The sequence below is a fragment of the Asterias rubens genome, chromosome 4 (genome assembly GCF_902459465.1).
Source record: "Asterias rubens chromosome 4, eAstRub1.3, whole genome shotgun sequence".
Classification (NCBI taxonomy): Eukaryota; Metazoa; Echinodermata; class Asteroidea; order Forcipulatida; family Asteriidae; genus Asterias; species Asterias rubens.
This window is the reverse complement of record NC_047065.1, coordinates 13,643,014-13,785,423: the sequence shown is the minus strand read 5'-3', so window position 1 is coordinate 13,785,423 and position 142,410 is coordinate 13,643,014. Positions and strand designations below refer to the sequence as shown.

The 142,410-nt window shown below is 39.6% G+C and overlaps 4 protein-coding genes, 1 long non-coding RNA gene and 5 other non-coding genes across 13 annotated transcripts; 2 read left to right on the top strand and 8 right to left on the bottom strand.

Moving 5' to 3' along the window:
* The first annotated feature begins 10,196 nt into the window (after positions 1 to 10,196).
* On the top strand, positions 10,197 to 10,269 carry Trnas-gcu. The gene has a single exon. It is a non-coding gene; the product is annotated as a tRNA-Ser (tRNA).
* A 414-nt stretch (positions 10,270 to 10,683) lies between these two features.
* Positions 10,684 to 31,851, bottom strand: LOC117289189. Its single transcript, XM_033770187.1, has 3 exons — positions 31,616 to 31,851; positions 18,640 to 19,265; positions 10,684 to 16,249 (listed from the first exon to the last, which is right to left on the bottom strand). The coding sequence occupies exons 2-3, from the start codon at positions 19,177 to 19,179 to the stop codon at positions 13,745 to 13,747; spliced, it is 3,045 nt and encodes a 1,014-aa protein (XP_033626078.1). The 5' UTR covers positions 19,180 to 19,265; positions 31,616 to 31,851; the 3' UTR covers positions 10,684 to 13,744.
* A 1,990-nt stretch (positions 31,852 to 33,841) lies between these two features.
* Positions 33,842 to 42,160, bottom strand: LOC117289245 (ubiquitin-conjugating enzyme E2 variant 2-like). Its single transcript, XM_033770273.1, has 4 exons — positions 42,046 to 42,160; positions 39,469 to 39,617; positions 38,234 to 38,356; positions 33,842 to 36,878 (listed from the first exon to the last, which is right to left on the bottom strand). The coding sequence occupies exons 1-4, from the start codon at positions 42,047 to 42,049 to the stop codon at positions 36,744 to 36,746; spliced, it is 411 nt and encodes a 136-aa protein (XP_033626164.1). The 5' UTR covers positions 42,050 to 42,160; the 3' UTR covers positions 33,842 to 36,743.
* Positions 42,161 to 44,487: 2,327 nt separating this feature from the next.
* LOC117289300 lies at positions 44,488 to 54,418 on the bottom strand. Of its 3 annotated transcripts, none has more exons than XM_033770364.1 (4): positions 54,237 to 54,418; positions 51,286 to 51,544; positions 50,419 to 50,606; positions 48,791 to 49,716 (listed from the first exon to the last, which is right to left on the bottom strand). In XM_033770364.1, exons 1-4 carry the CDS (start codon positions 54,376 to 54,378, stop codon positions 49,388 to 49,390), a joined length of 918 nt encoding a protein of 305 aa, XP_033626255.1. In that variant the 5' UTR covers positions 54,379 to 54,418; the 3' UTR covers positions 48,791 to 49,387. The 3 variants fall into 3 exon arrangements, with proteins under 3 accessions (XP_033626254.1, XP_033626255.1, XP_033626256.1); XM_033770365.1 differs by having other exon boundaries at positions 49,559 to 49,716; positions 50,424 to 50,606; XM_033770363.1 differs by lacking the exons at positions 48,791 to 49,716; positions 50,419 to 50,606; positions 51,286 to 51,544 and adding an exon at positions 44,488 to 46,138.
* Positions 54,419 to 56,703: 2,285 nt separating this feature from the next.
* On the bottom strand, positions 56,704 to 71,644 carry LOC117289507. 2 transcript variants are annotated; one of them, XR_004518947.1, is made up of 16 exons: positions 71,628 to 71,644; positions 67,693 to 67,821; positions 66,668 to 66,770; positions 66,152 to 66,221; positions 65,694 to 65,763; positions 64,618 to 64,705; positions 63,918 to 63,975; positions 63,296 to 63,355; positions 62,906 to 62,951; positions 62,079 to 62,129; positions 60,778 to 60,871; positions 59,384 to 59,428; positions 58,491 to 58,538; positions 57,970 to 58,017; positions 57,409 to 57,465; positions 56,704 to 57,017 (listed from the first exon to the last, which is right to left on the bottom strand). It is a non-coding gene; the product is annotated as an uncharacterized LOC117289507 (long non-coding RNA). The 2 variants fall into 2 exon arrangements; XR_004518948.1 differs by lacking the exons at positions 67,693 to 67,821; positions 71,628 to 71,644 and adding an exon at positions 67,592 to 67,621.
* Positions 57,211 to 57,281, bottom strand: LOC117289781. The gene has a single exon (XR_004518986.1). It is a non-coding gene; the product is annotated as a small nucleolar RNA SNORD31 (small nucleolar RNA).
* On the bottom strand, positions 57,795 to 57,865 carry LOC117289779. The gene has a single exon (XR_004518984.1). It is a non-coding gene; the product is annotated as a small nucleolar RNA SNORD31 (small nucleolar RNA).
* LOC117289778 lies at positions 58,316 to 58,386 on the bottom strand. Its single transcript, XR_004518983.1, has one exon. It is a non-coding gene; the product is annotated as a small nucleolar RNA SNORD31 (small nucleolar RNA).
* LOC117289780 lies at positions 58,838 to 58,908 on the bottom strand. Its single transcript, XR_004518985.1, has one exon. It is a non-coding gene; the product is annotated as a small nucleolar RNA SNORD31 (small nucleolar RNA).
* A 2,361-nt stretch (positions 71,645 to 74,005) lies between the features above and the next one.
* Positions 74,006 to 141,514, top strand: LOC117288952 (protein APCDD1-like). The gene is made up of 4 exons (XM_033769828.1): positions 74,006 to 75,185; positions 86,477 to 86,639; positions 118,413 to 118,965; positions 140,562 to 141,514. Exons 1-4 carry the CDS (start codon positions 75,083 to 75,085, stop codon positions 141,300 to 141,302), a joined length of 1,560 nt encoding a protein of 519 aa, XP_033625719.1. The 5' UTR covers positions 74,006 to 75,082; the 3' UTR covers positions 141,303 to 141,514.
* The last annotated feature ends 896 nt before the right edge of the window (positions 141,515 to 142,410 follow it).

The window sequence follows — 142,410 nt, the reverse complement described above, 5'->3', positions numbered from 1 at the left end:
AACTGGAAATAGTGTATTTGGACGAATGACGGTCGGTCTACTACGTCAGAGCAAGCTTTCCTTGGGGTAGCTCTACCCACAGTTTCCATTCATGAAGGACGCTGCATAAGGTGCCTTTACGTGTATTTTAAACGTTTAATCGTGTAATATAAACATGGCAGACTAATTAAATGAATTTATGAGAATTAAATAGTGGTATTGCATGAAGAGAGTTACTGGTCATTGATGTTTTTCACCGTGCATAGACAAGTCCTTGCAGCAGACACAAATCAAATAATTAAAATGAAAGTGAGTTTTGTAAGCTCAAAACCAAACTTGGAGATCAGAGCATCAAATGGTATTCCAAAACCACGTTGTGGTTTTTTTCCGAGCCATTGTTGGTCTATAACCAAAATATAACTTGCGTAGAGGCACTGGACTATCTAACTGAAAAGACCAGTAATTTCACATGAGAAAATTTGGCCTCCGTTAATGTTATTGTTTTGGTCACCAAAGTCACAAAAGATCAATGAACGAAAACCACCCTTGTTGCGCAAAGTATGTGTGTGCTTTCAGATGCATAATAAAAGGCTTCAGCTGAAGTCTTTTATTATTTGAGTGAGAAATTAACTCTTTCTCAAAAACCATGTTCCTTGCGGGAAGCCGTTTCTCACAGGCTATTAGATGTTCAGGCTATTAGGAACCCGACCTCTTAAACTAACTGACAAAAATATAATTCGCCATTCAGTGAAGCGAGAGATTCTGTCCCCCAAATGGCGAACTATGTACAAACTACTTCTGATAGCGCACTCTTATGAATCTTCCTCCTCCAGCCCATTTTAATTTCCCATATGGGTGCGTTCCATTAGCTTCCCTGTGAATCGACCCAGCGGTGCTCACTCGGGTGAGCCCCCGACGAGAGCTAATCGAACGATCACACTCGCCTTCTTGTGGTGAAGTCATGCACCTCGGATCACCCCCAAGTGACCCACTCTTCACAAGCAGGGCACTGGGGGCTTACCCTGGTGAGCCCCTGGATGGAATGACGTCAAAGCTATTAAAACGTCAATTACGCGTAAATCCTTCTCATACATCAAAACTAATGCAGTTCTCCTTGCGTTGGATATCAGTTTGGGTCTTTATATTTCTGCAGAAACATTTTCAACAATTCTGCCAAAAGGTGTAAAAGTATTTCTCCATAAACTTTCCGGGTCTATTCTGTTCCTACTTTAATTGTTCACAATATTGTTCAGTTCTCCATTCGCCCAATTCTCGCCACGGACGGTGCCTCCATGCGGCCCGTCAACGTTTCCCTTCCGTCCATGGCTATCAATCAGTGTTCAATTCATCTTCTACTTTCCGCAAATCAAATCAGATGTATATATTTCTCCAACAACTTTCCGTCTATATCTAATTTCTACTGAATGGATTTGTTGGTCGAGGCCATTGTCTACAAGAGGTATGTCCTAGATGCCTCCATCATGTTCTTCTTCAGTCGTCTTCTCGTAACTAGGCGGGCAATCTTGTTCTAGCAGATTGAAGGAGTGACACGGAGGGTGTGATCGGCAGTACTTGCCGCACGACACAACACCATTGCCCATAAGCTCCGTCATGGCGTGGTGTAGCAGGCACTGAGGAGTGAGGCGGACATTGTTGCCTGTCTGCGGGGGGAGTGCCGATATGCTCTCCACAGTCGGTTGAGCAGGTACCAGTGTACTCCTCACATGTAGCTCACATACTGCGTAATTGCTATAACTGCATGGACAATCGTCCCATCTACCATTAAAATTATACCACATTTGAACACAAACATTGACAGAATATCTTGGTTCGCCATCGGCCCAATACTCATAACCGGTCCCATCATCCCTCAACGGACAATTCTGCCATCCCGCATTCTCGGCATAACAACCAATCCAGAGGTTGTTAGAAGGAAACTTATTATTGAATATATCCCATATGTAATCCTGTTCAGATTGTGAGGTTGGGTAGGCAAGGGTGGCTCGTGACTCGACACAAGTGCTCCTTGCTTGGTACCAATCCATCGTGGTATTTGAAAACAAGTAACAAGACTCGCCGTATCGGTGCCAACCAGTAGGGCAGTTTTCGGCCAAAATGTGGCCAGAACAAACCCACAGGAGAACAAATACTATGTGAATAACATCCATGATTCTGTATGACAGGAATTCACACAAAAACACTGGTCAAAATGTACTCTTATCACTGTTTAGCAGTAACGACTGTGGGTAGCCTACAACCAGCTAAATGTTAATGTCCGGTCAGCAGATACAATAACGACTGCTCTCTTAAGCTACCTTTAGTTTATATAGTTTTGATATCGTTTGGTTGGACCAGATCATAACACTGCTCTGTTCATAAACCGGAACCTTAATAATCACCCCGGTCAGGCATACAACAGCGTTTTCCCGTTGCCGTGGAAACGATGGTTACCTTGCAGTGCAACGAAATTGTTTGTTTAATGTTTCAACATTATTTCAGCATCTCTTCAATCAGACCAAAAGAGGCCTTAAAGGCATTGGACCATTTCGGTAAACAGTATTGTCCAAGGTCCACACACTTCAGTAAACATGTCTCAAAAATAAAAATAAAACACACTAATTTATGAGCATTGTTAAAAACAAACCACTGTTTCATTCCAACCTTAAATAAAGTTAATACCGCTTTGCCAGGGTGAAATATTGTTTTGATTATAGTCAAGAGATTTCTTACTCACTACCAAAAGAGAACCATGTCTTATCAATAGGTGGGTATAATTGGCTGATCAAGGAAAGAAGCGGGTACATTGTTTTTGTACATTTGGAGGGTCACAATATTGTCAAAGAGCAGTATTCTTACTTGGCGTACCTCAACATAATAACAAACCTGTGAGTAATTGGACTCAATTTGTCATCAAAGTTGCAAGAGAACAATGAATTAAGGAAACAATCCCTTGTTGCACGACTTTGTGTGCTTTCAGATGCCCGATAAAAGGCTTCAGGTCTCAAGTCTTTTTGCTGTTTGAGTGAGAAATTACTTCTTTCTCAAAAACTATGTTACTGCAGGGGGAGCCATTGTTCAAAATGTTTTATACTATCAACAGCGATCCATTGTGTGTTACCAAGTAAGTGTTTTATGCTAACGATTATTTCGAGTAATAACCAATAGTGTCCGTTGCTTTTAAACTTGTGGTATCAGTACCTTGGGTCAATGTCCATGCTAAGCAGCAAATGAACAAGTAAAGCAATGCTGAACAGGTTTTGCTTAGCTTGGCAAGTAGGGAGTCAGCTACAAGCAAATCACATCATAAAGTAGGCCCTACAATGTACATTTAGTAGCAATTCTTGCAATTTACTTCGTGTATCACAACTTATATCGGTCATCGGAGTCGGGAGAAAATAGTGAGAAAACCCACCCTTGTTTCCGCACATTTTGCCGTGTCGTGACATGTGTTTAAAATAAATCCGTAATTATCGATATCGAGAATTGATATTGTTTTAATGTTTTCTCAAAAAGTAAAGCAATTCATGCAATAATTTTTCAAGAGAAGTCTTTCACCATTACCTTCTGTAAACTCTGTAAATTATTTGTAAATCTGTGAACTTTTAATTTGTTTTCTGTACCGAAAGTGTCCAATGGCTTTAAAACCACTGGATACTTTTGGTTATTGCCAAAGACCAGTCTTCTTTATGCAAAAAGACAAACCTGTGAAAATTTCAACTAAATTGGTCGTCGAAGTTGCGAGAGAATCATGGAAGAAAAAACACCCTTTTGTCACACAAGTTGCGTGCTTTCAGACTCCTTGAATGCGAGACATCAGCCGAGGTCTCGAATTCAATTCAACAGTTTTAGTGAAAAATAACTACTTTCTCGAAAAACTTCGTGATTTCAGAGGGAGCCGTTTCTCACAAAGTTTTAACTATAAACAGCTGCCATTACTCATAACAAAGTAAGTTGTTTATGCTAGCAATTATTATGAGTAATTACCAATAGTATCCATGCCTTTAAGTGTAAATTTGATGGCTGATCCGACGAAAGTAATTTCGGGAGAGAAAGTGTCACACTGTTACAAAACGGTCGTGGTTTGAAATTGTACGCGTAAGCTCTTTGGCAATTATTACTAATGGCGTTGTTCGCTTCGCCAGATTGGAATACTGTTCAAATATTAATATTAATCAACCAAAATGTCCTCACATTTCTCCATCTAAAATGTTTCCACTAAAATTGATTACAATGCGCTAAATTGTTTTCCGATTGCATGTACGCATCCATTCTAGCGTCAGTTTACTTTTATACTTCAGCAGCATTTTCGCAGTTTAACAAAAAAATTGCAGTAGCACAGTTTCATTTATCAATAAAAAAAGTCCCCGCAAATTCCAAAAGAAACACATGGGTTTTAACGTCCTTTTCGCTTGTACTGTATTGTCATAAAAAAAGGAAAAAAAAAACAAATTCGAAGCCTCGGAAGTCCCAAGGGAACAATAAGTGCCTCTCATAAAAATTTACGCCTATTTTTTTTTAATGAGACTGAAATGAAAACAATACTTTTTGGAATGCATTTACACCTGGAATCAAATGCACAAACGGGGGCCTACTAGTAGTTAATTTCTAAGGCATTAGTTTTCGACAATATCATCATGATGAAATAAAATTCGCAAATACATTATTGCCTGATATAGCGCCCTTCGTCTTATTGAGAGTTAGGGCGCGTGAGTAAAAACAAAGGATAGCCGCGACCTTAGACTTGAAATCAAGGTGTTGAGCTACACCGAAATTGTCTTATTGAGAGTTAGGGCGCGTGAGTAAAAACGAAGGATAGCCGCGACCTTAGACTTGAAATCAAGGTGTTGAGCTACACCGAAATTGTCTTATTGAGAGTTAGGGCGCGTGAGTAAAAACGAAGGATAGCCGCCACCTTAGACTTGAAATCAAGGTGTTGAGCTACACCGAAATTTTCTTATTGAGACTTAGGGCGCGTGAGTAAAAACGAAGGATAGCCGCGACCTTAGACTTGAAATCAAGGTGTTGAGCTACACCGAAATTGTCTTATTGAGAGTTAGGGCGCGTGAGTAAAAACGAAGGATAGCCGCGAAAATCAAGGTGTTGAGCTACACCGAAATTGCCCCAGTACAGTAGTTAGAGGCCTATTATCCGTTTATGAAGACAACTTCTTGGAGGTCAGACAAAACACGACAGTTCTCAATAATATACTTCTCTGCAGTACTACAAAATAGACATAAATAAATCCACACAATTTACATATTTATGGAGTTCAAAATGTGCTATTTTAATCAGATTGTTATTCTGAGTGCCTTACATGGCAAACAACTCCACACAATTGTTCTCTTAATTTATAATTAAAAGTCTTTATAACCAATTGATCATACAGTGCACAATACAGTATGTCATCTCAATACACAGCACAATAAAAATCTCTTGTGTTTTTTCTTTACCAATAAAATATAAAATATTTGATTTTCCTTATCAATATAGATTCAAATAATTTGTTGTGAGCAGCTTTATGAAGCATTTAATATTAAAAATGTTCAACAAAATGGCCAAAAAAAGTTGTAAGACATGGTCAACTTTTGGTAATTGCCATGATCGACTTCAGTAAACATGTCTCAAAAATAAAAATAAAACACACTAATTTATGAGCATTGTTAAAAACAAACCACTGTTTCATTCCAACCTTAAATAAAGTTAATACCGCTTTGCCAGGGTGAAATATTGTTTTGATTATAGTCAAGAGATTTCTTACTCACTACCAAAAGAGAACCATGTCTTATCAATAGGTGGGTATAATTGGCTGATCAAGGAAAGAAGCGGGTACATTGTTTTTGTACATTTGGAGGGTCACAATATTGTCAAAGAGCAGTATTCTTACTTGGCGTACCTCAACATAATAACAAACCTGTGAGTAATTGGACTCAATTTGTCATCAAAGTTGCAAGAGAACAATGAATTAAGGAAACAATCCCTTGTTGCACGACTTTGTGTGCTTTCAGATGCCCGATAAAAGGCTTCAGGTCTCAAGTCTTTTTGCTGTTTGAGTGAGAAATTACTTCTTTCTCAAAAACTATGTTACTGCAGGGGGAGCCATTGTTCAAAATGTTTTATACTATCAACAGCGATCCATTGTGTGTTACCAAGTAAGTGTTTTATGCTAACGATTATTTCGAGTAATAACCAATAGTGTCCGTTGCTTTTAAACTTGTGGTATCAGTACCTTGGGTCAATGTCCATGCTAAGCAGCAAATGAACAAGTAAAGCAATGCTGAACAGGTTTTGCTTAGCTTGGCAAGTAGGGAGTCAGCTACAAGCAAATCACATCATAAAGTAGGCCCTACAATGTACATTTAGTAGCAATTCTTGCAATTTACCTGTATTTTTGCGCATGTGGCAGCTCTCATGACTTGCATGATTTGGCCTGCAATCAGCCTTTCTCTGTGATTGAGACATGTGTAGCCTTATACAAGAAATCCTTACGCCACTGCACGTTTATCCAATGACATCTTTGCATCCAATGAAATCATTTGGGCCTGTAAGACCAGTGCCTGTCTTTATCCTATAAAGACAGGACCAGTCTATTTAATCACAGGGAAAATTCACAGAGGAAGGTGAAGCTTTGCTATTTATTTACTAAAATGAAGCTTATTAACAAGCTTAAGGCAGCCAAGAACAAGTCTACATTGTATGCGTATAACAATTTGTTTTGACGTTACCTCATTTCTGTAGATTTGTCTACATGTGTGCTTAGCATTAATTGGCTAAGCATTATTATGATACTGAACCATGCTGAATGAAGCAAATCAAGATGGTGACCAGTGGATGACCCCCGCCCCCCCCCCTCCCCCATCCCACGGTGCTTAAAATCTCCCTCAAAACCTTTCTTCAGATTTCCTTCAAAACCTTTCTTCAATATTGCTGAACCCAAGAGCCATCATGGAGATGTTAACATAATGAGAATGCATATTCTTACAAAAAAGGCTGTCTCATGAATGTGTGTACATAAAATAGTCACATAATTGTGGACTTTACTTCTAGGGTCTTGTCACACCAGGTAATTTTTACGGGCAATTTAGAAGCAACCAAATTTACAGCAAGCAAAAGGAACTAGAAATGTAATTTTCCTCACAAGGTCAAAGGAACTAAGGTCAAGTATCTTGACCGAATGCCAAAATTGGGACTGGAACCCATACTCTGCTGATCAGTGACACCAGGGTCGAATTTCATAGAGCTGCTTAAGCAATACATGTATTGCTAAACAAATATCTGCTAAGCAGAAATGAGCAGGATACCAGTTACAAATTATACACTTGACATGGTAGTTTAACTGGTAACTTCATTCTGATAAGCAAAGTTTTGTTGTGCTTAGCTACTTTTTGTACTTAAGCAACACTATCAAATTGAGTCCCGTGTTCTCAACCACCCCGTCAACAAGGGGTAAAAATTATGCAACCATGGAAAATTAGAATATTTAGCCTTCTTTTTTGGAGATTGCCTGGAACTGGTTGTATACCAGTTGCCTGGTACGGTGTGACATGACCTTGGCAAAATTGTGAAACCCTTTTTTTGTCAAGGACACTATTTCTCTTGTCATTCAATTTGTTTTCTCCTGAACCAACAACAATTTTGAGACTGCTGTAAGCAGTGTTATGTTGTCAAAATGAATGTTGCAGATAGCAAGTACAACCTAAAGTAACTAATTGTGTACTTCTAATTGGCTGAACATAAAGATGAAAACAAAGGTATTGTCCAACCTAACGAAGGGTGATTGATAACTCTTCGTCTCAGTCATGTCAGTATACTACAAGTATATGATCCTAAAACATAGAAAATACTTTGCCAAGAGAAATTTGCAATTTAGATTTGACAATGTAATGTTTTGTTTTTTTGGCCCTGTCATGCCTGTGCAAATATATTTGCTTGTACAGTTCAGTTTAGAGAAGAGGTCAAATAAATAATAAAAATATGAACACCCACAAATTGGACACCCCTGACAAACTATAGAATTGCTATGTCACATGGTTCGGGCATGCTTTTGTGGAGCAACCTCCAGATGAGCAAAGCCTTGTACTTTTGAGCCATACACTCATTCAAAATTATATATACACAGGCCTGTATGCTTCGTTTTTTGAAAGGACACTAAGGGCACCAAGGCATTTTCCCCTAAGTAAAGGGCACCCTATGAGGAAGTTGTCAATTCCTACTGAGCGCATTTCAAGGGCATCAGGCCTGTATAGGTGTTAGCCGTCTCATACGTAACTACTCAACAGCTTCCCATGAACCATGTGACTGAAATTGGGTCTTTAAAATAACATTGGCCAGTCACAGATACCCAAGCTCTACTTAATAAATAATCAAAGACACACGATTGCTATCCAAATGATAGCAAGGTGTATATTATTGGTCCAATTAAAGAATTGCGTACATATTAAACATGATGGGTCCTTAGGAACACAAGCTTGGACATCTCTCACATATGCAAATCAAATAATTTATTTATTTGCTTACTTTTTTTTAACTTCAAAATCAGCTGCCATAAGTACACGGTTCAAAGAAACGCGCACCTGTAAAAACTAAAAACAGTGACAAGTATCATCGTGTTTTTTTTTAGCACACACTGGATTCGAAAAAGGTGCTCACAACGACAGTTCTAAATAAAGATACAGGAGATTCATATGTGCAAATAAAATTGCCTCGTGTCAAAATATGCTCCTTACACACACTGTGAAAAGATGAACAGTTGATGAGCAACTTACAATGGCACAATACCATTTTGGAGACAAACCCCCAAGACAAAATGTACACAACTAGATCGGTCTCACAAACCTTTCATTCAATACAAGTGGGTTATTTTTTTCATTTCTTAAAAAATGGAAATACAAGTGAACAACAATTTATATTTTATACAAAGGCGCCTGGCCCAACACTTCCGAGTATAAAGTGTTTACAAAATCAACTCTCTTATATAATATGATACAATACTTAAGTTTATTTAAAATGTTGCAATAAAGGCTTGACCATTTGGCAATGGAAACCTGTTTAAAAACAGTAGGCATTTGTACAATTTTTAAAGCATCATGTCTTCAGTTTACAAAAAATGCTACAAAGTGTACCAGACTCGGCATCGCCAAGACTCTTCATCAAGACGGAGCAACTTTCAGGGCAGTTTTCTCACAAAGGTTCTTACACAGTCTACTCTTACTACACGACCCCTTAGGGGGAAACTTAACAAAAAGAGGTTTGTGGTCACACCATGTGAATATCTTCTTGGAGTAGAGTGGTGGGTCTGAAAAGAACCGTCGGTTTACAAACTCAATGTTTCAATCAGTATGCTCTGATCATCTTCAGGAGAAGCTTCGAGGGAAACTTATGCACACGTGACATAAGTATTATTGGATTTATACTAAATGACCATTGCACGAATTGTCTTTTAAAAAGAAGTCGTGACTGTAAACCTCAAACAGCCCCCACCCCCCCCCCCCCCCCCCCCAAACAAAAATCTATGCACCAAGACGTTGTGTGCTACTCCATTTGTTGTGAAACTGGATTCCAGCCAAACAATTGAAAACATGAATGGACATCAACTTTGTGTAACATGCCAATGATCCATATTGCTAGACAAAATCTGACCACAAACACACCTTGTTCAACAAGTGGATGTCATATCTGAGTGGCAATAGGTTTGTCTATAGACAATGTGACCTGTGACATCACGTGTTTACAAAAGAGCCACAGAGCCTGGACATCCTGCAGGCATGATTTGTAAAACATTTGGAAGAAAACATCAAATCTCATATTTTATGGAGATTGCACTGTCTAATTCTTATCAACTTTTGATATGATGAAAGGGGTCACATCTCAAATTCGTCCAGCTTTTACTTTCATAACTATTGTATTTAAGTGGAAGTTGACAACAAATGTAAACTTTCCCATATGACCAGTGCAGTATCTGGCCTGCCAGAATACCCCAAAATGTACAAGGTCACACTTATTGTAAACAGAGTTCACATGGTCTATCAACAGCACTTTAAAATGACCGAAAAGAAGTTTGACTAACAAGGATTGTGTGTCTTTCAGTTCAGTAGAGTGAAGACTTGTTCAATTTGAGAACTTCTGATTTTGATTATAAATTGCATGCTGTAAGAGGTCAACAAGTATCTGAAAAGCGTTCAAACGCCGACATTGACAAAGTAGGGAGACCGCCAATATAGGGCTAGATAGCTCAGTTGGTAGAGCGCCGGCACGCTAATCCGGAGGTCGTTGGTTCGAATCCCACTCTAGTCAATTCTTTGTTCAACCCCCAAAAACCATTTTAAAATGTACCCAGCCACTTTCCCTTTGGGGGCTCGTCAGATAAAGTGTACTGAGATCAGAGTCTGGACTGTAGAGTGATCAGCTTGTTCCATTTCAGGACTGTGAGTGGTCAACAATTACCTGAAAAAGCTCGTCAGATGAAGTGTACTTGGACCATAGAGTTATATATAAGAACTAGAGGGCGCACGAGTGATACTTCATGCACAAACGCCACGGGACTGCAAGATGACAAGCGCGTCATTCTGCACGCGCGTTGAATATGAAATACACGTTTGAGTTTTTTTTTATTGAACGCTCACGCGATGCTGTTTGTTCAACTTACAAAATGGCCGCACAAACACACGCTGGGGGATGCCAGTTTTGTCAACTTAGAAAATGGCCGCCTGGGCGCATGCCAGAGCGCGTATATAGGCCAGTGCGCCCTCTAGTTCTTATATATATAACTCTATGACTTGGACCCAAGTCTGGACTGCTGCAGGAAGCACTACAGTTTTTACAAAATTAAGTGTTTTGTTTGTACATGTCCTTCTGCACAACAATACAGGTGCAGTTAAAATCACCCATACACACACACACACATGCTCCATGTTTTAAATGCAGTTTAACTTGCTTCATCGGTAAGAAAATTGCAAGGCCCAGCCTTGCGTGATACTTACATGAATTAATTTAAAAGGCAGTTATATATATATATTATATAAAATTCAGTTTCACATCCTGAGTGTAAACATGAAATGAAAATCGAAAAATGTGTGAAAGGAAAATGATAAAAGCTAATAATTCACTTGTCGGTTTCTTTAAAAATCATTTTACCTATGTAAAAAAAACCAAAAAACTTGGATATAGATTCTTGAAATGGTTAAAAATAGTTTGTATCAAATTTTGTTCCGCCGACATGATGACAAAAGTGCAACACGTACTGTGTGTGGAAACACAGCACAATTAGTGGGAAAATCTAATGTCAATGCGTTTAAAACCGCACGTACTTCTTACCACACGGCCACTGCAGCGTTCCCTACACACTCTGCTTAAATCCAAATTATGTGTATATAAAATCATTTACAAAAAAAAACCAAAACCCCCTACAAAACTGTCTGGATGTCCATAACAATGGATTGAACTCGACTGTTTCTTGAACAGACAAACGGCCCTTTCACAAAAATGTGATTGGTCAAAAGAAGGGGGTTCATTCGCCGATCTCCAGTTAATGCAGGGATACACTCTAGATCTTATGCAGTACTTTTATGCAACAATTTAAAAAAATATATGAGTTATCCCAAAAATATGAAAAATAAAGAAACATTTCTGTTAATTTCACCAGTATGTGAGTAACCTGGAAGTGTAACATGAGTTACAGGTGAAGTGCCAAATACTTCATGTATTTTGATTACTCCTTAGCTTGCTGTACAGTTTTTCAAAATAGTCTTCTGATTTGGTCATGTTGAAATTAAAAAAATGTGGTATTCATTGGAAAAAGGGGTCAAGGGCTCAAAATTAACAAATCTGAACTCTCTACGGATATTCCTGGCCCCCAATTTCATAGAGTTGCTTTAGCACAGAAAGTAGCTAAACACAACAAAATTAAGAATAAGGTTATCAGCAAAACTGCCTTATCACATGCGCAATCTTTGACTGGTATCCTGCTAGATTTTGCTAAGCGCAAAATTGTTAAGCAAAATTGTCTGCTTAAAAGCAGTTCTACGAAATTAGGCCCTGGTTGTAAAAAACAGGGTTCCAACCTCATTAAATTGTTATATTGAGTTTTTGGTTTAAAATTACCTGATTTGTGAACAAGTACACATTTCATGATGTGTCTGAAAGCAAAAATGCACTGGTTTTCAACAGTGAAATTTTATTTTGAAAATTTTCATCTGAAGTTTAACTTAATCCAGCCCCAGGAACATCCTTCGAAGTTCAGTCGTTATTGTCACCATACTTGTTGCTCTCCACATTAGGTGAGCAATATTCTAATCAGGGTATAATAATATACACCAATCAGGATAGTATGTTGAACAATAACTTGGTTAGCCTTGGTACCCCACTATTTTTACCACAGTGCAAATAAATTGAATAGTTTGCTTTACTAGGGTGGTCTGGAACCTAGACCCCCCCCCTACATCCTCTCTTTACCTCAAAGCCAAAAAACAGAACTCGCCAACAACAAAACAAAAACAAAATCACAAAAAAGGAAACATCAAAACACGTAGATATGTTGCAGTCGTGACAGTAATCTCAAGGAACATGTATGCAGGAAGTTCAACGAGGTGAACGAACTCAGGTGTTTGGTTGAAAACAGTCACAAAACATCAGTGTCTGGACTATTGGACGCTAAAAAGGGTCAAACTCGACCATGGAACTCACAGGACATCTGATAATGAAACACCAAGATTGAACTGCGTAAACTACAAGTTTGTAACGCAAGTCTCCGAAACACAGTCCCGTAACTTGCCTCACCACTTGAAGCAAACCTCGTCTTTGAAGCAAGATCGCCCAGAGTTCTCCACATAATTATTCTACTTAGAAACAAACATTGTGTTGTTGCCTCTATGACACTTCATCTGAAGCAAGTACAGACTGAACAATGACCGTTAGAAAAGGTCCAACGAAATGCTGTTTGAACTTAAACTCAAAAAGGGAAGGAAAACAAAAGACCATGATGGCCAATGATGTGACCTCAGCTGACTTTAAGTACATGCTTGTTTCTTGCATGTATAACAAAATGTAACAATACACTTCCGTGAGGGTCTTCTGTCAGTAGAGTTTAGCTTCCTCATAAAAATGTCTTTTGTCCCAAACCAGGAATTCGATGTCCATACTTAAAAATCTGGCTAGGCACTGGGACAGCCAAGGCAAATATGCAGGACAACTAGATTCGTGTTTCCATGATATTCATCGAAGTATTCGGATGTTTTACAGATTGTACGAAATGTTCAAAACAAAAAAACGAAGCCTACCGAATAATATATAAAAAACAGACTTATTGATTCACAGTTCAGTTATAAAGTGAGACCGGAAACCCAAAAGCATTGTTCGTGTAGGAAGCACAAGAAGCATCATCTCAAAAAAATAAACCACAGGTGCACTTTCACACAAGACCACGACTCAACCAATGTTCACTTCACCATAAACCCTGTCACTCCAACTTAGACCGTTGCGGCTCTGAAGCACACAACACAAAAATAAAACATCCTCATCCTGAGGGGGTGACCGCAACAACCCCAATGTATATGGAGTATCGCTGCCAACTTTTAAGACCCCTCAAGATCAGACAGAGTGAGCTCTTAAAACTTCTCCGCAACTTTTTCCCGGAGCAGGTTCAACACCTTCAGAAAGAGCTCCAACAATTCCTCAATAGGTTACAACAGGCAAGGCTGATAACAGCTTCCATGCCGGTTTTTCGAAAATACAACGAGCCAATCAGTGTGATCTTACTCGCTGAAAGGTCTCTTCACCCTGAAGCCGGGGAATCATTTGGCTCGTTGATTTCCATCATCGACGGGTTTAGACCACCCTCAGGAATGCCGTTTAAGCTTCCTTGACTACTGTGGCTTCTCTCTAGACCGTGCTTCCGTTGCTTATGCTCCTGCAGCTCGGATGCCGTCTTGAAGCGACGCTTCTTACAGAGGTCACACTTGTACGCCTTCCAGCCGGTCAGCGAGAAGTAGTCAAAGCTCCCGTCTGCATTGTAACTGTGTTTAATCTTCTCCTCTTCGTCGTGGTCTAGTTTTCTTTTCCGTTCAGGAATCTCACGGTAGATGTTAAACGTTGACTTACGGCTGCGTCTCTGTGCTGCAGAATCGCCATCCATGGGATCATCTGGTGACTCTGGTCGGTCATTGCCTTCCATCCAAGGCGGCATGTGTCGATCAGTTGAATTATAGAGAGGTTGTGTACCACCCATGACCTGTTGGACCTGCCTGGTGATATCCTTCGCCAGGTCTTGATTAGATTCACCTCCTTCAGCCTGCTTTGCCCGAATAACCTTTCCATCAATAACTACGACCCCATTTGGAACACCGGCTGAGTCACCTCTCCCAGACGGTTCTCTCTCTGGCACACTGCCATATTCTACCCCTGGTCTTTGCTCACCATTCACTGATGTATTGGGCGAGACCTGGCTGGCATCAAGCTTGTCCTTCCAAACCATTTGATAAGGTGGCATGTGAGAGGGGAAAGGTGACTGCTGTGGGAAGGGATGGTCAGGGTGATGATGACGGGGTGGTGGCCAAGGCAATCCTCTATGTCTATCAAATCCAATCGGCTCTACTCCTTCAGGATGGGGGATGAACCCACGAGGGGGAGCACCATGTGGGGACATTAGAGCTGCAGCTGGGCCTTCACTGCCCATATTCACAGAGTTGCGTCTGTACTTTCGACCACCATTGTTGCGAAGGAACTTGTACAAGAAAGACTCTTCCATCGGTTGATTTTGAATCGGGTGTTGCCCATTCTCTTCCAGCCTCACTCTAGCCGGGTGTGGTAGACCATCAACAGAATTCTGACTGGCCATCCTCGGACCCTGATTGTAGTATCTGAGATGCTTCGGCTCACCTTCAATCGAGAAAGGTTGGTAGACTAACCCTCCTGGATAGTGATGAAGCCCGTGGGGCATTTGGGGGTGGCCTGGAGGCAAACGAGAATGTCCATTTGTAGCTTGGTCTCTCTCCAAAGCGCCTGGCACCATTTGACCCTCGACAGGTTTCAGGTGAGTTCCATCAGGGTGTAAATTCGCCTGGAATCCTCGCATTTCTCCTTCACTGATGCTGTAGCTACGCACTCGTCCTGCCCTCATCCAAGTTGCTGCAGCATTACTGACGGCCAGGTTGGCAAACTGATTGGATTCAGAGGTATGAGGAGCTGTCGCCTGATGTTGCTGTTGCTGTTGCCTCTCCCCGTGCTCTATTCGGCTACTGACTAGATCCCGTAAAGTGTGCCTGAAGTTTTGACTACCTTCGGATGGTTTCTGATTTTGGTGAGGCTCAACGGATGGCTTACCACTGGTGCCAGGAAAACTACGACTAAAATTCTCCCTCCTCATCATTTCCGCTCCGCTGAAAGGAACAGTTAAATGGGACCTGTCGCTCTTCTCCAGGCTACTTGAGTCCTCCTGTGACATTACTCTAGGGAGGGGTGAGTTCCCTGGACTTTCTTCAACTACACTTTGTCTAACTAAGCGTGGTGGCCTTCCATCTACGGAACGCCCGCCCACGTAAGACTTTGACCCTCCCAATAAAGTACGAGTTTCTCTAACAGCATCCATAGATTTGCTCTTTTCAATCATTCTCCCTCTCTCCTCAGCACTTTTGTTACATTCCGCTTTGTTACTAATTTCTCTATTTTCTGGAACATCGCTACTACTTTCCCTCATTACCTCCCCATTAATATGGCTTGATTTCTGAGCCCCTTCATCCCTCACATCTTTCTCGGAATTCATATCTTCAACCTCTTCAATACCATTTTGTAACCCGCTTTCGGAGCCAGGTATGTCAAATGATCTACTCATCCTTGAGTTGGCGTTAGCCAAAGCATCTTCGGGTGAGGAATTTTCTGTAAGAGACCACCTACGCATGTAAGACCTTGGGTCATGGCGACTCCTACTTAGAAAAGGTCTCGCTTTCGGCTTTGGATGTGACTCTGCACTTCTTACGGGGCTAATCGGCTCTGTCTTGATGTAGGACTGACAATACGTGTTTCCGATTGTGACGCGGAGCTCTGCGTTGGGCGGTAAGGAAACAGGAGGTTGCTGTTGACGGCTTGGCACTTCTAGTCTTGAGTTTGGAGCCTCGCAGTCAATGATATCCGGGCTGCTGTAGACTTGGTTTGAGCTGCTTGGGTGACATGAGCTGCTACGAGACTGAAGTTGGTCTTGTCTGGAGTCGATGATGATCGCTGGTGGCTCGCTTGCTCTTCCTCCCTCTGGTGGTGTCTTTCTGGATGGAGCACCTGAAAGCGCCTGTTCAGAAATAAAATAAAACAAAACAAATTAAGATGTAATACTAGCATGCCAGCATATCATTACCTAATTGTTCAAAGCATAACATTTTGAAGAAAAACAATTCTTTTAAAATACTTATATTAAATTTCATTTTTGTACTAGCCTCATAACAAGCAAATATAAATGTAATCTTTTAAAAAACGTCTGTGCAATAGGGCCTACTGCACCACATAGGCCTATAACTGAACAAGTTCCTTGTGAAAAGTATACATGTACAGTATGTATCATATTAATATTATTTAAGTGTGTCAACTACCCATTTTCAAAGCATGATGTATTGACAACCCCTCCCCAAAAGAAGCACATGAGGCAGATACATGTAGACTACACATGTACATCGCTACATGTGTATGTCATGTATGTACACAATAGGCATGTCTAATATTGACAACCGACACGAGGACTTTAATAAAAGGGATCCAGGAAAAAGTTACACCGGGACAGTGCTCGGAAGATTTTGTGTACAAAACCAACGGGGACGACTGAAAAATGTCCAAACATTGAGAGAACATAATAAAAATCCTTGGTATACACTATGTACATGTACATGTATGTGTTGTACAAACAAACAAAATGCTGAATGTAGCAGAAATCTTCCGCTTGGTACCTGTACCAACAGGATACAAAGTTGACACACAAAGTTAATGGGGAAAAAGACGGTTTGTTACACTTTTGTCAAGAAAAATTCATAAATAACAAGCTTTTCAGTAAAAAAAAACATTTTTATGTACAAAGAAACAAAATGCTGAGTGTAGCAGAAATCTTCTGCTTGGTACCTGTACCAACAGGATACTAAGTTGACACACAAAAGTAATGAGGAAAAATACAGTTTGTTACACTTTTGTCAAGACAAATTCATAAATAACAAGCTTTTTAGTACAAAAGACATTTTTATGTACAAACAAACAAAATGCTGAATGTAGCAGAACTCGTCCGCATAGTGCCTGTACCAACAGGATACTAAGTTGACACACAAAAGTAATGAGGAAAAATACAGTTTGTTACACTTTTGTCAAGACAAATTCATAAATAACAAGCTTTTTAGTACAAAAGACATTTTTATGTACAAACAAACAAAATGCTGAATGTAGCAGAACTCGTCCGCATAGTGCCTGTACCAACAGGACACTAAGTTGACACACAAAAGTAATGAGGAAAAATACAGTTTGTTACACTTTTGTCAAGACAAATTCATAAATAACAAGCTTTTTAGTACAAAAGACATTTTTATGTACAAACAAACAAAATGCTGAATGTAGCAGAACTCGTCCGCATAGTGCCTGTACCAACAGGATACTAAGTTGACACACAAAAGTAATGAGGAAAAATACAGTTTGTTACACTTTTGTCAAGACAAATTCATAAATAACAAGCTTTTTAGTACAAAAGACATTTTTATGTACAAACAAACAAAATGCTGAATGTAGCAGAACTCGTCCGCATAGTGCCTGTACCAACAGGATACTAAGTTGGCAAACAAAGGTATGTGGGGAATAAAGCACTTTTTTGTGAAGAAAACAATAACAAATAAAGACAACTAACAAGTTTGCAATTTACAGTACAAAAAAAACATTTTTGCTTGTTTGGGTGGCTAAGGAGTAACTTCCGTTGTGTGTGTTACTGGTCTCTTGAAACCTAAAAAAAATACCAATAATATAAACATGGTTAATAATATTGTCAATGTGAACAACATAACAAAAAGCAACAACACAAGCAGTCACAACAACAACAAGAACATGATGATAATGATTGTGTACAAACAATATCAGAATCAGAATTGGATAAACAAGTTAATCTGACACATCAGAGACCAATTTCATTGAGCCGCTTGAGCTCAAAAAGTAGCTAAGCACAACAAAATTATGCCTACCAGAATAAATCCTGCCAAAATACCATCACTTAACCATCTGTCCTGCATATTTTTGGTTATCAGAAAATTGTTTTGCATTATATTTGGCTTAAAGACCCTGGACACAGTTGGTAATTGTCAAAGTCCAGTCATCTCACTGGTCAAACCTGTGAAAATTTCAGCTCAATTGGTCGTCTAGGTTGGGAGATAATAATGAAAGAAAAAACAACGTGTCACGCGAAGCTGTGTGCTTTCAGAGTCTTGATTTCAAAACCTCCAATTCTAAATCTGAGGTCTCGAAATCAAATTCGCAGAAAATTACTTCTTTCTTGAAAACTACGTCACTTCAGAGGGAGCCGTTTCACACAATGTTTTATACTATTAACCTCTCCCCATTACTCGTAACCAAGTGAGGTTTCATGCTGATAACTATTTTAAGTAATTACCAATAGTGTCCACTGCCTTTATAACAAAATGAAAACATAAAGTGCATCATTACCGTGCAATCTGTTGGAATCGGACTGACAGGAACTCCCTCAGCAAGGTTGGCGAGGTTGCCCGTGCTCGAGGTGACCCGTCCACTCGTCTCTTCCACACCCGTCTCCTCAGCCATCTGCTGAGCAATCCTCTCCTCTCCCTCTGTTGTCCGCATCATCATGCTGAGGGACGGTGGAGGTGACGAGTAGCCGCCGTTAACGTTGTCCCCGAAGCACACCGCGATGCTCTTGGTGCCGTGCGCCGAGTCCAGGTGGCTCACCAGCTGCGCCCTGTCCTCGAAGACAAACAGGCACTGCTTGCAGAGGAAGCACCGCCGGGGGAAGTGAACCTCGGACATGTGGCTGGCGATGACATGCTCCAGCGGGCTGCAGAAGGTGCACAGCCGACACTTGAAGACGCGGATGACCTCGATGTAGCTGCTGAAGTGCTGGAACTGAGAGTCGATGACAGTGACCTCGGCGAAGGAGCCCTGATCGGTGCTGTTGTTGTTGCCCCCGCTGCTGCTGCCACCGCTGCCACTCCGACCGGCCTGCTCCTCCATGGCTACTGGCGGTGTAGCTGTTGTGTCTTTGTCGGTACCATCAACCGTTTGAGTGCATTACTGTCTCACGGTGATCGATGAAGTGTCTGCAAATCAAACAAATGAATAGAAAAAAAAACAATTTAATGAATGTTTTCACATACTAAAAAAGCATCATCTTGGGAACGATTTCATCCATTTGCAGAGCAAAATAATTCAAACAGATTTGTGCACACTGAATGATAATGGGGAAGCAACTGCTACAATTTGCATAGACTTTTGCTATTCTATGCAAAGGATATCGTTAACTGTACCAGCGCAAAGATACACATGTTTGGTTATGTATGATTTGGTCGTTGATCATGTAGAATACATTGACATGTAATTACTGCATTAACATCTCATTATCTCAGTCTTGGACATTCAGATGTTATTTTTGGTCTTGAACAAAGGGTCTTGAACCTTGACTAAAGAGTCAATGGATTCTGACCCCAGCCATCTATTTCACAAAACTCTTCCTAACTTAGGATTAATCTAGACTTAGGACGAGTTACGTTCGGTATCCAAAGACGTAGGACGCAATGAACCCATCCTACTGCCTAACTCGAAATAGGATTAATCCTAGCGTTTCGTGAAATCTACTGCAGGTCTCAAACCTACCCCTTCCTGGATGCCAGTCTGTTCCTAGTAAGCGCCAATCAATCTTAACTGACTCTTCGAAGTATGATTTCACAATACAGACTTTAACTGTCAGGGTTTTCCCTTAACTTTTTATAGTGACTGGTCAGTCAGTTAACTTGTTATTTCACTCATACTTCAACTCGTTCACTAGTTCAAATTGCAAATGAAACAGGGATGCTTTTCAACAATGAACTACATGGAGCCAGCCAGACCACTCGGGTGAATTCTGACCGGTCGTCAGGTGTTTCAACTGGCATAGTTGCCAGGCCAGCCTCATTAAAATATAATCCAATTAAAACTGATTTGCCACAGTACACGACAAAAATATATTTTAATCCCTGTCCAACCACAGTACACTTTTCACCATTAATACCCAGTTTAATCACAACATCCTGTTTGTCTACCATATTTTATGTATACTGTACATCTACATGTATACATTAAAAACTTTTAAAGCACAGAAAACATTTCCCAAATTCATCACAAGTTCTGATTTATTCATAGGATTAGGGATTGATCAGAATAACTGGAACTATTCACCACAATTTTTTTTCTTCATTTAACACAGGTGTGGATACAAGTTCAGGGGTGGATTTACAAATTATATTATAAACTACATGCAGACACGTGTAGACACGTGTTTGTTGTGCAACAAGCACTGGCGCAACCAACACGGGGGACTACATGTACATGTATTATAAAGTCCAGTACAAAGTAAAGGATTTAGCAAAATGGAGATTCCACACCCACAAATAACCATCACAAACTGATTTGCAATACTGAAACAGTCCATTGGTACAACCATAGAGCTGAAAGGACGGTACAACCGCGGCATGACTAGACCTGCCCTTACATAGTCACTCATTACTGTTTGACTTGCAATTTGAATGTGTAAAGCCCGGTTTATACTTTATGCGAAGCAAATGTAAATTTGACGTCACAACCCTCCTTTCGCAGCAATTTTTGCAAGTGAGTAGAGCAGAGTTGAGCTGCGAATTATTCTATGCGAATTTGTGACGTCAACATTCGCTTCGCCTTCGCATTCACAGGAAGTATGAATCGGGCTTTACCCTTGCCTCTGCTGCTAAAGCCTTGAATTGTCTTAAATGCAGATGTGTTTGTCTTGGGGTCAAATTCACAAAGAGTTGGGACTAGTCCTAACTTGGGGCTAGTCCTAGGAGTTATTAAAAAAAACTGAAGGCTAGTAAAAAGTTAGGACAAGTAACTCATTCTTACTCGAGAAAATAATTGTCTCAGTGACTCTTTGTGAAATCCTTAGGCGCTCAGTCTCAGGTACAGTGTATTATCTAATTTAAAGTAGTCCCTTTCTCCAAAAAAAAGGAACGAATGAATGGTTGAAAATCCACCCACAGTCAGTCTCGTAGTTGAGTTCTGGGCGCCTCCCATGAGTATGACATTTCTGACTACCTAGTTTTCATAATTCTCATTAAACTGTACTTTTGTATTGGATTGTAAACTGAATTATTTAGAATTCATAATGCTGTACAAAATAAACATCAGATGTTTTCGAATTGTACATTACATCTCAATGAATAATTAAATACAAAAAGTATTTCAAAACACGTCTGAACCGCACAAAACACGCAAAAAGCAATTGCCTCTCATACTGTACATCTGGGCCCATTTTTATGGCTCTGCTTAGCATCAAATTCTGCACTTACGATCACCATTCGCTGCTTACTGTGCAAGCGCCCAATTTCTGCACAAACTTTTTACAATACTTAAAGGCACTAAACATGATTGGTAATTGTCAAAGAGAAGTCTTCTCACTTGGTGTATCCCAACATTTAGCATAAAATAATTTGTTTTACTCAATTGTCATCGAAGTTTCAAAAGGAAGAAAAGAAGAAAAAACACCCTCGTTGCACAAAATTGTGTGCCTTCAAATGCCTAATAAAAGGCTTCAGGCCTGAAGTATTTGATTATTTCATTGAGAAATTACCTCTTTATCAAAAACTATACATTCCCCAATCCCAAAAACAGCTTTCCATTGCTTGTTTAATACCAAGTATGATTTTATGCCAACTATTATTTGGGGTAATTATCAATAGTGTCCACTGCCTCTAAGCATGTACCTTCAAACATTTTCTGTGAACAATCAGTTTCTTGGCACCTACACACCAATGTGTACTCGGTAGTCTTACATTACTGATAACTGTACATTAGTTTATTACCAGCGAGTCACAAACTTGGATTTGCATGTGTTAACTGGAAGTCGCAGAATGTCAAGCAACCGTACAAGAAGCAATCTGCTTAGAATGGATGACTTCTGGGCTTTGTATTCTCCTCACTAATTGCCTTTACCCTACCACTGACTTCAGAAAAGCTTTTTTTAAGAGGGAAACAAACCGAAATGGACCTTTTCGAAACCACGGCTTTGGCTTGGGATTCACCTTGAGGCTCCATTCTCTGAAACCCTGGGCGCGTGTTTGCAAAGCACACGCAATAGACCGATCCATTAAGCTCCGCCCCATTGCGTATTGACCAATCACAATGCAACGAAGGTCCGACAAATAAGGTCCGACATGCCTATGCTTGGCGCGCGGGGCAGAGTTGTGCGGAAAAGGCATTGAAGAGCCCCACGTGTTCTTGCTCACATGTGCTTCGTGGGCAGAGCGGGGCCAAGCTAGCTTGAGCCAAATCCAACGCGGAATCCAGTTGTTTCGAAAGGGGCCTACAATGTAAATGTACAGTACAGAGTACAATTTTGATCATTTTGCCATATAGAACACATTGGTATTTCGGTATACCTGAAACAGATCTCAGTGTTCTTGACTATCAAGTACATTATTTGGTAATTCCGAATACACCTGTACGTGCCTAAGCTCAGTCACTACATGTATGTGGGTTGGGTTTTTAAGTCTCTACCTGACCGCGTGGGTTTTGTTTTTCCTTGAATAATTCTCTGGGTTTTCCTCCTGCATTTTAAAACTTTCTTCCTTAGAAGTCTTCTCTCCTTGGAATACCTGGCTAATGGCTAGTATGGTGATTATGGTGATTATGGATGTTCACTTATAAAAACTCCTTGACGTCACAACCATGACAACCAGAATTAAAAAATAATTGTAGGCCTAATTCATTGTTTGTTGAAACAACCACAAAGGTGCTTGGGTTTCATTGGTCATGTTAAGTTCAGTGTTGCAGGCTACTACAAGGATTTATGCTTCATTTTTGAAAGGGGGCAATTCCAAGCAAGTGCGACACGAGGGTCAAAATTTCAAAATAATTTTTTCTCAAACATCTTTTGAAAAATTGATAGAATATATAGGTAGGAACACAAAATTTATTTATTTTTGCAGTTTTCATTAATCCAAAGGCACTAATTTTATTTTGTTTGGTAAAAATAACAACTCTCAGTGTTTATCTTTAGGAAAACACCTTTAATTAATATGAAACTAATGTTAGATACCAGGTATGTGTCGTCAAATGAACGCTTTTGTTAGGCTTAGTGTAAGGCCGAACAAAATAATAGTTGTGTTTCCGGTTACCCGACCGTCCCTAGAAAATCACGCCGACCCTACATCTTTTTATTCGTAAAAACGATATAAAATAAAATCTTATGGTGCCGACCCTAAACCTCATTTTTGTGCACATCGTCCTGGATTTCTTCTTCGTTTTTTCCTTTATTTTTTTTACTCATTCAAACATGAATGTCGGACACTTCGAACCTTTTCCATTTCGTACCTTGGTCACTTCGATCGTACCACCACGTAATTTCGTGAGCTAGCTCCTACAAAAGTACAAGTCGTTCCAATTCCGTCGGCAAATTCAGTTGTTGTGTTACATGTTCTATCAGTGTGCTTAACTTGCGCAAATTGAAGATATACCTACGCAAATTAAAACATTTACGTGCGCGAATGTGCACAATTTCCAACTTGCGTGATTACTTTTTTGCGCGGTTCTGTGACGTGTTTGGGCTCGTCGAAAAAGGAGCGTAGGGGTGTTTCAAAAATTTATAATGCCAATTAATAAGCTAAATCTGCAGATAAAGTTGTAATTTGCAGATGAAGTTGACATTATAATTTCTGAAAGGGTTTTTTTGTGTGCGTATTTTCAATTAATTTAGGCTCCATTAATAATGAGGAAAGTGTTTTGGAAAATGTTTGACTTGACGTCACCTCCAAGTCCAATGACAGGAAACTTTTCACAGTTGGGTACCAGGCAATGAAAAACGTTGGTCAACATGAGTGTGTTTTGAAAGCTCACTTGCTATTGTGTGTGAATTTTTTTTGCCCACTTACTGGCCAATCGGGATAACGCACATATTATTGTGGGTCAACACAAGCTTGGTGCCCTGCTTCTGGCTGCAAACACGTGTGATACCACGACGCTTTCGATCGTGACTCGACTGACTGCTCGAGGCCGTGTGTTTCCTCGCAGTATAGTTTGCAAGGCCGTTTGCAACATGGCGGCACCGGGGACAGGGGGAGTGTTCGCGTTGACGTGGGATGCTCCCACAAGTTGACCACTACAAACATGATGCGATCGTTACCACTTGAATCAACAATAAACTCTGCATTTACATTAGGACACCCGGACACAGAAGACAAAATACAGGCCTTCGCAAGTACATCAACTACCAACTTTCACGGATTATATTTATTTATTTACGTACATATATTATAAAACGGCAATAAAAACATGTTGGTGTTATTTGTCTTTGAAAGAATGGTGACATGTTCTTGTGTTTTTATTTGGACTCAAACCATCCACTTTCTACTGGTGTTAAGTCAGATACATGCATTGAATCAGTGAATAGACAGTGCTGATAGGTACTATTGACATACAATAACAAATTTGACATGGTCAGTCTTTAAATTAAGTGCGCAAAAAAAACTATTTAGGAACATTAGCCTACCCTAATTTTCGGAGCCATAAAAACTTTAAGCAAAAAAAAAAGATATTACCCCCCTACCTACCCTATTCCCATCCACAGTGTAATAGGAAACACAACTATTATTTTGTTCGGCCTAATGTCAGTCACAAAAAATGAAGATTTTTGTCATAAAAGTATACACGGTAGCAATTAAATCTAAGGGGTCAGGGTAAAGCAACAACGTTATCAAACAGGTAAATAATTGTCGTTTAATTTTTTTTATTAATTAAACAAAAGTGTAATGTTAGTCACGTTTAATGTCAGTCACGACAATGTAATGTCAGTCACGTTGTTACACAAGCTAATGAGAAAGATTTTGAACTTTGGATGGACTAATAACTTATTTTTTACTCATAATGCAACTAAAATGAAGCTATCTTACTCCATACACTCAATCGAACGTGTTCCAAAAGAATTTGAAATAACAAAGCCAAGACATTACCTCCTCATAGTGTATGGCTTCAGAGCTCAAGAAACCCTTTATCATTCTGACGTCAATTGAAAAACAAACAAGGTGAAAAATAACTTATCAGTGTACGAAACAAAATGCTAATTAGCATTCACATAGATTGTACATGTAAGGGCGTGTACATGTACATATCAGAACAAACTGTACACATGTTCACTGGACATATCCGTCAAGACTCTAAATAATTAGTGCTGTCAGTCAACATGGATTTACAATGAACCTAATGAACATACAGAACGTCATTAATGTATAGTTGATGTATCGATGTTACTCTAATACCTGTTTATGACCCTGGCACTTTTTCTTAATGCTTTAATTCATTAATTTTCAACTATTCGTACATCGATATCGCCGATGTCACTTTCTATAAGCAAATTTAAATATAATTTTTTTGCATGTATGATGTGTACAATCTAAAATTGTGATAAAAAATTGTGATATTTCTAAATGATCAAAAAACACTGCTGAAATAATGTCAGATTATCCGGAAAATCTCTGGGTTTTAGTGTTAAAACGGAATTAAACAGTGTGGGTTTTTTCCTCAAGTAAACGTAATCCAATAGATGACCTAACTGACCTCGGCTTGCTACAAACATGCCACATTTCTGCCCGATGCTACAATTGTACAACGGCAATTATTTTTTACTCCTGGAGGAGTTGCATGTCGGAAACAATGTTTTTTGAGGCTTCATCTTGCAGTTGCACACAGGAAATAATCAACATCGAGTTTACTCAATACAAAATTTCCAATATTATCAGTCAAAATAATAAAACTTACATTGACGCCGGCTGTATCACAAGTAAACTTGAATGTGAATGTATTATTTTCGTTCATAAATACCTCAGACAGTTTTGCATTTTCTATTGGTGAAGAGCGCGTCACGTGGGGGTGTTTAAACGGTTTATAATAACTAATGACCAGCTGGAGCTGTTTTTAACTGGTTGTTTCCCAGGGGTGATCGATCTCACCGTGCCATTTTGGCCCATGAATACAAAGATACATACATGTACTACTACGAACGTGCACAAATGCATATCCGAAAACTGTTGTGCAGTCAAAAAAATGCAATACACACGTACAGAGCTCTTGAAAGGAAAGAATGCTGAAAACAGATAAGTTTTACAGAGTTTCTTGCTTTATATACATGTACACCTTTCATCCAAAAAGGCATTTATGAATGGGAATAAAATAGTAGTGACTCGTTCTTAAACTGCCATTTGAAACCTTGCACGTTTGTGGCCAAGCGCTAAAGGCCCATGCCCAGTAAACAAAAACAATTGTACTAAAAATAAAACAAATACGTGATACAGTGCACAGTATATTCAGGAAAAACGATACATTGTACACAAGTACATTAGGCCAAGTAAAAATAGAAACCTGTTTAGTGTCCTCGCCCGCTTCCTTTTTACAGGTCGCCTCCTTTTTTATTTTATTTTTTATGCACATTTTTAAAATTTTTAAATAGGGTTATTTTAAATGATCTCAGCAAAATTAATCTGAATGTCTTGTCTGAATGCCTTGACTAAATTGTTTCATTTATGTTATTGTGTATTTCAGCAGTAGAAAAAACAATGGATATTTCATATTTTAACAATAATTGGCGGCCATCTTGAAATAAAAAATAAAAAATAAAAAGCCCCTCTCCCTCCTTTTTTTGAAAAACCCGGACGTGAAACATGTTTTTTTTTTTACTCGGCCTTAGATGAACATGTACATGAAGGAGGTAGAGTTTTACTTCCATGATACAACCATCTAATGTATGTAGATCCATGTATGACTGTGTTAGTACCTCCATCCGCATTAGTATTCTCATGTATACTGTCTTTACATTTGTGTACCATAACATTGTACATTACATAATATCCTGTCAAAGTAATTATAGGACAATCACAATGTACATGTAACTGTACATTGTGTACACTACTGTGTAATCCTACTGTACTGTACATATACTAGTATCACTATGTACACAAGTCACTACAGTGTAGTGCAGTGAATATTTTGTGGAGGAGTTTTTTTTAAGGATTCGGGTACTTTTTCAAAATGTCCACAGATTTACATTAAACTTACAGGGTTTGAAGATAATGATAGTGGAAAGCTTCTTGTAAATGGGCAATTCCACACTAATGGGCACCAAAGTATGACATGGGAGGGGAATGTTTGGATAGTACTACCATAGAGTAAGGACAGATACGTAGTAACAAAATGAAGTATAATAGATGTTAAATTTGCATCGGGGATAAAGAATATTAATTTTTTTTACCCGTACACCGAAAGTACTGAAAATAAAGTATGTTGTCTGTCATGCATTTTTGTCTGTGGACACTCAAAAGTATACGAGGATTGTTGTTAAAAATTTTTTTTTTTATAAATGACTGAGGATAAGTCTTCAACATGTATACGTACGTAACAAGGACAGACATTTTGGTTTTTATCATTTGATAGAAGTTAATACTAACATAAATGTATTGTCCAATGTTGTCCAGATACCAATTCTACAGACCCTTAGGGATAGTGACCAGCCAAAATTAAGAAATTTTCTTCCCTGCTATTTAAGTACAAACAAGGACAGAATGTTGTCACAAAATGTCTGTCCATTGTTCATACGTGTCTTTTCCCCCCATTTTTATTGCCTTAAAGGCAGTGGACACTATTGGTAATTACTCAAAATAATTATACGCATAAAACCTTACTTGGTAATAAGTAATGGGGAGAGGTGGATGGTATAAAACATTGAGAGAAACGGTTCCTCCTGAAGTGCCATAGTTTTCGAGAAAAAAGTAATTTTCCACGAATTTGATTTCGAGACCTCAGATTTAGAACTTGAGGTCTCGAAATCAACCATCTAAACGCACACAACTTCGTGTGACAAGGGTATTTTTTTCTTTCATTATTATCTCGCATCTTCGATGACCGATTGAGCTCAAATTTTCACAGGTTTGTTATTTTATGCATATATGTTGAGATACACCAACTGTGAAGGCTAGTCTTTGACAATTACCAATAGTGTCCACTGCCTTTAATACCCACAGCAACATCTCAGTTTTACTGCTTACAATCTTTAAGAAGGAAGGTTACTAACAAAATATTTTGTAATTGTTTTCAAATTCTGTCGAACTTTCCAGGCCATTTGTCTGCCTTTTGTTACATATGTAACATATTTCAATTGACCTTGTAATTCCTAGAGGTCAATGATTTTTTATTTATTTTTTAACTAGGAACAATTATAAACAGATTTAAAATGTCAAGGAAAAGACTGTAACAAAATAGTTCCTTTTGTCTCGCTCTCACATGCCTAGATCTTACAAAGATATCCCTTATGGTCCATTAGCGTGGAATTGCCCAAATAGGCAATCAATTAGTGTGATGAGGTTGTGGCTGGCAGCTGTGAACTGACTAAACCGAAAGGAGAGGTCAATCAGAAGCAGCTGGTCAACCAAGGTCATCACCTGTGGTGAAAACTGGCTCCTCACACTGTTGTTGCCATTAATAAATACCTTTACAAATAAGTTTTTAGAAATTGTACAAATTAAAAGAATTTGTGATTTGTTTTGCTGATGTTTTTTAAAGAATAATTTACATATTCTCAATGTTAAAGGATCAGTTTTTGCATGGGACTTAATCTATCATACAATTATGTAGATTCTTAAGTACCAGGCTTACATTGTAGTTTTTTGAAAATTAGCAGTAAGTGTATACTATAGAAATACTGCTGTAAATCATGTACATATAAAAAACTGCATAAAAAGTAGGATGTGAAACTTTGCATGGGGGAGTAACTGAGTACATTGGTGAGGTTTGTGGTAGGACCATATTATGTGTAAATCTCTTGGTCCTGAAAATGATGAGTTGTCAAATGTCAACCACCAGTTCTTCTCAGAACCAACAGCGCTCAAACAAGACTTACACATGGTGGTGGTAAAACATGTACCGCAAACTTCATGGTTTGATCACATCACAAAAGCAAAAGGGAAAACTCGTCAAAGGGTTTGTAGAGGTACAATGCAGTTGCAACCATTGCAACCCTCCTCCCGACACAGCAGGAGGGAGGGTACATGTACATGTAGATTGAAATTTAATCGCACCCACCTCTTTACGGCGGGAGGAGGGTTACGATTATCGCAGGGTGTACTCAAACACGTGGACCCCTTGACCCCCAAGGGGAATCTGGATCGTTACCCTCCTCCCGACAAGGGAAGGAGGGTAGTTGTGATTTAATCTTAACCCTCCTCCTGACGGCGGGAGGAGGGTTACAATTATTGACCGTACTCCTGACAGAGAGGAAGGGTTACGATTAAGCTTGGGCAATACCACAATATTATCGAATATATCTTGATACTAATTTGGAAGCGATTTCGATATCGGATCGTTTTGTTTTTAATCAAAATATCGAATCGATAAAGTATCGCAATATCACAATGTATTTCCTAGCTGAGACATTTTGCCCCCCATAGGTTTGGAGTAAAACCAGAAGAACAGGTCATTAGAACACCTCTCTTATGCTACGACTGTCTCTTCTACAACTTCCACTGGGAGTTTGAAGACTGATATCAAATTTAATTAATCACGACTGTATCGAATATCGCGATATATTGTCGGCGATATATCGTGAATAAAATAAATCGATATCGCCCAAGCTTAGTTACGATTATTGCACCTATACTGTTGAGTGTGCTCGAACACGAAGACCCCTTGAACCCAAAACGTGGATCTGGATTGATGTCATCAAGGATCGGATTGGGAAAAAGACTGAGACACACAGTCGATGGGCTAAAAGCAGACAAGAGTGTCATTGAGCCAAATCGTCAAGAGTGCAGACTCTCCCACAATGGTCACAAGGCTATGAGACATGTATATGTATATGATGATGTTAAAGATCATTCCATTTAGGCCTTTAAAGATAAGCATTGGTGGTACAATCGGAAAAGTTTCCGTATGGCGCCACCACTTTTTCATTCGATATGAAATAATATAGTATCTAATTTACCTCAATGAGAATATCCCTTTTTGTAAAAATGAGTGAAAAAGTGGTGGCGCCATACGGAAAGTTATCCGTACAATCATATAAAGGGTAAGTTGGCTACTGGTCAACTGAGTCCGAGTCAACTCAATTCGAAGTCAACTCAATCCGAAGTAAACTTGTGCCGTGGTCAACTCAGTCCAAAGTCAACTCAGTCCCAAGTCAACTCCAGCCAAAGTCAACTCGGTCCGAATTCATCTTGGACCAAAGTAAAGTCAGTCTGCAGCCAATTACGTCCTGACACTCTCCACCAACCACACTCTAACAGTAACATTCTTTTAAATTTTTGGACCGAGTGGACTTCGGACCAAGATCGACTTCAGACTGAGTCGACTTGTAGTTGACCATGAAGCATACATGTATGCAGCCCTTGACCTCCACCTACCAGAGTACACATTTGTGTATGTATGGGGTTCATTGGTGATGGGGTCCATTTTGTGTTTTTGTACACACGTACGAGGGAAAAATGGCAGTCTCGGCTTTCATTTAATGTTGCATGTGACTCAACCTGTCAACACAGAGAACAGGCTGCTTATGATATAAATGATTCTGCAGAGGGCAGGCTGAGCGCAATCATCAAACTGTGCAAATCCGTGGAATAGACCTAGAGATTAGGATACGCTCAAAACACAACATTCATCTGAAATACACTCAAAACACAAATCATCTGTGAAAAACATAAAAGTCACAACAAGCAGTCCAATTAATATATTATAGCAAAACGTAAATCTTTAAAAAATAATTATCTGACACCATCGTAAAAACGTGCAAAAATGGTTCAAGTCCTAAGTTACAGTAAAGAAATCTACACACACACACACACCGACATCACCAATCAACAATTCATCATTTCCACCCGTTCTGCTCATATAAAAAATTAACCTTTTGTGTAGACAGTAGTGGATCAGACCTTGTCCTCGTCATTGTTTTACGAATAACTTGGAGTCACATCGAGTTCACAACAAACTGTTTTAATTGACTAGACGTGGTTTTAATTCGAGCTGTTTTCAATGAAATTGAAAACTTCAATTCATTGATTGATCATTCATGGGCACTTCCATGCATATTATTGTTATTTAATTTTAACCATAAAACAAAACTAAACTGTGGGTGGGAAGATTTTGAAATAAAGGAGCACTAAGGCCAAGGTCAGGGCTGGGGCAACACAGAGGCAGTAATTATAGCTTCTGGAAAAGTTTCCGTATGGCGCCACCACTTTTTCATTCGAAATAAAATAATATAGTATCTAATTTACCTGATTGATATATCCCTTTTTGTAAAAATGAGTGAAAAAGTGGTGGCGCCATACGGACAGAACTGGACCATGGATGATGTTTAGAAATTAAATTAAATGTACAGATACAGAAATTACGAAAGTGAAACGCCTACCTTTTCCTCTCTTTTTAAGTTCTTCGGCGGAAAGTAAAAATCAGTCGCAGTCAGACGTTTATTCACTGCTCTCTGTGAAGCATTGTGACGCTTATTTAGAGATAAAAGCCCCCCTACTTATGAAAGTAATCATTCACATTGTATTTCTTAAATAGCGTTGTAATGAATTACCTGGAACCGTGGGAATTTGCGTATTTTTTTCCTCCCTCTTAAAAAAACTATTTTCTCTCCGTCCGAAGATGATGTCATGCTTTGATTGTTAAATCAGTTATCTATTCGCTGAGCAAACGTGAACAACCAGACGGTCACAAAAATACGTTTTTCTCATTAAAAAAAATCAAGAAAAGTTCTTATGCAAAGAGAAATTCGTTAGAATTGTTAAATATTTTTTAAATAACTTAATATGTTTTAAACAAATAAAATGTTTTGGGGAAACATTGTAAACAATAAAATAGTTTGTGGTAAAAATGGAGATCTGACTAAGGACGCCCTCAGCGATAACTCATAATATTAATTATTTTGTTGGTGGTCGTACGCCCTCAGTCGGTGATACTGGTTTATTGTAATCTCCTTTTATTAGTGTATCGATGTGATATCGAAAGTGTTTGCCCATAAAAAAGAAGGGGACCAAAGGTAACATTTTGTGTTTTAACTTCGGAAATGAGGTTCCGTTGAATCTATATCAATGAAGAACCACATATTTATCATCTGATACCGCTAGCAGTGGCGTTATCAGAAGAGATAGAGGGGGCGGGGGCACACCCACCAGTGACACCCACAAAAAAAATGTTTAATAAATTAAATAAAACTGCTCTGTTTTTATATATATGCCTTAACAATGTCCTTTTTACAACAAGCCACAGAAGAGGGTGGGGTCCGACCTGTTTAAAAAACAAAATAAGTGCTTTGGGAATTACAGATCAAAATCCATGAACGTAGGGCTTATAGGACTTATTTACTTATTTATTTAGTTTTTTTCCCTTTTTTCACTCAAGGACCCGAAATTCGCCGGGAAACCTGTAATACAACTTGTGTTTTTATAAGCATCAACAGAGTAGTAATTATGCGAAAATGACTTGTCTTGTCAGAACATAGGGGTGTATGGAACATAGGGGTGTCAGAGTATAGGGGTGTCGGAATAAAGGGGTGTCGGCACATAGGGATGTCAAAATATAGGCCGAGTTGATGGAACACAGGGGTGTCGAAGCATAGGGGTGTCGGAATATAGGTGTGTAACCTCATAAATAGTTTACCACGAAAATAGCAAACTATTTGACAAAATAGCCTTGCCCTCTTACATATAAAATTCCAGGCCTTGAATTTGTAATCATTGATACCATCTCATACAATCATCGTATAATTTGTCGTTGTTTTAATCAGCCAAATGAAATAAAACACAACATTTTTACATACAAATCCACAATCAAACTTAACTCAGATATTAATCCAGGGGTTCAATTTCACAAAGGGACACAATTGATCTCAAAATGTGTGTTAATCCATGGAGGAAGGAACTCCATAGTTAATCTTAAAGGAAGTAGACACTATTGGTAATTGTCAAAGACTACCCTTCACAGTTGGTGTATTTCAACATATGCATAAAATAACAAACCTGTGGAAATTTAAGCTCAATCGGTCATCGAAGTTGCGAGATAATAATGAAAGAAAAAAACACCCTTGTCACACAAAGTTGTGTGCGTTTGGATGGTTGATTTCGAGAACTCAAGTTCTAAATCTGAGGTCTCAAAATCAAATTCGTGGAAAATTACTTCTTTCTCAAAAACTATGGCACTTAAAAGGGAGCCGTTTCTCACAATGTTTTATACCATCAACCTCTCCCTATTACTCATCACCAAGAAAGGTTTTATGCTAATAATTATTTTGAGTAATTACCAATAGTGTCCACTGCCTTTAATTGCTAAGCAAGTGTGATTTATTTTGTTGTTAGTTTAGATGGTCTCCCCATCATCAAGAGAACTTGATTAAACTTCTATGACTATGAATTGCACAAGCCAAGAAATTGTGATTCAGTAACTACCCACAACTCTTATTCTGGTCGACATTGTGAAATCAGCAATAAACTGTGGGATTCGAACCCACAACCTTAAAATTGCAAGTCCTGCAGTCTAAACCACACAACCACAATACAAATCACTGTGGTGATAGTGACCCGAAGTGTCTTTTTGTGAGATCGAGCCCGCCAGGATACCCTGTCACCGTCGTGACTTTTTTTTTTTTTTTTTTACAAACTTAATAATCAACTTTGAACAATCACCAAACACAATCTAGAGGGTGTTCTTACTGAAAGGTAAGGCCTTTCCTACGGGATTAGATTCAGCGAAAAGCTTTCAAACAAAACTGTAACTAAAACAAAGTGCATCCTGAACCTGTTAAGCAACAAAATGCAACGGGGAAAATTTAGTTGTTTTATGTTGCAGTTATCAGTCAACCCAAGTCCTATACTGGGTTGCACTGTGCAGCATTCAGCATCTTACTTGGCCTTTACATGTTCATTAGCATTGAAGTCTCACAGCACACTCCATTGCATTTTGCTGCATTTACCTGGGTTTTCACTATAACTGTCGCAATAAGCAGTGTCTAATAAAAAACCTCACCGTTAGTGGTTGGGGACAATAAACTGCAACGTCTTCATTCAAATGATGATCATGAATAAAACAAACAAAGACTGAAACAGAAAGTCCTAAATAACACAGAAAACAAGACTACTTATCGCTACACCAATTTATGAGCTGATGTACATGAGGGAAATTATTTTGTTTACCTAAAAAAACAAATCAAACATCAAGAAAGTGTAGTACACATAATTTGTTACAAGTTAGACTACAGTGTAGTAGTTAAAGCTACTATTTAGCATTATTTAGTAATTTAATGATGTTGATTACACATTTTATTTTATAAATGAAAGGATTGGTTGAAGAATTTATTACTTTGTTTCCTGATTTTGTTGTTAATACTAATTAATATGCTTAGTGATATTTCTTACTAAAATTCATAATGAAAAAAAACAAATCTAAGTCATGATTAACACATTGAATGGTACAGTAAAAGGGCCAGGCCTTCACTTCACAAAGATTAAGATTAGTCTTTGTTACATGATAATTAGTTAAACTGCCCTCTTGTGATGGTTAAGGCCCGGTCCCACTGCAGCGATAACGATAACGATCACGATAACGATCATGATCACGATGGTTGAATTGCTCCACGCAGAATACGCACACGCTCATTCAACCGATAGAACGCGTTATCTTTGCGTCGTTCTCGCTCTCTTTATCGCTGCAGTGGGACCGGGCCTTTACTGGGGCGGTTGCCAAGTCGGCAGCCGTTACTACATATGCAGAAGCTTTAAAGTATTACGGATGAACAAAAACGGTGCTAAACAAGTGTTTTTTCTCCCTTATGAACTATAAAATAAAGTCGGACTTTGCTTTCACCAGATCAACTTGGGACTTATTGAAGTGTGATGTCGTAATACAAACCATTATACAATGTATATGATAAAATCAACACATCATTTTGAATATAAATCTTAGTATCTTGTTCAACCAAAGGTTACAGGTTGAAGTGTAACCAAATACCCAAAAATCTGCTTGTTGAGTTAGGAATCAACACAAGTTGTTTTCCACTAGTGCATTCAAGGAAATTTGAGTTACTCAAGAAAGTGTACACAATTTCTTCTTATTTTTTTGTATCGGAATCGTTATATACAATTTACAAATTAAGACACATTGTTGGGGCTTGAACTTCAACATCAATCTCGCCTGCACTCCAGGTTTTTTTTCTTAAAAACTGGGCCATAAACATTTTTTATAAGACCAAATGATTTTAATATTTTATGAACTTGGTAAAGTGTCCGTTCAGTAATTCTTGGAAAGTATATATGTATGGAAATATAGCAGACTTTCAGGCCTGTATGCTTCATTTTTTGAAAGCGCAAGGGCACCAAGACATTTTCTCCTTGGTAAAGGGCACCCTTTGAGGAAATTGTTCATTTTTTATGGAGCGTTTCAAGGGCACCAAGGCAATGACCAGGGGACATTATAATGTAACGGTAGGCACGCATGCAGTAACATGGTTTAGAGGTTGTAATTCCATTGACCACCAACAGACCCAGTATAATCATGTCTATAGCCCTGTCCAGTATCACCTTAAAGAATCACATTTTCTTTCAGATGGTGGTTTTGGTGGAGTTCTATATCTCCTTGTTGAGAAAATAAAACAAACTAATTGAGTTAAAATCCAGCATTATGGAACTGATCTTACAAAACAGCTTACATTGGAGCTTTGTATATATATACAGCAAGAAGGACTTGCTTGGTCAGCAGGGTGCGTGTGGCAGTGGCAGATCCAGGATTGAAGCAGCAAAAATAGTAAGCCAAAAAAAGGGGGAACACAGTCAAAGAGATCGGTGCAAAATAAAGTAAATTTACAAACATTCCTCCTTCTTGCTTGACCATTTTTTTCATTCAAGTTTTTCATTCAAGCTACTCAAATGTAGGCAGTAAGCCTGGGCGACGAGTAAAATTAATACTTGACCAGTCGCGCGTTCCACACTAGTCATGATTAATTTTTAATGCCTAAAGTCGCATTGCAACAAATTGTTTGTCACGGGCGCAATATAGTAAAATTTATGCTGAAAGGAGTGAAGGATTGTGTCACTGATGTCCGATTCCTTTTTGTAAGCAAATTATGTTGTTGTAAATAGTGGTGAGCAACAACTTGGTGAACAACACAATCGGTTCACAAAGCGGGAAGTTGCAATTTTGTTTGTAGTAGCAGTGGTGGCACGATTAACCAAGTAGTTTGAAAGGGGCAGTTGCAACTCAACTCAGCGATCACTAGTTGGGACTTTGACGCTAGTCGCACTAATCATCCAGGCTTATAGTAGGAAGTATGTGTATGTCTTGGGGAACGAAACTGCAATAGGGGTGTCTAAATCAAAAAGGCTTACGGATAATAAGAGTACCTACGTGGTTTATAGTTTATAGTATACACTATATGAATAACCAGGGGAGATGGTGTTAGTGTTACCGACCCTGTTTACCACAAACCTGGAGCTGCCAATGGATGAAAGATATATCGACCGGGAGAGAAGGGGAGAGCGGAGGGATCAATATGTAGTACCTTCGGGGGGCTGGGGTAGCTTCATATTTTCTTTTTGTGTCATGGATTGACGGAGGGCTATTAGTATTGCCTTGATGGTGTAGCTGCGCTGCCACCGTTGCAGGATGGGTAACTTATCCACCTGTAATTGAATTGTAGGATAATAAAGAAAGAGAGAATGACTGAGTAAAGTTTAAATAATTTGTGGTTGCGCAAAACAAAAATTACTAGGCAAGATTATCTTGCCGGCGCTCCACCAACTAAGCTATCTAGAATTACATTGGTGGTCTCCCTATCTTTGTTCAAAGGTGCCAGTCACAAGTAATTCAACCTATAACCTGAATCAGAGACTGTCAAATACAATAGACCGATCCAGTAGGGTCTGCCCACAATGCACGTGTGAGCAAGAACACGTGGGGCTCTACAATGCCTTTCTGCACAACTCTGCCGCGCGCGCCAAGATACGCGCACGCATGTCCGACCTTATTTGTCGTACCTTCGTTGTGTTGTGATTGGTCAATACGCAATGGGGCGGAGCTTAGTGGATCGGTCTAATGACTAGAGCGGGATTCGAACTTGGGACCTCAAGGAATAAACAAGGGTTGGAGGAGAATGATTCAAAAGAGGGCGCTATCATGAGTAGTTTGTACAGAGTTCGCAATATGGGGGGGGGGGGACACAGAATCTCCTGCCACACTTGTGCTTTACCAACTGAGCTATCTAGAACTAGTGGTGGTGCTGTGGTGGTCTGCCTATTTTGTCAACACCTTTGTTCAGAAGTGCCAGTCACAAGCCATTCACAACCGTCGACTGTGTAGAGCGGGATTTGAACCCACAACATTCTGATTAATGGCCGGCTATCAAGCACTTATTGACATGTAGGTGGTCTTCCTGTTTGGGAACTAGGGCCCAATTTCATAGCGTTGCTTAACAGTAAGCAAATTTGCGTGCTTACTAGAGCAGAAAAATTTGCGTAAGCCTTAGAGTATTTCACAGATTAGCAGAAAAATTGGGCGGTCATATTGTGCGTTAACCGTATATTTGCATTGTGACGTCAATTATTTGTGTGCGGTAAGCACCGGAAGGTTAGCATGCCTTTTCGTGTGCTTACAGTTTAGTTAGCAGCGCTATGAAATAGAAATCGCACAGTAAGCATAAGATCGGCCACTAAGCAGTGCTATGAAATTGGGATCAGGTGGAGACCAAGTGGACTGACAGGGAGGCAATGTCGCAACTTGCGATGGACTGCCATGCTGCACCAAAGTTTTTTCACAGGTTTGTTACTTTTTGTGCATACATACGTACAGTATGTTGGGATACACAGAGTGAGAATACTCGTGTTTGACAATTACATACGTGTACCCTGGCGTTAAAGAATTTCTGTTCAATACAAATGTTGATACATCTGCCCTGTGATCGTTTGGATTTTCAACCCACCATCAACCCCACCCCCTCCCCCACCAACTCCAGCCCTACTGAGTGTTCGGACAAACTTACCGTTCCAGAAGGACTAACCACAGGCAAGTTTACTTTTGTGACAAACCGTACAGTTGGGGGATGGTCGGGATACGAAGCTCCGCAGTTTACTTTCAAATTGAAGATACGACCTTCACAGGTACACTGCAAGAGACGAGACAATAAAAGTAAGGTTAAAATTGAACAAAAAAAATGACCGGTAAATGATCTGTGGAACAAATTATCAATTATAGTATTAATAATACTAGTAATAATAAGTTTCAGAGATTTCTCAACCAAAGTCTCAAAGTGCTTTAGTCTTTCTTCAATGACTTATGCTGCACTGAATCAGTTAGGTTAGGTGACCATCGGTTCAAAGTTGCATTGAAGCAGGATTAAAGTCAAAATGTATTGTTTTGTATCCCTTAACTGTTTTGTTTGCTCGCTGGCCGAACAAGTCAACAAATTTTGGGTCGCCAAGGGTACAACATTTTTTTTTTGTGGAAGTGTCTGGCCGAGCAGTTAAGAGCACCAAATTCAAACTCTGATGTTTCTGATCAACAGAGTGTGGGTACGAATCCCCAGCCGTGACACTTGTTTCCCTAAGCAAGACACTTAACTATTGTTTCGTCCTTCGGATGGGACATAAAGCTGTTGGTCCCATGTATTGTGTAACGCATGTAAAAAGAGCATACACTTATTGAAAAGAGAAGGGATACGCCCCGGAGTTCCTGGCTGTGGCTGCTATATGCGCCGTAGCACCTTGTAAACCCTTATAAGGTGCTAAATAACTGGGTCTCAGAATTCATCACTGTAATAACCTTTCTGGAAGTTTGTATACTCAGCGCCTTAAATACCTTGTTTGGTAGATACGTGCGCTATATAAGACTTTGATATTATTAAATAATGAATAGGGTAGATGGCCTTAGCTTTCGATCCAATCCGGACCTTCTTCAGAGGCATAAAACAAGTACAAACAAATACATATCCATTTATAGAAAAAGAGAGGGGGAAAGGGATTAAGGAAAGGATCCAGAAAGAAGCGGGAAAATAACAGCCAATCAAAGTTCCTATTTCAGAAACAATATTGGTGGCTATGAACCAATAGGAGTGAAGTGGCGAGGACAAAGGATGTTTAGAATGAAAGGAAGGGTTACTGGACCATAAAAGTGGTAGATGTATTGTTCGACAACAATGCAGGGAGACATGAAAGGGTGGGATTAGAGAGCCAATACCAAGACTTTGATATTATTATTATAAAATTATTACATTCTTACCCTTGAAGGGCCGACAATCATTCCAGTCCAGAATGTCAGCGATGAATCATCATCGTCTTCAAGTCCCCAACTCACTGTGCCGTCACCTCCCTTCTGGCCTTCTTCCAACTCTTCAAGTAGTCGGAAGTTCCGAGGTACGACGTAAGAACCTGAAACAAAAGGGGTGAAGCATGAAGGTTTAGTATGATGTGACAACATTTTTATAGACAGCCGGAACTGCGAAATCGCATTTATCATGTACATTAATTTATGTAAGCCAAACAAAATTATAACACATTAGTTTGATCCAGACATTCAATAGGACATGTTGTTGTTTGTTTGTTTGGTCACTGTGGTCAAGTGGCAGGACTTGCAATCACAAGGTATTGGGTTCTAAGTAATAGTGTTCATAGGTTTTGGAGGTACGTCGACCGGTCGACCACGTCAGAGCCAATGAACAGGTCTCCCTGCATAGCTACACGCACAATTTACATACCCTTTATTGTTAGTAATTTAAAGGGTGGAATATTCATGCATTAGCCTATACGATGACAAGACACCTGGTAAGCTTACTCGCGCTATTCAAAGGCGAATGAATACGGTGTGCTTGTGACATACCAAGTGAAACACAGAGTTTCAATACAGGGAAAAAGCAAAAGAACATGTGCACAACATCTTCAAGAGCAAGTTGTCAAGGAATGATCATTGATTGATATGTGTTGTAAAGTTCAGAACCACACAGTGACAATTGACATCCTATGAACCTGGCACCACTTTTTACTTATTTAGTTTCCTCCCCCCAAAAAGAGTATCTCATTTGACTTTGAGAATGAGATGAAAAAGTGGTGCCATGATACAGACATTTTCTCTTTTTGGTTGAAGACATTCCTTCTTGATCATGTTGATTGAATTGAACATGCTTGCTGATGATGACATGGGTTATTTTAGTTGCGATAACGTCAGCAGGAGGGTTACGTCATCGCAACTAGGGTTATTTAGGTCAACTCGGTCCCAGTCAACTCGGTCCCAAGTCAACTCGGTCCCAAGTCAACTCGGTCCCAAGTCAACTTGGTCCCAAGTCAACTCGGTCCCAAGTCAACTCGGTCCGCCTGGTTGACAGGAAGTAATTGTATGTTTTCTTTGAATTGGAAAAATAATAATGAATGTCCTTTGACTTTGTTTGTACATGAAACGGGATAAGTGTGCACTGATGTTCGGGGACCTATAATATTCGATGCCTTCAAAAGCGACCATTTGTTTCTGTATTCAACACTCACTTTTGAAAATTACTGATTGAGTTGGCAAATAAATTTCTACTAAAAAAAAGTTCTCTTTGCTTTCAACCAGAGTATTGTTTTTTGTATGGCTCTCAACAGTTCATTAATTGACAAATATTAATAGTTGAATCCTCTTTGATTTCTTTTCAAGTAACTTACATTTAAATTTAAATAATATAAAAACAGTACGAATTACATAATCATTAAAAAATAAAGAAAGGAAATTATAATGTTTGGTTTAAATTATAAAGAAAACTTTCAAGTTTAAACTTATATGTAAGAATAATAAATAATATCCAAAATCTACTAATTAAAAAACTAAAACTAGGGGGGCCTATTAAGGAAATTAATGTTTTGGTCGAAAATAAATAACAAATGTAATAAAATATAATATTGTTCAAATAACTTGGGTTGCGGTCCCTCCCCGCGCCCGCCCTCCCTCCCACCCGTGCAAGCTTCCCTGTCTTGGGACCGAGTTGACTTGGGACCGAGTTGACTTGGGACCGAGTTGACTTGGGACCGAGTTGACTTGGGACCGAGTTGACTTGGGACCGAGTTGACTTGGGACCGAGTTGACTTGGGACCGAGTTGACTTGGGACCGAGTTGACTTGGGACCGAGTTGACTTGGGACCGAGTTGACTTGGGACCGAGTTGACTTGGGACCGAGTTGACTTGGGACCGAGTTGACTTGGGACCGAGCTGACTTGGGACCGAGTTGACTGGGACAGAGTTGACTGGGGACCCAGTTGACTGGGACCCAGTTGACTGGGACCGAGTTCGCTTTGGACCAAGTCAACTCGATTCAAATAACTTGGGTTGCTGTCCCTCCCGCCCGTGCAAGCTTCCTTGTCTTGGGACTGAGTTTACTTGGTTGGGACCGAGTTGACTGGGACCGAGTTGGCTTGGGACGAGTTGACCGGTACCCATTTAGGTTTTGTATGTATTGTAATGCAGTCACCCTCTCGCTGCGCCTCTGCTCTTGAGTAACCTCTGTCTAGCGACGGCTAGACATGCTAGAGAGTCGTGTGGTGATCGACTGTCAGGCCATTCATTACTTGCGTAACCCTCCAACCCTCCCTACCGTCGGGAGAATGCAGGGTTACGATCTCCGTAACTAATCTAGCCATTCGTCAATGACGAAAACTCTTGTCTTAGTACTTTTTAGTAGGTCCTTAGTAATAATTATTATCTAGTCGTAAAATCTTTTCGCAAAAAGGGGTTTCGATTTATGGGGTTTACACTACATTCGGTTTCAGTTTAAAACTAAAATTTTACACAGAGTAAAATAGGAATTGACGAATTAAAAGAATATATACTCACTCATTTTTAATGGCTCGGGTTTCGGGTACAAAACACACGAAACTAGGCAAAAATTTGCGATTCGTGTCACACACAAACGGTGCGAGGCCAGTCAGTATCCGATGTGTAGATGTTACCTCCAATAGCGCCCTCTCTCGTCAGATTTGTTTTCTTGACGCACCCCCACCGACCGTGCACTATTTATACGGTGGACACTTATTTTATAGCTCTATGATGGAGATGACCCACCGTTCAACCATTTGCTCTATTGTTCAACAAGGCCCAATTTCACAAAGCATCTAAGCATAGAAACTTGCTAAGCACAAACAATATTGCTAAGCAGAAGCTGGTTACCAGCCAAAAGTCCATAAATTAACATTTGTGACTGCATGCCCCCGGCCCCCCCCATAAAAAAATCTGCTTAGCATAGGAATTTGCTAAGCAGTTTTTCTGAAAAAAACATCTTCATGAACCCGAGGCAGCAATTCTAGTTTCAGTGATTCACACATTACAAGGTTGATTGGTAGTGGACGCTGGTCATTTATTTATCACTACTCATTATGTCACTATTGCCGCCTTCCAAGTCTCAAAACATTAAAACTTGAAGGCAGGGGCAGATCAAATGGAGTTATACATCACAAACATTGGGTGGGTGGGGTGGGGTGGGGTCGGGGTGGGGGGTTGGGTGGGGGTGTTTTACTCAGCCATGGGGAATGTGTCTCGGTGTGGGTGGGCAAGACAGTATTGATTAGCTGTAAGTCAAATTAAATTCTGTTTTGGTCAGTTCAATCCACATGCTGAATTGTCTTTTTTAGACGAAATTTACATAATATTGTTCAGAAAGAGAAAGTTAATTCCCATTCCGCTCTGGTGAAAGATGCTATTAAAGGTATATGTATTTAATTTTTTTAAACAATTTTATTGCAGAAATTCAAGTTGAAATATGTTTTATAGATTGGAGAAAGTTTGAAATGATAATATCTATACATTTTTTTTGTAATACAATCGATAACATATGATTTATTTTTATTCTCATGCTTTTATCAATGACTATATACCAACCGTTTAACAAAAATATTACATCAGGCCTGGAATTTTCAATTTCTAGAGGGTGATTTCGTTTTATTTTGCAAAGGGCACTTCATTAATTTGAAAGCTCTACATTCTAGCCAGGCAACTTTTGAAGGGGCACAAAGGCAAAGACCAGTGCAACAAATGCCATGGCATTGTGACCTCTATGAAAATCCAGGCCTGTTTGAGGGTCTCTCCGGAAAAAAATAAATATTGGTTGGACTTATAGAGATTTTAACAGAAGTTATTAATATACAAAAATATATCTGTGTTTTATAACCATAATAAAATATAAAAAAATACATAGTGTGAAAATGATATTTTGTAGAATGTGAACATTCCTGTAAAGGACCCAGGGTTCTAGTTTATTTTTAAGACGTGGGCCGAATTTGAGCTGCAAAACATAGCTTGAAGCACAACAGCAACAAAAGGTTACCAGCCAAACAACCATTCCACATGTACAGAAATTTGTTAAAGACACTGAATTGTCAAAGACCAGTCTTCTCACTTGTTGTCTCTCATCATATGCATAAAAGAACACACCTGTGGAGATTTGAGCTCAATTGGTCATCGAGGTTGCGAGATAATAAAGAAAGAAAAAAACACCCTTGTCACACGAAGTTGTGTGCTTTTGATCAGATGCTTGATTTTGAGACATCAAAATCTAATTCTAAGGTCTTGAAATCAAATTCGTGGAAAAGTACTTCTTTCTCAAAAACTGCGTTACTTCAGAAGGAGTTGTTTCTCACAATGTTTTATACTATCAACCTCTTCCTATTATTGTTACCAAGTAAGGTTTTATCCTTATATTTATTTTGAGTAATTACCACTAATGTCCACTGCCTTTAAGCACTATTTGCTGATTATAACCAGCTCCTTGAAATCTCTATGTTGAGTATTGAGTATTATATAACACCCAAGCAGATCCTTGCCATTTGATTGGAGGATTGTCCGTCACGTGATAGCAAATAAAAGTACCATTGCACGCTGAGTCACTCACCGTGCTTTTTCGTTCCATCCGAAAAGTACCATTGCACGCTGGCAGCGTGCAATGGTACTTTTCGGATGGAACGAAAAAGCTGACTAAAAACATCACTGCGTGCGCGTGTCTTTGGTAACGCAGCAGGTGTTACTGCAAGAAGGCATAGTAAAATTACTAGCATTCGGCTTCTACAGTTGAAATTGATTGTTTTGAAAGTTGTATCTTTCAATCAAAATGACAAAGATCTACTTGGGTGTTATATAAAACAAATAATGAATGTTTTTCATTCGTGCAATGGTGCGAATATGTTCATTCGTTGAAAGCTGGAATGTTCCATTCAACTCGGCTCCGCCTCGTTGAATAGAACATTCCATCTTTCAACTCATGAACATATTCGCACCATTGCACTCATAAACATTCATTATGTGTATAATAGTGGTTCTGAAAAGAAGGAATAATATTACTACAACTACATGTACAACTCTAGAGGAGATTTTGTACATGGAGGGTCGCTCTCCATTACTGAGCAAAGCTAAAGAATCCATAAAAACCCATTCCATTCTTAAATATGTATTACTAATAATATATAGGTTATACAATGATATCACAAAGATGACAAAATTTAACTGTGATAATGATTAATTTGTGTTTCTGGCAAGAAAGACCACACTTCTCCATCTTCTAAAAAATGGCAATACTACATTCAGCAATTCTAAAAAAAGGTGTGCTGAAATTCGCAATTTTATAGTAATGTTCTCAAAATTAAATATTATAATTAACCGTTTTTAACACAGTTACGTTGATAGCATTGGCTAACAGACCAACTGCTAACAATATGTTTCTTGAACTCGCAGGTAAGTCGAAGGATAAATCCTAAACCTTAAAGTAAAAGCCCAACTTCAAGCACAAACATTGACCACTGCAATCTCGAAGAATTTAGAAATTCATGTTTAATTGCAGTTGATATTTCAGACATAACTTTTCCCCCACCACGACAAATCTGACCGATTTGTCCTTGCCCTTTCAAAGATGAAACTCAACGCCTACATCCCGGAGCCCTCCGAGTATCAATTTATGAGTATCCAAAAACACAGTAAGAGAAGGGGGCTAAAGGGGGCAGGGGGAATTCTGAAGTTTTGGTTTGATAAAAGTAATATTTTTATTTTGAGAAACAACATTTCCCCACCCAGAATTTGACTGCTCAATCCTTTGACTTTTGTACTATGTCAAGCCTCGTAATATTTCCAAGGGGGTCGTTTGGATCTTTTGCAAACATCTTCAACTCAATGTAACTATTGTTCAGTTGATACTCCTCTGGCTCATCACCACCGCCCAACATTTCCAGGTTACCAATATACAGAGTACCATCAAACCAATAATAAGCCTCGTTCCTTAGCATTTCAATCTCAACCGACAGCTGGTCTGGATTTGAAGTGTTGATATTACACTTCCCAAAGGTCCCCTTTGTTGTGACGATAACATTTTGCTTACCAGCCCAAGTTTGGTCAAGTTTCCATGAGACCGTAACCGGGGCCCCTTCCTTGAAGCCAAGTGGGACGCTTACACTAATCAACGATTTGTCTGCGTATCTATCGTAAGAAATAAGGCCATTGTAAACCGCACCCTTAGACAAGGCATACTTTGCAAGCCTTACTCTGTTATCTTGGAAGCGCTTGTGGAATGGGTCGTTTTCCTCCACATGGTGCACCAAGAGAAAACACTTCTTATTGAGGTTGACCACTCTAAGATAACGTTGCACAACTGACTTAACTTTCTCCCGGTTTGACATGTGCCCCTCCAAAGTGTCAAGGATGCGACCGAAAGCATCCTTGGTCAAATTCTCGAAGAGGGAGTGGACAGTGACTACTACGCCTTCCTCGTGGATATTGTTGAAATGAAGAAAATCCTTAATGGTGCCCCCGATAATGCTCAATGCGACGGGGTTGACTGCTAAATCATTGCTGTACTGCAGGGAGTTAACGAAGGTGCGCGATGCTTGATACAGTGATCCTACCCCTGGAATGTACTCCAACAAGACACTGATGGTACTGGAGATATCATCTGAAGACATAAGAAAAAATGTGAAAAATGCAAAATTAATACAAAAAAATAATAATGTACGACACCAAATAACTTAGCCCAGTACCCGCATACAAGGAACCTGTTGTCAGTTGAGGTACATTTTTGGTAAAAAAAACGTGCATTTTGATGGAGTGCATGATAAATCACAACAAGTAATGCTCAATTATCCTCAGCTTTTTTAAATTGGGCCCAGGCTGAAGAACTCTGTCTTCGTATTTACCACATGCGCACATTTCCAACTTACACTTAGTTACCGAATAAAATAAATGACATGTTACTCGTCCCCGCCCGCCCCGATTTTAGAGGCCGCACCAATTTTTTTTGGTAAAAAATATTTGTTATTAAAGTCACTGTACACGTTTGGTAATTGTCAAAGACCAGTGTTCTCACTTGGTGTATCCCATCATAAGCTTAAAATAACAAGCCTGTGAAAATTTGGGCTCAATTGGTCATCGAAGTTGCGAGGAAATGATGAAAGAAAAAACACCCTTGTTGGACGAATTTGTGTGCTTTCAGATAGGAATAAAAGACTTCTAGCTCAAAGTCTTTTATTATTTTAGTGAGAAACTACCTCTTTCTCAACAACTACGTTACGTCAGAGGGCGTTGTTTCCCACGTTTTATACTACCAACATCTCTCTCATGCTCGTTACCAAGTAATTTTTTAAGTTAATATTTGTTTTGAGTAATTGCCAAGGCGTGTACTTTCCCTTAAACAAAATCAAAAAAAGAATAAAACCTCAGATAATTAGAGCTATTTCAAATGTATCCTTCATTTTACTGAGCAATTTAATCAATCTTTCTTTCATGTATAGCCATGATACATTGCTATTTCCCCAATGCAAAGATCTTGAGAAAATCTAGGGCAAACATTTTGCCCTAGATCTTTGCACCAGGACGTGATACCACACACACACACACACACAGAATAATTTTGGAACCAAAGCAAGACGGAGCTCTAAATATTATTTGTTTTCTTTTTCTTTCGATGTGCCCATTTAAGGGTGCAAACAGCAAAATTTCAATAGATCGATGTCATCTGTTAGAGAAGTTGTGGAGTGGGAATTTGGTGAAATGTGATCGCTTTTCTCCTTGCTAGATTTCAGAATTCTTTTGAAAGTCCCCCTTCAGCCAGTGGCCAAGTATTATTTGGTGGGTGCACTTTTAAAAAACTGCCACATATGTCTTTACAGTTGTCAAACCAGCCATCATTTTGCAGTTGTCCCACCCACTCTCGAGGATTATCTGCATTTAATTACTTTGTTGTGTCACAGGCCAGCTTAATGGTCTTTCAAAACAAAACTTGTGTTTAATTAGGCCGTCTTCTAAGCTGTCTTAATTAGGCTGTCTTCCAATTTTGCCGAGTCAAATTCGAAGTTCCGTGGATCATCCTAACCCTGTTGGGTTTCCTTAAAAAATAAAACCGAATGAATCTGTGGACAGCAAATTTCTTTTTTGCCAAGTCAGTACTGGATGCCACAGTTTGGAGTATCTTTTTTTCAAAATGGCTGAACAAAATCTAGTAGAAATAATAACCCAATTGTTAAATCACTGCATGGAAGCAGATGTGCTAGCACAGAATTTGTTTGAAACCACTTTATTCTGTCCACTAAACACATCTTGATACTGCTGTAAACAATAGAAAGAGAAACTGAGGACACAATACAAAAGCTGTTTGTAAATGAACTTGACAATACATGTGTGTGTCTGATCTTTGTTTATTACAAACATTTTTATAAACATAGTAACATGCATTTTAAAGACAGTGGACACTATTGGTAATTGTCAAGATGTTTGGTTTTGAGGCCTCAAATTCTAAACTCGAGGTCTTCGAATCAATTGTGGGAAAATTACTTCTTTCTCGAAAAACTATGGGATTGTCACTTCAGAGGGAGCAGTTTCTCACAATGTTTTTTAGCAACCTCTTTCCATTTATGCTGATAATTATTTTGAGTAATAACCAATAGTGCCCACTGCCTTTAACTGAACAATGCATTATACAAGTGACAGAAAATGGGAAAGGAAAAGGTCAAGTAAACATAACTTGACGCCCCCAGAGCGGCATTCAATGGACTTCCACAACCCCCATTCCATACAAATACAACCGGACACGTTCAACAGTTTAACTTTCTCTATTTTTTCTAAAAGATATTTACAGTTTTTAGTTCCATGTACAGTAAAGTTTTCTCTAATTTCAAGACTGGTCCTTAGAATATTCTTTGCACCGTTGAGTCCCCCTTTTGCATTTCATCTATATGGATTTGTTTTTAAATCCGAAAAACAACCCAAAAAATCAGCTACACTGCTGATTTTAAAGCCATTATACACTTTTGGAACAAAAAAAAAATCCCCCAAAATCACAGATTTACAGATAACTTACAGGGTTTACAAAAGGTAATGGTAAAAGACTTCTCTTGAAATTTTATTCCATGAAATGCTTTACTTTTTGAGAAAACATCATTAAAACAATTATCAATTCTCGACATTGAGAATTACAGATTATAATAAACACATGTCATGACACGGCGAAACGTGCAGAAACAAGGGTGGGTTTTCCCGTTATTTTCTCCCGACTCCGATGACTGATTGAGCCTGAATTTTCACAGGTTTGTTATTTTATATAGAAGTTGGGATACACAAAGTGTGGGCCTTGGACAATACTGTTTACCGAAAATGTCCAATGGCTTTAAAGCAACATTTGGCAACTTGATTTCAAAAGCCCTTAAATAATTTTACAAAAAATTGCTATGGCACAACGGAAACCACATTTTTTCTTCTTCATATTTTTCTTATAAATAAATTACACCTTCTGTGGAAATCTGGCAAAAAACAAAACAAAACCTAAAATCATGTAAAAATTGTTTGCCATGGCACAACTGGAATCACATTATTTTTCAAATCTAAAAAACAACTTCAGTGGAACTTTGGTATATAAACATGACTATGGCAAACATTAAGACGAGTGTTCTGAAAACTCAAGAAATACACCACCAACCAACCAAAAGTGATGCCCATAAATGACATAACTCATGCTGGGGACTTATTACTAAGATGATCAGAATATTTCCAAGGGGGTCGTTTGGATCTTTTGCAAACATCTTCAACTCAATGAAACTGTTGTTAAGTATGACACTCCTCTAACTCAGCATCACCGCCCAATATTTCCAGGTTACCAATGTACAGAGTACCATCAAACCAATAATAGGCCTCGTTCCTTAACATTTCAACCTCAACCGACCCCTATCTGGATTTGAATTGTTGATAATACATTAAGACGAATGTTCTGAAAACTCAAGAAATCCTTCACCAACCAAACCCAAAGTGATGTCCATAAATGACATAACTCATACTGGGGACTTATTACTAAGATGCTCCACCCTGTTTCTCCATCAGTTTCTTGTCCTCTCCCACGCTTGTCCAGCTTGAACTTTTCACGCTCTAGTCTCAACTGTTCGGTTTTCAATTCTGACTCCTTAGTGTTCCTCTCCTTCAGTACTTCTAACAACTCGGAAAAGCTTGCACGAGATTTTTTGGGCTGTTTCAACTCGATGTTGTCTCCTAAAACAAGGTATAGTAAGATACCACATTTTATTTCATACATGTATGTTGTTGCAAATGTAGATCTTTAAACATGTGCCTTAGACAATTGGCCAGTTTTTATATACCACAAAACTGCTTGACCAGGTATTGCTTCCATAAATTAAGGAATTCTTCTTGCTCAAAAATGTAAAGCCAAAATGGTAAAGTGGTAAAAAAAAACTTTGTTCAAAAACAAAATTATGTAGGCCCACCTGGGATTTGAACTAAGGACCTCCAAATCTAGAGGCAAAGTTTTGTACCAATGGACCCACTCAATCAGTTGCAAAGACACTGGACACTTTTGGTAATTGTCAAAGACCAGTCTTTTCACTTGGTGTATCTCAACCTATGCATAAAATAACAAACTATTGAAAATTTGAGCTCAATTGGTCTTTGGAGTTGCAAGATAACTGAAAGAAAAAAAACACCCTTGACACGAAGTTGTGTGCTTTCAGATGCTTGATTTCGAGACCTCAAATTCTAAACTTGAGGTCTCGAAATCAAATTCGTTGCAAATTACTTCTTTCTCGAAAACTATGTTACTTCAGAGGGAGCTGTTTCTCACAATGTTTTATACTATCAACCTCTCCCCATTACTCCAACCAATAAACCGATTCATGGACCAACATTCATCTGTGTTGTAACAATATTAATATGCATGCTGTAAAATGATAGGATTACCTTGCCTTTTTTGAGGTCTCATTCCCTTCGTGGCAGCTTCTCTGATCTTGCCCCCCTGCTTCCCCTTGTTTTCATCATCAGCCTTTCGCTGCCTTTCCTCCTCTGTCTCCCTACTTGCCTCTGCACAAAGCTCATCCACTTCTGTCAAAAGTTGGTCCCGCTCCTTATACTCTTCATCTGTGCCTGATCTGAGACATGAAGATTAAAAGTTTTTATTCGGATGTTTTTTACTCAGATGAAATATTTTAGACATTTCCAAAAGGTCCCCATTCCCAATTTAACGGAGGTCTGAGATGGTAGTGAGGGTGGTATTGCAGTTATAGGGGAGCCAAGGTAGGAGCCTCTTTAAAGGCAGTGGACACTATTGGTAATTACTCAAAATAATTATTAGCATAAAACCTTTTTAGGTAACGAGTAATGGGGAGAGGTCGATAGTATAAAACATTGTGAGAAACGGCTCCCGCTGAAGTTTCCGAGAAAGAAGCAATTTTCCACGAATTTGATTTAGAGACCTCAGATTTAACCTTTGATGTCTCGATTCGAGCACAACTTCGTGTGACAAGGGTGTTTTTTCTTTCATTTATCTCGCAACTTGGAAGACTGATTGAGCTCAAATTTTCACAGGTTTGTGATTTTTATGCATTTATGTTGAGATATGCAAAGTGAGAAGACTGGCCTTTAACAATTACCAAAAGTGTCCAGTGTCTTTAAAACCTGCAGTATAACTTAGTAGCCATTGATAAACGAAACCCAAAACAACCGAAAAGGGAACAAAAACTGAATTTTTATTAGCAGAGAAAAACAAAATAAAAAACAGGCTTAGGCTGCAAGAAGCATCCAGTAATAAAATATTAAATAATTCCTTACGCTTTTAGTGACATCATTTCTGCTTGTCGATGTGCCTTCAGGAGAGTTTTCATGCGATCTTTGCAAGCTCGAAGAGATACTTTTTTGTTGAGCAATGTAGAATTTACATTGGACAAAATGGTCTCCCATTTCCTGTGTGTTTTTGCACCTTGAAGATGACACGGGTTGACGGCAACTACTTCTTTCAACAGGACAATATCAAGCTCTGGGTAAAACCGGATCGGTTTTGCAATTGACATGTTGACTCGTGTAAATGAACCTAAAAAAAGAACACATTGCCAAAAAGGAGAGGCAGAAATGAGCAAGATGAAAATCAATTCTTTCAATGTCATGTATTTTTATTTTAGGAAGGGTTGTCCAATTCAACCCTAGCCCAATAAACATTGCAAAGATGCTAGACAATACATCTGCTCATTGCCCCGTTTTCACCATGAAGTGTGAGATTTTATAGCAATAAAACCAAATCTTGTTTGCCCCCCCCCCCAAAAAAAAAAAAAACCAATAGGCTTTCCTATAAAACAAAAATGCTGGCTCATTTTCTCGGTATTAAGGGAGAAATCTGCCAGTGCCAGCTGATGGAAATTTTTTTTAAATTTCAACTCGAATTTCACAAAAAAATAACCAGCACATTAAAATTAGCCTGAAATAAGTTGTGGATAATTAAACGTTTCAAAAACAAAATAGGACAATAACCACTTGATTTTATTTTCAGAAAATCTTACACTTTTTGGTTCACGGCAGCGAGTGTGACTGAGTAAGTCTGGTGTACGCCAAGACTGCGTTATGCAGGGCCGACTGGAGCCACTGTTCTATACATACATCTCCATCTCCATCTCCATTGGTTCAGTCAGCAAAATATCCTGCCGGATACATATCAACGCTAACTTGCGCACTACGTGTGGAATTAGACTACTGGTGGGTATAATGTATGTCCCTTGAATTCAGCTAGTGTTGTGCTATTCATAGCAGTCAAGGAGAGTGAGTTCCAGAGTTTAACAGTTGACACGAAGAATGAATCTTTGAAGGCCATACATGTAATAATAATAATAGTAAACCGTTCTTATAAAGCGCATTACACACGAAGTCCCAATGCGCTGTACAAAGTCAGAAAGAAAAAACAGACAAAACTAGTTGGAGTTTAACAAGTGAGTTTTGAGAATTTGAATTTATCCAGAGTTTTAGCGTCTTTGATGTTGCGGGGAAGTTTGTTCCAAAGAGTAGGAGAAGACGTAGAAAATGCACGCTGGCCGTAAGACTTAGTAGAAGCGGATGAACAGGCAAGTAGAGATTGTGATTGAGAGCGGAGATTTCGAGAAGGCTGGTATTTGTGAACAAGTTCTTGCAAGTATGTAGGTGCGTGGCCATGGATACAGCTGTATGTCAGAAGAAGGGTTTTGTAAGCAATCCGTTGTCTAACCGGAAGCCAGTGCAAGTCCGAGAAAATAGGTGAAATGTGGTCACAGGTTTTGGATCGTGTGACCAATCTGGCTGCTGAGTTCTGAACTCGCTGAAGTTTGGAGATTCCGGAGTGTACTCTTTCAGACTGACTTGAATGAATTTTTGGTTGTTTCCCCTTGTATCTCTGGTATTGGGCTGAACATAGTTGTGAAGTTGAATGTCAACCAACCCATTTTTCATCTTGTACTATGTAGAGCATATATACATAATTTCTGTTGATTTCTTCTGTTCTGTCTGCTGTAGTGTGTCCCATCTCATACTTACTATGAACGGTTACGCGGTAGGGTCAATTTCTAAAACTGAAGAAACCCGACTAATTATGAGACTGTGTGCGCGCTTCGAAAAAAGCAAGTTGTCAAGACCGTTGGGAAAGTTCACACTCAAAATTCACTTGATTTTTACTCAAAACTTGTGATGTATATTTGAACAATTTCATGTGTAGAGCTATCTGCAACTTCTGAGGCATTAGATTGGTAAGTTTTGTGGTGCAGATCGTTGCAGATGGTTTTTAAAAAAAAGTGAAAGATTTTTAATATCAGCTGGCTGGGGCCAAGGATATGGAATGGAGTGGATTGGACCGATTTATGGGGCTAGCCCTACTCCTCCTAGAACTATTTCGGTTTCATTCCGCTAATGTCTCCCGCCTAGAACTATTTCGGTTTCGTTCCGCTTTTGTCTCCCGTTACGGTTTTGTTCCGCTTTCGTCTCCCGTTACTGGAGACGATAGCGGAACAAAACCGAAATAGTTCTACTTCTAGGTAGAGGTACGTCGGGCTAGCCCCACTTGTCATGCTTGTGTGGCAAAAGGCAAACACAAAATGGCTGAATCCTTTATTATTTACTTCAGCTAGTCTTTGGTCTTGGCCACACAAATGGGGCTAATCCATTTCTAACTAAGGCATGCAGGGCAGGCCAAGACCAGCAGGAGCAATATAAGGCAATGGCCTTCTCTGCCTCAATTACAAATAACATGCCTGTGACAGGCAGCTAGGACTTGCTATACTCAGTAGAGAGTCTAACTCTAAACATGTATTTCCGTTATTCAGTGCACTGTCGTTTTTCGTAGAATTATCAGAATTTGTACAGCGTCCTCCATGAGCAGACTCTTTCTCGACACATTACAAGGCGTTTTGGCCGCATTAGCTACCGTAGTTTTCAATTCTGCCATGGCAGCAACTTCTATTCCAAGTTCTAGCTATGCACAGAAAATAAAATCTGGCCACAGCGTGGATTCGTGTCATTACACGAAATAACGGAAATACAGGTTAGACTCTCTGCTGTACTGACCGATACTACTACTACTACTACTACGTGACTGGGCTGAGAGTGACATTATCGGCCATCCGTCATAAAATGAATCTAGCGCCCCAGTGGCTGGGTCTATTGCAATACACATCAGACTATGAAGAGTCATTACCCATGTTTATTGTTATTGAATATTGTTTCCAGCCCTCACAACCCGGGGAGGAAGAAAACTAACTACCAAAACTTACCCTCCATGTTTTCCGTGTAAAGTGCTTGCAGAGAGTCTAAACGGGTTGTAATACGTTCTTTGATAGTCTCTAATTCGTCAAGATCATCTCTAATTCCTGTTATAGCTTTCTCGATCTCGAGTTTAGAATGTTTTCCCGACATCTTACGTCTCGTCCGCCCCTCATCCACATTACATCAGTCTAGGAAATGGCAGAATGTTGGTTTAGGGCGCCCTCTCTCGATCTCAACTTCTCTCGGCTTCATGGTTTCTCAAAAGTCCCTGAAGCGGCCCTAGGTCAATAATTTCATTAAGCTGTTAATTCTGCTTTGCAAGTTTCTTTGCTAAGCAAGAAATGAGCACGGTTCCACAGTTACACCAATGGTAAATGTAAGGCATTTTGGCTAGTACATGTAACCCTATATTTACTAAGCAATAGTTTTATGTGCTTACAGGCAGCCGAGGCACCAGTCAAAACAATGTAAACTTATTCAGTCTTGGCTGGTAACACGTTTCTTTTCTGTGCCTAGCAAGTTTTGTTGTGCTTACAAAGTGGCTTTATGAAATTTTGCCCTTGTGTTTATCAGTGAGTTGAGCTTTCCAAATTTCTTTGCCAACTAAATGAGCAGGGTTGCAGTCACATCAATGGTAAAATGTTGGCTGGTAAGCTATATTTATACTAAGCAAGAGTTTTCTATGCTTATCAAATTTTTGTGCTTACAGGCATGTGGCACGAGTAACAACATATGTAACCAGCTTCCCTTGAGCAATGCTTGTACTTTTCTGTGCTTAGCAAGTTTATGTGTATACAGTGGCTTTATGAAGCTATTCATCAGAAAGTTCTGCTAATTTCTGCTAAGCAAGAAATTAGCAGGGTTCCAGTCACAGCAATGGTAGGGTTTTTGGCTGGTAGCAAAAGTTTTCTGTGCCGGTCACAACAGGCAATACTTTTCTGTGCTTAGCAAGTTTTTTATGCATACAGTGGCTTTATGAACTAAGTTTCGGTCTCCTTCGATTAAAACGGATAGATCACCAGGAGATTAAATGGCCAACTCAAATTGCAAAAAGACGTTAAAAAGAATTTCAACTCAAATACATGCGATTCTTTATCAATTATTATTATTGACCAATAGTAATACCAAGTACAGGAGAAGAAAGGATAATATTTGACGAAAAAGATGTTTGACAAACAAACAAGTAAAATAAAATTAGTTAGATTTATTTTTAAAAACAACCACAGTACTTGGCCTCTTCTTAAATCCAGTAAAATAAAAATTAGAGGGAAATTTTTTTTTTAAATAATTTTAACGTGGGGTAAAATTTATAATAGAATGAACTGATCAAAATTGTCAGTGCATAAATTCTACCTTTTTGAAGCATTTTGCACGCCATATTGTGTTTAACACCACAAAAGCCAAGATCATCATTCGAAAGCACAACCAAACTTTAACAAAACGTCAATTATTGTGCACAGCATTTCTCTACTGCTATGGCGATTACACTAAGCATCCTCTAATGAATGGGTTTTGAATTTAGTGAAACCATTGAAGTCAATACATGTAAATACTTTTGTACACTATTGTATCTCACTTATTGTATCACAACATATAATATGCATACAAAAGAAATAACTGTTGCTCATTTGGTCGTCGATGTTGTAAGAAAAAACGCCCGCATTGTACAAGTTGGGCGCTTTCAAATGCTTGATTTGAAGACCTCAAAATCAAATTCTGAGGTGTCAAAATCAAATATTTAAAGGCAGTGGACACTATTGGTAATTACTCAAAATAATTATTAGCATAACACCCTTCTTGATTACGAGTAATGGGGAGAGGTTGTAAAGTAAAAAACATTGTGAGAAACAGCTCCCTCTGAAATGACGGAGTTTTCGAGAAAGAAGTGATTTTCCAAGAATTGATTTTGTGACCTCAGATTTAGAATTTGAGGTCTCTAAATCAAGCATCTGAAAGCACACACCTTCGTCTGACCATGGCGAGACAAGGGTGTTTTTTTCTTTCATTAATATCTCGCAACTTCGACGACCGATTGAACAAATTTTCAAAGGTATGTTATTTTATGCATATGTTGAGATACACCAACTGTAAAGACTAGTCTTTGACAATTACCAATAGTGTCCAGTGTCTCTAAGTGAGAAATAACTTCTTTCTCAAAAACTATGTCGGGTCACATGTTATCGACCCTCATGTCTTCAAACCCAACTTTGAACCCCATTTACCGCGAGACTGTGCAAGTTCCACTTGCGACAGAAGGTCTGCAGTGCACTCAAGGTCTGTATTTTCATCAGGCTTAATCATGCCGAGAATAAAGTTTCTTGTCGTTTGTTTAAAAACAAATCATTTAGTTTTTGATTGCGAAAATTTATTATGTTATTCTACTGAAAACCCATGCCACCAGGATATGTTACTTCAGAGGGAACAGTTTCTCAATGTTTTATACTATCAACAGCTCTCCATTGCTTGTTACCAAGTTTTTATGCTAAAACGTCTTTTGAGTTTTATATTAATAATTATGTCCAGTGCCTTTAAAACATGTAAACAAAAACTCGATTGTAAGAACTTAGAAGTGAAGCAGCTTTCCATAGGATAGTACAAAGATTTTGAGTAATGCCTCACAGATTGTGTTTTCCAATTTTAAATCTTTATTCCTGCAGGGCACATTCGATTCGGATTTTCGACGATAAATCACAAACGCAACCGCCTTTTGAAATTAAATTTTCACAGGTTACAAGTTGAATCCACCAAATTGTTCTTTCAGCATGAGCTTTCTCCAATTGTGCGTCAACCTGTAGAGAGAGAGTTAAAACTTATTACTAGTGATGTCAAATGCATGTACAAAGGACAAACAAAACTTATACTATTCAGTTTACAAGTACCAATGAGGCAGTACTCTGCACTCAAATAGGTACGTTAGCCTCCTTTAGTGAAGTTTTATATACACCATCATCAAGACATTTTACTTCTAGGAGTTCGTGTTTAGGCAACTCAGCAAGTTAACCAATCAGTCACAGAAATCAGACTGGGGCGGTATATTTACTCATCATTGTCTGCCAGCAGTACGGTGGAAAATATCAAATGTAAACCAACCATAGTTGCTTCCCTTCACCCAGGAGTTTAACAGAAAAAGCCAGCGTGTTCAACATGTCAATGGAAATGCAGCCAGAGGATAATGCTTACCAAACAGAAGAAAATGCTTCAAGAGTTCCGCAATCCTCATCTTCGTAAAGACGATACCTGTGGCGAGGACAAAAGAGAAAGTTGTAACTCAATGCTGCGTTAATTTGTCCTCCATTTCTTAAGATAAATACTACCAATTCCAACTTACTCGGCTCTTGTATTTTTAACTTACTGTAACAGATTTCTATATTCACAAGGGTCAACTAGCAGGGCCCAGTTTCATAAAGCTAAAAAATATTGCTTTGAAAATTTCTGCTAAGCAACAATAAGCAGGACTATGGATACCAGTGACAGATTCTACATGTGAAATGGTAACTTAGCTGGCAACATTTTTACGTTAACATAATTTCATTGTACAGCTCCATCAAGTTTTGATAAGGGTTTAGGCAACTCAGCAAGTTAACCAATCAGTCACAGCAATCAGACTGGGGCGGTATATTAACTCATCATTGTCTACCAGCAGTAGGGTGGAGAATATTTGCTCATAGCAAATGTAAACCAACCATAGTTGCTTCCCATCACCCAGGAATATAATGAGTTTTAACAGAGCTCAATACTTACTGCGTAAAGGAAAACAAAGACGGTTCAGCAGCAACCAAATAATGAAATCTGTGGAGGGGAACAAGAACAAAATGGTGACTGATACAATTTTTTATTTGTTTTTTGATCGTCGCTTTCCCGAGATGCAGTCGACTCTCGTAATAAAGACCACTGCTAGGTGGATGCCTAAAAAAAGAGTCAATTCTGAAGTCCAAAATTGTTTTACTGTCCTCTTTAGGCATGTTCCTTTTAGCCAGTCTTAGCGATCTCCATAGAACCAGACTGTAATAAGTTAGAGTCAACCTATTTCACTTATGTTAATTTATTTATTTTTGTATTTTAGGGGAGGGGCGGGATAAGGGTTTAGGCAACTCAGCAAGTTAACCAATCAGTCACAGAAATCAGACTGGGGCGGTATATTAACTCATCATTGTCTACCAGCAGTACGGTGGAATATATTTGCTCATAGCAAATGTAAACCAACCATAGTTGCTTCCCATCACCCAGGACCATAACGAGCTTCAACAGAGCTTAATACTCACTGCGTAAAGGAAAACAAAGACGGTTCAGCAGCAACCAAATGATGAAATCTGTGGAGGGGAACAAGAATAAATAAGGGACTGATTTTAAATAATTTTTCAAATCTTCCCTTTCCCAAAGATTTGGTCGACTCTCATAATTAAGATCTCTGGGAGGTCATCTGCTTACGAAGAAATCATTCTTAAATATCATGCTCTAAATTTTCTTTTCTTTTGCTGTCCTCGTACAATATTTTCTAGCTGCCAGTCTTGGCGATCTCCTTACAACCAGATTGTTTTAACCTTAAGTCAACCTATTTCACTTGTGTTCATTTATTTATTTGTGTTTTGGGGGGGAGGGGTGGGTGAGGGCAACTCAGCAAGTTAACCAATCAGTCACAGAATTCAGACTGGGGCGGTATAATAACTCATCATTGTCTACCAGCAGTATGGTGGGTGGAGAACATTTTGCCCTTGGCAAATTTTAACCAACCATACTTGCTCCCATCACCCAGGAGTACAACACAGGAAGTCCCTGCATTCCCAGAGTTAAGCCTTTTCCAAACTAGACAAATTACACCATAAAACCCTGGGAATATGTAGTTTACATTTTCACACTTTGAATTGCTTGCTAACCCAGGGAAAACTTCTGTGGAATTGCTGTTCCCCTGGAAACACTAACCCAGGCATGGAGTTTCATCTTTGAGAGGGCAAGGCCATATTCATTTTGAAAAGGGCACTTCCATCTTTAAGTCTATGAACATTTTTGAAGGGGCACCAAGGCCAAGACCAGTGAAACGGGGTAAAATAAAATTTCCAGAAATTGTCTTGCGTTTATTTCCAGTGAATTGTTCTGCAGTATGAAAAGGGCTTACATGTGAACATAAAAAAATACAAAGCCAGAGCTATGTACTTACCACGTGGAAGAAACCAAAGCCGAGTTCAGCCAGCAAAGATGTTATCTGAGAAGGAAATAAATGGGCTTTGTTTTAGAATGCTTCTTTTGTTTTCTTCCGATTAACCCCATCCCCCAAATAAAACCGACAGTTGTTTTCAGGAGCTTAGAACCAGTCACCACATCAGGAAAATAAATCATCATTGATTTTAAGAACAGGTCTATGAAATGATCATCATTTGCGGGCTGTTCTTAAGCTCCAACAATTAATGCGAGGCCCCCCCCCCCCCCCCCCCCCAAAAAAAAACCATCACGGTTAACGAAGACCTACCACTGGCTGAAAGTTGTGGGCGGTGGTGCATATTTTCTTTGTTTGGTCTCAGCGAAAGGTCTATACCCAGAAAATGACTTCTTTTCACATGCCTCAGGCCTGGAATTTCATCTTTGAGAGGGCAAGGCCATTGGAAAATCTATAAGCCTATGGGAATTTTTGTAAGGGCACCAAGGCCAAGACGAGGGAAACGGAGGCCATGGCCTCCATGAAATTTTAGACCTGATGCCTCATTTTTGGCCCTTAAAGACAGTGGACACTATTGGTAATTGTCAAAGACAAGTCTTTTCACTTGGCGTATCTCAACATATGCATAAAATAACAAACCTGTGAAAATTTAGCTCAATTGGTCGTCAAAGTTGCGAGATAATAATGAAAGAAAAAACACCCTTGTCACACAAAGTTGTGTGCTTTCAGATACTTGATTTCAAGACCTCAAATTCGTAACTTGAGGTCTCAAAATCAAATTCGTGGAAAATTAATTCTTTCTCGAAAACTACTCCACTTCAGAGGGAGCTGTTTCTCACAATGTTTTATACTACCAACCTCTCCCCATTACTCATTACCAAGTAAGGTTTTATGCTAACAATTATTTTGAGTAATTACCAATAGTGTCCACTGCCTTTAAAAAGTACAAGGTCTGAACTACATGGTGTAGGCTTCAACAGACCTTAAAAAAATACCACAGACTTATCATTATGAACACCCATATACACGGATGTGTTAGCACTGTATACTCAGTACTTACGTGAGTTCGTTGTAAATTAAGTCACAGGCATATTACTCAGGTGGGACTCGAACCCAAGACCTTTGCAATTTTTCACTTTTCAGGCTTTTCAATTACATTTTTTTTTAGATCTGTCCCAAGGGCCAAACTAATGGGGACTTTTGGGACGCTTGGTGGCAGCAGACTCACCAGGTAAAATCCATTGTTCTCGGTAATGTGCGCATGCTCAGAACTACATCAACAATGGAAATTTACCTGGTAAGTCTGCTGCCACCTGGCGCCTCAAAGTCTCCCATTGGAAAACTGGACTATCATCCATGTTCTGTTATTAAAGTAATCCGTTCTGACAGATTGTTACCTTAAAGTGGAAATCTTTGGCAATGAAACTTCCCTTCCAAGCAAAGCCAAGCGAGACTTGATGATTTAAGGCGATTATTGATGCACATGACTCCCTGAAATGAATAAACATTGTGAAGAGATGAAAAAAGTTACTGCTAAAATCAACTTCACAGTTCTGTTTGTCTACGTCCATTTTACACAACTTGCAGGATCAATCAACAGCTATACATGTCCCGTCAAAAGGATGAAGCAATAATGGTCAAGTGTCTTGCTTAAGGACACATACATCAATACGAAGGCACAATTTCATAGAGCTGCTAAGCACACAAATTACTCAAAATACAAACATGTACTTAACAACAGGAGAAAAGACAAAAAAAAAAAAAAGATAGAAATACTGCAGAAAATTATCCAAGGATAGCCCAAAAAAGCCAATAACTTAGACTTATTTCCATTGGGGTCCTTACAAAAAACAGACGAACCTAGTCAAGGGCAAAAAGATGATTCAAGGAAAAACAAAGCAAGAGAACACAAGAAAAATAAATAGAATAGGAAAAACAAATATTTTAAATTAAAAATTAAGTTAAATTAAATTAAATCGATAAATAATATAACAAATTGAAACCAAAAAGGAACCCAAGCTTCCTTAGAGGTGGCTTAGAGGATAAGCCAACAACAGCTGAATACCAGTTACAAGCAATATGCAACAAATGGAAATTTGATAAGTAATCCTGTTTTTATCAAGGAAGAATGCTTAGCAAATTTTTGTGCTTAGCAGCGCTATGAAATTGGGCCCAGGACTAGAACCCACACTCTGCTGATCACTCGAGTCCTGAGTGTGCAACCACTCCGCCCTGAAGGACTTACTTGTACAATTATTATCAATGATTTTTGCAGGATATTCAATGGAGCCAGGCTACTTGGCCTTGAAGAAAAAGTTTTTAACTTTTTATTATATTAATTTACAGAGTACAAGGCCGGGCTGACCAACATGGCTTTAAAAGACTTTTCAGACAATTGATTAACAATTTGGGGAAACAAAACTTGAATTCGGACTTATATAGGAAGAACAATCATGCGTAGTTGGAGCTCAGAAGTAGTTAATTTGTATAATCATGTAGATCATACGAACGAGACTAGATAGCTCATCACTGCTCCACTATGAAACTCAAAGTTCCCGAACATGGCAACTACTTTTACGGGGGAACTATTCAATAAAGCTTGATATTGATTGAAGTAGGAAAGCTAAGGGAATATTTAAGACATTCATGTTAAAAACACACCATGGACACTTAGTTAATACAAGTTTTTCTTATTTACCTTTGATCCATCTTAGTCTTGTTCCTTCTGCAAATCCAGTTTACTCGACAGCTGAAAATTTTACACAAAGATTATTTTACTCAACAATTATGTGCTCTTTTCATTAACTGCAAAACTCACAGAGCAATCGAGGGTGTGTGACACACACACCCAAAAGGTACAAATTTAAGGGAAAATGAAATTTACTTTACTACCTTTAAGGATTTGGGTCCCCTTTCAAAATGTCCATAGATTTACATTAAACTTGCAGGGTTTGAAGATTATGATAGTTGGAAGCTTCCCTTCAAATATTACTTGCTGAGGTGCTGTAGTTTTTGAGAAATGAGTAAAACAATGTCATGAAAATACGTTTGCTTAAAATAATTTTCGTCTCACGAGACAAAAATTATTTTCACGACATTGTTTTACTCATTTCCTCAAAACTACAGCACGTAGTATTTTCAGGGAAGCTTTCTACTATCAATAACTTCAACTGTGCAAGTTTAGTGTAAATCTGTGGACATTGTGTTTTTTGTCCTACGAAAGTTACATTACACCCTTTAAATGAAATCCCACTCCCCTAGTACTAAGGAAGATGGGATGTACCATACCTCAGAACACATTTGAAAGTCTTCAGTCTTAAATCAGACATATGCTTGTCTTGAGTTAGGTTCATCATTGGTACTGGTTTCACTAGTTCTTCTCATTTCCCATTATAATTTGCCTTCATTTTCGGATAAAATCAGTGTTTTGATTGTGAAATGCGACTGCAACCAGTTTGATTGTGAAATACGTCAAGTACAAAAATATCATGCCTGGATTTACTAAGCAAGATGAAACGTAATTACCTTCATTATTGACGACAGAGGCCCTCTTGAGTTTCGAGAACAAACCCTAAACAAGGAAAATAGGAAAGTGTTGTTTAAAATGTCAGAGATTTCAGTAACTTCCTGAAAATAACAAAAACATTTGTGTCTAAAATAGCACACATATCCAACAACATGGTGCTCATGGCGCTCAAACAAAGAGAAGGCGTCAGGTCATCAGAGCCAATTATCAGACATACAGTTAGTCGAAGGACGATGATCATCATTCGCCAGTCTTCTTAAGAATCCATTTCAAATCCATGACAAGTATATTCTGACAGGCAGAAGTAAAGCCTGTTTTAGCTTTTCATTTTGGAATCAGTTGCAATAGATAATCAAATGAAAACAGTTCAAAACTTACTAACAACTTACCTGGAGTGTATGATAAGGCTTTGACATGTTGCTGAAACAGACGGCACAAAACTGTTGTACCTGTCAATTAAAAAATACAACATACTGGAATATTAGGCAACAGTTTCTCATATATCTAACAATGTGGTGCTCAAGGAATTAAAAGGGAAACACTTTAAAGACAGGTTTGGAAGTTTATGAAACACGAGATCCGTTTCACAAGGTACTGTGGCACACTTGGTCGAAACAATGGGTGAACCCCTTTTCTCGGCAACAAGCGTTACCAACATAACACAACATGCAGGACAAAAGGCCTTGCGTCCAACCCAAAGGACGCATCAAATGGTCAAGTGTCTTGAACCCACATTCTGCTAATAGAAACACGGAAGCCAGAGTCCCATGTGCTTGACCACGACAAAAACAAACTATGTTCGACACTAGACAGGCGTCAGGTCATCAGAGCCAATTTTCAGACATCCAGTTAGTCGAAGGACGATGATCATCATTCGCTAGTCTTCTTAAGAATCCATTTCTATTCAATGACAACTTCACGTTTTAGATTTTCATTTTGGCATCAATTGTCAAAGAAAATCACATAAAAAGCCTTAATAACACAAGTCATGACTTTAAACTAACAACTTACCCTGGAGGTTTGACAAGACTTGAACATGCTGCTGAAAGTCGGCACAAAACTCTTGCACCTGTCAATTGAAAAATACAACGTACTGGAATAATAGGCAACATTTACTTATTCAACTGTGCAACTGAGAAATAATTAATACCTGAAGAAAAAAAGTTATTGATCAAAAATAATAAAAAATAATAATTTGCATAATGACTGTGCCAGAGTAGTCAACAAGTGCATCTTGAAATCGGGGAGATTTTCAGAATGAAATTCTACATAATAGAGAAAATAATATTCCAGAACCAAGGAGATTTTTAAAAGTTGTTCATCAGAAAATGGAAAGATTAGTTAAATTTCAGGGAGCTTTTTGAAGAAACATTTAAAGTTGGCAGCTCAGCGATACTTAAAGTTCAGATTGTGGTTTTTCTGGTCAGTTTTGAAGCTTGAGTCTAGCAAGTCTGAAGGTTCAGTGGAAGAGTATTTCAAAGTATTGTAAGGGAAAACCTTGGATTGTTTTCATTGGTCTCAGAATAAAATATACATCCGCAGCAAGTTGTCAGATATATGCTTGTCTATTTTAATTCATCACAGACCAACAAACAATACTTTTTTTTTTATAGATTAAAACCCTATTGTAAGTTACACCACAGGTCAATATTACTCAAATACTGTAGCATTTTGCATATAATATTGAATATTACACAAAACAAAGGCTTACCATCTTAGGAGGCACCTCAATGGATGACAATTTCCCAAAAAGTCTTCACATCAATCTCATCATCTTTGAAGAAATTTACCCATTCATCCTGGAATACAAGAAAACATTTTGTTTAATCTTTGAGGAAGTTAACCTACTCATCATGCAATACAAGAAACCATGTTTTTATCTTTAATAATAACAGTATTTATAAAGCGCCAAATTGCCAAAGGATACAAGGCGCTGAGAAGGAAAGAGGGAAAAAGACAGAACAAAGATAAAGACGACCAGCTACGAAGAGGCAAAAAGGTGGGTTTTGAGAGCACGTTTGAAGGCTGGGACACTGTTAGAGCTTCTGGTTAGGGTAGGTAGAGAATTCCATAGTCGGGGAGCAGCAATTGAAAATGCCCTATCACCTGCAAGTTTATGGGTTTTGTGAACTGAAAGGGATTTACCAGTAGTAGAGCGAAGAGAGTACGAAGATGTCTGGAGTGAAAGGAGAGAGGAGAGATAATCCGGGGCACAGTGATTGAGGGATTTATATGTGTGGACCATTGTACGGAATTGAATGCGTTGGGCAACTGGAAGCCAGTGTAATTGCTTGAGAAGTGGAGATGAGTGAGTGAATTTGGGCAGCTTAAAGATAAGTCTGGCACAGCGGTTTTGGAGCCGTTCAAGGCGGGAAACATCTTTCTGTGAAACACCATTCAGGAGGCAGCAGCCATAGTCCTTTGAAGAAATTTACGGATTCATCATGGAATACAAGGAACCCCCCCCCCCCTCTTTTTAAAGACTAGACAGACCTTTTGACTGGTCAATTTTGTTATACCTTATTCTTATTTGAAAGATTGTGGTGAAACTCAGAGGTGTTTCGAAAAACAGAAATGTCTTCAACGCTCCAAAAAGCTCAAAGCGGCGAGCTTTTGTATCATCACTGTCACACCACATCTAATTTACTCATTTTTTCCCCCAGTGTATGAGCCAGAAATGAGCAGGAAAAGCTGTATTCTTTTCCTAATGGTTGGTCTTATTTTTTGTCCAGTTTGAGACACCTTAAGCAAATATTCAATAAAGAAAAACAAAACAAAGGCGCTTACCATCTTAGGAGGCACTTCCATGGCTGACAATTTCCCACCTAGTCTTCAAGTCAGCTTTGAAGAAATTGACCTATTTATTATGGAAGACAGGACAGAAAAGCAGAATCTGCATTTTTAAAACAAATCAACCATTTGACCTGTGATTTGAACCCTTTTTCGTTGGCACTTTATTCTTATTTGAAAGATTGTGGTGAAACTCAGAGGTGTTTCGAAAAACAGAAATGTCTTCAACGCTCCAAAAAGCTCAAAGCGGCGAGCTTTTGTATCGTCACTGTAACACCACATCTAATCAAATCAACTTCTTCCTTTTTTCAGTGTTTGAGCCAGAAATGAGCAGGAAAGGCCAGATTAATTTCACAATAATATGCAATATTTCTTTTGGTCTAGAACTCTATGCTACAGATCAGCTGCAATTTTAGTAAAAATTTAAATAATATAAACAAAACAAAGGCGCTTACCATCTTAGAAGGCACTTCCATGGATGACAACATCCCACTTAGTTTTCAAGCCATCTTTGAAGAATTTGACCTATTATTATGGAAGACAGGAAAACAAAATTTGCATTTTAGAACAGATCAACCTTTTGACCCATGATTTGAACCCTTTTTCGATGGCACTTCATTCTTATTTGAAAGATTGTGGTGAAACTCGGAGGTGTTTCGAAAAACAGAAATGTCTTCAGCGCTCCAAAAAGCTCAAAGCGGCGAGCTTTTGTATCGTCACTGTAACACCACATCTTATGAGCCAGAAACAAGCAAAAAAGGTTGCATTCTTTACAAACTCGGGAAGAAAATAAAAGCCTGTGGTTTTGTTGCCTACCAAGATCTTAGAGTAAATCCAAGATTCTGTCTCAACAAAGTCAGAGTGTCACTTTTAATTAATCTGGGACAGGTCAACTCCACATCAACTATTTTGCTTTATTTTTCAAGGATCATGTTCATGCAAAAAGACTCTTAAATGAAAGAAGTTCTTACTTTGAGTTGTCATTTCTGATGTAGATTATTTATCGGTTGGTCGTTTGCAAACATCAAAGAACAGCTGCTTGCGACGACATTTTCCGCTACTGTCAAAAACAACCTATCAAAAAATGAAACAAACAAGATTGATATTAATTGCTTGAACTTTGATATGTATTAGTGTCAAGTTGATATATTTGTTGTTAACCCTTCCTGCAAGGCAAACGTATTTTTTCAAAATTCTGAGTGTTTGGCATTTAAAGTAAACATAATTAAAAAAGGTGAGGTTAATAAAGGGGGAATTTTCATAAACCAACGCTGCCGCTGCAAACGCTGCCGCTGGTTTATGAAAAAAATCTGCTTATCCATATCTCTGAAAGATGTAAGGCCAAGTAAAAAAAGAAACATGCTTAGCGTCCCCGCCCGCTTCCTTGTTACAGACCGCCTCCTTTTTTATTTAATTTTTTTATGCGCTCCTTAATTTCTTTTTTTAATAGGATTATTTTAAATGATCTCAGCAAAAACAATCTGAATGCCTCGTCTGAATGCCTCGACTAAATGGTTTCATTTATGTTTTGTGTATTTCAGCAGTAGAAAAAACTATGTACATTTGACATTTTAACAAAGAATGGGGGCCATCTTGAAATCAAAAATAAAAAGCCCCTCTTCCTCCTTTTTTTGAAAAACTCGGACGTGAAACATGTTTTTTTTTACTCGGGCTAAACAAAACTGATATAGTGAATGATTACCCCTGTATAGCAGAGCAGAATGCTACAAAAACTGCATCAGTTGTTACTCAAAAATAACTATTTGCTACTTATTCAGTGTGCACAAAATAAGCGCAGTGAACAATTTTTGCTACGCTAATTGTTGGACAAGCTCGGTCCTCGGAATACATATCAGAAAAGCATCATTGAAATCATGTTAAAATAAAATTTTAACATTTGATTTGTAGACAGGCTGGCAGATATTTCCTTGGAATACATAATAAAAGTATACTCTCAAAATGCATCATTGAAATCATCTTAAAATAACATTCTTACATTTGATTTGTAGACAGGCTGGCAGATATTTGTGCTGATCATTTTGAAACCTCCAGCAGTCTTCAAACCAGCTGCTATTCTGCACGAAGTCATCACTCTTGAATGTCAAACTATTCGTCATGAAATGATCTAGGAGACAAAAAGGACGGACATTTATCAGACAAAGTTTCAGCAGGATTCTTAAAATGACAAAGCTAGCTTAGCGGGCCCACACAAGTTGCGTGTCTATATATATATTCGTAAAGAGAAAACCATAGAAGAATGCTCCAGATAGCCCACTAGCCTAGGGCTTTCAAGACTACGACTTCTCCCAGACTCAGCTGATGTCTGGGAAGAATTGGCTTTCAACTTAATTTTTTTTGTAACTGTCCCTTTAACTGTTTTTAAATTTGGTAAAATGCACTGATCTTATGTGGCAGCTACAGCTCGTTAAGTGAGCATTATACGAAGGGAGTCAGGGGACTGGAGTCCGACAAAGTGTGCAAGCTGCATTCTCAGTCAGACTCCAGACAGACTGTATACATTTGGTAAAAGACCCCTTGCATAACGCGAAATGCTTCACCGACGCGCAAGTCTTCATGCACAAAGAACAGCAATCGTCCAATCATTTGTCTCCTTTGACCCCAGCGAGTGACGTCACATTCAAGGGGTCTATGTTAAGCTGTAGACACGGAAGTTGTTAACCCCCTCGTGGGACAACGATGCTGTATTTTGAGAGGGCAATCCCAAAGGCTGTAATTTTAAATTAGAATATAAATAACTTTGAGCAAATTGATATTTTGCAAACTTGTCAGATCCCGTAGCAAATTCCCAGGTTTATATTTTGAACCTGTCGCATCGCTTTGCAACCACCAAGTTGGACTAAACCATTCTGTGAAAGGGGTGTTCAGGCCTCAACCTTTAGCTTCAGAGGGGCAAGGCCACTTGGCCTCAAAAGCTCTAAAAAAGAAAGGGGCACCAAGGCCAACTGAAAGGGCACCAAGGCCATTTTTAAACCTTTATTTGTTGATGATTATGTTAATATACTTTCCACTGATTTCAAGATGGTGGTCAACTTTCCAACCCATATTTATTTCATTGTCGCTGTTTACATGCTATGCAACTGAAATTAAATAAAAGTTTAAAGATATTTGTTTCTGAATTATTTAGTTTTTTTGCAGCACTCGAATTGCAAACGATTACCCCAGTAATTAACTTTCCCCATTTTACCCCTTACCCCCTCCCCTTATTCATCGACTTAATTAAACTCCCTTCTGCTCATCTGAAAACAAATCATTGCTCCAGAACAAAGAATTGTTGAAAAAATCATACAGAAAAAAATATTAAAAAAATTAGTTCCCTGCATGCCAATCTGAAGAAAAAAAGATCAATTGGTCTCTGGCTCACCACTACCCCAACTTTTTTTTTTCTTTTTTCTATTTCTATTATATAAATATGATTATGAAAATTAAAAACGAACCCCTTAGCACAAAATAATTGGCCTAGCATTTAGCTAAACTTGTAAGTTGTATTTTGCCTGCCACGCTAGACTGCGCTAAATAAATACTATAAAAATGTAAACAAACGCACCTAATTAAAAAATGCTTCTAAAGTTGGCACTTTGCTGCCACCACTCTAGTCTTGGTTCAGGACTCTCCTGGATTTGTAACAAGAAAGCGCGCTATCACCCCCAACGCGCTATCAACCACGAACCGCTATCACAGGAGAGTCTTGGAACATTCGTTAAATCTCCCCCCAAAATCGGGGGGAAACATAATGCGCGTGCGTAGGTTTCCCGCAGAGCCCGCCCCTTTTTGGGGGGGAGATTTAACGAATGTGCCAAGACTCTCCTGTGATAGCGGTTCTCGGGTGATAGCGGTTCGTGGTTGATAGCGCGTTGGGGGTGATTGCGCGCCCTGTTGTGACAAATCCAGGAGAGTCTTGAACCAAGACTACCACCACTCCAGCCCTTTCGCTTCCTGCTTATTTTTGCATCTTTTGTGGGATGGCATGCTGATCAATAATGAACTTGATGGAGTATGATGATTTCCAAAATTAGGGCTCTGCCGTTACCTCCATTTAGTCCGATTTTGACGTTTTACAACTCCACGCTTGTTGTGTGTACACAAACATGCGTTTGGCAATGAAAAACAAAGTCGCAAGGCAGGCAGATCACTGGTAGTGGTGGGTCACAAACATTAATCCAGTACAAGCCTTGGACACCAGCAAAATAGCCAGGGGAAAAACATTAACTGTATCCAGTCCCCGGCCGCGCGCCCCATCCACTACAAATACAGATCTTGATAGACAAATCAGTGCGAAAATGCGTAATTTAGTGTAGGGACTTGTGGCGAGTTTATACATTGGAGTAGTCTGGTGCTTCGTTTTTAGTAGTAAACAGCTCAACTAAGTTTGATATGGTTACCATGCCACGTTCTCGACACATTTTTTAGTGCACAGAATCAGCATTGTGAAAACTAGTGTGCGGGATCGTACGTTCCGAATTTTACCTCCATTTAAATTAAATGGGTCACAATGTTAACATTTAATAACATTTTCGAATAAATAATGTTATGGAATCTATGAAAAAGGGCACGACGGCCAAGTGGCCGTAAGGTACGTGATTTTTAAAAGGGCTTCACGCTGGGGCATCACGGCAATGGCCACTGGTGGCCGCTGCAGAGGTCGAGGCCTGGGTGTTACAAGGCAGTGCGTGTGAGCTGTCCATTAACAATGCCCGCCGTTCACTCATAATATGGCGCAAACGCACTGCGTTGGTTCACCCCTTCACTTCACAAAGGGTGACCAAAAATAAGCATATTTAATTTGCAAAGCGATGGGATCTGTTAAGTTCTAGTACTTTTTCTTCAAAAGTATTTTCCCAATGGTGTTTTAAGTGTTCATTAGACGTCGAGGATCAAGTTCGTGCCCTTAAAATTTGTGTCATGATTTTTGTAAGTGGTAAAAATGGGGCAAATCTGGTGACTAGCTGTCGAAATTATACTTGTTGGACCAAATTGTTGTTTGCCACTCGAGAGAATCTCGTAATCCTCCGTTTCGGCCTGGCGGCCGTCGGGAGGAGGGTTACAACTTCCAGAATCGCAACTAATCTAGTAGAGCCAATCTTTTGAGTTGAGCCATTTGTGAACACAGCCTCACAGGAGCAATGACCATGATGAGCATGCAGGCGCATTTACTAAAAAATTGCGCTATTTTATGTCCCCAATCATGCCAATATGATCGCAACCAATTTGTTGATAAAATAAGGGAAACCTTCCAATTTTGTAGGGCTGAAGGTAAAATGCAAGGCCTGGAATTTCAGGCCACGGCGGAGGGTTGAACTCATGACGAAAATCTGGCCATGCACTTCCATTTCTTTGAACAGGAGGACACATGTTCAAAAAAATACAAAACTATAAAAAAATATATATAAATAATGCCCAACCATTTAGGCCTAGATAAAGAAAAAGTGGGCCAGATGTGGCCAAGGTTGGGATATTTAATAAAAAAGCTAAAAAGTCAATTAATTACCGATCTTATTCTTATTCGTTAAAAAATCCAGGTCAGCCAAGCCAGCGCGTATTCGTCGTTCGTTGGCAAGTGAAAAAAGGAATGGAAAAGTTTCCGTATGGTGCCACCACTTTTTCATTCGATTTGAAATAATATAGTATCTAATTTTCCTGATTAATAATATATTTCCAATCCAACATTGAACACGTCCATCCAATCCAATGGCTGCCAATATTTGCAAGGACAAGGTGACTGACTGATGTTCCCAAAATCCAAATAAAACCCATAAAACCATACCAGTAAACAAATTATACAATACAAAGCTTCAGTCGGAAATACACAAGTGAGAATAAGCACAAAATAATTCAAAATCCTAAACTGAAGGCAGAAAAAGATACATCATAATCACTCTCTGGCCGGCCCCGCTAATTTTTAGGACGTCTTACCTCGCCGAAGAACCACGTGCAACTGGCCGAATGGTTAGCTAGAACGATGAGGGCAGCATTTGTAGGCGTATTTGTGTGTATTGTTGGGCACCATCTAAATTTATACCATTTTAAATGCGACTAATTCCTAAACTGGTACCCAACCATACCGTTTGTGCATCCTGTTTTTTTTATCGCAAAGTTAAACAGCGCCCTCTTTGTCTTATTGCATTTTCTTTTTATGGACCACTGATTTTGAAAATCACTGCTAACTATTTTGCATTGTGTGGTAGAATTGTAAACAGTATTCTGATTTTGTTCGAGGACTTTTATGGTCGGTGGATAACTTAATACCTCATTAATTATTCTATTACATGCCTGATAATATTGTTACAATAAAGAAGTTGTTCTTCTCGAACATAGAACCTTTACTTGAATCCTTGTCAATTCAAAACTGAAGTTGGGCCTGCGGGATGGTTATTTCGAATCTACTTATATTATTCCTTCAGTGTTATTTTGTAAAAGTTGTTTCAGCGTCTGTGGAAGTAACCGAAGATTCGTAATGCGTCTTGGCATAGATGAGAACCGGACTCATATCCCTGGTGTTTCTGATCATCATGATACGCAGAGTGTGGGTTCGAGTCCCACTCGTGAGAATGTGTCCCTGAGCAATTTTAAGAAACTGGTCTTCTCACTTGGTGTATCTCAACATAAAATATGCATTGAAAAAAAAATGAGCTGGATTGGTCTTCGGAGTTGCGAGATAACTATGAAAGAAAAAAAACCTTGTCACACGAAGTTGTGTGCTTTCAGATGTTTGATTTCGAGACCTCAAATTCTAAACTTGAGGTCTCGAAATCAAATTCGTGGAAATGTACTTCTTTCTCAAAAACTACGTCACTTCAGAGAGAGAGAGGCGTTTCTCACAATGTTTTATACTGTCAATCTCTCCCCATTACTCGTTACCAAGTGAGGTTTTATGCTGATAGTTATTTTGAGTAATACATTACTACTTTACCACAATTTATTTTCGTACAAGGATAGTGCACGTAATTAGCACACACTCAAATGTTTCAATACCCATCTGCGGGCAGCAGAGTGAACACGTTTCCCAATTAGTGAGGGTGGACTAATTAACTTGTGAGGCATCGTTGGTTTATTTACCAGAAATACATAATAATAGGTTTACGTCTGAAATACTTGAGGAAGTTAAAGAAATTGTACAGGCCTAGCCTAGACCCCATTAACCATGCCCACGTTGATTACCACATAATAAATGAGCACCATCTCAACCGTAGAGCAAGGTTTAAACATGGAGGTAGAATGTGTTATACTTTTTTGTTATTGAAAATTCTATTGAATGATGACCACCAAACAAAAAGTTGATGGTTGCATGCACAGGTTAGGCCAAGTAGTGCCGGATGGAACTATGTTGGGTCTATGAGTATCGGGAAAATCAAATGGCAAACTGGATGGTAAAGTGAAATTAATTGCTACCTCCATGGTCTAACTATTATAATTATTATAACAATATGTATAACACAGGTTGTGCTGGGTCAAATTTTCAACGAGCTGCAGTAAAATGCCTAATATACCTACTGATGTTCTTTCTCTAAGCTTGAGCAGGATCAGGGTACCAGCATAGAAGTTGCGATGGCTGGTAAGAGCCTACCTTTATTCTGGTAAAGCATGACTTTGTTTTGTTTAGATATGTTTTATACTTAGGCATGTCTACTATGAAATTGTGTCCAGGTCTTAAAGGCAGTGGACACTATTGGTAATTACTCAAAATTATTATTAGCATAAAGCCTTATTTGGTAACGATTAATGGGGAGCTGTTGATAGTATAAATCATTGTGAGAAACGGCTCCCTCTGAAGTAACGTACTTTTTGAGAAAGAATTAATTTTCCACGAATTTGGTTTCGAGACCTCAGATTTAGAATTTTGAGCTCTCGAAATCAAGCATCTGAAAGCACACAACTTCGTGTGACAAGGGTGTTTTTCTTTTATTTAGCTCGCAACTCTGAAGACCGATTGAGCTCAAATTTTCACAGGTTGGTTATTTTATGTATATGTTTAAGATACAGCAAGTGAGAAGACTGGTCTTTAACCATTACCAATAGTGCCCACTGTCTTTAAGACGGCGATTTGAGACAATGTAAATCATTCTGTCGCGAGGGGCTAGATCCTCAGTCCGCACGGTCAGTTCTCATTCAAACACACCGCAGTGATCAAGTCACCGACTGAACTTCTCGTGCATGCGTAGAACCACCCCCTCGCTAAACCATTGATAGAGAGACGTAACGAAACCCTACGCATGTCCATCCACGTTGTGGCACCAATTCAAGCATAGCTTAACTCGAGCCTTGATTTGAAGCCGGGGCTGTATGTGGCTAGGGGTTTTGAGAGGCCGGCCGCTGAGGGAAAAAAATAATAATCACAATCAATGTTGATATGGGACTACATTTTTTACAATATTGGATATATCAAGGCGATGTGGTGGCAGAGGACGCTGTGTGCTGCGCTGCTCTCGACTGTAGTGGGAATTGCTTAGGAGGACGTCGTTTACTGTTTTGTGGTGTTGGATCTTGAATTTGATGTTAAGGGAAAATGATACTACACCAGTGGATAACAATAGCCGATTCTACAAAATAAGTTCATCTCTTGGAGAAAAGTGAATCGTTGTGATACTGCATTATTTTTCTCAGATGCAACTTATCAGCACCACCACCACCACCGGAGCAAAATTGCGGCACTCGCTGCTGCTAAAAACCTGACAACCGAGAATTGCATTCTATGAAGTTTGTTATCTTATCTCTGCTCTTAAGAAAGCACTCTGTTGCCACCATTGGACCCCGCGTTGCTAAGCTGTGACCCCTCCTCCGTGATTTGTAAGCACTGATTGCTGACAGAAGTAGAGTATGCCCGGCTATCAATAAAGGAGTATCGGTTACACCAGGCGCACACTTATAACGTGGAGTAACTTTACAGATGTGTGGACGCGGTGTCCGGCTGACTATACCGTGTGGATCTTTGTATGTTTGATGAGCAAGAACTTATCAAGGTTTTTATTTTGTTTTATTGGTGGGTCGCAGAGCAAGTTTACTGCCGGTGATTTGGCAGCGCAGTACCCCGTGAGTGTTTCGCAAGCAATCAGCGTTTAGTCGTAACATCTCGGGCAATAAATTTTATGACGTGTGTGTGTTTTTTGTGTTGTTTTATTTCCCCTCCTGCAATTTGGAATACTTCTTCATTTTAAGCAGCTCCGAGAAGCAGTCAACGGTTAAAAATGACCGGATAGCGTATCTATCTGGTTTTGTGGGGATTACTCACACAATAGCTCCGCGGGACAATCGGTGACAATAGCCGGCGCCTTGTACGGGACAATACCGGCTGGAGGCTACAGCGAGGGCACGGGAGACGAGAACCGGCGGAAAAATTAAGTTGGAAGACGAAGTAAGAAGAGGCAACGAACATGATGAAGAAACTCTGTATGGAGTGCCGGGAGCATTTTTTAGGAGGCACGGGGGACTCCAGGCGTCTTGGAGGAGTCCTTATCGCCCTAGTCCTCATCCTTGGTGAGTAGATACCCACTCTTCCCCCGCTGGTTCCACGGCCAAACCCTGAAGCTCGCAAATACTCAGGGATTTTTGGTTTGTTTTGGTTGCTTGTAACACTGCTCAGTAAGTGGCCATGCATGTATAGGTTTACGGTTGAAAAAGCTTTTAGTCACAGGACTGTACCCTATGCTCAGCAGATAAAGCGACATTGTACGAAACATATCGGTGGAAAATTCAGTTTGACAACTTAACTTCGATGACGAGAAAAATACCCAAAGCTCTTTATATTTTCCTCTCTACAAAAATACAAAAATAAAACTACAGGTCACTCGCAACAATCCAGTGTGATTTCTTTTGTCGTATAACACATTTTAGAGTGGCAATTAACGCGACGTGTTTGCTTGCAGTTATTTTCTCTACCTGTAGGCTTATGGTTGGAGAAGCACTGTAACAATACTGCTGTTTGCATGGCAATTTAATTTAAACCAAAGGGTTACAGATCTGCAAATAACTGGAGACTGTGAAATCTGACCAGGGGAGCAAGCCCTGGACTCGGGGGCTATTTCAGGGTGGATCACAATTTGATAAACCTGGAAACAAAGCAGCGCGTTTAATCTTACCAGATCGCTGAATATTCAACAGCATATTATAATACATTCAACAGCTATTATAATATAATTATAATTGAACGGTTAAACAAAGCTGTGGTTTAATAAAACGACAACACTCTTTTTTATTTAGGCCTACCTGTAGTACCAAAACTAAAGTTCTAAGAACTTAAACTTGCAGTGATACTAAATTTGGGAATGGTCTCTTTCGTTTACTGGGGTGAATGACCTATAAGCCTGAAGTGTCTTTGTACCAACAAAATGAATACGTTTTCTCATATTTAGCTGGTAGAGATTTAAAATAATTCCATGTAATGTTATCTTTTTTTTATTATTAATATAATAAAACAGAGCAATTGGAATGACTTCGAGAGTACATTTTCCTATTAGTATTACCTTAAAGGCAGTGGACACTATTGGTAGTTACTCAAAATAATTATTAGCATAAAACCTTTCTTGGTGACGAGTAATAGGGAGAGGTTGATGGTCTAAAACATTGTGAGAAACGGCTCCCTCTGATGTGCCATAGTTTTCGAGAAAGAAGGAAATTTCCACGAATTTGATTTCAAGACCTCGGGTTTAGAACTTGAGGTCTCGAAATCAACCATCTAAACGCACACAACTTCGTGTGACAAGGGTGTTTTTACTTTCATTATTATCTCGCAAGTTCGATGACCGACTGAGCTCAAATTTTCACAGGTTTGTTATTTTATGCATATGTTGAGATACACCAACTATGAAGGCTAGTCTTTGACAATTACCAACAGTGTCCACTGCCTTTAAAGCAACTGTAGGCCTATGGATTTCAAGCCGTGGATTGCCACTTTAAAGCTGTGCTACGTCATTGGATGCAGGTAAAAGTATCTTACTTAGTTCACTTTAAGCGTGTGGTGTGATGCATCGCACCTTTTCTTTATGCATGCATCAAAGAAATTAAATGGGTCATTTTAACACTGTGTCGTTAAACGAGATAAAAAGTGAAGAATTAATTCAGTCGGTAAAAAGTGCATTTCCATCTTCAGAGGTCCTCGTCGTTTTGAACCATAAAGAAACTTACCTTTTGAAACTTGATCAGTGTATTAAAGGTACTGTTGGACACTACTGGTAAATCCTCAAAATAATGTTTAGCATAGGCCTACAAACTGACTTGGTAACGTGCAATGAAGAGCTGTTGATATCATAAAACATTGTGAGAAACGGCTCCCTCTGCAGTAACATAAATTTTGAGGAGGTTTTTTTCTTCCTCAATATTGGAAGATTTCAGGCCTGAGGCCTTTAAAACGTGGTGTTTAAAACGTGGTGTTTAAAAAAATTATTTTATTACAACTTCGATGACCAATCGAGTCCAAATGTTCACAGATTTGTTTGTTATGCATATGTTTGTATATACACCAAGTGAGAATACTGGTAATTGACAATTACCAAATGCGTCCACTGCCTTTAAAGGCAGTGGACACTAGTGGTAATTACTCACAATAATTATTAGCATAAAACCTCACTTGGTAACGAGTAATGTGGAGAGGTTGATGGTATAAAACATTGTGAGAAACGGCTCCCTCTGGAGTGACGTATATAGTTTTCGAGAAAGAAGTAATTTTCACGAATTTGATTTCGAGACCTCAAGTTTAGAATTTGAGGTCTCTAAATCAAGCATCTGAAAGCACACAACTTCGTGTGACAAGGGTGTTTTTTCTTTAATTAATATCTCGCAAATTCGACGACCAATTCGACGAGCTCAAGTTTTCTCAGATTTGTTATTTTTATGCATATGTTGGTAATATACACCAAGTGAGAATACTGGTCCTTGGCAATTACCAAAGGCGCCCAGTGCCTTAAAGAAACTTTACAACCATGTTTCTTTATCGAAACATAGCCTAAAGCCAAGCTAGGTTTGATTGTAACTGCATATAGTGCAGTTTTTGCTCATTGTAGAGGAAAGTTCACCCTTCCATGAAATTAAGCCAAAAGCAAAAACCTCTTTGAAACTTACAATTTTCAAACACATTCGAATCGTGGAGGAAGAAATTCCTCCATGGTCAAATCCAATTCCGATCTGTCATACATTTGAGACTCACCCACACGGAGTTCTGGCTGTTTCTTTCCACTATAAAATCCCTTTCACACGACAACATTTTAACAAGGGTCCCTTGCTTAATTTTAACGGGGTTGTAAAATTGTACCGAAAGAACCTCGTATGACAGGACAAATGTGTCCATAAAGAATGGCAAATTATTGAGAAGATTTCACAGGAACAGTCCAAGCATTGCTGTTCCACACTAAGTGAAATTTACACAATTTCACAACGCATGCTTAAATTAAGCAAGGGACCCCTGCTAAATTGCTCTCGTGTGAAAAGGTCTGCAGCTAATGATCCCAGATGTACTGTAAAGTGGGAACAGACAACCCTGGCTGAGTAAATAAATGATAAACTCTGGTGATGTAGAGGAAATAGGACACGCATATTGCAAAACCCCCCAACATATTATTTGACAGCCCTGTGGGCAAACGTTGCGACCAATATTGAATATTCTTTGGTCATTTTCTGCTGTGTGCGCGCATCTGTGTTGCTTTTTTCCTCGCGCACTTACGATAGCTCTGGTTGGATGCGAGAACTGTTTTTTTATGAGCTTGCTTGTGGTAGCCAGGGGTTATATGGGTTTTAATATAAGGGCACAGGTTCCACAAACACATGGCTTGGCAGAAATAATCTGTTATCTCTATTGGTTGGGTACAAGAGAAGGCATTCCTATATTGTTTTATGAGTTTTATTTCATGCAAGAGAACAATGTGCACTGTAGCATTGCAAATCAAATTGGTTGCTTTCGTCTAATCCGTGGGTGCGTTCATTGTATACTACGAAACAGTTACAGTGGTTAACGGCAATAAACACAACAGTAACAACAACGATAACTACAGCAACGCTGACAAACAACAACAGAAACAGCACCACCACCACCAACAACAACAACAACAACAGTAAACAACAACAGCATCAGCAAACAATTTTTACTCAAAACTGGTATGTCATCCTGGAGCAATGGTCACACACATATTATCAGACAATAGAGTTAGCTGTTGCAAATTGCTTCACCCAACTGCAAAAGGACACAAAATAGTGAGCCTGTAAAAATGACCTGAGCCTAAATTTGATAAAGCACAAAATTGTTATAAGCACAGAAATATATTGCTTAACAGCCAAACTTGCTTTAAGTTTACACTGGTGTGACCGATGCCCAACTCATTTGCTAAGCAAAGAAAGTCGTCAAGCGGTATTTTCTGCTCAGCAGCTTTTGAAATTGGGCCTCGGTTTCGAGCCTTAAAAAGCCGTCTTTCTCGAAGGCTAAAATGCATATTATAAGATTATTTTGTTATCTGCCATTACTAGAATTCAGGGTTAGGTGAAATAAGAATTTAATGTGTTATGGCGCCAAGAAAACTTAGCTTTTGCAATTGAATTTTTTTTTTTAACGCAAACTGGTGCCTATAATAGAAAAGGAGTGAGCATTTTTTTTATAGAACCAACTGCGTTTCGGTTCGTGTGAAATTATTTAGCGTTGTGGCCTTGTGTCGTAAAAAACCCGCTCTCGTCGTAACACCAAAATAAAATACGGCCTCTTTTCTAAAACACCTGTTATCATACTTTTGCAAAATGAAACACCGGTCAGAAATCTGTGGGAAAACGTCAAAGTATGATTGCTTTCGGAATCCATTTTTGAAGTGTTTTTTATATGGAGATCCCATGGAGGAATCTGATCTGAAATGTCTGCATAAACCAAGGACGACTTGGTCACTCACTGGTCACTGACCAATACAAACTAGTCAGATTGGCCCAATTTCATAGCTTGTCTCGCATACAAACTTGCTACGCCAAGAAAAACAATTGCTTAGCAGAAACAGGTTACCAGCCATCATTTCATGAAGTTGTTACTGTTGCGACAGGTGCCCCACTTATAACTCGTGTTTTGCTTAGCCAAGATAATTTCTGTGCAGGATTGAAATTGGGCCCTGGTTCTGGAAAGGGGACCCGAGGAAAGAAGGTTGTTTCGTTTGGTCCTTGCTATGGTTCGGTCAACCTCACGTCTGACCCCGTCTATGGAATTTGAAACGTTGCATGGTGACTACGCAATGATAAGTATAGGTTTGCGAATGCACCATACTCTCTGTTGAGTTGCTGCGGTGGTTCTGAGAAGAACCAGTGGTTCAACAACTCAACGTTTCAATCTGATGCTTTCATCAAAATATTAAGTATTTACTTAGTTTATAACAAATGACATTGTTTCGCCCATTAATAACCTATTTCAAGCTTGAATGGTTTTCAAAAGGGGTTTCGCAGTTCGTAAGATTTTTATAAGACACATGGACGCAACATTGTGGTAATCTATATGAACAATCCCGTGTGTCAATTGGTACTTTTAATGATTGGCGTATAAGGGCTGCTTTTTAGTTTGTGTCACTTAGCTCGAGTTGCACAAAGAAGTAAGTGAATCAGAATAATTTGCATTTTACATCACTTTCCTGTGCACTCTCTGTTTGGCGTTGGTTGGTGTCAGCGGACATGTACTTTTCTATCGCCGCTGTGCCACGCCGTTTGCGTTATGAGCTTTTAAGAGTTTGGCCAAGCGCGCATTACACGTTGGGAACTGTAATCAAAATTGAGATTTCCTCCTTGCTCATAAATTGACAGAGTGAAAGAAATGTGTCGAGTTTGGGGTAAGCAACAAACATAATTAATGGCTAGGGTAACGAGTGAGTTAAAATAAAGTGATGGGAGGAAATTGTTATTTGATTGTTTTGAAATAATAGGATACAGCTTGTCTTCAGATTGGTTAAGCATCATGGGTTAAAATACACACCTTATGTTCGGTTTCTTTTATATAGATCCACAGATGGTGGATTTTTTGAAAATTATTTAATTCATGAATAAATAAAGTTTTGTTTACTTCAAACAAACTTAAAAACAAAGTGGCTATTCTAGTGGGTGTATACGTCAATTGACATCTGGCACAACGCGCAGAACGCAACGCAGTGCGCACATAAAAATATACCCTTTCTACCATTTTGGGAGACAATTATTTTTTATACATTATTGACTCTCATGGTGGACATAGGCTCGTATAAGTGCGTTGTGCAAGAGGGCCTACTTGATCAGTTCGTCGAATTTCAGATCACAATGTGTTTCCGTATTCAAAGCAGCCATCTTTGTATAGTTCCTAGTTCATTTCATGCCCATAAGCTACATGAAACAGGTCATGCGTCATAGGTGCCAGCCTATGGACAAAAGTCAAAACTGTTCACCTCATTTCTTGCTTCTGCATAATCTTAGCATCTATAAAACAGTGATATGGAAATAATATTGCTAATGGGTATTAGGAGTAGGCCAATATAGAATGAGTGAGAATTCTAAAGAAAAAGAAGAAAATATTGAAAGGACAATTCAGAGGCTGCCTATCCACAATGCTAGTTCATTGATTTGTGCATTTCCAGAACACCCGAAGAGCTATGTTCTAAATATATATGTTCTCGATATTCCGTATGTGGAAAACCAACAATCGAAAGAAACTGGCTTGTACGACGAGGGTGATGTATTTTTATTGAGCCAACTGGGTGCTGGAGGCTAAGCTAATTGGTCCCTGGTCTTTTAGAACAGTTCGGCACGTTTTCGGGACAAGCTATTGCATGCATACTGCGGTTTTGCCCTGCGGAGTTAAGGTTTTCACCACACACACAACAGGAAAATACTGGCCCATTATGTTTAAGAAATGAAATGAAAATAAAAATAATATGGAATGGATTGTGCTGGCTGTAAAGTTGACCCATGACCTTTGGAGGTACAGGCGCTGCAGCTTTAGGGAAACATCATGAGTACATTCTGAGCAGACTGTTGGAGAATAACAATGTTCGATTTAGGCTATTATTTCCCCCGCGTTATACACTATTGGTAATTGTCAAAAAACTGGTCTTCACAGTGGTGTATCTCAACATACGCATAAAATAATAAACCTGTGAAAATTTAAGCTCAATCGGTCGTCGAAGTTGCGAGATATTCGTGACAGAAAAACACCCTTGTCGCACCATGGTCTCACGAAATTGTGTGGTTTCATAATGCTTGATTTTGAGACCTCAAAATTCTAAATCACAGGTCTCGAAATCAAATTCGAGGAAAATTACTTCTTTCTCGAAAACTACGTCACTTCAGAGGGAGCCGTTTCTTACAATGTTTTATGCTATCAACCTAGAAACCTATCAAACTAGAAAACATGGTATAATTAAAGGCAGTGGACACTATTGGTAAATACTCAAAATAATTGGTAACAAGTAATGGGGAGAGGTTGTAAAACATTGTGAGAAACGACTCCCTCTGAAGTATCGTAGTTTTCGGGAAATATGTAAATTTCCTCGAATTTGATTTCGAGACCTCATAATTATTTAGAATCTGAAGTCTCGAAATCAAGCATCAGAAAGCACACAACTTCGTTATGACAAGGGTGTTTTTTCTTCCATTATTATCTCGCAACTTCGATGACTGATTGAGCTCAAATTTTCACAGGTTTGTTATTTCATACATATGATGAGATACATCAAATGAGAAGACTAGTCTTCGACAATTACCATTAGTGTCCCCTGTGTTTAATAAATAGAGGAAAGGTAACATACGTTTGGGTTAGTCGAGTCTTTATTCGGCTCTTATCAAAACATATTTCGCAATTTCTGTGAGGCAACAATAAGAAGATAGCCATTTGATTTTTCCCAGCCTTCATGAATCACAAGTGAATTTTCCGTCCATCATCCCGAGGTGACAAGTGAGTAATGTTCTAAATCAAACCAAACAGAACCGATATCGTCAACAGAGTTCTCCGCTGGCCAAATGCTATATAGTTAAATGCACTGTACACCTTTAGTAATTGTCAAAGACCAGTCTTCTCACTTGGTGCATTCCAACATATGCATAAAATAACAAATCTTTGAAAATTTGGACCCAATTGGTCATCGAAGTTGCACGAGAATAATGATAGAAGAAACACCCTTATTGCACAAATGTGTGTGCTTTCAGATGCATAATATAAAAGGCTTCAGACCTGGTGACAGTATTTTATTTTAGTGAGAAATTACCCCTTAAAAAACACGTTGCTTCAGAGCATTGAGCCATTTCTCACAACGGTTTATACAGCTCTCCATAGCTCGTTACCAAGTAAGGTTTTATGCCAACAATTATTTAATATTTTGAGTAATTACCAGTAGTGTACCAGTGCATTACCAGTAGTGTACCAGTGCATTTTAAACACCTGAGGACCAATCAAAAATCGCTCCAAGCGGTCCTGGCTGGTTCAATGGTTGATCCCTATTTTATGTGAAAAATTGACAAGGGCAAAAGCCGAGGGACCAGTGAAATAAAAAGCTAAATGGTCCTGCTGGCTATGTCAATGAAAAAATTAAGGGTAAACCTTGGTCAAATTTCAGGGTTGAGATCCGACGCCAGTTTGAAATTTCCTGAAAATTGTTCAGTGGCCTGTGTCCCCCCCCCCTTCATTCTAGACCACGAACCTCCCAATAAAATGTTACATTTCACAAGGTTTACAGACTATGTCTATCACCAGGGCCCTGTCACAAAAAGTAGCTCAGCACAATAAAATGTTGCTTACCAGAATAAGGTTACCAGCCAAACCACAATGTACAAAAATGTAAAATTTGTGACTGGTATCCTGCCCGTTTCTGCTCAGCAGAAAACTGCCAAGCAATATTTTCTGTTTAAGCACCCGGATATGAAATCGGTCCCTGACTTTTCCCGTTGGTGGCTGCTTTACCTCTTTCAAGAAAACTGTAAGTCTTGAAGAAGAATTTTGAGTACACATTTTTCAGGCCAGGGACAAAAAATAGGCTACCTGAGAAGTCACGTGCCTACAAGTTGTAATAAGTTTGAAATTGTTATTAAAAATAGAAAGTGAAAAAGAAAAATGGAAAACTACATCCCCCGAACGCGAAAAGGTCACGTTTTTCCAATCTAGCTCGGCGGTAAATTAACCTTGGTCCCTTTCGCACCGACGGTTCCGGACTCAACATTTCGTACACGACGAAGTTCGTCCTTCTAAACCAATTTAGGGAGCAGTGGTATTCGTTACTCATGTATAATTCCTGTAAGACGGTATTATTTGCAGAATATGTATAAAGAAAAAGTGAAGGTTTTTTTGTTTTTTTTTTTTTTACATCGTAAACAGATTTGTTTGCTGTTGGAGGGTGAGTCATTTTTTACTTTCAATATCTTGTAGGTTTGGCTGGGAATTCCAGAGAACAGCCACCTTTGCAGCAAAGGAATACCCCTGCTTGTTTGTGTATAGACCCTAGACCAACGATGTAAAATGGATCCAAATAATTCTCTTTTCTTTGGCATTGGTAAAAGACAAAAAGGCAAAGAAAAAATACCGGGATGGGTATTGTGTCGTGAAAAGGTTTGAATAGCAATGTGAAGGTTCACATTATTCAAAAGTTTATTTCCGATCCCAAGAGAAATCATGCGATAAAAAATATATACCATCAAAAAAAAGCAATTTGATGACCCAATCACCGGTGTTTATTTCGATTGTTGATCATGAAATAAACACTCCTCTATTAGTTTTATGAACGCGCACACTATAACAAAACAACTCGCTGAAATTCACTATTAAAAGATGACCACCTTTTCCCTTAGATGTAATTTTATTGAAACTATTGAGGAAACAAAGTAGGTCTACTCCTCCAAACACTTTTACATGGATTATGGACTTATCCAGGGGGAGTTGACCTTGTGTGAATTAGGGACGATCCCTAAAACAGGGGTTATTTATAGTCAACAATAATAAGTTTTTAATAATAAACTAAGCTTAAAGAATTTCTGCAACAAAGGTTTAAAGACACTGATGGACGCTATTGGTAGTTGTCAAAGGCCAGTCTTCTCACTTGGTGTATCTCAACATTAGTAAGCATAAAGTAACAAACCTGTGAAAATTTGAGCTCAATTGGTCGTCGGAGTTGCGAGATAACTATGAACGAAAAAACAACAACACCCTTGTCACACGAAGTTGTGTGCTTTCAGATGCTTGATTTCGAGACCTCAAATTCTAAACTTGAGGTCTCGAAATCAAATTCGTGGAAAATTACTTCTTTCTCGAAAACTACGTCACTTCAGAGGGCGCCGTCACTCACAATGTTTTATACCATCAACCTCTCCCCATTACTCGTTACCAAATAAGGTTTTATGCTGATAATTATTTTGAGTAATTACCAATAATGTCCACTGCCTTTAAGCAATAAAACTTGCATAATTTGTTTTTTTCTTTTTTAAAGTGAGGTCTTCATAAAAATACCGCTTCACTACATCACGTATACCTTCTGGGTTTGCCTTTTCAAATACAGGTTAATAAATAAATAAATATATTAATTTCACTTGGGATATCCAATCACAATCTTTCAAAACCCAGGAGAAGAAGGAACAAAAAACCCTGCATTATAAAAATCTCCCTGCTTTACCTCTGGTTTGTAAGGTCCAACACGTACCTGATGACACGCGTAGCGCTCCGGTGATGTCCCAACATCTCCGCCGTGTTTTCTATCAAAATACCCCCGAGAGAGGTTCGTGAGAAGCTGAAAGGGTATGTCAGTCGGACCCGGGCTGAAAGATGATATAGTAATGCTTTCTTGTCCTCGAATACGATGGAACTTGTTTTTTGGATCAATCGAGCAGCAAATGTCCTGGATATTCTGTATATGAAAAAGGGATATATAAGAGATGTTAAAATTTGCATCGGGGAGAGTGCTAACACACATTGGTGTATGGGTAAAAAAAAATTAATAAAAAGGATATAGTACATGAGGAAAGAGACAATGGTAATCTTGAAATAGACTGCATTTTTTTTTCTGTATGTTTTTTTTTTTGCATTGCTGGGTATCGAGAGTGACGTCATAAACGACGCCATTATGCCTCGTGTATAAGGACTGACCCGTGGGATAACCTGCGATTAAAGCAAGAGAGCAACAACCATCTTGGGAGTTTTGTCTCGTTCAATCAATTACACCAAAAGTGACCCACCTGATAGAAAAAAGTCACTTAAAAGTCTCAAGAATCGCTGTATGTAATAGATGTTGATTTTGAATTGGGGATAGAGAACATTGTTTTTTTCCCTTCTCTTTCACCACGGGACGGCTGACGCCCTAATGGAATAAAGAAGAAATTGCCACCGATCTGTATTAAGTAGTGTATATTCTGTTCTTCAAATAGACATTTAATCGTGTTCTCCATTTTCTTGGCCAACTAAGAAAAAACAATATAATGAGCGTGGCATGGCCAAGCGGTTGAGAGCACTGGTGTGGATTCGAGTCTCAGTCGTGACACAATCATGTGCCCTTGAAGCAAGACGTTTAACCATGATGCTTCTTCCTTCGGATGGGACGTAAAGCCGTTAGTCCGGTGCGTTGTGTAACTCACGCAAAAGAACCCGGTGCACTTATCGAAAAGGGAAGGGGTTCGCCCGGTGTTCCTGGCAGCATATTGCTTCACGCAGCACCTTGTCAACGCCAAAACATGGCGCAAAGATTAGGTCTCATAATTCAAACGTAGTCCCACCCTTGCAGGAAAATACTGTATGTTAAAGCGCCTTGACTTGAGTGTCACTGAGTGACGGATATGCACGCTATAAAACGTATAACCAGTCTATGTGTTTTCCCCAACAGTCCCGAGTGTGGTGTCTGCGGAGCCAAATAGCGAGTTGGACAGTCAGATTGTGAGGGCGCTGTCGGAATCAGTTTGCGGGCGTCAGTTACGTCATCTCCAAGGCAACGAGGGCGTGTCAGAGGTGATTCCCCCGAGACTCAAGGGAGAGTGGATGTCGATGAGGTAGGTGTTTTTTAGTTTACAGTAGACTAACTTCTGTATAGACCCATCATGATAATTTGGTCTTGTTCCTCGACGTATGGCGACGCAGATATCGCTCACTGGTAATATCCCAAGACTCATTTGCAGGCGTTCGACATATCTTGCTGTGCACTAGAGTTATCGATAAGGCAAGCTGCCCATGGGAGCGAGGTTGGGTATATCACTTGTTCCCAGAAGTATTGTAATAATACCATAATGCAGAATATTAAAAAATGCGGTGCAGAGTATATCCCTGGTGTATCAGTCTTGTTCCCTGACGTATTGTAGTTCTACCATAATGCGAAATATTCCACCATTTAGACTCCAGTAAATTCCATCCGGTCGAAAACCAATCTTGGAATACATTTTAGTCAGTTCCATACAGTCGCGAGATGCCATTGCTCATAAAACATACTTAATGGGAAACGCACAGGGGTCAGGTTACCACGTCTCGTCGGGTTATCCTCGAAATTAATCGTTTACACAATCAGTCATCCGCAATGTTCAGTCATCATTAAATGTTGCAGACTCATCACATGAAAAGTCAAATGATCCCATGTGGCATTATGAACATGGACTTGAAGCAGTCGGCTTAGCTTCCCATCTCATTGATTTCTCTGATCTGAAGTGCTGGTAGCGCTAATAAAACACTATTGTCAACAAGCTCGAACGATTTGCATTTGATGAAATTAGTTTTTGTTAATAAAGTTATCAAGCTTGGTAAAATGGAATGGTTTGACATGTATTCTTCTACAACCCTGGGGTTGTGCAAGTGTGTATTGTCAAATTGTTTATACACAATGGTTCAATAACGATGTCGGACTTAATCGTCACCGTCGGACACAATCGTGCGTAACATACGTGTATGCTGGCGTCTTATAGACAAGGGACACGTGTGTACACAAGTGCGTCTAATTGGAGGAAGTTTGAGTGCGCACACCGAGTCGACCCAGGGTTCACCACTGACTAGCAACTTACACTGGCGCAGTTTACTCACTCGAGCGACTCTTTCGGAAGACTAGTCAACCATCGGTATGGTATTCAAAACTGCCATTGCCTTCTGCCATTTTGCTTTCGTTGTCACTGGTTCCCTTTTGCGCTTTAGTAAGCGGGAAACAAAGTTACCGGTACCAGGGAGGAAACCATGATCCTGATGCTGCTTTCAATAATTATTAATGATCGACCACAGTCAACCAAGCTCGGGTTATTCGATTCAAAATTTACCTCAAAACTGATACAGGATTGAAACAGTCAAAACGGTTGCAAAACCCAAAGGTATACTTTGCCTTTAAAGGTAGTGGACACTATTGGTATATACTCAAAATAATTATCAGCATTAAACCTAGCTCACTTGTATTGGTAACGAGTAATGGGGAGAGATTGATGGTATAAAACATTGTGAGTAACGGCGCCCTCTGAATTGACGTAGTTTTCGAGTAAGAAGTAATTTTCTACGAATTTGATTTCGAGACCTCAAGTTTAGAATTTGAGGTTTCGAAATCTAGCATCTGAAAGCACACAACTTCGTGTGACAAGGGTGTTTTTTCTTTCATAATTATCTCGCAACTCCAACGACCAATCGAGCTCAATTTTTCACAGGTCTGTTATTTTATGCATATGTTGAGATACACCGAGTGAGAAGACTGGTCTTTGACAATTACCAATAGTGTCCAGTGTCTTTAAAGCCACGTGATCGTTTATAGCGATCTACGATGGCTTTGAACAAAACACCCTCCCGAATCCCCTAATGGTTGCGTCAAGTACATGAGGCCCCACAACCCCAAGCTCTTCAACGCCCCAGTGCGTGACACACCTGTACGTTTGCCTCAAATTGCGAATGATGCGTAGCCGCTCGTTCAATTGTCACTGACTAAACAAAGGACTCATACCATTTAATAGCAAGCCTCAAGCACCAGACTATTAAAGGGTAGGCTATGTATACGTTTGGTAATGACTCTGAAAATTAATGGCAATTAAAACTAATAACATTTTTACAAAATATCTTATACTATGAAACGCCAACCGCACACCAGCAGGACCACACACCCACGAGAGAATGAAATTAACACACCAGGGTGTACTAATAACACCAATGATGTCATTGTGTCGGCAGAAGCGAGTGTTATTTTTAACACCCTCTAGGCCTATATTGGTATAAATGTTGAATCTTTTTTCGGTATCTTTACAGTTTAGACAACACACGGTGTCAATTGTGGTTTTACCCATTAGTATACACTGTATACTCAGTATTTTCCCGAGCTCTTTGGAAACAAAATCACAAGCATATAACTCGGGTTGGATTTGAACCCACGACCTTTGCAATTCCAGAGCAGTGTCTTACCAATAGACCACCGAGATTGCTCGGTATAGCTATGGCAGTTTGTACTTCCTATTTTAGCAGCGGGTACCGCAGCGATTTATAGATGGAAATTTGCAAATTGCCTTTAACACCCTAGTTTTTCGCAGTGTATACTGATCCTTGGTGACTCTTTTAACGGGTGACTTGAGGCTGAAAACAAGTTGACTATAGAGTGGGATTTGAACCAACGATGTACGTGCCGGCGCTCTTCTAAATGAATAGCTATCTTGCCATAATGTTGGTGGTCTCTTTTAACGTGTAGCACAACAACAAGATGTCTGGCTGTCTACGAATAGGGTTCACTCATCGTCTTGGGTTTCCTCAAGACTAGTTTTCAATCCTTACTTCCCCCAACGCACAAACTATCTTAAGGGGATAACTCGTCAACATTCATTCCACTGGTCAGCCTTCGGGTTGAGGAATGATTACAAGTGATCGGATTACGCTGTGTATTTCTTCTTATGAATAAAATAGAATGCAGAATGGGAGCAAAACCCAGACAGGATCGCTTACCCTGAGTACCTAAGGTAAATAACAATATTTTAGTCACAAACAACAGGTGTATCTGTGGTCGCCGTAGTATTTTAAAGTCTGCTTTGCTATATCGTTCTTAACCATAAAAGCCACAAGTGTTCTCTTCAAAATCTGTAAAACTTTAAAACCATCTTTGTAAATGGAAAATAAACGACTGGTTGAAGCTCGTATAAGGGTCGCGAACAGGGCCGCGAAGTAAACGACTGCCGAAGTTGTTAGCTTTGATGGAGAAAAACAAATTAAAACGATCGAAGAAGACAGGTGTGTGTAACTTGTGAATGTTGAGCTTATTTTACGACAAAAGTTTACCAAGAAATACCAATATGGGGTTTGTTGGGGGAAAACAAGACAGCCAACCAAATACTTCAGTGTTTTGTTTGTTCACAGTGTTTGCATTTATTCAGTATAGGCTGTACACCTGTGAAGGGGGATTGTGACAACGTCACCCATGTGCCAATTTTAACACTCCAGTTTTTGGAGTGTACACAAAGAATAGAGGCTGAGCACTGAGAAATAGTGGGCTGGTAGATTACCAGCGTAAAAATACCTACAATTTATGTTGAATTATGACTGACAGCCTGCTTAGTTCTGCTTGGCAAAACAACTAGTTTTTTGCCGAACGGCTGCACGAAACTGGGCCCAGACGGTTAAATGCCGATTGCTAACGGAATTTGTAAAGTTTCCCGCAATGCATTTTTGAATCTACCAAACTGAAAGTGGGGGATAACTTTCCGTATGGCGCCACCACTTTTTCACTCATTTTTACAAAAAGGGATATATCAATCAGGTAAATTAGATACTATATTATTTTATTTCGAATGAAAAAGTGGTGGCGCCATACGGAAACTTTTCCAAAGTGGGCTATCAGTCGTTGTAATATATTTTAGAAAGTGACGCCACTCTTAATGATAGTATCTTTATATGAGGATGGGGATTCAAACCCTGGCCACAAGGAACTCCCATGTATAATTGTCCACTAAAATCAGTTTCTCTCGTTCGGTTGTGATGTAACTATAGTTGAATATTATATTCTAATACAATACAATACAAATTTATTCTCCCTGCATGGGGAATTCCTTGGCCCAGATTTTTTTTTTACATAATAACACACCGATAAAAAATACCAATGTTAAAAATAGGTTAAACGGTACAATAGAGAAAGAGAAGGCTTAAATAGAAAGTTAAAAAGTGAACCATAGACACTCAAGATAAATGGGCAGATACTGAAACAAGAGGGTATAAGCATGGAGGAATAAATCTAATTTATTCCTCCATGGTATAAGTCACTGTAAAACGTTCCTCAATCTGCTCTTCGTCTACGTTAGCCACCAACTCGTCTATATTTACACTGTCACGGCACTGTTGGAACTCAAGAGACTTGGAGTATAGCATCGAGTGCCCTCGCATTCAAATTCCCTCCCGACGGCCAATCACTTTCAAAAGGTCTCGTCCACCCCTGCCCACAATTGAAAGAAAAGCCCCGTGTTTTCCTTGCTCTTATTGCTGGACTAAAATCCCCCCACCGTAACGACTCAACGAGGAGGGCTCCTAAATGGTCATTGTAGATTGTTTGAGTGGGCATGGGTTCTCGTGGTTGAGGGTGGGCTCATCAGTTGGAATACGTTTCAGAAAATGGCTCTGTTAACTTCGGGGAAAGATTTGAAGTTTTATATTTATTTTGACAGACGTATTGGGGCAACATCACAATGGGATGGGGTCGTGAGTGAGCGAATATCTGGTGCACCGACCCTCTTGTTTACGAGACAATGCGTGACAATATATCAGGAGCGTGCGTGATGGCACGTATGGTTGCCGTTCTGTGCCAGACTACGCAGACACTTGTTATTTGCATACACTTGTTATTTGCATAAAATGACATCAGGCTATGTCATAAGTCTGTATTCTGTTTGAAGAAAAAAAAGGACAGAAGCTTCGAAAATGACTAGAGATGATCACAAAGTACTCATAGTTTGTACGAAAATTGGGGTTACAATTCCAGTTACATTAGTCTTGCTTTCTTGAAAGGGTCGTCGGTTCGAATCCCACACGAGTGATTTGCATGTGAATCTTTCCCCACAGAACTCTGGAAAGTAATGTGTGTATAAAGGCCTTTACGGTGTCATGTCTGTAGGCTTCGTTTTTGAAAGGGCAAGGACACCAAGATATTTTCTCCTTGGTAACGGGCACGAAGAAAATTGTTAATTTCTACTGAAGCATTCCAAGGGCACCAAATGACTATAGGAGGCATCGAGGCAATCGCCTTCGTTGCCTAGACGTGAAGTCTCAGGCGTGCAGTGCGTAACACACATCGGTATATTTGTAGTAAAAACCAAATTTTATTCTTGTCAAGGTGAGAGAGTTTGAAAGATTATTTTCCGGCTCCCGGAGAGACATTCCTCACTCTTAACCCATTTACGCCACCAGAATGTTAATCCCACGGAACAGAGGCAAGGCAATGACCTTAGTTATAGTAGTCCCAGAGATGACGTCATGAGCTGTACCACAGACGCCACGCTCTCACCTGCCACACACAAACGTCGTGCTGCATTTCGTGTTGGTTCTTACTCTAGGGTTAGACTTACCCCGAGTCAAAACAGAATAAACTGGCAAAGATTTGTTAATGCAGTTTAATGGACGCAGAAGGCCAGAACACCACTCTCATGGAACCCTTAATCGGATTCCCCGCCATCAATCCCGACCAATGGCAGCACATGTTGCCCCAAGGCGTTACAAAATTCATGTGCTATAGATACAATATTAGGCCAAATAAAAACAAATACATGTTAAGCGTCCTGCCTTTTGGAGAAAGAAGGAAGGATTTATTTTTTAATGGCTGCTTGACACACTTTTAAAGACAACCGGCTGTTTTTTTAATACAAATTCGTCTGAGAATCCTTGTATGAAAAAAGGGAAAAGGGAAAATTTATTATTTTTTTCATGTTATAAGAAAAAAATATATTAGGAGGCAGCCTCCAAAAAGGAAGCGGGCGGGGACGCTAAACATTTTATGTTTATGGCCTTAAGACACCAAAGCGAGAGCGGGCCGTACTACGAACACCAAGCCGTGGCTGGCTCACGAAACCCCCGGGGAGGCAAATCGAGACAGCGCGGTACCTTTTAGTGGATAATGGCGATTTAGAGCATTACTTTTTATTTCTTTTCCTTCTTCTGTTTTATACACACGTTTCTTCTCGATAATTGTTAAGCCGATGGTGAGGTATGAGACATGGAATGGTGAAGGAATGCGTGAGTAAGACATTGCTAAACTTGGAGACTTACTTGCAGCATGCTTTGGAGGTTTCACACGTGAGAGTTTGGGTGTTGTCAAAGTTGATGCAAGCATATATACAAAGTATTCCGTTCAAGATAGTTTGGCAAACTGTACTTCTGAAATTTTTACTCTGCTTTAAGAAATGATACAGGCATACCAGTAATGCACGGTGCCTTAAATCAGTAAGACACAAAATTAAAGTTATCGCCACTTCTTTAAGATGGGATGGTCACAAATCTGAGCTTGTTATTTTGGATTTTAATAATTCTTCTGTTGTTTCCACCAGTTCATATACATATCTCCCCTATTGACAGATACCACATGCCTGTGCAAAACAGTTTCAAATTCAAAACAATGGATCTATAAAAAGCTCCTTGCTCAAACTAATGTGACCCTCCAAATTATAGAAAGTTATGAAATTATTATGAAAATGTCCTCGTAAATCGTCTGTTGGTTTGTGAGAATTGAAAGCGTTGTACCGCTGGGAGATACCCGCGGGCGATGTTCAAAGACGGCAAACACCGGCCGTAGACTTTCACCACATCACGGGGGCTTGCCTTGAAACGTGTATACCTGACAGTCAACAAATTAGTCTCGACAGTGTTACATTAAAGGCACTGGACACGTTTGGTAAAATTGTCATCAAGACCAGTATTCTCACTTGGTGTGACCCAACATATGCATAAAATAACAAATCTGTGAAAATTTTAACTCAATTGGTCATCGAAGTTGCAAGAGAATAATTAAAGAATAACACCCTTGTTGCACAATGTTGTGCTTTCAGATGTCTAAAAAGGGCTTCAGCTAGGCTTTAAGTGTCTATTAACATTTGAGTGAGAAATTACCTCTTTCAAAAAATGTTACTCCAGAGGGAGCCGTTTCTCACAATGTTTTAAAATATGAACAGCTCTCCATTGCTCATAACCAAGTAAGTTTTCATGCTTACAATTATTTTGAGTAACTTCTTATAGTGTCCAGTGCCTTTAAAAGAAAACAAGTTTTACGCTCAGTTGCAATGTGTGTATCGCCCAGCATGTAAACTTCATGCACACCTCCTCCCCGGGCGTGAATGTATCCTTGTAAAAGGCAATGTCGCCTGCAAGGAGGCCAGACAGAAAAGTGATATTGCACACTATCAATGTTTCGCCACCTTTAGGTGTAGTTCACACCGCAATGGTAAAAGGCAGTGGACACAATTGGTAACTACTCAAAATAATTATTAGCATAAAACCTTACTTGGTAATGAGTAACGGGGAGAGGTTGATAGTATAAAGCATTGTGAGAAACGGCTCCCTCTGAAGTGACGTAGTTTTCGAGAAAGAAGTAATTTTTCGAGACCTCAAGTTTAGAATTTGAGGTCTCGAAATCAAGCATCTGAAAGCACACAACACAACTTCGTGTGCCAATGGTGTTTTTTCTCACATCATTATCTCGCAACTTCGATGACCAATTGAGCTCAAATTTTCACAGGTTTGTTATTTTATGCATATGTTGAGATAAACCAAGTGAGAAGACTTGTCTTTGACAATTACCAATAGTGTCCAGTATCTTTAAAGGCACTGTACACCTTCGGCAATTGTCAAAGACCAGTATTCGCACTTGGTGTATCCCATCATATGCATACAATAATACATCTGTGAAAACGTCGACTTACTTGGTCATCGAAGTTGCAATATAACGATATCAATGTGTTGCCATCTTAAGGTAGTGCATACTCCAATGGGTGCGTTCGTTTAGCTTCCCTGGGTCAACCCCGGTGTGAGGCGTTTTTTTTTCCAGGACGAACGTGGGTATATATCTGCACACGTTTGTCCTGGAAAAAAACACACGCCACACACCGGGGTCTACCCAGGGGAGCTAAACGAACGCACCCATTGGTTAACAGTTTTGCATTTCGCGGTATCACTTTGACATCACGTAACTCGAGTATCAGTTATGGCCAGAATTCAGAATGTAAATCCGCACGTGGATGAAAAGAGCCGCAAAAATCACCATAGATACTGAAAAGAACAAAAGTTTACATCACAGGGTGTTGAAATAACACTTATTGTTTTACGAAAACAGTTACTTTTATGTTATTTAATACCCGGTGGTGTTTTAATTTAAATTTAAATCGCTCTTCGGTTTCTATATATGAGTCTATGTGTGATAACACCTTAGTTTGCTCAGTGTACGTTTAGAAACAGACGTGTCAATGAATTTAGTGAAAACTTAATTACTGATATCTAAGATAAGAATCTGCATATAGGTTTATGAATTATGACCATCGCAGATAATGAACACAGAATGTCCACTCACAGTCCATTGTGCGGACCAAAATTAAAATTTCATTGGGATTTTGTACGCGCTTATAATAAGTCTTTAGGCACTAAGCCTTTTCTCGTACAACGACCTTTCAAGGGCGGTCCAGTGGGATCAGGTGTACCGTCTGAGACCTCATTTAACCCCGGTGGTCAAGCTTAGCCGTGCTGGCCCGAGCTACAACAATTCCCGGGGAATTGAATCCCGGCCCAATTTCATATGGAAAGAACAACATTCTTCGTCCGGGATAAATATTTGCTCAGCGGTTTAGGATCGATCCGTGACGATATTTTTTTATCCGAGTTTTGCGGGTGCATTGGTTTTCTGAATTGTATTTTGTGGGTTTTCGGAAGGTTTTGATAGCGTCAGCATGCGAGTGTCAATTCGGACGTGCTTGTTTTATAAAAAGATACATTTGCTTACAAAGAAGCATAGCAAGAAGAAAATAATATTGCCTATGACGTACAATATACGGTTGGAGTTCACGTGTGATCTTACGAAACTTTTGCAACTGTACTGTAGAACGGACAAGGTTTGAAAACACAAACTGAACCTTATTATTCCGGACCTGAACTATAGCCGGCAAAGCATCGTCTGGAAACACCTCACCAACTTTCTTTTTATAGAAGACAGTGAAGAGTTTTAAGTTTTAGACTTGGGAGGGAACCCCCTATCAATGGAAAACCCACGCAGTCTGGTAGGGACTGGAAAACGCAATACACCTCGAACCGGGGTCCACTAATAAACGCAATACACCTCGAACCGGGGTCCACTAATAAAGGCAATACACCTCGAACCGGGGTCCACTAATAAAGGCAGGGAATAACCTGAGCCGACCTGACTGCCCATTTTATTTAAACAGGCAATATTTGTGTCAACAAACTTTGGGTTTTCCCGTCAGGTTGTTTTTAAGAACATCATTGCAGCTCTATCAAGAACATTATTATTGTAAGGCCTACGGTTCATGTTCACGTGTGATGTTAAGATTTGTTTAGAAACTGCTAGGACGGACACAAGGTTTGAAAACTCGTGGACAATAGCTGTCTTTAGGTCAACAAACTTTGAGTTTTATCGTCAGCTTTTTTGAAGTAGAACAGAATAAAAAAATATCATCGCAGTTTCGTGCAAGATGACAGCATATTTCGACAATGACGGTTATGTGTCATCATGTTGTACGTCGTATCACTTTGATCCTCTGTACTAATTTGGGGTTTGGGTTCACATGAACATCGACCCTAAACCAGACAAACGATGACGAAGCACACAACATAGCCAAAAAAAGCCATCCAATACAAGGCTCTCCCCAACAACCCAGCAACAAAGACGCGTCTCCTTCTCGCGCTGACAGGCAATGCACGACGAGAGTCCATAACACGAGAGGAAAAGTGCAGAATATTGGGGTTAATGGCGTCGCAATGTTTGCCCAAAACATCGGATTACAGGCGTGACTGAGGGCACGAAAAGAGATGGAGCTCCACTAGGGGATTGGGTCATTTAATCGCTCTCGAAAAAAAAAGGGGGAAAAAATGGAAGAGCAATCCAGCAATATCATTTCACAGACGAGCAGAGAGCTGAAGTGTGTCTCTGGAGAACTTTTAAGTGGATATACCAACAGGAGCAAAGGACACATTACTCTCGCTGTACCTACCCAGTGAAATTTATTGGACAATTTTTATGATTTTGAGGGGAGGGAGGAAGGGGTTTGGAGATGTGCTGGCATATTTTGAAGTGCTGCTGGTGAAGCTCTTTTGTCTCCGTATTTGTCATTCTCTTGACTGCGAGTAACACCATAGAAAAGAAGCATACTGAAGTATACATACTCACTGTTGAAAAGTACGTCACCAAACGCCATTGCATTGCTGAAGATCGAGCATGTTTTTTTATAGGAGTAAATTGTTTTGATATGAATGTTATCCAATATCATATAAAAAAATAAAAATAAATAGGCTACGTGGAATACCACTGTGAAGGGGGGGGGGGGGTTCTGAAACTTGCCCAAGTGCAGAGGCATTGCTTTGTCCTTGGAAAGTAGAGAACGGTGGCCATTCACTATTATGCTTAAAATGCGGTGCCTAAAATGTGGTGCTCGGTGCACGAGCTTTCCCCTTGCCCCCTCACATTTCCCCCCTTAACCCCACCCGGTCCCCACACACACCTTTGCCCCAACTGCGCCACACTATAAGTCGTGCATGTGTGCCTTTCTTTGTTAAGATGATCTTCCCAACAAGGGAACTCGGCAAAACTTCCACAGGGGAATGGATATAAACACCATGGCAACAGCCAATCTCTCTCATAAAAACATTGGTTTAACGTCCGTGCTTATGAGTTGCTCAAATCAATAAACAGATATTCGTGATTGTGAACTATAGAGGACAAGACATTATTCTTTAACCACTGTTAAAAAGACAGATGTTAGCTTTGCTGGATTTGAACCCACAACCTGGTGATCATCGCAAGTCCTGCATCTTGCCCATTGTGACACTGCCAAGACAAATAGACATGTAGATGACTAATATCAAGAAAAAAAGATTTTGATTGGCAACCCCGGTAAGCAAAATTGCTGTGTGCCTAGCTGATTGTGAGGGAATAAACGGCTCAATGACTTTTGGCCCTATTAGCCAGCACACATTGGCAGTAACATTTTAATTCTTCAGACAAGTTATGGAGTCTCAAAGTACATAATAACCACAGTCATTCCCATTCCCCATATCCTATTCGCATAAACACAAACTGCACATCATCTGATCAAGCTGCCAGATCATATATCAGTTGGCCCAATACAATTATGTGGATACTTCAGTTATCGAAAACAGAGACCACTGTACGTTGTTTAGCAAGCTGGCCATCCATTTTTAGAAAACAGCATAATACGGGAAGAAGGGGGGGGGGGTGTCTCGGTTATAAGTAAATCACTACGTGCTCGAATGAATTGCATTTTGTAGCGAGAGCGTGGTGCAAGTGCAACCGAGAGAAACGATCCAACATGATGAAGAGCCGAATGTAAACACCACCCCGTCACAGCTGTATGGACACGATCGGCAACTGAACGGTCTGAAAACCGAGGACTCTATATCAAACTTGAGAGCGTTCGTTTGCTTGACCTAGTAAAATTCCAACGTCTATAGTGTAGCTCTTTTGTGGCTGGGAAGACTGGACGAGATGCACTATAGAAGAGCTTCGTGATAGCGTTAAATCGTCTGATGGGCACAACTTTTATAGAGCTGGCTTAAAACCATTGGACCCTTTCGGTAAACAGTATTGTCCAAGGCCAACACTTCGTGTATCACAACTTGTATATAAAATATCAAACCTGTGAAAATTTAGGCTCAATCGGTCATCGGAGTCGGGAGAAAATAACGGGAAAACACACCCTTGTTTCCCCACGTTTCGCTGTGTCATGACATGTGTTTAAAATAAATCCGTAATTCTCGCTACCGAATTTTAATATTGTTTTAGTGTTTTCTCAAAAAGCAAAGCATTTCATGGAATAATATTTCAAGATAAGTCTTTCACCATTACCTTCTGTAAACCCTGTGAATTATTTGTAAATCTGTGAACTTTAAATTTTTTGTCTGTACCGAAAGTGTATAATGGCTAAGCCAAGGTGGTAAACACATTACATTGTGCTTAGTATAGAATGAGGTTACCAGCCAAAATACCATTTTGCATGCAGTATATAAGTGACTGGTCTCCTTCTTATTTTTGTTTAGCAGAAATTTGTGTACCTATTGACAATGAAATTGAGCTATGAGAATAAACTTACCGCAGTGTTTACCATCGTTTGCATAGACTTGCCACCGTTACGCTGTATATTGCCGAACCTGCAGTGTGTATAAGAAAAACATCAGGAAATAATTTAGTTTTATGTATGGAGCCAATTTTAAACTAAAAAGCAACCCCAAAACTAACAACAACGAGCAAGCAAACAAAAACACAAAGCAGATGTAAAGTTTGATTAATTTAATATGGGTGATCAGCGAGAACATAATCTGACTATAGGCCCTTGGATTTTTTACCAACAAAGAATAAGTTTTTCTTCATGTAGCTATTATGAAAACGTGGAGTTATTGTGAGCAGACCTGCCTCGCACAGTAAGGTCACAACTCCCACCCCTTACACGGAGGTATCTGTTCATATCTTAATCAAGTCACCTGACTTTTTTTTATCTCCCAACACTAATGGCCTAGATACTACTTGCAGAAGCCACTTGAGAGTGGTTCCAAGCCCCGCAACCCTCTCCTTCCCATCTGCTATCAAAATACCACACAGACACCTTGAAATATCAAATGGCTATTTATAGTGTCACAGGTTAAACCTTTATTTATTAACAAGAGCCTGCGATAGGTTCGTTGTTTAAGGCAGTGGACCCTATTGGTAATTATTCAAAATAGTTATTAGTGCAAAACCTTTACTTGGTAACGAGTTATGGGGAGAGGTAGAAACGGCTCCCTCTGAAATAATTTTCCACGAATTTGAAATCTAATGTTGAGGTCTCGAAATCAAGCATCTGAATCACACAACTTCGTGTGACAAGGGTGTTTTTTCTTTCGTTAGTATCTCGCAACTTCGACAAAAAATTGAGCTCAAATTTTCACAGGTCCGTTATTTTATGCATATTATGTTGAGATACGCCAAGCGAAAAGAGATGGTCTTTGACAATTACCAATAGTGTCGTGCCTTAAACAATGGAAAGCTTGCTCTTTTTGAGAAAACACAAGGGCGGTCAGCAAGTTGTTTGACAGGTTCCCCCCTAACGCGCTCATTCTGAACATATTCTGGATTGTTTATGCCCATACAACTGGCTGAGAAAGTACAGAATATTCTCTGTTTTCTGCTCATTCGGTGCATACTCTGTTTTGCAAGTTATAGATGTTACCTTGTGACGGCTACATAACAACTCTTTTTGGGTGGTTTCTTAATGATATTATTCATAGAGATGTTCTAAATACATTTCTCTGACTGAGTGGTCCACTCGCTTTGTTTGTGTATACAGGTTGTTTTGCACGTGTTCATTTACCTTGTACAAACCACAATTTACCGGTTCCAATTATCCCCAATGATCTCAAGTATACGGTAGCCATTTTATTTTTCCCTTATGGTTACGCATATCAAATCAGTATGGCCCTTTTCGAATCCACGGTTTCGGCTTTGGATTCGGCTTCAGGATCCGTTCTCTCGTCTGAAGCCCTGACTAAGCACGTACGCAAAGCAGGCGCAGTTGTCAAAACAACCGCGGGGCCAAGCTAGCCTAAGACGAATCTGGAGCCGAAACCGCGGTTTCGAAAATGGCCTAGACACGAAAGGTTGTGTCCATCTTCATTTTGAGTATATGACCTGCATGCCGTCGGTTGTGTTTACAGTTGAAATGAATTGTCTACAGTGGTCTACACTACGAAAAATCTTGGCTACGGAGTCATTATTTGGAGACCTATATCAAATTCAAGTCATTATTGACTCGTGCATAAACTTTTTTTTTTTTTTTTTTTTTTTTTTTTACATGGGTCAACCGTTGATCTTTACTTAAGCAGATTCTGATGTTGAGTCGAAAGATCGTGGCAATGGGAGGAAAGTGTATCTTGACTTTCGACTCGTGCTTATCCGAAGGCAAACCGTTTGAACGGCTGAAAGGAAAATGGCGACTATGGCGCCATTTGTATTTGCTTTTCAAAATAGAATTAACTCCACGTGGGCGCTCTAACCAGCCAGGGGATTGTCTTAAAACTGTCCCAAAACACCCAGTCGTTGGTGTAAAATCAATACAGGTTCGATCTAGGTTCAAATGTCTAAACAGTATACAACGGTGATGTTTGAAGCTTTGCACAGTGTATTGTTAGGTCATTAATTTTCGGGTTTTCCGTTTCTTGTCGGTTAGCGCCGATATGCAATGGAAATCGTTCAATACAAAAAAACATCGGCCGTTGAGCAGCGCTATGAAGTTGAGTCCAGAAGGCATTGACGATATTAACCAATTGAAACCAAAACCGAATCTGCTGGGGTGGTCCCTTGTGATACTAAGCACTGCTACTGTTATCATGTACACAGGAGATCAAACAAAGATGGCACAGATGTCATTCAACGCTTCAAGAGATGCTGGGATTTTTCTATTATGAGGGTGGTGTTACAAATAATCACAAGCCTCTAGTGCCGAGAGAAAATCCCTCCTCCGTGAATAAAGAATTCATTCTATCGAATAGAACTACCACTGTTTGTTCCACACTTGTCATTATACGCTCAGCTTTCTAAATACCCGGCAAGACGGTTTAGTATATCGGGATATGTTTATCAAGTCACGTATGTTATTTAGAAATCTCATGTGCTGGTCGGCCAAAAAGAAAAGAAATAAAAAAACACAGCTGAGACCTTCCCTGTTTCCGTTTGAACGGGTGAAGGAAATAACCATGGGAGGCTTGGATCGAAGGCAGCGGATCAGACGGCGCGTAAGAGCAAATATAAATCCCACATCCTCAGAAGAAGAAAAAATGTCTTTGAAAACCTTGATACTTTTTCACTTGCATACAAAATGGCCTCGACGCAAGGGGTCTCTACAAAAACAGGCACCTTGTGTGTTGGAAGTATACACCTGTGATCAAAAGACTGGTCCACACAGTGTAGGGAATTGAAACACTGTGTGGACGTACAGCACATGTCCACATAGTGGATTTTTTCACTAGTGTACAAAATAGCCTCGAGGCAAGGGGTATCGACAATATTAACAGGTGGACCTTGTGCTTTACATACAAAGTGTGGACCTGATAAACCATTGCAAAGAGATCCACACAGTGTAGGAACTTGAAAGACTATGTGGACTTACAGCACATGTCCACACAGTGTTTTCCCACTAGTGTACAAAATAGCCTCGACGCAAGGGGTATCGACAAAATGAACAGGTGGACCTCAGAAAGAAAAGAGATCCACACAGTGTAGGAACTTTAAACACTTTGGGACTTACGACACAATATGTCCGCACAGTATTTTTATTTTTTTTGCAATGTTGACGAACATTGTTCACCCAAATCTGACCGAGTTAGTCCGCCATTTGATTTTTTGTACGGTTTCATCAACATCTATATACATCAACATTAGAAATCAAACATTACTATGTAAAAAAACCTACAGCACCCCTCTGATTTCTTCAAGAATCCCATTTCAAGCTGTCGTAAAAAAAGTGATGTAGATCATTTCTGAAGACTCGAGCCGCTCGTAACTCCTCTATAATCGAGCCGAGAGATCCCCGGCCCTCCTCTCCTCGCCAGTGCTGCGCTTGAGTGGTGATTTTTGATGAGATGTAGCGGTTTCGCAGTTGACATGTAGTGCACTTGTACGACACACAAGGCGATCAATATTTCATTACTGTTACACCGTGCCCACGCCTGAGCGCACACGGTCCATCTTCGAGAAGGAAGACAGAACTGTGTCTTAAAGATGTGATATACTGAATTAACGAGCTCGCGCGTGAGCAGAAAAAAACTGGAGCAGCTTGAAGTGTAGGGATGTCATACCCTAATGAAAACATGGAAAACAGTGACAGCAAAACAAAGATAGCGGTCAAAAGCAAATAAAATGTTAAGAACTGTGTCTTAAAAGATGTGATAATCCGAATTACATTACGCAGCTCGCACGATTTTTGTTTGTTCAAATGGAACAGCCTATAACTGTTGGGATGTCATACCTACTAAAAACATGGATGGGAAATACTGACAGCAAAAAACAGAGAGTGGTCAAAAGAAAATAAATTTTGAGCACTTTGTTATGTTATCGATATATAAATATGGTGCGGAATGATTTACCGAATTACGCAACTTGCGTGTATAACTGGAGCAACCGGAGCTGTAGGGAGGTTACACTCTAATAAAAACATGAATGCAACGATAACAAAAAAGAGTGGTCAATAGCTTTAAAAAATCTAAGAACTATGTCTAAAAGGCAGTGGAAACTATTGGTTATTGTCAAAGACTAGCCTTCACAGTTGGTGTATCTCAACATAATGCATAAAATAACAAACCTGTGAAAATCGGTCGTCGAAGTTGCGAGATATTAATGAAAGAAAAAAACACCCTTGTCGCACCATGGTTCCACGAAGTTGTGTGCTTTCAGATGCTTGATTTCGAGACCTCAAATTCTAAATCTGAGGTCTCGAAATCAAATTCGTGGAAAATTACTTCTTTCTCGACAACTACTTCACTTCAGGGGGAGCCGTTTCTCACAATGTTTTATACCATCAACTTCTCATATTACTCGTCACCAAGAAAGGTTTTATGCTGATACTTATTTTGAGTAATAACCAATAGTGTCCACTGCCTTTAATGAAATGATATACTGAATTACGCAGCTCGCGTGTATAACAAAAACTGGAGCAGCCGGAACTGTAGGGATGTCACACCTTGATAAAACATGGAAAACACTGGCAACAAAAAATAGCGAGTGGTCAAGAGCAAATATATTTCATAAGGCGTGTAAACCTTCCCACGCACGGAAAATATTCAACTTTAATTTAACAGCGACATTAAACATTTAATATAATCAGCTCCTCTCAACATTTGCACAGAGATAAAACTGTGATTGGAAATTGCAGTTGGGTTCTTTGGCTCCTTTTTTAGATTCTTCTTGTGAAATTCAAAGACATCTCGTCTTATAAATATTTCTTAGAGGGAACGTGTACACATAATTTGTTTCATTGGACCGTTTGACTGTTATGATCCTATTCAATTGTGGATAATGTTCAATAAAACTAGCATGTGAAAATTTCATTTCAAAAGTAGGTATTGTCTTTGAGATATCGTCGCAAATCTAGAGCGAATTTTGTATATCAATGCAGGAAGATACTGGAATACACAATCTGAGAGACGTATCTGGCAGTAACGTTTCTCAGATTCATTCTTTAGGGATTCAAATAATTTATTACAACATTCCAAGTGAAGCGATTCTCAAGGTGTTTAAAGCCATTGGACACTTTCGGTAAACAGTATTGTCCAAGGCCCACACTTCGTGTATCACAACTTCTATATAAAATAACAAACCTGCGAAAATTTAAGCTCAATCGGTCATTGGAGTCGGGAGAAAATAACGGGGAAACCCACCCTTGTTTCCGCACGTTTCGCCGTGTCATGACATGTGTTTACTATAAATCCGTAATTCTCGTTGTCGAGATTTGATTATTGTTTTAATGTTTTCTCAAAAAGTAAAGCATTTCATGGAATAATATTTCAAGAGAAGTATTTTACCATTACCTTCTGTAAACCCTGTAAGTTATTTGTACATCTGTGAACTTTTTTTTTTCTGTTCCGAAAGTGTATAATGGCTTTAATACTACCGAAAGCTGATATACACCTCATAAGTTTTTATTGCCATTAATTTATTTTAAGAGTGAATACCAAACGTCTCACTTCCCTGTTGACGCATTCTCTGTTTTATATTTTCAATAAACAATCTTCTAATAGATAGGTGAAGTATTGGTAAACACAATAACTTGTTTCGTCAGGCAAAAACTGGCTGCTTGCGGGTTAAGCAAGATAGAAGCAATCAAATTTTCAGTTTTAAAGAAGGAAGTAAAATGTACACATTTCCATGATAACATTTTTCCTTCCACATAGTCCTTTAATACAGAAAAGTTGAGTTGTGTGTCTCCTGAGGGCAAACGATTTTCTTCTCACACAGGCAATTCCATCTCGACATGCCATCATACGGATACGGTTCCATAACGAAAGAATGTGTTGATTGAGTAAACTACACAGGAACAAGATTGACCTTTTTTCTCTCCAGACTCATAAGCAGCAAGAGATGCTGTCTGAAGACATCGCTCAGCGTTCGAATTGATGAGACGTACTCAGAACGAGACTACAGTTATATGTTAATAATGAATACTGGTATTTGCAATGTTCAATTGTGAGTGATTATGGTGGTGTGTTTCAAACAAGGGTGGGATGAAAGTACACGAAGTCCATTTGGAACGTTATTACAAAAATTATGCTATAATTTTGACAACCGACAATGTTTGTCTCAATATGATTGATCATAGCCCCCCCCTTTTAGCATTCTTTTTACACAATTGTAAGGAATGACTTTATCCTTGACTTTAAACAAACCCGACGATGCAATCCCTTTAAGGTGCATTATGTCTTGTACAATCTTAGAGTCTATACCCAGAGGGGGTGTTGGCTTAATGCGAGCATTACTTAAGACGTTGAGGGGATTTCTCGGCACGTTTGGAGAAAAATAAAATATCAATATTGAACATTTCATTAGACTGTTTTCATAACTGCGGGAACTCGAATTCGAAGCGCTGATAAAATATGGGATCCTCAGTTTGGACAATGATTTCGAATTTGCAAGGTTGAAAGAGCAATGCACCAGGGCCCAATTTCATAGCGCTGCTAAGCACAAAAATTTGCTTAGCATGACATTTCTTCCTTGATAAAAACAGGAATGCCAACGGAATTTCCAGTCATTACATGTTGCTTCTTACTGGAATTCAGCTGTTGTTTGCTGGTCCTTAAAATCACGTGGAAATTTGGTTGGCATTCCTGTTTTTATCAAGGGAAAAATTTCATGCTAAGCACATTTTTGTGCTCAGCAGCGCTATGAAATTGGGCCCAGATAGGAACAAAAATTATCAAGAATTGATACAGCAAGAAGTTATACACCAATTTAAAGGGGAGGTTTGGTAACCACTCTTAAAATTCACTGCATTAAAAACTTAACAGCTGTTAAAAGACTTACTCGGTCAGAAGTGCAGCTGCTTTCGATAGTATAAAGCAATGTGAGAACCATCGAAGTGATGTGGCTACGATTCTCAGGTTGTGTTTACTGAATAACCGACATATTAAAAATCCACACCACGCTCAATCTTAACTTATTGTATATATCAATATTTAAAGGATTAAACAATTGAACGGTACCAACGCCAAATGTTTACTTTGTCTGTAAGTACGGCTGGCATGTGGTGGATGGGGGGGGGGGGGGACGTGTAAAACCTAAGGATATGACGAAAATGTCGCTTGTTTGAAGAAAACTCCAAGCGGCCCATGCAGCCTATACTTTCTGGGTTTTGTTCTACCGGTGTACGATTTGCGCATTAGAAACGGCTGCCGCATAATGATTTTAAAAAGGCTTGCTTTCGATTCTGGTTCGACGGTCAGCCATCAGAAGCAACCAGATACAGGTCTTGAACGCTCTAAATCCCTCCCGTCAATCGATGGGCTTAAAACCCCCATTTACGATCTCATCAAGACCTCCCGCTAAATGCTCGGTGACAATCACCCTCTTAATTGCTAGATCGGCCAGTACATACTGTTATTGATCTGTGATATCCTACAGCGAGAAGTCAGAGCAGTGGATGTTCGATTTAGATTCCGCCAAAGCAAACGTAATTGTTTTTGCCTTAAATACTTGGAAACATTAAGATGCTCAGTCACAGAACTTGGGAAGCACTGAGTATAGCGGTGCTTAAAGGCACTGGGCACTATAGTGGTAGTTACGCAAATCAATTGTTAGCATTATACAACTTACTTGGTAACGAGCAGTGGAGAGATGTTTTGATAGTATAAAACATTGAAGTAAAATGTATTGTTTGAGAAGGATGTAACATATCTCACTCAAATATTCAAATCTGGTGAAAGCCTTTAGGCCGACATCAGAGAAGCCCTTTTTAGGCATCATGAACGCACACAAAAAGGGTATGTTTTCTTGCACCTTTCTCGCGCAAATGCGAAGAGCAATATTGAGTCCGAACTTACACTGTGTTATTTTGTATGCATAGGTTTGGGACACAAAGTGATAATACTGGTTTTTTGACAATTGCCTAAGGTGTTCAGTACCTTTAAGCAAAATTTCTTGCCGAACGGTATGAATACATTTTATCTGGCATTCTTTGTAAAGATGCACTTCATGATTGGCATCTTACATTTTTTTTGAGATGATGGTTGCTGTCTTTTGTCTGGTGGACGTTTAAAGCCAGACCTACCGGATGAAGTGAAGCATGCACGGGGGGAATTAAGCATGAAACCTGATGACTTTCAAAACTCATCCTATTGTTCAAGAGAGGGTATTATTGTCTCATTGTAAGGAGGGATATAAGGAGGGATAGAAGACGTTAGTGAGTCACAGGCGAATCGGACAAAAAGCAGTTGATGCGAATCGACCGATGATGGGGGGACCGGAAGAGTGGGATATAAAACCACGCTGTTTAGTAGTGAATATACCACGGTGACTATAGCAATTAACCGTCCATGTAATTCACTTCGTTGGAAGGAAAGTACATGTCATTAACAATCATTGATAAAGCCATGCCACGGGAAGATACGCATACCTCTTGGAGCTTTAGAAATAATTATCTTGGTGGTAAAACATGACAATCATACTCATCAAATTGATGAAACTGGTCTGGAATTCTTTGGATTCTTTGGAGCATTCTCAATGATGAAAAGTGCAAAGTTAATGTTTTAGCGTTTAAAGGGAAGGTACACGTTTGGTAATTACTCAAAACAAACATCAACTTAAAAACTGATTTGGTAACGAGCATTGGAGAGCTGTTGATAGTATAAAACATTGTGAGAAACGGCTCCCTCTGAAGTAGCATAGATTTTGAATAGAGGTAATTTCTCACCAAAATAATAAAAGACTTCTAGCTAGAAGTCTCTTATTCCTGTCTGAAAGCACACAAAATTCGTCCAACAAGGATGTTTTTTGTTTCATCATTTTCTCCCAACTCCGATGACCAATTGAGCTCAAACTTTCACAGGTTTGTTATTTTATGCATATGTTGAGATACACCAAGTGAGAAGACTGGTCTTTGACAATTACCAATAGTGTAGGTACCGGTACCCTTTAAAAGACGCTGCAAAATCATCGAGTGGGAGATATGCTTTTACGGAGCAAGAAATGGGCGGGTACCAGTCGAAGCAATAGTAACTGTATGGTACTCTGGATGGTAATCTATCATCTGTTATCAAGCAAACTGTTCTGTGCTAACGGTCTTTATTTGTACACGTCACTGGACACAAAATTAACACAGGCCATGCCCAGCCATCACATGCATGAAATTGAATTCAAAGTAGTTTAAAATAAACCCGTATAGCTCTTTCCAATACTTCAACCACTGACTAAAGTACAGGGGCTAATATCATAAAGCTGTTAAGCAGAACATTCTGCTTAGCATAATCTTGGCTAAGCCAGGAATGACCGGGGTACCAGTTGAAGCAATGGTAACGGCATGGTACTCTGGCTGGTAACCTATTTGTCCTTAGCAAAGGGTTTTGTGCTAACCAGTTTTTGGCGCTTACATGCTTTCTTTATTTATATGCACCGACTACTTAAGGGTTACAGGGGCCAGAGCTGCTGACGCATGCACAAACAAGTAGCTAAGCACAACTAAATTATGCTTACCGAATGAGGTTACCAGCCAAAGTACTATGTGACATGTTCAATTAATGACTGGTATCCTGCTCCTTTTTGCTTAGCAGAAAATGTTAAGCAAAATCTTCTGCTTAAGCAGCAGTATGAATTTGGGTCCTGATCTGTCAGCTCGAGGCATAAGCGCACTGCCTTTACACAGTGTCAAGGGCTATACAACGAATCCCACACGGTCCAACCGTATTTTGGTTATATTAAAAACATGACGAAGAAGAAAAAAATCATCAGGAAGATTTATACAGTTTGTCATTAAAAGCAGTGGTCCAGATTTCACGCCTGTTAAGCATGCCGCCTCACGGTATATGCACACTGTAGTATTACTGGATCGCGGGGGTAGCTTTTGACAGTGATTTCGCGACGACGGGACCATCGCTCACACGAACCGTATATGCCGCGGATTCCCCGTCGAAATTAATTCGCGGAACCGTGCCCAGGGCGGTGTGTATGTACAGAGTCGCTCCCCTGATCCCCCCTTGCTAAGTCTTAAACGGTTGCACATCATTGCAGCTTAATTAATCAGAAGTGTCTATGCCGTTAAGATGAGGGGGGTTTAGTGATGGGGAGATGAGTGCTGAGTGATCCTCGAGAGGCGGCAACTTGAGGAAAATTTGCGTTCTGTCATTATCATCAAAAGGACGAGGAATTTGTGGAAAAGGAGTGATATGCTAGAGCAAGAGCAAGTGTAAATTTACTGGGGTTATATTGAATTTAATTGGCAATAAAAACTGACTTGTATTAGAATAGAACTACATCACCTTTCGATTATAGTTTAAAGCATATTGAGAATGATTTCAGTTTGAAGTATTACATGTGTATGGAGAAATATGATCCGTTTTCATGCCAACCAAAGTTCATGTGATAAATTTCTTCGGTTTATATCACGATTTTGAATCATGTTCTGAGATTAACGAACTTGGGTTTGAGACAGCTTTAATAAATAATCTATTGTCGTCATATCACGATGAATCCGGTTTATTTTGTCTATACCGCCATCCGGTTTATTTTGTCTAACCGCCGCCATTTTTAAAAATAGGTGCCGTCGCAAATCTGCCATCATCGTATTTTGTTCGTACCCTTTTCCATAAAGCAAACCTTGGAGATCGTCTCGATTCCCGTTAATGGTGCTCTCTGATCGATTTGTTTTCGTCATATCCACGGAAACCGACCCTTAGGGGGCGAGACGATGAAGGAAAAAACACTGAACAGTAACATGAGCAAAACTGCAAATAACGCGCAAAGGTGCAGTGATTGGATACATCATAGCGGGCGTGAATGTTTGGTCTGATGGCGTAGTTTGGTCAAACCGTATTAAAGGCACTGCCGTCGATTTCACAAAACCTTCCTAACTTATGACTAATCTTAGGACTTCGGACGAGTCCCAACCCTGCACTGTAGCATGCAGACCTTAAGATTAATCCCAAGTTAGGAAGAGTTACTCGTCCTAACTTGAGATAAGACGAGTCCTAACTCTTTGTGAAATCGACGGCTGGCCAAATACATTATCACTTGGTGTATCCCAACATATTGTTATTATTATTATGCATTTAGGCATGACATATGCATAACATAACAAACCTGTAACATTTTTGGGTTCAACTGGTCATCGAAGTTGCAAGAGAATACTGACAGAAAAATGTCCTTGTTACATTACTTTGTGTGCTTCAGATACACAAAAAAAAATTATCTCTTTCTCAAAAACTACGTTTACTTCAGAGGGAGGCGTTTCTCACAATGTTTTATAATCAGCATCCTTTTCATTGTTCGTTACCAAGTAAGTTTTTATGCCCTTTAAACATTATTTCGAGTAATGCCCAATAGTGTCCAGTGCCTTTAAAAAGTGGCTTCGTTGTGGCCACTCCGACGCAGCAGAGAATAGTGCATTCAGATAGTCCGTGTATAGGGTCACGTGAGGCCAATGGGATTGCCCGTGTCATTACCGCGTCACCGCTCAATTTGAACAAGGCACGTTTCGCACGAGGGGTATAACATAATGTGGACTGTACTTTTTCTCAAATGTTTTTAAGGCGCGCTATGAGGAACGGAAATTCTGTTATTACCTATAAACAGCGATTTTGTGGGGTGGTCTTCGATTGTGGTAAAACAATAGCAAAACGGGCCTATCCAGCTGAGCTGTTCACCAAAGAGACACCCACATGTTTAGGTTTGATTAACTATAACACCAATTCGAACATACACAAATAAATACAAAATTGCGTACATCATCGAATATTCGTATTGATATCCAGATGTGAACTGGATATCGATGTCCACACTTTAGTTGAGGACAAGATACATCATTAAATAATTGCAACATACATACTTAAAACTCAAGTTTATGGGGGGGGGGGCGACCAACACAGGACATAAAACTTTGAATACGGAAAAAGCCCTTCTATAGAAAGAATGCAAGTACTTCAAAATCATTAGTTCTGAGAATAAGAATGTGTTAAATGGGGGGGGGGGGCACCAAACAGTATGTAGAATAGGAGAAATCACTTGAAAGAATGCAATCCCTTAAAATCTCAATTGTTCGATTAGCATCATTTGGCAGATAGTATACTGTTTTGTTTACACTGTACAACTTAATATAAATGGCCCTCGAAATAAATGACGTAAAAACCTATCTGCCTTGATCATCACAGATGAATCTTCTATCTACAAACAAGAGATATAGAGATAGAGAAAGGCGACTGCCTTCAATGGTGCGAAACACCTTAGCAGCTGGACAGCGTCCGCCTCGCTGGACCAATCTGGCACGGTAATATACCCCCTCAATATACACACACTAATCACACCAGCAAAACAGAAACTGTGAAATCTCTACGGAGATCTGAGGATGGCCTGCTGTACCGATTTTTGTCCAGAGACGGAACTGACGGTGGAGCGGCACATAGGAGGTGTTGAAAGTGACGGGGGTGGCGAGTCAAGTGTGACAGGTTGATGGGTACACACAGCAGACGTCTAAAAAAACAAACTCCCTTGCTTCATAACAAACATATTATAAATGCAAGGATACTTTCTATTCATACAGACATCGCCAATAAGCTATTAGTTATGGCGGGGATTACTCTGAAACTGTTGTCCTCTTGCGATTTAAGATAAATTGATCGAAGATTCTACATCTTTATCAAAAGTATGGACAACCATTGAAGTATTTAAACTCCAGCTTCATATAAAACATAATGATGCAAGGAGACTTCTAGTCACAACATAAGTAAGCCAATAAGCTATTAGTTATAATGGAAAACACTGTGAAATTGTCATCTTGCTCGAAAATTCTACATCTACATAAAAAAATAATGACCACCATTGGAATTAATTGTTGTAATGTTTGTATGAGAGAAACTGGCTGTTGTCAGGAAGGTGTTTATTATCTCCTTATATGGGAGTTTCCGAGTTCCATTAAAGGGAAGATCATCTGAACAAACAAACTAACAAACAGACAAACAGACAGACAAACAAACAGACAAACCTACTGAAGTATAAACGAAGGGTATCTTTGAAAATGCGAAAACGTGATTTTCATGAACAAATTTATTGACGAGTATAAAAAATATAAGTAAAACGTCACATCAAAAAGGGAGCGCCATTATTACAACAATAATTATGCACTTCGATTCAACGAGACCAATGCGATGCTTGCTTGAGTTGTTATAATTATTATATCCTGTTATTAAACATGAAGACACTTTCAGACAAGTTCTGAAGTACGGAATGCCAGTAGGGACCATTTCCAAAATGGGTAAACCCGAACCCGCCGCGATATAATACCATTCACTTTGAATGATTCTGGTATCCAATTTGGACCCCAGCCAGCAGCCGACGAGCATAGCTACAGCGTCTCGGTTGGATGACAGTGTCAACTATGGTCTTAAGTTAACATACTCAGCTGGTATGCCTTACAGGTGAATATGATTATTCAATGTTACACTCGCAATGGAATAATATTGTCTAAATATGTATCATGATACCTAAGGCATAACTAAAAAAAAATGTCCGGGGTTCGTCCTCCCTCAACGGGTAGCAGCGACACTGGCCCTTAACAAGTCGCCGTGTCCCGGTAGGACTTCACCCACGAAGTTCCTTTGCGGCACGTGCTTCCACGCAGAGATCTAAAGACTCGCCGATGTCACTAGACACGGCCCCTGTAATTGGTTAGATTCGTATTAACCAGCTGTTTGTTTTGGTCATTTCTACGCACCGTACGGGGCCCCTCCTCAGCGGTGGGGGACAGAGTCGCACAGAAAATATTGTTACAGTATCGGAGCTTAGTGGTTTATTAAGGAGAAAATGGACTCCACGCTGTGGGAATGGTCTGTGATAATCAGCTGAAATGTGATGGATTACTATTGTAGACGCACCCAGCGTCTTGTCATTGGGGTTTGGGAAAGCATTCACCCTTGCGTTCATCGTTGTAATGTCTCCAAACCTCACATAAAAAAACGATGCATGGTGTGAGAAAAAAAGTAACTATAACTGTTTAACGTGCGGGTATGACAACTTTAAAATCTCTTTTGTGAGGAGTTCTTGTCCTTAGGCTTATACCGGGACGGCCCGGCTGTTTGAAACCCTTCAACTAAACCTCAGCCTAAGCCTAAACCTCAGCATAAACCTAAAACTAAGCCTAAACCTCAACCTAAGCCTAAACATTTTACACAGAGATTGACATACTATTTCATTTTGCTGCAAGCCGTATCAATAACGTATAGATTTCATATCTCCAGAAAAGGTCAATACGTTAGTCAAATATTGTGATGGGGCTCAAGCTGCCCAACACCCTAAATCCATCGAGCAACTCGGCACAAAAAAAGCTTCATAAAAAGCAGAAAGTGCCAAGCTTATTGAAAAAAATTCTGCTTTTGTCACGTCAGCCCCCACCCCCTCCCCAAGATGGCAGGTATGTTCACATGTATATTTTGTTTAAGAAAAGACACCAAGTGTCGGTAGAAAGTACAGGGGACCGTGGTTTTGTGGATGGAGGGAGTGTGATTAACATGATCGTGAGTCAGAGAGGCACTGCCGCACCGTCGCTTTGACTGGACTTACCCCGTGTCACAAATGCCTTGTGGCAGGAGGGCCCAGTGTACTGGACCTCACAGGCGTGAAAAATTGTGACATAGTCATATCCATTGGTTGGAAGGAAGGAATATTAAGATGATTAAAAAGAAGAAGTGAGAAATGAGGATTACTTCTATCCAGGATAAATCCTCGGCAAGGTCTTTATTAAATTAAAGATGGAAAGATGGAGGAATGGAGAATCCAAGATTGATTAGGAAGACGCTATAGATTATTGCGGGTATACAACCATGTGTAAATCTCTTTTGATGGAGTGTTCGGTTCTTTTTACAGCCGGTGTGGTATCGACGTTTCGAACAGTTTACTCTGCTCGTATTCAGGAAAAGACGAGCCAAGACGAAGAGCAGAGGAGAAGACGAGCAGAGTATACATTGATGTGACTATTACACCAACAAGTATACATGAGTACAGTATGCTTCTGCTGTTTAACATTCATGGAATATTTTAAGAACATGGAGCAATTGTAACCCACTGTTGACTCTTGATTGCTGTATATACTTGTATTATATAAAATCATTACAACTGTTGTAGTGTCACCTGGTAGGCCTACTTGTCAAGAACACCGCGAGATCGAAAAGAGATTTGTATGTCTATTATTAAAGACTTTCTTCAGTCCCCCTCACTTTCACCTCACTGCTCATCATAAAAAGGACTCAACATAAATAATATTGAACGTCCGGCATTCTTCGACCAGTATTTCGTGTACTGGGACTTAGGTTTTTTTTTTATAGCTTCGATCAATCTTTGAGTCTGGAAAAAGGTCAAAAGGTTCGCTGCTGTTAAAGACCCGGGTGTCATCATCTGAGTATACCTCGCCTGTATATCCGTCCACGCCGTCGCCGAATCGCTACGGCAAATGAATCTGTCCGTCATCGTGTTCCATTCTGGCCTTTCGGCTCTTATAAGAACGACCAAAGAGGGTTACGATTATTGAAAAATACTGCACGGCGGCCACGTGGGTTGTCATTAAGTTTAAAGCGACGGTCTGACAGACTATTTACCCGCGTTTTCTGGCCGCAATTTTTGCTGTTGTATAGAATTGCCATCCTCAACAATATTCAAGATTTTTCTTTTAAGGATTCCCTTTTTTGAATCAATTTAGAAAAACAAAAATCCCAACTGAAAAGCAATACGACAGTGGCAATTTCGCAGTGCAGAAAAAATTGTTCGGTTGGAAAATACACGAGGGGTATTAAAAAGCATTGCCGCCACGTGGGTTGGTTGGCGTAGCTTAAGGCATAACCTTATTGGCGATTTCTGATGAACGTTTCTTATAGGACTCCCAGATGTTTTGTTTGTAGGATTCACAGATGTTTGTTTGTGTAGGCTGGTTGTTTCCTTTGAGGAAAAGATACGACATTTTGACAAAACTACCAAACCTAAAGATTGCGACCACAGTTGTTCGTTCTTATTTTTAAAGATTCTTACTGCTCTAACCTTTATTTGTCAATACAGCCTACTGGTATAACATTGTCGTTACAGCCACCCATGTGCTTAATAGGGGCGTCTATATTCCTTTATGTTAATTATCCAGTTTAATGAACGTAAATTGTGAATGCCGGCCCAAGGTTAACCCAATCACCAATGTAATACTCAAACATAGTAAGCCTATACTGTATAATTATAGATGAGGTTTCACTGAACACTGTTGTTTCTACCTTTCGCTAAACAGCATACCCGAACCAGCGAGCTCTACCGTTGAGACACATAACACACAAAGAATCCATTACCAATTTTAACGCCATGCCGGAGCTAATAAGTCGGGCCCTGCTTTCCCCCAACCCCCCACCTGGGGTCCGGTGGGTTGTGTAATGGCAAATGTAATAGTTACTGACATCTGGTGGTTCTGGCTTATTCCATCGCCACAGCGTGAGGGAGAGTTTCTGCTGTGACTTCTTTTCTCGCAGGCTTTCAAATATGGATGAAGCAAAGGGAATACTCAGAGATGTGTTACTGGTAAAACGCACGAGCTGGATGGCTTGAAACCTTGACCGAAGCAAAACTATGGATACCAGAGGCAGACAGTCATAGTTGGAGCATAATTCCTTCCCTCGTGTTTGGAGGGATCTTGGAGGACCAGGACAATGTCAACATCTCGAAGACACTGTTCTGACTCTTTGGGAAACCCAAGCAGAAATTGTGTTCAATTATTAAGGGAAAATTGAGAAATATGAAAGAAATTGCAGTGAAGATTCAGTCACCCTCCAGTATCACATCATGTGCTATATTTAGAGTAGAAAGCAGTAGGGCCTACAATATTGTACAACCAGACAGTATCATTTTGTACAGTTATATAGTACAATATTGTACAGTCACACAGTTTAATATTGTACAGTGAGACAAAACAACATCGTACAGTTAGATAGTACAATATTGTACAGTCAGACAGTACAATATTGTACAGTCAGACAATACAATATTGTACAGTCAGACAATACAATATTGTACAGTCAGACAATACAATATTGTACAGTCAGACAGTATAATACTGTACAGTCAGACATATAGAGCCGTCACCTCTCCTCACCAAAACTAAGTTTGTTTCACATTATCATTGTCACATTACTATTAAGAAGTCGAACCGAACAGACTTTCCCAAATAAGGCTGTCAAAACCAGAATTCTTTCCACAATATTATAATCAAACACGCTCTTGACTTAACTGCAATACACGAAAACATAACCAATACATTTTGTACACCTGTAACTTCTCTCCACTAACACCAAACAACCCATCTTGACTTTATTACGCACGTTGATGGACTGCTTTATTTTTCACATGAATCTACACACTGAAATGTGATATGGGTTTTACATGGGGAATATTTCAAGTATATCCTTTGACATTCCTCGACTGACACAAACCCGAACCAAATCACTTAACACTTAAAGTTGAAACTGCCACGCGCTCCAAAGGAAAGAGTTTGTATAAGTATTGCTTGGGTAGTGAAGGGGTCGCGAGTTGTTTGTTCGTCGCGACCTGGCAGCTAGCTACCCCCCCCCCCCCTCCCACCATCCCTCCACCGTCATACCCTAGAATGCGTGGATGCGAAATACCACATCACAGAACCCATGGCGTCGAGATTCAATTTGTAACTCTAGTCTGTTCGCGAACTCGGAGGTCGCGAACTGGATATTTTTATAAGATTTCCTTCGGGGGTGTTCCCTGCGGTTAATTTGCTACCATGTCTTTTGTCATGTAGGTTAACACGCCTCACGACACGAAAACAGACAGAAACTGTGGGGGCGTTGTCAGCTATATAGGGCCAAATAACCGTGAGATTTTGTTGCGTGCACATAATCTGCGAGGCGACCGTCTTGTTTTCTGTAGTATAGAGTTGCCATGTTAACAAACAAAATCCTGATTTGTTTAAAGAATTCCCTTTTTTTGAATCGATTCAGAAGTTCTAAAGAAAATGTCCCCATTGAAAAGGACTACGACAGTGTCCGTTTTGATGATACAGAAAACAAAAATTGCTGGTGGCAGTTTAGGACGGGCGGGTACATACTAGTTTGCATTTGTATATGTATTTGTTTGTACTTGTTTTATGCCTCTGAAGAAGGTCCGGATTGGATCGAAAGCTAAGGCCATCTACCCTATTCATTATATATATATATATATATATAATATATATATATATTAAAACACACACCACATCATCTTGGTATCCCCATATGTAATCATATATGACCAGGCCTGCAGCGCCACTACTGGTGTATGATACACCACTGTCACTTGATCCCGTGTGTTATCTGAAACCATTTTTGTTGTTTTGAGTGGGATGTCCTGATGATGGTTCTGGTATAATAATGAGTTATTTATTGCACTATATATCTATTCGGTTTGATTATCAATGAAAGGGTCTGTTGTGGAACTGCCAAGGGCATCTTAAAGATCGATCTGTTGTTGAGTAATATTCGTAGGTCTTCCATTTAAATATCATGAGTTACGAATTCATCAGATTTTTTTTGGTTTTTAATTTGTGGTTATTTTCTTGTTCTTTATTATTTTGTATCCGGTCCAGAAACGATCGTATGCCTGGTATCGGGTATCCTGGCCTTTTTTTTTGGTTTTTTACCTACCGCGGGCATTTTTACTGGTCAATAATTCCCTCACAGGCAAAATTCATACCTAATCAACCTCATTTAGTATAGACAAATATTTCAGTCTGTTATATAGTGCCACCTTCACCATGATTTATGTTAATTTCCAGAAAGTTCGGGTATAGGCCTATAGCTTTTATTATTGTGGCAACCCAATTTTATTCATATTTTGTTGGTGAATTTTTGTGTTAATTTATACCCCCCCCCTTCAAAAGAAGCTTTTTTGCTACCACTTTCACATAGCCATAATTTGAGGAGAAAGTTCACATCGTTCTACGCCATTCCTAAACCAACATAACTGTTTCCACTCACTATTATGCGAATGTTACGAAATATGATTGTATGTAAGAAAAAAATGTTAAAACATAAAGAGGTGACGCCCCCCCACCCCCCCCCCCCAAAAAAATAAAATAAAAATAACACAGATCATAATCCCCATAGTGGGTAAGAAGCTTTGGTAAATAATAGCCATATTTTATAGGGCTTTTCATCTGTACATAGATACTGTAGTATAATACGAAAGTGTAAGGCCGCCATCTCTCGTCGTGCCTGATGTGCAAGGCCGGAGATGGAGGGGTGTTAGGGTGGGACGATATAGAGTTTTGAAATTTGCAACATTCTTCAAACTATTTGTTTGAATTTTGACTTAAAAGTTATTTAACAAGGAAATCTTATACATGTTTTAATGTGTTTATCGTACACAGATGCGAAGTTCGGCCCGGACCAGAGTTCGTCCTGCGCCGTTACAAGTTCCACTCCGATTCCAGTTTCAGCTTACATCAGTTCTTCTACACCGACAACCAGTGTCGCAACCCGGCCTACTCACTCAAGATCAGAGGCACCCTAGCCCTCGGCCAGCAGTCCTGGGTCACCGACGGCGCCACCGAAGCGGAATACCAGGTATCAAAGGTTACATTGGTTGTGTACGACGAGAAGTTCGGCAAGACTTTAAAGACTCAGGTGAACCGGACCTGCCCTGGGTTTTTCAGCTCCACGAGTAATGACTTAGAGCTGTACCAACGGTATCTTATCATTGACTGGGAGCAAGAGGGCGCTTTTACCGACTGCACGGAGGCTATGGATTTCGCTATGCATGAACTACAGATCGTCAGGAATGAGCTGGTTACGGAATTCAGTACGCAGTGGGCTAAGTTTGTGTCTTGGGAGGAGCTTTATCTTGGGGATATCCACACGGTCAGGGCACAGAGGATGTACTACAGACCGAGAGCATACCAACCTCCATTGAGGAAATATCAGGTAAGAATATTTTATATTAGATTTACCCAGAACATTTCAATGGGAGACTTTTGAACGCTAGGTGGCAGCAGACCTACCAGCTTCCGGGTCAGCCTGACTGGAGCCAGGTGCATCCAGCCAGGTGCATCCAGGTCAATTCTGACCCAGGATCTTTATTTGCATAGTGGTATTGCCTACGTGCTCGTCATACTGACAACTCTTACGAGCAATACGCCTGCAAACATGGACCTCCTATTGTCCCTCTTTGGTTTATACTTTAACTTTTTTGAAACAGCTCTCACTGGATTTGTACACATTTTCCAACTGTGGACCTTTCCCGAACCGTGGAAACCCTGTTGTCCTCTGTTGATAGGTTCCCGGTTTGAATGTGTAAACCTCCTACACTCTACCCCCTCGAGTTAACTTTAAGTTGATGGCTTTATAAGTGTTGATACAGGTGGGTGATACACATCTAAAATAATCCACATCGTGTATAATAATATCATTGTATTTTAATACTTAATGTACCACAACAGTGTTGATGTACTCAGGGGGAAACCGAGTGTTCTCAAAAATGCATTGAAAAGGGAACTTGTCAATCAAATGCAATTTTGATTTCTCGCACTGACACAATGGTGTGGTGTGAGATTAAATCATGGAATATTCGACTGGAATTTAACGTCCGCAAGGAGAACTCCTTTCCACTTCAAAGAAATGGGGTTGTAAAAATGCCATTACAATGCTTTGTACAATATGCTTGTGTATAAGCGTATATGCCACTTGTCTGATGTCTGTTCTACCTTGAGAAAGTAGGCTCCGAGTGAACCAGTCAAATGATCTGATTGGTCAAGTTGACCCCCCGCTCTTTCTATCCTCTCCCTTGTGCTAATGTCAGGACCTCTAAAGCAAATCTCAGCACATGGTCAACCCATGGTGGAAGGGGAGGGGGTTTATCACACATCCCAGCCTATCCTGATCGGGAAGCAGATACAAGCAACCTTACCAGAAAATTCTTCTAAGGATTTTGAAAACTCTTTGTTGATAACAACAATTCTGTCTACGTATTTCATGTGCTTTCTGTGCTCCTACAAACTATTAAAGTGGCACACAGTATAGTTCCCCATTCAATATATTTCGCAACATTAAAAGCCTGAATAGAAGACTGTTTCGAACTTTACAGGCTCAGACGGTAGACAGTACAGCCAACCCAGCAGTCTAGTATAATTGTGAAAGAATTACTGAAAAATGAAAGAAGAAAAAAAAAAAATCACGAACGAACCAAGATGAGTACTAAGAAGAGTACATTAGTTTCTCTTCATCAGAAGTAAGCCACAGACAATAAACCCTCGATGTATCCAAATTGTCAAAAAGACAAAAAATTATAGAAGTCACGGACAATGAATGACTGTCATTCAGGGTTCAAAGCACTCCTATTCCGGGGAGGATTGTAACCTGACGAGACCCAAAGGAGGCAATGAAGACCGTAATGAGAGCAAATTTTGATACAGGGGGTAGGATGAAATCCATCTCTCACTCTTTCGTCGCTTTGTCTTTGGGATTCCGCTCCTCCAAAAAAAAAAATGCAATACATGAAGAAAGAGAGAAAAAATGCTGTGAGAATGTTCACAACATCCTTTTATTCCGCACGGGAGATGAAATGTAGCTCTTGGTTTGAGGAGAAATGGGATGGATCTCATTTCGCAAAAGAGACACAGCTTGTCTGTTTAAAAGAGGCAATAAAATGAGGAAGAAGAAAAAATCTCGAATGGAGTCGCCTCGGGTTTCCGCTATCAATAAAAGCAGTGTCTTTGTTGACACAAAGAAGGTCCGCCGTGTGTTTGTCGTTTGGGGCATTGGTTCCACCAGACTTGATGGTCTTAATTGAATGGGTATTTGAGTTCTGGGTCCAGGCAGGGAGAGATGGGGGAAAAGAGAAAGACATAAAATGGATAAAGAATAAACGGCTGAATATTATTGGATGTATATCTTGCCTTTGGGCGTTGTTGGAAGTCGCCATGTGAAGGTGGGGGAAGGTAAAAACGGTTGACTCTCGTCGGATGGTCCCTGTGTGTGTCTTCAGTCATTGGTAGTTCGGCATAATAATATGACTTCTGTTTTACGTGGAGTTATTATAATGAGATTGGGGGTAGTGGAGACCAGCTATAGGGTGTCGCAGACATCTGGAGATATAGAAAAACTGGCTTTCAAAAGGAATCTTTCTCAATATCATCTGTGTCTTTATTGGTTTACACTACAATATTACAAGACAGAATTCAGAAATTTGCGAAACAAATCACTGTTGTTTTATAAAGTTTGGACAATTTGGTTTAAGTTTTGCAATAAAGTAACAATCTGTATAATCAAAACTTCTTAACTTCGAACAGCAAAGGAAGTTGTAATAGAGGTAGCCTCCAATGTGCAGTATCACAAGGAAAATCATTAGACTCCCAAAATGGCGCGACCCAGAAATGACGCCATGTGATCTGAGTCAACAAAAAGCTCTCGTCAAGGATAATGGTTTTTGTATTTCAGCAGAATCCTCCCTGCACATTCTTTGTATGATTATACCCGTCATTTTATGCAATGCCAGTTGTGTTTGCTGTAATCTATCTGTAATCTACGATGAGATATTTAATGATTACATTCGGTCGTCATTTACGGGGACAGCTGTAATTAAACGATCAAACATTATCAAAGATCTCAAGAGCCCTAGGTATAATTCCCTCAGTGATAAATGACAAAGAGAGACAGCTAAATTCATTTACTACAATACAAAGCAAAACCCACAGTACAGCGCTCAGCCTCATTAACAGAGGACTAATTACTCATTAAACCATATGGAAACAATGCCCACTTCAAAGCTGTAGATCATCAGCTGCGGAGTCATTAGCCTTGATTAGCCAAAGACTATTAATTAGACCAGAGGGAAATAAACATCACAATATGTGAGGACCGGAGTGTATGGCACGCTGACTTCACCCATGCGATTCTGCGCCCAGTCACGGTAATAATAACATCAGAGAGATGCGTTTCATTACCACATAAAGATAAAGAACAATTATGCATGAGTAATTGGTGGAGAGAATATAAATTATCAATGTGGGGGGAAACTACCACAGCGCTAGAAAACAATTAATTTAAGACCCAAGTGCTGATGACTCATGTCCTCTCATCTGTGTGTAAATTTTTTCAATTGTTCCCTTTTTTTTATGAGGCTGACTGAAGTTTGGTCTTGTCGGCATACTGGTTATTTTATAAAGAGAGTTGAAATTTGCTGGGATTTTTTTTTTATTGTCGGGTGACTCAGATGTCATAATTGAATGATTGTATAATTTGGATTGAGACGTAGTTTTTTTGTCACAATAATTTGTATGTTGGGTTCCCTGACTGTTAATTATCTTTGGAGGTAATCAGTTAGATTTATAGAAGTGGGGTCAGTCTTTTTGTTTGTTCTTTGTTCTTGACTTGCGACTTGGTTGAGATTTATATGTAAAGTGTATTTAAAAAAAGCACAGACTGTGACCCATCTTGAAGCAGGGATGAGAATTGACGTCAATGAAGCTCCCTGGAAATGGTTTTCTGTTCCATTAATGTTTACTTTATTTTATTTGTTTGGTAGTTGGGGGTGGGGTGGGGCTTGGTTTCCCCCTTTTCTGGACGAAGAACCTCTCAGATGTTACAATTCAGGAGGTTTATAGACTCTGTGCAAAACCAAGAATACAAAACTACAGGTTTGGACACAAGGTGACTGCTTTACTTCTTTTTAGGGCAACTTAAAGGCCCAAGGGCATTTTGATAAAAACTATGAAACCAGGAAAAACCCTAAAAAAACACTTGTCTATAATGAATGTCAATGCTGATGTCATAGCGGTATTAAGGAACATGAGAAACCTGTTTACTTTAATAATAACACAGCTATCAAGCACAAACATGTTCTAAAATACAAGGGGAAATGCACAACATGACTATAAAAAAGTTAAACATTGCAAGCCTTCCAGTAAAACACACCAAGTCGCACAAAAGGTGCTTTGACTTTCTGTGTATTTATAGTATTCAATGCCTTTGTATATCACATGCTTACCTACTCTGGAGACCATTCTCTCCTCTGCCAATTTGTATCCGGTCTAAAACTGGGGGAAAATCTAGCCGAATCTGTTCCACTTCACTGTTACATTTCACTCCCGAAACTGGTCTTGATTCAACTAAAGTAGGGAATGATTTGGCAAAGGACTTCCAAGTACTAAAAGGAGAAGTTCTTTTCTAAAAGAAGAATTGAATAAAAACGCCCCCGGGGTGTTTAGGCCCCTGGACTCGGTTGCCCGAGAGTGGTTCATCAGTGAGAATCCAGGCTATTTTTTGACCGTGATTAAGTTTGGTTAAGAGCATGTTCATAGGGGGGAGTTTTCTCTCGATCGTCTTTTTTTAACCGTAGGTTTTAGACTTGTTTGGCGGGGGAAATGACCACGATTAGAATGGAGAGAAGGTAATACAAAAATGTTTGTCTGTGATGGGGTGTGTTTGAAAAGAACCGACGTTTCGTCAGTGTTTATAGTGTCGTCAGGAAAACTAAATTTCAGAGGTGTGTATCATTCTCTTGGAACAGATCGTAAAGTGATATTTATAGGATTTGGAAATAATTTCCAAATCCTATAATTATTGATATGATCTTTCATTGTTTGGAAGGGTAACGTGGTGGATTTTCTCTAAAAAGCTTCGCACAACAAACTTCAAAGTTAACTCAAGTAAGATTCATTTGTTGGGTACATCACTATTGTCTGGGCAGCCAAAAATGCATTGTCACTGCAAGTAGGCCAATGATTTGATATAACCATCAAAACAAGATAACTATACTCCAAATGCCAGAGGCGGTCACTTTGGTCGAAGGGGCGTCCAGCGTAGCCGAGCTGTTAAACAAGGTTGACTTCTCCCTCTTACATCACTTGGGAATTCCCCCTTTCCGGAGTAACACCCCGACCCCCCCCCCCCCAACATACATCAACGTAGACAATCAACATCGCAAAGTTCACCCGACTTGGAAGGACGCGCAAGAATCCATTAAAATCGACTATTATTAAGTTAGCCCATCTTTCTCCTTTACTACGTCAGTGACTACTGTGTACATAAATATATATTCCCATGAAAGCTGGACCCTACATCTCCCTGAAACTGAATCGCATTCTCTGCTGATCAGATTGCCATTTTATTTATCGAGAATTCCTTGTCAGTGTTCAGTTTTATAAATTGATAATAAAATCAACCCGGAACTGGGGTCCGATACATGCATGAACACTCAGTGCATGCCCCTCTCTGTTCACCAAAATGTAGGCTACAGGGACAAAATCACTATCGGGTTTCGGTGGTCTGTAAGAAAATTCAGATCAATTCAGTCTTCCTATTCAACTTGACATAAGAAATTTAACCTCTGCTATTAAAGGCCAAGTAAAAAAAAATAAAAAAAAAGTTAATCGTCTGTTTGGTTTCCAAAAAAGATGAGGATGGAGACCTTTTTTTCGTTTTAAATTTCTTTCAAAGGTGGCCGCCAAGCATTTTAATTCAAACTGGCCACCAATTCTTAAGTTTTAAGTCACCGCTTACTTTATTTTATTTCAAAATTCTTAAAAGATTTGTAAGTTTAATAAGTAATACACAGAAAGTGTGTCTTTTTGAAAACAAAAATGTAAAAAAAAAACTTTAAAAAAATAAACAAAAATCCGGCCTCAAAACGGAAGAGGGAGACGACGCCCAACTGGTATTTTTTTTATTTGGCCTTAACTATGGCTGGTGAGAGAAAGAGGGGACAGAATGACGGTATGGGTTTCCAGTTTACTGGACTGGGTTGGTAACCTGACTCCCCAAAGGGGAGAACTGTGTACATAATGAAGACGACTGTAACAATCGATCCCCACTCTTGGATAAGAAACTACTGTAGTATCAATGTGACCGGAGAAGGAATCTAGATGATATTGATTTGATGAAAAAGATGAGTGAACTATCATAGTGTAGGTTTGGGTCAGGTTTGTATTCGTTCAAATATTGAACTGAATGAGTTATGATTTCATGACTCATTCCATGAAGAATATACATTAAAGGCACCGGACACTATTGGTAAATCCTCAAAATAATTGTTAGCGTAAAAAAAGTACTTGGAAACGAGCAATGAAGGGCTGTTGAAGAAAACACACATTTGTTCCGATGTTCCTGTCGAAGGCACTGGACACGATTGGTACTTTATACTAAAAATAATAAAAACTTAACATAAAACTTACTTGCGAGCAACAGAGATACACCAAGTGAGAATACTGGTCTTTGACAAAGCTTCTCACTTGGTGTATCTCAACATATGCATGAAATGACAAACCTGTGGAAATTTGAGCTCAATTTGTCATCGAAGTTGCGAGATAATTACTTCTTTCTCGAAAACTACGTCACTTCAGAGGGAGACGTTTCTCACAATGTTTTATACTATCAACCTCTCCCCACGACTCGTTACCAAGTAAGGTTTTATGCTAATAATTATTTTGAGTAATTACATATAGTGTCCAGTGTCTTTAACCTCGATTCCCGCGTGCAGGGCACATTCATCTAAATAATGTTTACACTGGGCAACCTACGCTCGTAAAGGTACGACTTGGTACATTTTTTTTTACAGCACACACAAAGAGTACACATTAGGCCACACAAAATAAATAAATGCACACAACCCAAGCTGACTCGTGAAACCTGAGAACGAGGAAAAGGAAATGGAAAGTCACGGGGGATATTATTTGTAACTTGAATGGGGCAGGGAGCAAAAAGCTATGCTGACAAAAAAGACTTCGTTCTAAAGTGGCGCTTTGCAATTCAAAAAGTGCATATCGAGATAGCATACGAACGTTTAAAAGCAACTGTAGGATTTGAAGCTAAGGAAACTTGAGGAAGATGGGTTCGTGATAGTCTATTGTTGACAAAACTTGATCTAAAGAACAGAATGAAGTTAGCACGTAATCCTGTACCCCCCCCCGTTTATTTGATGTTTTTATGTTTAAGAAAAACAAGATAGTGTTGGTTGTAAAGGGTATACCGATGACAAAATAGGATCATGGCATTATTATTATTTAGAAAAACCAATGAGCTATCGTCATACCTTCTTAACAACTGTAGGCAATAACTTAGAACTATTTATTGATTGGCACAAATAGTAAAATACAGGATGTTGATGCGCACAATGGTGAGTTTATGCATTCCATCTTTCAAAGAATATTCTCTCTGCTTCACGAATGCTAAACAACAACATAATGTGTAATCTGATTGGCGGATACCAGGTGTATGACGTAGTAGACCAAGTTTTGCATACCGCGTGACTACAATAATCCAATCGAATAACAAGGATCTCTACTTCGGTGTGTATAACAAATAGAAGTGAAAATTCACCAAAGCTTTATGGTAATTATCTAATCGGCATTGCTTAAAAACATGGACGAGGTAAACATAGACTTTGCACAAAGTCGTAAAATAGACTTTGCAAAGCTGTGCGAAAGGCTTTTGCCTCTGACTTTGTAAAAACAACGGTCTGCTCCTCTCGTGGTATTCACGTTGTATAAAACAACTAGACGAATCGCGTGAGAGTTGTAACATATTCAATATGCCAAACATCTAAACGACTTGTCCACAAGCCTACGAGACAGCCGGTTAAGAGTAAAACATATCTGTGTTTGTATCATTTTGATCGACAATCGTAACTAATTTTGATTGACGTGGGGTTGCTTGGGCCATGTCTTGTGATTGAGTACTGTACTCTAGTGGACTATCCGTTGGGGGCTGTGGGCCATATTGAAAATCAATTTTCCTCGGCCATTTTTTTTTGGTCTTCAAAATAATTTTGCCTTCCTAACTTGAAGGGGGAACAAAAATAAAGTTCTACGGCTACGTACAGTGACCCGGTCGCTATATCATGAACATTACAATTCCTATGCATTTTTTTCAATGAGGTAGGCCAATACATCATACTTACAATATACAACAAATATTAAGTTTTGGGACTTTTATACGCAATATTTCGCAGATACACAACACAGTTTTCTTAACTATCTGCCATGTTCCTAAACTATAACTACAATCATTTTTTGGTGGCTCTGATAAGAACCGGTTCGCTGTTCAACCAGCATGCACCGACAAATGTTTTGTTCTGCTGAAGATAATCAGGGCATCTCACGATACGTTCATTACTCTGTTCTTTTCACAGAACTCGGGAAAGTAATGAGTATATACAGTTCTTTAAAGACACTGGACACTATTGGTAACTGTCAAAGTTGCGAGATAATAATGAAAGAAAAAAACACCCTTGTCACACGATGTTGTGTGCTTTCAGATGCTTGATTTCGAGACCTCAAATTCTAAATCTGAGGTCTTGAAATAAAATTCGTTGAAAATTACTTCTTTCTCGAAAACTACGTTACTTCAGAGGAAGCCGTTTCTCACGATATTTTATACCATCAACAGCTCCAATTACTTGTTACCAAATAAGGTTTTATGCTAATAATTATTTTCAGTATAGTGTCCACTGGCAACGATTGACGAATTACACTGCTCATGGTGTTTCTGCAAACCCAATACTATAGATCATACCTCCATCATGTGAAGGTACAAAGCCTTCCTTCACATAAGTTTAAAAGGTAAATATTTTAAAAATTTTAAAACTTAATTATACGAGGAAGGTATTTTGCAAGTATTTTTTATATGGATTTGTCATTATTATTATTATACAAATAGTCGATGTGTGACAGTGTTTAAAAAAGCAGCTGCCCACGAACGATCGTAATGACCTGACTTGACTTCTGTGCTGATAGAGCTCTTTAGATGTCAGATACTCTGGGGTCCGGTCATTAATTAATTCTCAAGCCCAGGATTTACTGGTCAGAGCGCCAGGGCAGTCAACCATAATAATAATGCCCTGGAGCTATACCCTGTAGTTTTAGTTGAGTATGTTGGTATAGCTCTGTGGTTTAAGCATGGAGGTAGAATTAAGATGGATGGCTTTAACTAAAAGAGTTGTCGCTTATCGGGTGAGTTTTTTTTATATGAATCAAAAATAGTTTAATTGTTTGAACGTGGTGACAAATGGGTTGATGAAGGCCACGTGTGCAATGGTACTGAGCTAACAAGGCAGGTCCAATGTTGGTTTTCTTTCTACATGAGGGAACACCACGGTAGCCCATTAGGCAAACAAATATTGCAAATTAGATATGTTATACCATGGAGTAATTCTACCTCCATGGTTATACTATAATTCAGATTCACAATCCGTGCAGATTCACTTTATAGAAACGGGAGGCCTTTGCAGATTGCGAATACATATTAAATTATTATGGACCCGTATCGACGGAATGTGAAACGGATTGGATCTGTGACAACGGAACTTGAATCCATGCCTTAATCCATAATAACTGACTGTGAAGCCTTACTAACGCATTATGAGTCCGTTATAACGGAATGCGAATCTGTATTAACGAAGTGTGAATCCGTAATACGGAATGAGAATCCGTAAAACGGATTATGAGTCCGTTATAACGGAATGCGAATCTGTATTAACGAAGTGTGAATCCATAATACGGAATGAGAATCCGTAAAACGGATTATGAGTCCGTTATAACGGAATGCGAATCTGTATTAACGAAGTGTGAATCCATAATACGGAATGTGAATCCATAACTTACGGAATGTGAATCCATAATCCGTAATAACGGATTTTGAGTCCGTTGAACGGAATGTGAATGCGTAATCATGGATTGCTAATCCGTAATTACGAATGTGAATCCGTTATAACGGAAAGTGAATCCGTAATAACGTAATGTGAATCCGGATTGTGCATATCCGTAAATTCGTAACCGTGTTTATGGAACAGATCGTACTAGCCAAACAAAACAATCATGGCACATTTTAATCGGAACATTTTATACTATATTTTCAAAATTTGGTAACCCCATGCCCCTTTTTGTGGGTTGGGTCTAGTATCTTTGTAGTTTTTGTCTTAATTTAAAAAGAGACGCTTTTAGCATAATGGATAATCCATAATCACTTGTACTCAATCTAAATCAAGATTTGACCTATAGGCCCCCCCCCCCAACGTCCATAATGCAATAAAACTCTCCCATTCAAACAGAACAATGCGGCAATTTATTAGCAAGCTGGGGTTGGCATATAATGAGAGATGGGCCATCGGGAGCAAGAACGGGCATCAGGCTGGTTTGCTCGCCCAGCCAGCGCGCCGATCCCCCGCGGGGATGTTTAGGGTGACTCAGGAGAGCGCCGTAGTTTTATTAACGCATTGGACAAGACCGCCAACCAAAATGCTTTTGTGGTCCCTTAATGATCACCAATGTTGTACTAGCTGACTTCTGCGCTATTGTGTGCCTCTGTACGCTCAAACAAACCCGGGCACTGCTTCAAAATCAAGGGCTTAGGGAACTTGGTATTGTCCCGGGAGTAGGCGACCGGAGGGCTTGGCTTGACCCCAACCATCAGAGGTCAAGTAATTGAGGAAAAATCCCACACTAAAATCAGCCGTTGGGATTTTGTTAACCAAAAAAAAAAGGCCAAACGAATTTATGTTGGGGAAGAAAAGCTTACAAATTACTGGCATAAGAGTGCTATTGTTGGAGTTGTTTGCCTGCAAGCTGAGTTGAGGTCACGAGAGAAAGGAAGCTGGAAAGATGGAGTTTCTCGTAAAACCATAATATGTTGAGTCAAGCGGGTGTTTGTAAATAGATACTGGGAATCAATGTGAGAGGTTTATATTGTGAAACTTTGGCCTAAAGGGCACCCCGATGGAATTAATGTTATGGAACGCAGCAGAAAACATAACATGGATGTTATTTGGATAAAGGAGGCAGGAAACATACCCAAGTGTGAGGTTGAATATTTATCGACACGATTCCGTTTTTGACGCAATTGTGTTTGGAGAAGTCGTTTTTGAAGTCTGACTTCTGAATTAGATTTAGTAGTTTCATAATGTACGATTTAATCAATATGCAAAAAAAAAGAGCTGAACAGTTTTTGTTTCGGTAGATGTAAATTTGATGCCTGTGATTTGTTGTACATAGCTCGGGAAAGTACTGTCTATACAGTGCAAACACACATCGGTGTATAATGGGCAAAAAACAAACAGTAGATGTAAATTTGATGCCTGTGATTTTTTGTACATAGCTCGGGAAAGTACTGTCTATACAGTGCAAACACACATCGGTGTATAATGGGCAAAAAACAAACATAATATTTGTTGTTTCACCTCAACGCACCATTGGACACTTTTGATTATTACTCAAAATAATTGTTAGCATACACAACTTACTTTAGTAACGAGCAATAGACAGCTATTGATAGTATAACACATTGTGAGAAACGGCTCCCTCTGAAGAAACGTAGTTTTTGAGAAAGAGGTATTTCTCACACACACAAATTATTTGAATTTAATAAGGGACATCAGGTGAGTTCTCAAATTCAATGCATCTCAAAGCACAAAACTTGCGCGACAAGGTGTTTTTCTTTCCATATTTCTCTCGCAATTTCGACGACCAATTGCAATTCAATTTTTCACAGGTTTGTTATTGTATGTTGAGATACACCAAGTAAGGCTGGTCTTTGACAATTACCAAACGTGCGGTGCCTTTAAGTATTAATCACCAGACATTCAGTGCGAGCGAATCGGGGCGAGGCATCCCTCACTATTACCGTCAAATGATGCATCCATGCCTCCCTGCTTGTCAGTATTATTACGAGACAGGACAATTATTCCGTAGCCAAATTAATAAAGGAGCTAGTAATATGTACCGGAGGGCGTGCCATGGGCCGGGCCGCTCTTTTGTTCCCCTGTTTCGGGGGGACTGTATTGGCGGCTAATGAAGTAATGTAGGGGATAGGGAATGGTAACTGACTGGCAGGAGAATGACCGAACCCAAAACTCCATCATTTCAGGATGAATAGACATTTGTTGTATCCTGGAAAACGGACGTAAATGAGACATTCTAAGGGTTATATTGGTTTAATGTTTGGGTGGGGGAGGGATGCACGTGTAACACCCCCACCACCAGCCCGCCAGGCACCCCCATTACTCCCCCATCTGGTAGGTCAGTTCGGTTTCCGATGTTACTTAAAGCACCGTGCATAAGATTTACTGTATATTGTGCGGATTTATTTAGATATAAAAAATAAACAACAGTTGTGTACAATTTTTGGGATAATCTTTTTCATTATTGACACCATTAGCATTACATTTCGCACAGTTGTTGCATATACCAAACAGTTCCAGAGCGTCTACTTTTAAAGCTCCTATTTGATTTGTAGGCTATCATGGGTTTCCATGTTTTACATTTATTTTTTGGCAAAAGCGATGTTTCTCTCAAAGCCCAGCTTGAAGTCAGTGACTTATGATTTTTAATTATATTTTGCGTCGGGGTGGTAGGGGGGACTCCGTTGTTGCAGGTTGGAGACAGAAATTCCTCTGACTCAAATATTCATAATAATTAATAAGCTACGGTGTACTTTGGTTTACGCAACTTCTATGTTTTAATTCTGGACTAGGATTTATTAATCGTGTACAACAAAAATTAAGGACGTGTGTGCGGCACCATAATGTAGCCCGAGCCCTAAATGTAGCCCGGTATAGGTCCGGGCTACATTTAGGGCATGTTTGGGGCTACATTTAGGTCCGGGCTACATTTATGGCATGTTTGGGGCTCCATTTAGGTCCGGGCTACATTTAGGGCTCGGGCTACATTATGGTGCCGCACAGACGTGTGTGCAACTGCCGAGTGTTATGGAATTATCACACCACGTTAAAATAATCTGTGGGTTCAATATGGTGGGAAAATATTGAAAGTAAAAACAGACTGTACATCCTTTCAAATTAACAAAATGCCCCAAACTCGCTCCCCCTTAAAGTAATTACATATACCACTAAGAGGATTACCAAAGTCAACACCTCACGAAATAAACTTCACCGAGAGAGAGGAAAAAATATGATGGGAAGAATCCATCCCTTGCAACGGGGGGAAAGGAGGAAGGAGAAGACGGCCTGATGGCCGAGATGGACGAAAGCCCCTGAGGGGATAACAAAACATCCATTATAATCTGAGGGGACTGAGGAGTTGAGGGTAACGGTGAAACATCATGGGGGAAAAGAGACGAGTCAAACAGCGTGTTCTCTCGATCTATGTACCTCTCCCTAAGGGATGCTAAGGCTAAAACGTATATAGGATCGACACATGACAGTAAAGTGAAGAATAAACAACGGGAGATGTTGATGTACGCGCGGGAGAGCTTACAAGGCAGGCCCCTTTTGGCAGGTTTTAACAGTTTGATTTTTGAGGTCTCTCTCTCTTTTTCCCCCGGCGTGGCAGAGGACACACACAATAGGGATGTTTGTTTTGATGTATATGAAATGGTTGTCATCAACTCAAGTCAATACACGCGGATGATGTAGGATTATAAAACCACTGACAGTTTTTGTTTATCCTTTCTGAAAGAAAATTGAAACTATACGAGGAAGGGGGATGAGAAGGCAATGTGTGTCAATATGGCGATTGAATTTATCTATTTTTGGTTGTATTTCAAGATCTTTGCTTCTCAGATAGCCCTGGCGGCCATTCACTTTCGTTACTTTGTATGTGTACAGCACAGAGGAAGAGATATTGGGCTACTTCTCAGACGAATGGGTGATGGTATATCAACGCATTTTATTTCGAATCGAATCGCGTCTTTTCTTTCAGTAAATCCCTTAATTGAAATCCTTTTGCGAATTTGTCAAATAGGTTTCTGGTTTCCGAACTATGACCAAACTGACCAGAACACATAAAGATGTTTAGCAGAAAATACTGCTTGAACAATTTCTTTGCTTCGAGAAAAAAATTGAGTGGGGCACCAGTCACAACAATGTAAACTGAATGTAATAATATTGGTTGGTTACCTGTTTATGTTAAGCAATACTTTTCTGTGCTTAGCAAGTTTATGTGCTTACAGGCTGCATGAAAATTGGGCCCGGTACACAAGATTACCTTTTAGAGCAATATCCATCTTTCAGTTTACATGCACTAAACATTTTCTCTGAGTCGTCAAAGCGTGATGCACTTCTTTCGAAATAATTGACGACCTAATTCTATTTACGGGCCTTTGTGGCAAAATATTTCCCTGACTCAATTTTGAAAGCATTGAAAGGCTTTTCTCTACGTACCCTACCCCCCCCCCCCCCCACCACCACCTTTCAAATTTATTATTGCTTTAGTAACCTAACAATTGAGATGTCGATTGGGTTAGAAGGGGGGGGGGTGTTCAAGAAAACAAAACGAATTCTACACAAAATAGAAAAAGACATTTCAAGTTTGTTGTAGGGTGATTCTGATTTTCGATTGTTGTCCAATTTGTGGCATTTCAATCAATTTTTGTCCGAGGGACTACTATTATAATTGACTTAGTTGATTGCAGTACAATGCAGCGGTGGGTATTCCCATCAGCCCCTCAGACCCATGCATTGACCCAGGCCTACATTCGTGGATACAGTCCACTATCGTGATGCATTGATGTTGTATAAACAAATATTATGATTTTTTTTCCCCTGCGTGGTGACAAAACAATGTTTCAGGTAGTTTTTAATAGTATGCATCATGCTGTTTGTGAAATCATAATTTCCACACCGAAGGACTGAAGTGATTTGTTATAAATTAACGATTTAGGCTAAATATGAAAACAAATGAAAGAATAGTTTTTACCATGCATAAGTGTTGTTGCGTTTGGTCACCTTTTCCCCTTAAAGAACACTAGACCTTTTGTAAAGTCAAAGAGCAGTATTCTCACTTGATGTCTATCCCAAAACTATGCAAAAAATACAAACTCTGTGAAAATTTGGACTCGTTTGGGCATCGAAGTTGTAAGTGAATAATGAAAGAAAAAACACTCTTGTTGTTGCAAAAATTTGCGTGCTTTCAAATTTGTGTGCTTTGCCTTAATAATAGGCATCGGGCCTGATAAGGTATTTTGTATTTGAGTGAGAAGTTACCTCTTTCCCAAGAACTACAATACTTCAGAGGGAGCAAATTCTTACATTGGTTTTTTTTTTTTTCATTTAATGGTTGGACTGGACTATTTTGAATAATTACCAATAGAGTCCAGTGCCTTTAAAAGGTTGAACATTTACTTATATAGGAGGAACACAAATGTGGCAGTGCAGCAGAGCAATCTAACGGCAGAGACCTTGCGTGTTGCCCTACTAAAGTGATTCTATTATTAGGCGCGAAAATGCCGCAACACGTCTCCTGAGACGCTGCGAACCACTTGCCTCTAAATCACATCATCCTAGGCTCTGCTTTAAAAAAAAAAAATCTGCAGTGGCTGTAGAAAATGATTGCTACTGGCGTAAATGAACAATCAGGGAAGGGCTGCGGGCTTGGGAAGTTGGGGGGGGGGAGGGGGGTGACATCAGGATGATCAGGTGCATTAGGAATTGCTGCTAGCATTGTATGGGTTAATTTGGGGGTCGGACTGGGGATTGGTGAGGGGGTCGTGGACCATAGACGATTCAATTCAAACATTTTATTCCATACTTCATGAACATTTCCAAACGGTATATAGCCAACATATTATTTTAAGTAAGTAACCAAGAAGAAAGGCTCTTTTCTACAAGGCATGCAGATAACATAATTAGGTATGGAGGCATCATCTTAAAGCCGAGGCTTGTGGTGAGATGCCTGATGGACAGGTTACAGATGTTTAGAGAAGAATCGGTCCTTGCATATTTTAAGACAAAATGGTTATTTGTTGGTACAACGATGAATGAGGTTGGTATGAAAGGGACAGGGTCGTATCGGTTCGATTGTGGGGAAAATGTTGAAAACCGCTCCTTGCATAAAATAATGGCTTGTGAGAGAGTGTGGGACAGTTGGGATATGATCATGCAAGTTTGAGAGAATAAAGAACCGGTTCTTGTTATCAAGGAAGGTGGTGGAGGGGAGAACGTGATCGGGCAGATCTCAGTCAGAGGATACGGTGCATTGCTACTAGTATAACAATCATGAAAAGACAGGGTGAAGTTAGGGAAGTCTGTGGAGAGAGTGGTATAGTGACTGAATTCTATCCACTGCTGTTGATATTGATCACAATGATCTCACTGAAGAGAATAGGCATTGCTGGAGGAGGGCTTCACCCAATAGCCTGATGATGATGATGATGATGATAATGATGATTGCAATGCGACGTGTACTTGAATAGAGAACTGTAAGATGATGCGGAGAGCTGGTAAACGGTAACACATGCAATCATTAAGTTTTACAGGAATTTGTCTTGAACATAGTGCTGTCAAATAATGTCTGAGGAGGAGGAGGAGGCCAAGACAGAGGAGACGTTCCCTGATCATCGAAACATAACCCTTATATTGCTTTACACTGCCAGTTCGCCTATTAGAGACGGGTTTTAATTTACTCTGCGTGTGAATTTAGTGGAAATCCCTTTTTCCACGAGTGGCTATGGCAGGGTCGTTTACCCGCTGGAATTTTAACAGCATGAACTGGTCCGCTGTCTTCACTGGTATGACTCCTCGTACTCAAACAAGGCATTGTATAGATACTAGTCGCGCAACCAGCAGTTCGCGCGGAGAGCACCGCTGCAACTCGACTATCTCACCGCGTGGGACCATAAACGACTTGTCCACAAGTCTGTGTAGATACCTATCGATTGCAAACGCACACCATTTTTCTCCCAGCAAGCAAAATGTCATGGCGGGGTTTATACAAAAACATTGCGTAGCATTTTCCCTCATCTCTCATCCTCCGCAGTGAGTGAAACTAATTTTCGAACATGACTTCCATCGGTAAGAAACAAGGTAATGGGCTGTCCTTTAACACTGAATGTTACTGTACTAAGCTGTACATCTCATCAGCCAGTTACCCCATAGACTCATGACGGACGGGAGGCAATTAATAAGGTGTTTGAAAAGTTTGAGGAATGGGCAATAGTGTCTTGAAGAAAAAAACACAAGACAAGCTCTGATTTTGCATGCAGAAAACGTAAAGGTATGCTGTATAGGTGACGCAGCAGCCTACTTTGCCAGGAAGTTATGTACCGCAGTGTTGAGGATAATTCATCACACATGGGTATCTGCATTGCAATTCGGATGGGTTCAAGTTTTGAGTGCTCTGTTTTTAGGGGTATGACTGTGTTGGAATTTCAAAGACATATTTCATATGAATCTCAGTTTTGACTTTCTAAGTGTGAAAGGGTAAGTCTACAGAAATAGGACAATTCATCACAACTGTTGTAGCTGATAGCTTGGTGAGATATTTTGTTGGCAAGGGAGTTTGAGAAGTGGGTCCAGTTTACGAGAGTATAGGTTAATGCATTATAAATGTATTTATATGGATTTAGGGTTTTCAGGAAATCTCCTCACCATGGTAAACTGTTCTTCATCAATATGAGTGTAGCTTGACAATCAAAGCTGAATACCAATTTGAACTTGCGTATCTCTTGTATAGTAAAACACTGATCATTTTGTAAACAAATTACTGAAATGTTTTTTTGACACTGAATTAGACTGTAAGTTTGAGACTGATCAGCGAGCTATTAGTTTGTGTTAAATTGTTACAAAACTATGATGTCTTTTATTTCCAGAAGGGGGGGTGGTCTCTGGAATCGGCTTGCACAATACTATAGAATGCGCCTTTTCGAAAATGCGCTAATTAATGCTTTCAAGGAAACTGGTACTATTGATATTGAATAATTCATTGAAATTTGATCAATACAATCTCCCTGTTTATACATATATTGAATGGAATGGCCTCATTGTGATGTATTTATAATTAGCCTTTTTTCATGATGAGTGGTGGTGGCATGGGTTGTCCCTTTAAGCCGTGGGGTGCAACGCAGCGATTTGCCCGGTCAGGCTAGCTGACGATGCGCTGAGCAGGAAATGGGGGGAAAACTGGTTTATTGCAGCGAGTAGACTCTGTGCCGTAGGCATGAATAGAGATTACGCATTACTCATGTTCCTCGACGACAAACGCGTAGCCACAGTGCTAGTCTTTCCTCCTACTCCTAAACCGGGAGTGACGTCTCTGTGATTACCGTAGTAGACGAAAACCAGTACAGACAAACGGCGCTTGTTACGTTTCAATCAAACGTAAAGTGATCCTTGGGTAAATCTAGCCGTACGGTGGAGGGATGGGGGGATGCGCTGCATGCCTGCTTGCTCGTACCACGGCCGGCAGTCACTGTGCATCATCAAATTTCCAAGATGGATTACCGGAGGAGGAAACAATGATGAGATAGCAACAAGAAACGAAATGCTTTCCCGCGTTCAGGTCATTCAGGGGCATCATTTCAAGGGGATACCCCCCCCCCCCTCCTCCTCCTCTCCCGAGGGAAATGAACAAACAAGCCCCGAGCTGTATCATTTTGGGAGAGAAAATGATGAGCTCATCAATTTACGGAGTCTCTTTATTGACATTTGATTGCTTCACCTGTTGTTTATGATTTAACCCCTGTCATGGTATGACACAAACAACCCCAAGATGTGTGTCAAGTAATCACCTCTATCTGACAATACATCACACTTTTAGTAGTGGAGTCCCGTCACAGTTCATGTCTCGTCCGTGTCTATACCTGCCCTAACAACCTTCTACTGTAATTTGTAACTTTACACTGAGTGTACTTGAAGTTGTCAGGTTCATCATTTCGTAGACAATGCTTCATCATTTTCGTGTTGCTATACACCCCTCCTACTTTCCTAGCTAACCTTCTTCTATATAAATATACGCGTCAGAGCATGTATAGTTTCTCGAATGCGTATATGATTAGGCCAGCCAAGAACAGAATTTATGGAGCTGTGAGCTTTTATATCAACCCAAATCTTAAAGGTATCGGTTTTTTTTTAAAGGTTTGCATTGATTCCTTTTTATTCTCTACGTTTTCTATATTGAACACACCATAAAATTTCACAATAATATTGTACACTGCAGGGGTATTCCGAATAATAGCCTAAAGCCGAAGGTTTCGAAAGGGGCTTCCTTATTCCATTAATCGGGCAAATTCAAATAAGTACTGACTTTTGAAAGCGTTGCATTTGTTCACATTATATTAACTTTGTTCAGACGAGAAAATTTCCCATGACTTTGGTCAACCGGTAGCCGGTTTCAAAGTTAAAAAAAAAAAAAAGATTAATAGTCGCTTTGAAAATCGACGACAAGTTTAGCCAAGGATTTTCTGATCGTTAATTACACCTTGAAAGCAGAACTCTTCCGTAAATCCTGCATCCCTAACCCCTTTCAACCAAATACCCGACGATCTTATAAGGATGTGTAAACCTATTCTGCACCACTGAGTCGGATCACTACAAATATTATTCCAATCATGCAAATGAGGTTCCTACGTGTTAGTTTATAATCTAAATATCAATCCCAGCCCAATCTATTCCCCATTAACGTGTAATCAAGCACAAGAAAATTGAATAATAACACAGCACGATTGAAACAGCTGCCATAGCACACCAACTCCCATAGACCCTTTCCCGAGATACCACACTTCCACTACCTTCGTCTTGGTCTTCCACACCATTCAACTGTAAAACATCCCTGTCATAACACACACCACAACCGGGATTTCATGTTCTACGAATCTGGGTTTGAGATATCAGGTGTTTTGATGGCGAGGGCTGATGTAATATTTTGTCAAGCAGTAAAGCATACACTAATTAGCGTCCGCAGAGAGAGGGCTTGATTATAGTTTTTTATACATACTTAACGCAGGTGCAGCTCAATGGAGTTTTACACACTGTGGGACAATTATCTGTTCAATTCGTCCCTGGAAGTGTGAAATTTGCTTCGATCATAACAAGCTGTTTATATTCTCGCTGAAAATGGTATCGTGTTGTTTGTCATTACATCCTTTCAGAGGTTATACAAACTTGGAAGGGGGGGGGGGTAACAACAAAAACCGCAGGACTCTAATCATATAAAGTTTAGTGAAGTGCAAACCATGTTTACTTATGAAATTTAATTCCTCACAATAATATACCGTATTAATCATTACTAGTCCGTCGTGTTCTCCATATACCCAAAAGCTATGACAATACTAAATAATAAAAGCGTTAAAGGGGACCAGTCTACTTCCTTGACTATCATTGGTGTTGTTGAACTGTAAACTGTGCATGCAACGTTGTACATGCACATTACAGTACCTGTGAGTTTAGCATTGTCACTGTGTATTCCTTTCTCTATGGTCATTGTCTCTCGGCTCCGCTGTCTACGTCACGAAAGCGCGCCACCAAGTGGCACCGAAAGTTTTTTATATTTTTTTTATTTCTATTTTTTTATATTTTTTTTTAATACTTATGTCAAATAAGCCCCCTATATATATTGAAGTAAATATAGGACGTGCTTGTGGTTTCAGTTGTTGGTTCACCGTTGTAATATCATCTGCTTTCAGTAGAACAAATGTTTTTTTATATATTTATTTACAGTGGACAACACAGGTCCACACAGTGGTTTTTTGAAGAAAATTATTTCTCTTAAGTGTACAACAAAGGAGGTCCACAGGGTGTATAATGCAACACAGAGTCTGCGTGGGGCTTTGTGTAATGGGTGTCCCAAGAACAAATCAAAAAAAGCTGTGGAGATTAACATCACTATTTTTTTGTTAATAAAGAGTTCTGAAAAAGATGGGCACATTTTCCAAAAGAACAACATCCAACAGTCCCTTTAAGGACTCAAGAAAGGGTAAAGAACAACATTAACCCTTCCCAATCAATTAAGCCTTCTGGCTTGAACTCACTCCGTTCAATATTTTCATAACCGGATAGTCATATCAATTAATTTACAAGCACACTATTGGACGGTGGAGAGGGGGGTGGGGGTGGCTGTGCGGTTTGCAGTGCATGGATCGATGGGCTTGTACCAAGAGCCATACACAGGTGGTGTGGGGGATACATTGATTTTCATAGGGCGAGATTGTGGGGATGTTAAACATGGCGGGCGGCAGGCACACCACCCACAGCACGTTTCCTCTTCCCTTACAGAAGTGACCATACAATAACACTGTGGCCTGCTACTGATAGAGAGAGTATGACATTTGATGATGATGGGAATATCTATTCATTTTTCGTTTAGGTCACAAAATGCCTGAATAAAATTCAACTCATTTCAACTCAAATCAAATCGAATTTGTTTTAAGGTGATCCTTTGTTACGAAACTTCTCATGTTATTTTAATAAAACATCCTTACAAGGAGCGTGAATGTACTTTAATATCAAAACGTATTGAAACTCGATACATCTTATATTATTCTGCTTGTCTGCCAGGAGTGGAATGTTCATACCAATACCAATACCACGGGACCATTCAGCACTTGGAATTCTTCATATTTTTTGTTCAGAATAATTGGAAGATGTTCAAGACAAGATCGTGTATTTAGATTTTAGGAATTAATTGAAGAACAACTTTGATAATCGATTATATCCTATTCCTTACAGGCAAACTGCAGTTTCTGTCATTCATCCCAACAAACATTCAGATTGGAGATGTTCAATAAAAACATATAGTGTATTTAGATTTGAGTGAATTGCTTGAAATATAGTTTGATGAGTGTTTGTATCTTATTTCTCACAGGCAAACTGCAGTTTCTGTCAGTTCATCCACAACACGGAAGAGTTCAACCCTCCCCTATTGGGTGCCAAGACCGAGTACCAAGTCATCCTACGCAGCGAATGGGTTAGCACTAAGTGTGAGGTACGTAAGGTCCACTTCGTCACCAGGCACCTCGTCTTCCACAACAACTTCACCTGGGAAGGGTACTTCTTCTACTACCTGGACCCCATGTGCCAACACCCTGTCTACAGCATCTATGTCAAAGGGACCCACTCGGACGGGACCAAATCGGAGGCCGTCATGGGAGGGACTGAGTTTGAATTCGTGACCAACAAGATGTGGATCACGCCCCAGAACGTCATACAGGTAGATAAGTTGAACAACAACCAGAACGACTGCGCCAGGGCGGGGTCGTGGACGCTCAACGAACCCCAGGAAGTAACGAGTACGAACGGGTGCGCTCCTATCGGAGTGACCCTCCCACACACCGAGCTGGAACTCATGCGTATGGAGCAGGGAGCCGGCGGTAGAGCGCTCCTATTCAACGGCCTCCAGTCCACGGACGAGGAGCTTCAAGGGCTGGTGGGGCCCACGTCCTACCAAAGCCCACTTATGCACTGTGCGGGTGTGAACCCGCTAATAGACATAACAGTCACATCACAGGCTGATGATGACAGTGGGTGTGGTGGACTCACTGCGTCATCATACACGCTGTTGATGCTACTCTTAGGGGCGTGGCTTGTCCTCTTTTTAAGACACTGATGAATGGTGCAAGTTTAAACTCTTTCATGGAGCAAGTTTTATCCTAGATGCATTCGTTGTTACTGAAGGTGGGAAACTGACATCCGGAACCAAGTTACATTTGGTGAAACATTTGGTGGATACCAGGAAAATGATCAACCGATCGTGTCTCTGCATCTAAGAAGTCCAGTTACAAGACTACAGGCCTACAAATTTCAAACTAAAAACACTTGAAATGCGTTGACCCCCTTCCTTAGGGCCTTGTCACACGAGGTACGGTATGTATACACTCAGGCAACTTGGAGGCAACCATTGTATGTGCACTGCTAACTACATGACCACTTTGGTAGCAGTAGTAATTTTGTAATCACATTCGATTCATAAAAATACAAAAATTGAACATTCACATGTGGTTTCTTCTTTGAAATTGCTTGGAGCGGGTTGCCTGTGTAAATTGCCTGGTGTGAAATGACCCTAAAACGTCATCACAAACTGTCACAACGCGACTGTACAAGGCTATGGTCCCACCTGTGGCAAGCATAGAGCAGCTCGCGCGTTTTGAACCCACAGAAAGCGCGCCATTCCGTCTGGGAATGATACTTTTGTCACAACTATGAAACCAGTCAATAAGTAATACAACAATCAACACAAACGCCCCTCCTCCATAACAGACAAGTCGAGATCAATAACAATTCTTCTGTGTAGTTTTATGGTGCACACAAACCTTCATCCAACACCTACAAAATCACAGACCTCGTCGCAAGGTCTGCAAATTACTCTAAAATGACTTGTGATCATAAAAAGGCGGGAAATTAAGGCAAATTTTAACACATTAAGTAAATGGTCGTCTGCCCCAAGGCTATCTTCCAAATCTGACCCTTGATGTATTCTCGATGGAGGGAAAATGAGCCTCATTAAACTGTTTTTTAAGGAGGTAATATTTAAATTGGAATAATTGAGACCAGAAAATTGGGTTGAGTACCATGGACAAGTGAGATTGGAATAAATTACAGTTACAAGTGATTTTTTTTTCATGGGCATAAATTAATTGGGGAAAAGTTGGAAGATTTATGATCTGGTGGATTTAGCGCGTGCACAGCATGGCCATGAAATGTCCAAATACTGAGGT

Bases quoted from the DNA above. Each gene is read 5' to 3' on its own strand.
- LOC117289189 (XM_033770187.1), bottom strand. From the start codon at position 19,179: ATGGAGGAGCAGGCCGGTCGGAGTGGCAGCGGTGGCAGCAGCAGCGGG. The intron at 16,250-18,639 runs GTAATGATGCAC...ATTTCTGAACAG, and splicing joins CGATTCCAACAGATTGCACG to GCGCTTTCAGGTGCTCCATC.
- LOC117289245 (XM_033770273.1), bottom strand. The intron at 38,357-39,468 runs GTAAGAATGTAA...CGTCTCTTGCAG, and splicing joins TGATTGTCGGCCCTTCAAGG to TGTACCTGTGAAGGTCGTAT. The intron at 36,879-38,233 runs GTAAGTTTGTCC...ATTCAATTACAG, and splicing joins TGGTTAGTCCTTCTGGAACG to GTGGATAAGTTACCCATCCT.
- LOC117289300 (XM_033770363.1), bottom strand. From the start codon at position 54,378: ATGTCGGGAAAACATTCTAAACTCGAGATCGAGAAAGCTATAACAGGA. The intron at 46,139-54,236 runs GTAAGTTTTGGT...TTATGTCTTCAG, and splicing joins TTACACGGAAAACATGGAGG to ATGATATCTCCAGTACCATC.
- LOC117288952 (XM_033769828.1), top strand. From the start codon at position 75,083: ATGATGAAGAAACTCTGTATGGAGTGCCGGGAGCATTTTTTAGGAGGC. The intron at 75,186-86,476 runs GTGAGTAGATAC...TTTCCCCAACAG, and splicing joins CGCCCTAGTCCTCATCCTTG to TCCCGAGTGTGGTGTCTGCG. The intron at 86,640-118,412 runs GTAGGTGTTTTT...TATCGTACACAG, and splicing joins GGAGAGTGGATGTCGATGAG to ATGCGAAGTTCGGCCCGGAC.